At 45.6% G+C, this 135,279-nt stretch overlaps 1 protein-coding gene and 1 pseudogene across 6 annotated transcripts; one reads left to right on the top strand and one right to left on the bottom strand.

Annotated features, from left to right (window-relative positions):
- Positions 1-16,900: 16,900 nt before the first annotated feature.
- On the top strand, positions 16,901-104,821 carry ARMC9 (armadillo repeat containing 9). Of its 5 annotated transcripts, none has more exons than XM_081862340.1 (26): positions 16,901-17,034; positions 18,203-18,287; positions 19,253-19,378; positions 20,120-20,275; positions 22,410-22,565; positions 24,359-24,451; positions 27,670-27,694; positions 32,807-32,964; positions 35,400-35,498; positions 42,297-42,332; positions 51,592-51,626; positions 53,320-53,431; positions 55,870-55,962; positions 56,686-56,776; positions 59,985-60,108; positions 62,816-62,955; positions 64,447-64,523; positions 67,433-67,507; positions 72,872-72,962; positions 75,554-75,612; positions 83,189-83,293; positions 83,688-83,803; positions 91,337-91,461; positions 91,805-91,937; positions 100,832-101,004; positions 103,841-104,821. In XM_081862340.1, the coding sequence occupies exons 2-26, from the start codon at positions 18,234-18,236 to the stop codon at positions 103,861-103,863; spliced, it is 2,475 nt and encodes an 824-aa protein (XP_081718466.1). In that variant the 5' UTR covers positions 16,901-17,034; positions 18,203-18,233; the 3' UTR covers positions 103,864-104,821. The 5 variants fall into 5 exon arrangements, with proteins under 5 accessions (XP_081718466.1, XP_081718467.1, XP_081718464.1 ...); XM_081862341.1 differs by having other exon boundaries at positions 20,120-20,287; positions 91,367-91,461; XM_081862338.1 differs by having other exon boundaries at positions 20,120-20,287.
- A 19,822-nt stretch (positions 104,822-124,643) lies between these two features.
- On the bottom strand, positions 124,644-125,255 carry LOC309341884 (retinoid-binding protein 7 pseudogene; annotated as a pseudogene). The gene has a single exon. The product of its transcript is annotated as a retinoid-binding protein 7 pseudogene (transcript).
- Between the last annotated feature and the right edge of the window lie 10,024 nt (positions 125,256-135,279).

Here is a 135,279-nt window from a genome sequence, read left to right as displayed (position 1 = left end):
ACCCAAGAGCTGGTGGGAGCTGGTGTTTAGCGTGTTGAGACTAGAACTTGGGCGAGATCTGAGTTCAAATCCCCACTCTGCCAAGAAGCTCTCACTGGGTGACCTTGGGAGCCAGCCAGTCACTCCCTCTCAGCCCGGCCTATCTCACAGGGTTGTTGTGGGGATTAAATGAGAGAAGGGAGAACCTTGTGCGCTGTTGTAAACAAAACCTGCCCCTTTTCCCTTATGGGGTATCCAAGAGCCCATAAAGAGTCCTTATGTGGGTTCCCTATCGGTAGGAGAAAAGAACAGAGGCCAACCAGAGAATATTGAGAAGCAAAGCAGCTAGTAAGCCTGATCTTTATTGAGCTGTTGCAACAGGGTGCTCCCCTCACACGCAGGAAAGGAGGAGGAACCCCAAACAAAGGTGTGCCTGTCCTTATATAGACATTTTAAATTGCTCACCCTGGAGTCCAAGAGTACCCCCAGAAACATCATACATACATCACAGAAAAGGCGGTCTACAGCAGAAATCTGAGTGCGTTGTTTATCTCCTGTCTGGCAGGTTACCTCTTAATGGTCACTTGATTGGATACCCTGGGGAGCCTGGCTAGTCTTTTGTAGTGATAAATAGTTCCTGAGCCAGGTCACAGGCTCACCCTATTCAAACACAGACAGACATACGCTTAAGACAGGATTTGTGAAGGAAAAGACAATGGGGAGGCTTTTCCATTTTCCTTCAACCTTGCAGAGAAAACATTTGGTCAGTTTGGGAATCAAAATTGGTTTCAGGTCAGTCTTCCTGTGCTGATCTATGTACGTGCTTGGTTGGTACATTTATGAACATTTATTATATATCTAAGACTTTAAAATTCTTATCACAGTGCCATCTCGGGCTCCTTGGAGGAAAAGTTGGGATAAAAATGCAAGAAATTAAATAAAGGAATCAATAAAGAAAACCTTTCTACACAAGAGTACATAGTTAAACTATGGGCTTCTCCCCCCAATAGTAGCCTTGATGCCCATCGACTTAGTTGGCATAGAAAGAGGGGTAGACAGATCACAGCTATCAGGGACTACTGGCAATCTGTGAACCATGCTCCACTATCAGATGCCACATGCCTCTGAATGCCAGTCCTGGGAAACACATGGACGGGGGGGGGGGGAGTCTGCTGCTGTGCCCCTGTCCCGCCTGTGGGCTTTTCGCAGGTATTAGGTGCTAGACTAGATGGGCCCCCTTTAGTTTGATCTAACAGCCAGCCTCTTCTAGTGTTTTTACTCCAAGAAAGCTCTGGGCTGATCCCAGAACGCCTCTCCATTAAGCGGAGGTGAGGGCTGTGTGCATTTTGCTTGCGTTGAAATGGGCTCAGTCTGCAGTGAAAACAGCATCAGACCAGGAAAGGACTCCTCTAGGATGCTCTCGAGCCTGGAACTAAATCAAAGGCAATTTTGTGTCTCGTTAATTGGTGGATAATGTATTGGGCAGGAGGGAATCCACAGGAGACATTTTATGCTTGGTGCTTCCTGATTGTGGATCCTACGAGGAAATGTTGGAACGAAAGGCAACCTAACTTACTATGATGTAAAAATGCCCTTCCTCTCTTGCAACCCCCATCACAATTGTATTATTATTATTATTATTATTATTATTATTATTATTATTATTATTGCTTTTTCCCAGACCAGGACTCAAGACTTACACAAATTGAAACAAAATAAAAAAAAATTCCTTCCAGTAGCACCTTAGAGACCAACTAAGCTTGTTACTGGTATGAGCTTTCGTGTGCATGCACACTTCTTCAGATACCAATAACTCATACCAATAACAAACTTAGTTGGTCTCCAAGGAGCTACTGGAAGGAATTTTTTTATTTTGTTTCAACTACGGCAGACCAACACAGCTACCTACCTGTAACTAGAACAAATTGAAACAATGCAGATAAAATGCAGAAAAGCTAAAAACAGATTAACAAAGAATACTTAAAAAGTAATTAAACAATAGGATTAGAGCAGTATAAAAACAATTCTATTAAAATACAGATAATAAAAATAGCACAGCACTGTTAAAAGCCCTGTTCTCTATCTATCTATCTATCTATCTATCTATCTATCTATCTATCTATCTATCTATCTATCTATCTCTATCTCAAAAGGCCTGTTGGAATAGGGACTTCACCTGCTGGCAGAAGGACAAGGAGGGAGCCAGTCTGGTTTCTCAAGGGAGGGGGTCCCAAAGTCTTGGAGGACCAGCCACTGAGAAGGCCCTCTCCTACGTCCCCACCAAGGATGCTTGTGAGGGTGGCAGAACTGAGAGAAGGGTCTCTCCTGCAGATCTCAGACCCAGGCAGGTTCATATAGGAGGATGCAGTTTTCAGATAACCAGGGCCTGAGCTACCGGTATATATTCCTAGGATTTTACCTGTCAAATGCCGGTCTGGAAACACGTGTTTACCAAGGGAGCATGTCAATCCACCTTAAGAAAGGGAGGCAAGTGATTTTTCAAGAGCAGCCAGCTGAACTCCACATCCTGGCTCCCTATCCACCCGCTTGCAGCTGCTGTGTGTGTGTATGTGTGTACACACACGAGGCTAACGCCTGTTTACATATTTCCTCTTTGTGTTGGCACCGAGCGGGCGAAAATGAACAGCTCTGGGGTCTATAATGTGCTGCTTGAAGGAAACCGAAGAGGCCAGGAGGGCTTGGGCAGACAATAGGAGCACAGTGAGATCGGCGTTTACTTTAGTCGTTTGTTGATGTGAATCCTGCTGGGCGGCGATGAGGCATGCAGGGAAGAATTCCGTCCTGTAACATTTCTGTGGTTTTACCAGGGCAGGTATTTGCTGGGCTGTGCAGAGAGAGTGAGGGAGAGAGAGCAGCTGCCTCTTGAGGATGATAGTTTGTGCTCGTCCTCTGAATTTTGGTACCCGAGAGGGGTGCCACACACCTTCTCTCCCACTCGCAACAACTGTGGAGAGCTGCGTAGGCGCACTGTGCCATTGTGCATGGAGAAGCTCAACTAGGCACCTGAGTGTGCATGCGTTGGCTACCCGGATGAAGCATGCGCACAAGGTGAAAACTACTGCAACTTGTAATGCAAGGTTGCAGCATAGCTCCTGCCTGGATTTCTAGTCACAACACACACAACATAACAGGCTGTGTAACTTCTATATCAAACACAATTCACCATATATTATCTCACAATGTGTAATTCCATAGACCAACACATCATGCAAACAGAAATTAAAGTCCAATGCATGGTCAGGAGATAAAGTTCATTCAGTTCCTAAATTGGCATATTGGCAATAACCACAATACGGTATGCTTATCTTATGGTGTTCCACGTGTCGCTGTTTTGAGGATTCTAACGTTCCTTGTATGTAGATATTGGATCAGATGGAAAACTTGAAGGTAGGGCATATGTAGTAGTGTTTGCACGGATTTCTAGTCAGCCAGTCATGCCACTCTGATTTTGATTTAATATTTGTATTCCGCTTTTCCAGCGATACGTGCGGAGCTCAAAGCACCTCGCAACAATCACAATAGCATTAAAAAAGAACGTTGCTATCACTCTCCTATCAAATACAATACCATATTCCACTCCATGGCTCCCAGTCAGCGTCCTGAGTACATTTGGGCTTCGTTTTTGGGAAATTTCTTTCCTGCTTCGTTCTCCACACCCCTCAGTGTTTTTTTAAACATTAGCAAACCCCGGAGTTTATTTAATTTCTTCCGTCAATGAACCCCAGGGCCCATGAGGCTCCCCTGAGCCTGCTGATACCATCCCCTTGAATTGGATGGGTTTTTTTTTCTATGCCAGAATCCACACTTAGATAATTCACCTGCTCTTAATATAGAGGATGTCGCTGCTGCCCTTGACTCAGAATAAAACCTGGCAAGAAGATCAAACCTCTCCATTCTGAAGGAAATCAGCCCTGAGTGCTCACTGGAAGGACAGATCCTGAAGCTGAGGCTCCAAGACTTTGGCCACCTCATGAGAAGAGAAGACTCCCTGGAAAAGACCCTGATGTTGGGAAAGATGGAGGGCACAAGGAGAAGGGGACAAGATGGTGGGACAATGTTCTCGAAGCTACCAGCATGAGTTTGACCAAACTGCGGGACGCAGCAGAAGACAGGAGTGCCTGGCGTGCTCTGGTCCATGATTTCACGAACAGTCGGACACGACTAAACAACTAAACAACAACAACAATTTTTCTAGAAAAAGAGGTGCCGGGACTCACCATGAACACCCCCCTTGTCCTCTTAGAATGGCAAGGGTGCCCACCTGAGAGGTGCTGGAACTGAGTTCCGGCAAGTCCCAGAAGGCAAAAAAGCCCTGGCAACACAACCTCTATCATACTGGTCCAGAGACTTCAAAAGAAGAATTAGTTGGGCCAGCGTCTTTTTGGTCCGTTGGTGATCTTCTTAGGTAGACTTTGCCAAATCCTTGCAGGTTTAATTGACATGCCTATTGCAAGTCAAGCTCCCACAGCTTATTTAACAAGCCTTACAGTCTCCCGCAATTGTGCCATTTAACTGAGAGCGATGGGGAATGGACAGAAGGAAGCGACGTCCTCCCCTTTGCATGTGGAACGCAGATTTTTTGCGCCTGCCAGGAGACCTTGCAGTGAAGCATCATCTTCTGCTACACCACCCTATTCCTTCCTCTTCAGCCAAGCTGGTGAAAATGAAATGCTGTAGAAACACGCATGATTCCTTTGGACGAGACACGCTGCCCTTTTTATCCCCGGGATGTCGATGACTGACGGCCTGGCTCTGCAGCCTTAGTTACTGGAAAAGGTATTAATATGTGGACGCAGAGCCAGTTTGTGCCTGTGCAAAGTGAGGCTTGGGGAGGTCACAGCTTGGTAGGGATTCTGGGCTGAGAATAATGCCCTTGTGGGTGGGGTGGGTGTCTGCGTGTGGCAGAGAGGAGAGCGCAGGAAGGGCCTGGCTGCTGGATCAGACCAGAAGCCCATCTGCATTGGCTCCCAGTCCGTTTCCGAGCACAATTCAAAGTGTTGGTGTTGACCTTTAAAGCCCTAAACGGCCTCGGTCCGGTATACCTGGAGGAGCATCTCCACCCCCATCATTCAGCCCGGACACTGAGGTCCAGCTCCAAGGGCCTTCTGGCAGTTCCTCATTGTGAGAAGTGAGGTTACAGGGAACCAGACAGAGGTCCTTCTCAGTGGTGGCACCCGCCCTGTGGAACGCCCTCCCTTCAGATGTGAAGGAAATAAGCAGCTATCTTATCTTTAAAAGACATCTGAAGGCAGCCCTGTTCAGGGAAGTTTTTAATATTTAACGCTGTACTGTTTTTAACACTTGATTGGGAGCTGCCCAGAGTGGCTGGGGAAACTCAGCCAGATGGGCGGGGTATAAATAATAAATTATTATTATTATTATTATTATTATTATTATTATTATTTAGTCTAGCATCTTATTGCCATAGTATGCGACCTGGTGCCTATGGAAAGCTCAAAAGCAGGATTTGAGCACAACAGTACTTTCACCTCCTATGATTTCCAGCATCTGGTATTCAGAGGTTTATTGCATAATAATAATAGTAGTAGTAATAATGATGATAATAATAATAATAATAATAAATTATTTATACCCCACCCATCTGGCTGGGTTTCCCCAGCCACTCTGGACGGCTTCCAACTGAATATTAAAAACAATAAAGCATCAGACATTATAAACTTCCCTAAACAGGGCTGCCTTCAGTTGTCTTTTAAAAGTAAAATAGTTGTTTATTTCCTTGACATCTGCTGGGAGGGCATTCCACAGGACAGGTGCCACTACCAAGAAGGCCCTCTGCCTGGTTCCCTGTAACCTCACTTCTCGCAGGGAGCGAACCGCCAGAAGGCCCTCAGAGGCAGACCTCAGTGTCTGGGCTGAACGATGGGGGTGGAGACGCTCCTTCAGGTATACTGGACCGAGGCCATTTATCAACAGAAGTCTAGTGTCCAGATCAAGGGAAGGAATAGTGCCACTCTATTCTGCTCTATTCAGACCCCACCTGGAGTCCTGTGTCCAGTTCTGGGCACCACAATTTAAGGAGGATGTTGACAAGCTGGAAGGTGGGCAGAGGAGGGCGACCAAGATGATCAAGGGTCTGGGAAGCAAGCCTGATGAGGAACGGTTGAAGGAGCTGGGTATGTTTAGCCTGAGACTGAGAGGTGATATGATAGCCATCTTCAGATATCAAAAGCCCTGTTGCATGGAAGAAGGAACAAGCTTGTTTTCTCCTGCTCTGGAGGGTGGGACTCGAACTAATGGCTTCAAGTTACAAGAAAGGTGTTGAATAGTGGGTAGACATAGCAGACGACACAGCGATTTCTCCAAAGCAGCTCTTTATTTGTAAGCTGTCACAGAACTGAACAGCAAACAGCTCAGCCAGCCTGCTTTTATAGGCAGCTGGCTGTCAACGTTGTAGCAACAACAACCCAGGGTTTCCTGCCTAAAATAACTGACGTGGACCTGAGTGAAAACTACATACACAATACTCCTGGTGGCCAGGGTGAGAACTTCAATACATAACAAAAGGAAATTCCGACTAAGAATCAGAAAGACCTTTCTGACAGTAAGAGCTGTTTGGCAGACGAACAGTCTCCCTCCGGAGGTTGTGGATTCTCCTTCCTTGGGGGTTTTTAAGCAGAGGCTGGATGGTCATCTGCCAGGGATAATTTAGCAGAGATTCCTGCATTGCAGGGGGTTGGACTAGATGACTCGGTCTAAGACTAAGAGAAAAAGACAAAAGAGACTTTGAAAAAGATTGGGAACCATTCATATTATATTTGCAGAAACAAAGAAAGGCAATACACTTGATGGCAGGATTTAAATAAACATCCACATGATTAGCATCATAAAATGTTTGGAAGACAGTGAAATAAGATGACGTATTTAATTTTATTTTTAAGGTTTGATGTTGTGTTATTAATAACTTTTTCTGCTGAGAGATAGCAAAGCGGGTGAAAATAGAAAGAAACCAGAAACGCAAGTTGGGGGAAGCCTTGGAGGGGAGGGAGGAATATATAGTAAACGTTAAGAATTTGAGATGTATGTAATGAACGAAAATGAAAAATGAATAATTTTTTTTTTAAAAAAAGGACTAAATGACTCGGGGCCCCTTCCTACTCTACAATTCTATGATTGCCTGTGACAGTGGTGAAGGCAGGACTGTCACACTGGGCCAGTGTGGCGTCAGCCGTCAATACCCTTAATCCTCCATGAAGAAGGAAAAAAGGAAAATAACCCCGAGAGTATTCAACGGCCAGCGCAGGTCAAAGGACAGCTTAGTGAGCTTGGAGCAGGGGTAGGCAACCTAAGGCTCGGGGGCCGGAACTGGTCCAATTGCCTTCTCAATCCAGCCTGCGGACGGTCCGGGAATCAGCGTGTTTTTAGATGAGTAGAATGTGTGTTTTTATTTAAAATGCATCTCTGGGTTATTTGTGGGGCATAGGAATTCATTCATATTTTTTCCCCAAAATATAGCCCGGCCTCCCCAGCCACTCTGGGCGGCTTCCATAGAAACCAAAAATACAGTAAAATATCACACGTTAAAAACTTCCCTGAACTGGGCTGCCTTCATATGTCTTCTGAATGTCAGGTAGTTGTTTATCGCTTTGACATCTGCTGGAAGGGCGTTCCACAGGGCGGGCACCACCACCGAGAAGGCCCTCTGCCTGATTCCCTGTAACTTGGCTTCTCGCAATGAGGGAACTGCCAGAAGGCCCTCGGAGCTGGACCTCAGTGTCCGGGCAGAATGATGGGGGTGGAGACGCTCCTTCAGGTATACTGGACCGAGGCCGTTTAGGGCTTTTAAGGTCAGCACCAACACTTTGAATTGTGCTCGGAAACGTATAGTGCTCGCCTGAAGTCTGTCTCTTACTCGACATTGATTTAATCCTGGCGTTTTTTGAATTGAACGCAGATAACAGCAACTCCTGCCGCTGACTAACCCTGTCTCTCTTTTGCTGCCCGCTGCCTCTTTGGATGAGTTTGCACTGACCTCCTAGAGCCACAAAGCCAGAGATAAGCTTTGCCAGCAGCAAAAATGAGTAGACAGAGCCCATCCTGTCTAGGGGTAGCTCCTCATCATCCTGCAAGTTAAATAAACTCCACAAAGAGAAAACACAGGTCGTTATGGCAAAATCTCGTGACGATACCAGCAGCCGTGCGGCTCATCGTCTCTAAAAACCTTTTGAGCCTCTAGCTAAAAAGAGGCATTTGTTTAGTACTGGCTTTCAGAGTGGTTTTTATTTTTTGAGCTATAATAAATTGGGGAGGAAAGATAAATACAAATAGAGAGCTTGTAGATTTGTAGTTTTTTTTTTTTCCTTTTAAAAAAGGTACCCAAAACCAGTCGTTTGACATATAGGGCAACTTCTTGTCTCACGAGAGTCTGGTGGAGCCACTGGGATTATTAAAAACTGCAGTGCTGAGATGTTTATGAGATGGCGGGGCCTGAGTTAAATGCTTTTTTTATTCTCCTCGCTGGCAGGAGAGCTGGAACCTGTGGCCTGAAAGCCACCTTTGGTCTCACAGCCCACAAATTGGGGTGCCGATCTGAGGTTCACCTTTGCCTTAGCCTAGTTTCTTTTTTTGTGGAAGCTTAAACTCTGGTATTAATAGTTCCTGATCCTAAACTGGCATGGAAAAAGTCGTGCTTTCTTGGAACCACAACTTCCTCATTCTAGAGGTTTAGGAGCTGATCTATTTACTCGTTTTATTGCATTTATATCCCAACATTTCCTCCAAGGAGCTCAAAGTGGTGGACATAGCTCTCAGTCTCCTTATTAAATCCCTGTGAGGTACGTTAGGCTGAAAGAAAGTGACCGGCACTCAAAGTCACCCCTTGAGCTTCTTGTCCAAGTGGGGATTCGAACCCTTGTCTCCCAGCTCCTAGTCCGACCATAGTTGTGGAGCGGTGAAGGAAAGGGCACTCTGTTAATGTTCAGGGGCACTTCATTCTTCTCCTCATGCTACACTTCTGAAATAAAAAAATTAAGGTCACACACACACACATATATATATAATGTTCATAAATGTACCAAGCAAACACGTACATAAATATATAAACCAAATGTCTGAAGCAGCACAGGAAGACAGTCCTGAAGCCATTTTGACTCCCAAACTGGCCAAATGATTTCTCTGCAAGGTGAAGGAAAATGGAAAAGCCTCCCCATTGTCTTTTCATTCACAAATCCTGTCTTAAGGGTATGTCTGTGTATGAATAGGGTGAGCCTGTGACCTGGCTCAGGAACTAAGTATTTGTCATCACAAAAGACTGGCCAGGCTCCCCAGAGTATCCAATCAAGTGAGCATTAACAGGTAACCTGCCATACAGGAGATAAACAACGCACTCAGATTTCTGCTGTAGACCGCCTATTCTGTGATGTAGGTATGATGTTTCCAGGGGGTGGTCTTGGGCTGCACCCCTTCTGTGATGTATGTATGATGTATGGAGGGGTGGTCTGGAGCTCCATGGCAGGGAATTTAAAATGTCTATATAAGGGCGGACACACCTTGGTTCTGGGTCCTCCTCCATTCCTGCGTGTGAGGGGAGCACCTTGTTGCAACAGTTCAATAAAGATCAGGCTTGCTAGCTGCTTTGTTTCTCAATATTCTCTGGTTGGCCTCTGATATTTTCTCTGACCGATGGAGAACCTACAAAGGACTCTATAAGGGCTCTTGTGTCCCCCATAAGGGAATAAGGGCAGATTTTCTTTTATTACACTTCCTAGACAAGAAAACAGGTCCTAGGAATGCAGGGAGGTCTTTATCAGAAGCTTTATCCCAGCCCTAACTGGGGATGCCACGGGGACTGGAACCCGAGACCTCCTTGTGTAAAATAGATGCTCCACCAGTGAGCTGAATCCCTTTCCTGAGAGAGACAAAGCACAGAGTCTGGGGTGGTGGTGGAGTTGGACAGGATACCCGCCATGCAAACATCTTTCCCTCATGTGGTCGATTCTAAAAACATCTCCCTCAGCCTCCTCACTTCAGCTAGCTTTGCATTTCACAGCTTGACAATTTGCTTCACAGTCGGCCGCGGTTTCTCTGGCATGTGGCTGCCCTTAGGCCGGGCTGCCAAATGCCGCTGATAATTTATATCGCAACTCCAAAGCCATTTCGGGAGCCTCCTGCAATAAGGAACCTGCATGGATATATGCATTTTCCTTCAAATAATAATAATATTTTTATTAATAATTTCAATATAACAAATTACCATAACATATCATCTTCATCACTCCCCCCACCCAATTTTCCCCCTCAGTTCCTTTCTCTGATTTTTCAGCACATGTTGTTCCCTGCATATTATAAAATTGTAAAGATCCTTAAATTGTCTGTCTATTATATTAACAGTCAATAAATTTGTGTATGTTTATTCAACACCTGCCAAGGAGTCCAGTTCAATTTGTCGTTTTTTTAAGTAGTTGGTAAAAAGTTCCCATTCTTCTTTAAAGTCACAGTTGTCCTTGTCTCGCAGTTTGTATGTCAATTCCGCCAGTTCTGCATAATCCATCAATTTCTCTTGCCACTGTTCTTTTGTCGGGGTTTCCTCATTCTTCCATCCTTGTGCTATTAAGACTCTTGCCGCTGTTGTCGCATACATAAATAAATTCTTTCTTTTCCTTGGCAGGTCTTTTCCTACAATCCCTAACAAAAATGTCTCTGGTTTTTTTACAAATGTTAATTTAAACATTTTATTCGACTCATTATATATCATTTCCCAGAATTTCTCCACATTCCCACCACATATGGCAAAATGTCCCTTCTTTTTCTTTACACTTCCAACATAGATTTGACCCACTTTTATACATTATTGCAATCTGTACTGGAGTTATATACCATCTGTACATCACTTTCATATAGTTTTCTTTCAAAAGGGAACAGTCTGTAATTTTAAATCCGTTCTCCACAGTTTTTCCCAATCTTCAAATTGTATAATTACCATATTTTTCGCTCTATAAGACGCACCAGACCACAAGACGCACCTCATTTTTGGAGGAGGAAAACAAGAAAAAAAATATTCTGAATCTCAGAAGCCTGAACAGCAAGAGGGATCGCTGCGCAGCGAAAGCAGCAATCCCTCTTGCTGTTCTGGCTTCTGGGATAGCTGCGCAGCCTGCATTCGCTCCATAAGACGCACACACATTTCCCCTTACTTTTTAGGAGGGAAAAAGTGAGTCTTATAGAGCAAAAAATACAGTATGTCCTATATCTTGTGCCCATTTGATCATGACCAATTTCACCTCCTCGTCTTTTGTTTCCCATTCCAGTAAAATACTGCATGCACCGTTCAGCAGCTTCACTTTCCCTTTTAGGATATATGCATTTTCCAGTTCATCCCCAAGGCTCGGGCCAGGTGACTTGCTGACTGGGCCACTTTTCCACTGTAGTGGAAAGTCTCTAGGCAAGGCCATCCCAAGACATTTTGACACCTGAGACGAACCACAAAATGGAGCTGCCCCTCCCTGCCCGGGAAGAAGGGGGCAGTGAAGATTTCCATCAGGGAACAAGGGGGGAAATAAAGATCCACAAGGGGGGGGAGACCAGGAACACTGGGGTGGGGAGTGGGGAGGTTGCCAAAGAGGTGGCAGAGGAGCGCACCACTGCCATTGCTGCCATGTGCCACCAATTACATGCAGCTGTGTTTGTGGACTTTAATTTGTGGGCCCTACCCATGTTTCCTAAGGAGGTTTGGGATAAGTATTCTTTGGTGACGAAACCCCAGCAGATTGAGAATTTTGGGGAAATATGCAGCAAAGTAAAGAATGGAAATACAGTGGACGCTCAGGTTGCAAACGTGATCCGTGCAGGATGTGTGATAGGAATTTTGAGGTCTTAGATATATGGTAATGTTCATAAGTGTACCAACCAAGCACCTACATAGATCAGCACAGGAAGACCGACCTGGAACCATTTTGATTCCTAAACTGAGCAAATGTTTTCTCTGCAAGGTCAAAGTGGGAAACCTCCCCATTGTCTCTTTCTTCACAAATCCTGTCTTAAGGGCACATTTAAGATATGAATAAGGTATGAGCCTGTGACCTGGCCCAGGAACTAAGTATTTATCATTACAAAAGACTAGCCAGGCTCCCCAGGAAATCCAATCAAGTAACCTGCCAGACAGGAGATAAACAACGACAGGAGAAAAACAACATTCAAAATTTCTGTTTCAGACCACCTTTTTTGTGATGTAGGTATGATGTTTCTGGGGGTGGTCTTGATCAACAGGGTGGCAATTTCAAAAGTCTTTATAAGGCCTTGCGTACCATTTTTCTGGGTTCCTCCTCTCTCCTGCAGGTGAGGGGAGCACCCTGTTGCAACAGCTCAATAAAGATCAAGCTTACTAGCTGCTTTGCTTCTCACTATTCTCTTGTTGGCCTCTGTTATCTTCTCCTACCAATAGGGAACCTATGTAAGGACTCTCTGTGGGCTCTTGGATACCCCATAAGGGAAAAAGGGCAATTTTTGTTTACAACAGATGCACTTTTGCAACCTGCTTCTGCGCATGCACGACTGCCAAAACCCAGAAGTAACCCATTCCGGTACATCCAGGTTTCGACGGTCTGCAACCCGAAAAAATGCAACCTGTAATCCGAGGTATGACTGTATGCTAGCATAGAAATGACGCTAAATTTAGGAAAGTTAAAAATGGTTTACTTATAAACACTTCAAAGGTCAGGTTCATGTGCTTTACCACATAGCATTCAGAAAACACAGGCAGCAAAACTTAGGTTAGTTCCAAAGTGGTGAAAGGTCCTAAATTATTTGATATAGGAACACAAGAATGGCTTTGTAGAAAAGCCATGCAGTTTAAGCTTGGAGCAACCAGCTCAGACCTCTTTGCACATGGACAGACGGAGGGAAACAATAGACTTTCTTTCCTTCCTCCCAAGGTGAGGAAGAGTGACCTAGCCAAGCCTGGCAGGACAGCTTACTCTATGGCATTAACCCCTTCATGCATTAGTTGGACTTCAGCATTTTGGTTATATGAGGCTGGTTATCCTACCACCAGAATATTTATTGTTGGGGACTAACAATGGGGAAGATAATTTCCCCTTCATTTTCCTGCTTTTAAGTCATTTGGCTGCCATATGAAAGAAAAGCCAGATGCGAACCTTTATCCAAGTCTGCTTCTTCATCTTACTTTAAAGATAACCTTGTGCTGTAATTCTTCTCTGCGCTGCAGCTTGAGGACACAAATGGATCACTGCCATCCAAGGCAGCGGCTTCTTTTTCTAAAAATAATTTTCCCAGAAGTCTTTACAATTTATCACACGCTTCTGTGAGAAAACGTCTTCGTACCACTGCTTCTCTTTAAAGTCTCCGCCAATGTTGGCTACATAAAACAAAGCCTTTGGCTTTGTGACTCTCCAAGAAACCAAAAGGTTAGGCACATTTCTGTGTCTTCAAGAAAAAAGAACCCTGTTTTTGAATAAACAGAAGAGGACAAAGGCTAATGCCCTGTTTGAACAGTCACGCTGTGGCAGAGGTCACAAAGCCCCAAAGCACCATTCAGTCTTTTGTGGCATAGCCAAGGGGAGCCATGACGCTATGTGAAATCAGTATTTTAAAAAATCCTGTATATACGTATGCAGGATGTTGCTGATTCCCCTAAAATGAGGACGTATGAGAAGAGAGCACAGTGCAAAGATAAGAACATAAGAAGAGCCTGCCGAATCAGGTCAGAGGCCCATCTACTCCAGCATCCTGTTTTCACAGTGGCCAAACGCCTGTGGAAATCCCCAAAACACTCTCCCCTCTTGTGATTCCCAGGAACTGGAGGCCCAGAGATTTCCCTGGCCACTGTAATAAACGTAAATCTGCCCTTATTCCCCTATGGGGGACACAAGAGCCCTTATAGAGTCCTTTGTAGGTTCTCCATCGGTCGGAGAAAAGAACAGAGGCCAACCAGAGAATATTGAGAAGCAAAGCAGCTAGTAAGCCTGATCTTTATTGATCTGTTGCAACAGGGTGTTCCCCTCACATGCAGGAAAGGAAGAGGACCCCAAACAAAGGTGTGCACGCCCTTATATAGACATTTTATATTGCCCGTCTTGGAGTCCAAAACCACCCCCAGAAACATCATACATACATCACAGAAGGGGTGTGGCTCAAGACCACCCACCCGATACATCATACCTACATCACAGAAAAGGTGGTCTACAACAAAAATCTGAGTGCGTTGTTTATCTCCTGTCGTTGTTTACCTCCTATCTGGCAGGTTACCTGTTAATGCTTACTTGATTGGATACCCTGGGGAGCCTGGCCAGTCTTTTGTAATGACAAGTACTTAGTGCCTGAGCCAGGTCACAGGCTCACCCTATTCAAACACAGATATACCCTTAAGACAGGATTTGTGAACAAAAAGACAATGGGGAGGCTCCCCCACCTCCAGTTTGGGAGTGAAAATGGTTTCAGAGCGGTCCTCCTGTACTGCTCCAGACATGTGGTCCACACATCTATGTATGCGATTGGTTGGTACATTTATGAACATTTAATATATTTTTTATTTCACTACTTTCCTTTAATCACCCAGTAAAATAGTTTAAATTGGTCCCAGCCAAGCACGGCTTTAAACAGCTTAATCATTGGAACTGGTGAGATACTCATATTTTAAGGCTGTCAAGCCAGGTTTGTTGAAATGCTCTTTTCCTGCGGGTACTGCATTCAAACGCAGTTCATAATGGGCATAAATTAACAATGGCATCACACCTAACAATACTGCATGACAATCAAGTTTATTACCAAAAAAAGATGCAACTAACTAAAATCTATAAAATAATGGAACAAAGGGAAGAATCATAGAATCATGGAACTGTAGGGTTGGAAATTGTTATAAGAATTTTAAGGTCATATATATATATATATAATGTTCATAACTGTATATATAAACCACATGTCTGAAACCCCACGGGAATTAAGTAGTTATAATAACAAAAGAGTGGCCAAAACCCAGATAATGCAATCAGGTACCGGTAACTTGCCAGACAGGAGATAAACAACACACTCAGATTTCTGTTGTAGACCACCTTTTCTGTGATGTATTTATGATGTTTCTGGGGGTGGTCTTGGACTCCAGGGTGGGCAATTTAAAATATCTATACAGTCATACCTCATGTTACGTTTGCTTCAGGTTGTGCGTTTTCAGGTTGCGTCCCGCGGCAACCCGGAAGTACCAGAAAGGGTTACTTCCGGGTTTTGCCGCTCATGCATGCGCAGATGCGCAAAATGACGTCACGTGCATGCGCAGAAGTGGTGAATCGTGACCCACGTGAGCGCAGACGTAGGTTGCGTTCTTTCCAGGTTGCGAATGGGCCTCCGGAACGGATCTCATTTGCAGCCAGAGGTATCACTGTATAAGGGCTTCCACGCATGGCTCTGGGTTCCTCCTCCTGTCCTGCGTGTGAGGGGAGCACCCTGTTGCAACAGATCAATAAAGATCAGGCTTACTAGCTGCTTTGCTTCTCAATATTCTCTGGTTGGCCTCTGTTATTTTCCTCTCCCGATAGAGAACCTACAAAAGGACTCTATATGGGCTCTTGGGTTCCCCATAAGGGAAAAGGAGCAGTTTTTTTTACTTATATCAGAAAGGATCCCTAGTCCAGCCCCCAACAATGTCACACTATGATAGTTCCATCAGAGCAAGCATTTCTCTTCCCTTGCATGCTCTTCTGGGGTTTTTATAGACCCCCTCAGGGCTTCTTGGTGGGGAGGAACATTATGACACATGGGGCAGGAGAGCGGGGAATCCCCATTGTGTTAGTGAAACCTGGGCTGGCTCCATCTAGTGCAACTGTTTATATATTATTATTATTATTTATTATTTATATCCCACCTTTTCCTCCAAGGAGCTCAAGGTGACGTACATGCTTCCGCTCCCCTCATTTAATCCCCAGGAGAACCTAGGGTGGAGGCTGTGTGCCTTTCCAATGGTGTGGGGAGCAAATCCCAGTTCTAGTTCAGTGCTTTGCATACACTGATCCAGCGGGTGCCCTGTGAGTGCCCATTAAGAAGCAAGCGCCACCGAGTTCAGCAAAGCATTTGCTCTCAAGTATTTATTCATTTTATTAATTATTTCATAAAATGTATATTTTTAAAAATGTATACAATTTTTTAAACTGTTAGAATACACAGAGTTAGCAGGGATGACCACTAGAAGAAGAAATCAAAATGATGAAAAATATAAGGACTGGATTTTTTTTTAATGAATATATGAAAATGCATTATAAACAAACAATTAACCTAGCAGGATGGTAAGATTTTCAGTAGGGTAAGAAAAAACTAATGTGTATTATAAGCAGTTGCAATAGATGGTGTGAACCAAGAAACGTGAGGAAAAGAGGAGGCAAAAGGAACCCTGGAAGGAGAGGATGGGAAATCAGAGGAGGAAAGCTTTCTGGTTTTCAGTTTATTTTTCAATATCTTAAAATTGTTCCCCCCCCCCCAATTTCAGAGTTTTCTTCTTTGTGGTCTTTGTATTTTTTCGTTCGTTTCCTAGATATGGAATTGTATTAGAAACGCAAATAAAATAATAATAATAATAATAATAATAATAATAATATTTATATAGCGGTTTACAAAAAGATAAAACATTAAAATCAAGGAAAGCCAACAGCCACACTCTTAAAACACTCTAAAGTTAAAAGTATCTGTGCCCAAGTGAGAAAATGGGCGCCCCTTCACTGCCCCATCTTTCCCAGAACCTTTTGAGAGGGAATTTCCCATCATGCCCTTCTTCCCCAGCATCCTTGGGAAGAGGCAATTTCCCAGCATCCCTCTGGGGCTTCTGCCTTCTCTTCCCTCCTCCCCCTGAGCCAGCCCGTTGCTAGGACGCTTCTTCCCCCCGCCTTCTTCCCGACCTCTGTTTGGCTGACAGGCCCACGTGACGGGAGCGCTCCCTTGCCATTGGTTCCGAGAAGCCGCGTGGCTTTCAACCCGCTGGAAGCCCGAAGGGCGGGGCCGGAGCGGGACTGCCGTTGCTAGGCGACGGGGAGAGGGAGCGCGGCCTACTCCTCTCCGAAGCCTCGGGAAGCGGAGCGGGTAAGCCGGGTCGGGGGGTTCCCCTTACCCCGAAGCCCGAGGGAATTGGGAGCAAGAGCAGGAGAGGGTTTCCCGAAAGAAAGCTGCGTCTTGCGGGCTGCAGACCCCGGTGGCTGTGACGTGGGGGGGGGGAGGGAAAGGCACTCTGCACATGCTCAGAGGGGTGTTGGTTTTCCTCCAGGCACCTTTCCCAACCCCCTTCCTCTCGCCTCCAGACTGACTGCTCCGCGACGGGCAAGAAATTCAACAGGTGAGGTATAGCCTCTTTTTCTGTGGAGCAGAGCTTCACCTGTTGGGTTTCTGCCTGTGCAGAAATGGTGCTGCAGCAGCCAAGCTTGGAAAGAACCTCCTCGGGAAGCTGCAGCCTGGGAGCAGCTTCCACCCCCTGCAATAGGCAACGGTGGTGGGTTTTCAGGCTCCACCCTTGGGCTGCAGATCCCTGCATTGCAGGGGGTTGGACTAGATGACCCTCGGGGTCCCTTCCAACTCTGCAGCTGGTTCTACGAAACCCGGCCACGGAGGAGGGTGCTGACAGGTGGAGGGGAGAGCTTGTGAACCCGAAGCACATTCTGATACTCCAAAAAGTAGCTGGGAGGGTCAGAATGGGTCAGAATGTAATGGCCAGCTCAAGCCGCAATATCAATCCCCTGGCTAGACTTTAGTCAGGGAGAACATGCTCACCCATTGGCACGCATGGTTGGAGGAGGGTCAGCCTGACAATATGAATTGTCAGGAGTATTTTAATAAGGAATGGGGAAATTTATAATCTATCTTAAAAACCATTGTAAAAAGCTAAAATCGTTAGTGGGATTGGAATAACACTTGTAGTTTAATGGTGAGTTATGGACATAATGGAGATGCAAAAGATTTGGATTATTATAAAAGATGCAGGAGGAAAGGACTAACAATAGGACTCACAAAGGGGAGCAGATTCTGTGGAATCTTAATCTATATTGTATGTCAATACGTTATTGTAAAATTTTAATTTGAAAAACTCAAATAAATAGATTTACAAAAATAAAAATAAAGAATTGTCAGGAGCTGCCAGCAGGATGCTGGATTCTGAAACGAGATCATTTTTTATGATTTGGAAAAGCTAATTTTGATTGAAAGCAACGCTTTATTTCTTATGTGCTGTTTTTTATAGCCCTTCACATTGTAATTGCAGGTTGCGCTACTACAAGAGTCGTCCGACATTTATGATGGGAGACGTCCTCGCTTACGAAGCGGAGCTACTTGGAATGGTGAAGGAGGTGTGTTTTTCTCTTCGAAGGGACTGCTTGTTTAACATTTGCTGAACTCGTGCAGGGTGGTCCAGAATTGCTGAGATGATGATGATGATGATGATGATAATTTTATCATTTGTACCCTGCTCACCTGGCTGGGTTGCCAGTCAAAAGCATATTAAAACATCAAACCTTAAAAAGTAAACAGCACAATTTTTGTTTTGTTTTTTTTTAAGAAAAAAAAGGGATTTTAATTTAAATCATCTACAATATTGTCTTATTTATTTTGTAGTACAGTACATTGGTTATTGCTTTCATTTTATGAATCAATGGTCTCATTAGATAGTAAAATTCACATTAAATCAGCACAATTTTTGTTGATGTGAAATCGTCCAACAACGTCTCTTGAAAAGATAATCAAGATACAAATAACAGAAAATACAGAACTGAACCTCAAAAAGTAGATTTAAGGCAGAAAATTGGGTATGTGGGGGGGGGGTGCAGACCACTACTGCAATATATATAAATATGGAATTTTAATCATTCCCAAAATAGGGACATATATGAGGCCTATAACATATAAATGAAGTCTGAAATGCAGTCATCAAATTCAAAGAACCACAGTAATCCTGAAAACCAAAGCTCTTATGACCAGCAATAATACTGAGAACCAGACGCATTTCAACCCGCTAGGGGTCTTCCTTAGTGGTCAATATACAAACCTCAATGCAGTCACTGGAAGTGAATCATTAGACTGGTTTGTATAGACATCATGCTCTGAACTTAACTTATCCATATAATTTTTGTGCACATACAGAAGTCTATGTTTTTCCAGTGCCCAGGCATGTGTATTGCTAGGGCTTTCTCCAGTTTTCTAGTTATCAAAGGTCAGGCATCCAAACAGGTTTCTGTTCTGTTGCCTTAATCTGTTGTTGCTTATGTGTTTTAATGGGAATTGTTGCAGATTTTCTTATAACTTCTTGTGTTTGCAGTATTTGGAGTTTGCAGAATTTGAAGATACAGTGAAAACATTTACAAAGGAATGCAAAATAAAAGGGAAACCATTACCTAAAACTGGAGGTAGTTCAGTGAAGGACTCCAAGGCTCTGATAATTCAGGTAACATTTCTCTTTTTTGTGAAATTAATGTTTCATCTATATGGGAGCCCTATTGCAGTTGAAATCCAAGTTTTTTCCTGCTCAGGTTTGTCTGTGGTAGTCCACACTTCACCACATTGGTGATCCCTTGGTTCAAAATTGCTTTCCCCTGTCCAGGCTGGAAGGGATTCCCATTTGGGATGTCCTCGCTCATCACTTAAAGCCCACTCCTTAGTTCTGCCAAGTAGTGAACTGCCCTTCAGGTGGTTTACAAATTTAATTAATTAATTAATAATAGTAGTAATAGTAATCGTGAGCATGTACTGTAGGGGTGAGGAACATTTTTGTTAGGTGGTTGACAGGTGGGAGGATCCCGCCCACCTGTCAAGGTTGGCCTTTCTGGGTTGGGTGAGGGAGATACCCAGCAAGATGAGCTCAGGGAAGGGGTTGGCACACCTGAACCAAGCAGAATTGAACTCTGTGCCCATCAGGTGGAGAGCAGTGAGGTCAGCTCTGCTTTGCCCAGGGGTTTCTTAAGTGCCTGCACCGCATTGTGCTGCCTGTACTATTTGGATTTGGCACAGAAATGGTGCCCTTGACTTAGGTGCTCTTGATCAGCCTTTACGCTGTTGAGCAGATTGGTCCATGAAGAATCTCGGAAGGGGATTTTCTGGAATTGAACAGTTTCAGTATAAGTGATTTCATCTTTAACATTGCGTAGGAAGTGAGATATTAAATACTTTCTTTTCTTCTCTTTGGAAGGATCTACTAACGTCCTTCACTGATGGAGACCAGGATCCTTTCTTTGAACTGTGGGAAGAAAATATTCCCTCCTCAATCCGAGACAATGAAGCTGTCGCTCAGAAGCTAGAGTTCTATCTTCACATCCATTTTGCCATCTATCTGTTAAAGCACAGTGTAGGAAAACCTGTATGTTTCTTTTTTAAATAAATTTGTCCTTATAGATTTTCACTCTTATCTTTTCTTAAGTGAGTGGAGAAGGCTGTGATTCAGTCAACAGCTGAGATAAATAACCCAACAGCTGAGATAAATAACCCATTGGTTTCACCCCTTTTCCAGTTTCAGCTAGGCTTGTGGCTTTCGCCTAGTTCTCACTAAGATGGTTAGAGTGTCCAAGCTAGGTCTTCTGACTATGTGCTCCTCTATACAAACAATAAAATTAAAAACCCCTCTGTAGAGAAAATTAGATGTCAAGGAGAAGGGTTCTACCTAACCCTGACAGCTTGGCTTTCTTTGTAGAGGGATTTTATATTTTTATATTTTTTTTAGGATCATTCTGTTGGGAGCTCTCACCTGCACTTCATAATGGTTCAGTCCAGATTTAGACTGCATTCAGGAATGAAGAACTCCTAGCCACAGGCTTACGGGCTTACTCCTCCCCTTCTTGTGTGTAGGAGAGAAGGATATTAGAAACTTCTGCTTCTGCCTACCAACAAATCATAGATAGCCATTAATGTCTAGATTTCCCAGACTATGGTTTGATCCTGGTGGGGCATCCTGGTTTGTGGAGAAGTGAGTGCATAGACCTTCGTCTGCATGGTGCCCATTCCTGATCCTCGAAACTATGGGTTTACCATGTGAGTAACAAACAAATCCTGCCAACCTAGCAGTTCGAAAGCACGTTAAAGTGCAAGTAGATAAATAGGTACCACTCCGGCGGGAACGTAAACGGCATTTCCGTGCGCTGCTCTGGTTTGCCAGAAGCGGCTTAGTCATGCTGGCCACATGACCTGGAAGCTGTACGCCGGCTCCCTCGGCCAGTAAAGCGAGATGAGCGCTGCAACCCCAGAGTCAGCCACGACTGGACCTAATGGTCAGGGGTCCCTTTACCTTTACCTAACAAACCTTACGATGCACTCTTAAACACACTAGGGAATAAGCCGCACTGAACACAGTTAGCATGCAAAGGATTTCACCGAGTCCTGTCGCCCGTTATGCAAGTGTAAAGTACTTTTGGGTGAGTTGCATTCCCAGATTCTTGCTCCTTCATGCCCTCCCAGATGGCGAGATGGTTAGGTAACTGTGTCTCCACAGGAGTCACTGTTTGCTCAGCAGTGACCAATGGACAGATAAAGTTTTTACCTACTGTTTAGGATTAGTTTGAAAGGAAGCAATAATACAGTAAAAAAAAATTAGGGCAGTCTGTTTTGGCAATAAAGCACCAAAATATCCCAGTGGCTCTGAAGAGTGAGTTTGGATGGCTCAGTAAGATCACCTGCAGGCTGCCTGCAGTATTTAATAGGTGAGAATTGATGTCTTCTAGAAATAGAGAGTCTTGCTGTGTGATCTTTTGCTTTCTCTTTGTTTGGGTCCCTGCTCAATTTAAACTGCTGGACAGGTGTTATAGCGCTACTGGCTACTCAAAATTGCAGGTATTTAAAGATACTTTGTCAAAAAGCTGGAGAACAAAATACTCACTGCATCTCTACTGCTCCCAGTAGATCTGAAATAATACTAAAAAAATCCCATTGTTGGTTTCTCTGGAAGACTGCTGTGTCGTTTCTGAAACCAGAAAAACGTCAGAGAGTAGAAACTTGATAATAGGCGAAATGCAAGTTGCAGAAGAAAACAGTAGTTGCGTTTAATAATACTTAGGATTTACATAGTCCTTTAGATTTGTTGAAAAGTACTTAAGCATTAAACAACCCAGAATTTTTGATTAACACTGCATTTGTGGTTGAGGGGACTGAGGCTAAGAGAGGGAGACTTACTTAAGTCCACCTAGTGAATTTGTGGTAGATGAGAGAGATTGGCATGGGGGGACTTCCTGATTGGTGGCTATGCAGCCATTGTGCTTTAGTAGTGCAATCTGCTTCCTCCATTTCTGTCATCCTGGTTCCATGCACCCTCCTCAAGACATCGCTTATGGGAAAGGGTGACTCGCATAGAACCCAAGCATCTGGTGTGGTGTTTGAGGATAAAATAAGTTTGGGGGCCTCTACACCAATTGATATATGAAACCAAGATTCCCACCGCAAGTTCCGTCCTGCTGTTTTCCAGGTTGCTGACTTGTGTTTCTTCGTTTTTTTAGAACAAAGCAGCTTTGGATGAAAGGGTTGCACGTTTTAAAACCTATTTGGAGACCAAAGGGGCAGCACTGAGCCAAACTACAGAATTCCTTCCATTCTATGCCCTACCATTTGTTCCCAACCCTATGATCCACCCATCTTTCAAAGAACTTTTCCAGGTATGTATTGAGTGGCTGCTAGTCATGGTGGCTGAATCCTACCCTCAGGATCAGCAGCAATAGGATTTGGATATTTATCTTACTCATTTAACAGAAATGCTATACAGCTTAACTGCAAAAAAGCCCAAAATGCTTTAAGGGTTTTTAAAGAATACAAAATATACAAATTATCAATAAAATCTGCTGCTATGGGTGGATGGGACTGTTGAAGGTTGGTTGCTGCACTTCAGTATAGATAGGTGAAAAAGAAATGTTTAAAAAATGGTCATGACAAATCTTTCAAATTCTTAAAAATGAGATTATAAAAAAGCAAAATTAGTAAAACCAATATTCCAATATATATATATTCTAAGTGAACATTATAGATTAAAATACATGTCACCTTTACATGTTTACATGCTTGCCTAAACAGAAAGGTATTTAGCAGGCAACGAAAGGATTCCAGCGAAGGTGTCTACCAAATGTCAGCAGGCAGGGAGTTCCACAGTGTAGAAGCTGCCACCAGTCCCTGCGAGGAAACATTATGCTGGACTAGGAAGGCCTTTGGTCTAATCTTACATTCCAAATCACAAGGAATGATGAATGATGGCTTCTCTGTCAGGAGTGAGGGATGCAGTATTAATTTTTAGCTCAGCAATGCTTAAAAATTGTAGAATGCCCAAAATTGTTGAAGAACCCCAGATGCCTGACGGATCAAACTATGTTAAAAGAGTTGCCAAACAAGAGAGAAAAACAGCCGGGGTGCAAGCTGTCCATTGCCTTTAAAATCCGCTTGCTGAGTCTACTGCAGAAATGGCCACCTCTTCTTGTCAGTATGTCAGAAGGCTAGCTGTTACAGGATGGGAAGGACTTCTCTCTGGAGGGCATTCAGCATCTGGTGTTGTAGCCAGACAGGCCTCTTCCCACATGCTCAACGGTTGTGTCTCAGGACTCACACTTCCTCTTGTCCCACTGCTTTCCTCCAGGGAAAACAGCTCTTCAGCGCTCAGTCGGAGCAAATAGCAATTTGGGTTTTCTTCAGATGGACATTTGCTCCAGTTTAGCACTAAAGAGTGGATTTTCCCTGGGAAAGGAGTGGGGCAAGGTGAAAACTTCTCTGACCCGTGTTTTCTAGGCTTAGGAACATGGACAAGAACTTAAAAATACTGATCTGAATAGCTGGCTAGATACATATGAGTCCATCTCCTGATTCGAGACTGTTTAGGGTCTGACAGGTTTAAATTAGCACTTTTTGGACTTGCGAACAAATTGGTAACCAGATAAGATTTTTTAATATTGGAGGAATATGTTCAATATGCTTTTTCCCAATTCAAACTCTGATGGGTCTGTTTTGAACCAGTTTCCAAGTATTTTTCAAGGGCAGCCTCACAGAGACCACAGTACCCTATCCAAGTTAGCTGTTACTAAGACCTTTAAAGACTGTGACTCATTAGGACACAATCTGCTTAGATACACAATTGTCAACAAGGTTTTCCTGTGCAAGAGCTCCTGTGCAGCTCTTAACATTTCAACAAAGTTTGCAAAAGAGAATTTCATGGTGGTTTCTGCTCCTACAAAATTGCCCTACTGTAGCTTAAGTGGCCCACCCACATTTGCAATCCTCTTAATAAAACTACCATGGCTTCTTCTACATAAAACTACCCCAAATTGTCTGCTATTCTTTGCATTTCACCAGGAGCCATGCTTTAAGTGACATATTCCTCGCTTTTTGGCTGGCAAAATGCTGGTATGTGTTGTAGAAAATTGCTGTACATATTTGATAAACAGTTCTGATTTGTGTGTTGCTTTTCTAGGATTCTTGGGTGTCTGATCTAAAAATGAGGTTGGAAGAATTCCTGTCTGCGTCTCTAAAAGCCAGCAATACCCCAAGACTTCTGACTCTCTATGTATCCTTTGCAAAATCCTCTAAAGATAATTCACTGCAATTTAATCCCTTTCAGGGGAGCAGTGAAATTAGTGGAGCTGTCAGCCAGTTAATGATACTCTGCAGCCTGTGTATATTTACTTGGGGAAAAGTTCTGCTGGGATCAGCATTATACTACTTTCAAGTAGGCTGCAATCTGGTGTATTTTTAGATGATTAATTAGATATATTTGTATTGATTAATCATTGCATAAGCTTTTCAGAATCTGGGCCTCATCCATACCTTGAATGCTTTATGAAACACCTGAGGGCAACTTACAGAAGGGGTGGGGAAACCTTTTGGCGCAGTGGGTCAGATATTTTATCTTCTTCTGAGGACCAGTGTTGGCAGGTGTGCAGGACCACTTACTGGTCAATCATCTGATGCCATAATGATGTAAGACAGCTGAGATTTGTAAAAGCTTTGCACAGTGCTTCCCAAACACCTAAGCACCAGCTGGTTGTCAGGCTCTTGGGAAGCACTGAGCACAGCATTTGCAAAGCGCCCTGCACATAGCACCTGACATACCTGACAATCAGCTGGCTGCCAAGTGCTTGGGAGGCATTGTGCAAGGTGCTTTGCAGGTACTCGCAGTCGGCAGTGCCTGCAAAACCCCTTTTGGCCAAGCTGAAATATGATGTCTGGTGTAGGGCAGGTGAGCGTGGCTTGACTGAAATGGCCACGCAGTCCAAATCTGGCTCACAGACTGGAGGTTCTCCATCCCTGGTTTAGAGTCAAGCATAGTTCATTTGGAAGGGATTCCATAACCATGGGGCCACCACTGAGAAGGCCTCCTTTTTGTAAAGAAAAAGTTGACCATTCTCTGTCCACCGAAAACCTCTCTGCTATAAATCGTGCCTACTTATCCCTGATCTGCACAAGAGGACTGGCAGGTGGCCTTTCAAAGATACGGTGCTGAGGTGGCTTACGTAGTTCCATCCTCAACGACTGCTTAAACTGGCAGAGCTGAATTAAAAGCCTCTGGGACTGCACTAGTGTATGTCTTCCCTCTCTTTCACCCTCCAAAGAGAAACATGCAGTTAAGGTATATACTTCTGAATGTTTGGCACGTACTTATATGCTTGTTTATAGTGGGTTGCCATGATTTAGAATCAAGTGGCTTTTGCCTGAGACAAGTGTCCCTGCATGAACCTTCTGTTGGCTGCTCAGATCCCAGCCATTGTCTGGTGGAATTTTATGAGACATTTCCCAAGCCTTCAGGCTTGTTTACATACCTAGGAAGAACCAAGGATCCCAATGCATTCCTCATTTTATTATGCAAAGTTTGCTGCATCCTTAAGGAGAGGTTGTCACTCAGCAATGAACCGTATGGAAGGTCCCAATTTGTTTTTTGTTTTAATTTTTTTATTAGGTACTTCAACAAAACATATTAAAACATATCATCCTTAATGTCCCCCCTAATTTTTCCCCTCCCCCTCCCTCCCATAAACAACCTGCCCCCCCCCCGACTTCCCTCAGTTCCAATCTCTGGTTTCTCTATAAATACTATTCTCTGCATGTTACAGAATTGTATAAGTCCTTAATTTATCTAACTAATTATTATCAATAAAAAAAATTGTGAGTGTTTATTCAAAGCCTGCCAAGGAGTCCAATTCAGTTTGTTGCATCTTTAGGTGCTTTGTAAAAGGTTCCCATTCCTCTTCAAAGTCACAGTTATCCTTGCCCCATAGTTTATGTGTCAATTTTGCCAGTTCTGCATAGTCCATCAGTTTCTCTTGCCATAATTCTTTAGTCTGGATTTCCTCAGTCTTCCATCCTTGTGCTATTAAGACTCTCGCTGCTATTGTTGCATACATGAAGATGTTTTTCAGCTTCTTTGGCAGGTCTTTCCCTACAATTCCTAACAAAAATGCTTCAGGTTTTTTAACAAATGTTAGATGGAACATTTTCTTCAATTCATTGTATATAATTTCCCAAAAATTCTTAATTTCATTACAATCCCACCACATATGGTAAAATGTCCCCTCCTTTTTCTTACACTTCCAACATAAATTTGAACTGGTTTTCATTTTTCCTAACTGCACTGGTGTCATATACCATCTATACATCATTTTCATATAATTTTCTTTCAACAAAGAACAATCTGTAAATTTTAAATCAATTTTCCATAACCTTTCCCAATCATAATGTTATGACCTATATCTTGTGCCCATTTGATCATGACTGATTTTACCTCTTCATCTTTTGTCTCCCTTTCTAGCAGTATGCTGTATGCGGCCTTCAATAGTTTCACTTTCCCTTCGATCACTTCTGTTTGAAACCTAGATCTTGTATAGCTGAACCCGGAAGGTCCCAATTTGAATCCCCATCGGAAGAAGGTCTCTAGTGGCAGGGCTGACTGAGATCAGGGAGAACAGCTGCCAGTCAGAGCAGAGTCTGCCAGGCTAGGTGAACCAGTCAGTGGCCTGGCACAGAGTAAGGCTCCTTGCATTTGTCTGAGTTGTTATTTCTCACACTTAAAAGCAAATTTCTAGCATGTCTTCCATCTGTGTCATACCTCAGTTGCAAGAGCTTGTACCCTTCATGCTTCGTTCTCTGATTTGTCTTAATTTCATTTCATTCATGGGGGCCCATTAGCCAATACTGTCAGGTGGAGATATCATAGATGACGCTTTGCAGTCCCTGGCATCTGTCATTACAAGGACCCAGGGGTAGGTGGTGAGAAGGCCTTCCTCTTCCTGGAACTCTGGTGACTTGCCTTCACCAACCTGGTGCCCTCCAGATGTTTTGGACTACATATCTTGTCAACCCTGGCCAGCATGACCATTGCTGACCAGACTAAAACATCTGGAGAGCAGCAGGTTGGCAAAGTTTGACTTCATGCAAAGGTCCATTAAACTTGCTTGGGTCGACAACATCCACCTCTTATTCCCTGCAAGTTTTCCAGAAGCAGACATCAGACGCTTACAAAAGAATAAGAACGACAAGAGAGTCTGGGGAGACAGATAATTTGAAACTGAGTTGAGCTATAGTCATGTGTGAAGGAGCTGGCGTGGACCAGCATTCTCGCAGGGCTTTGAACTAACCATAGTCTTGCTGAGTCTTGGTTCTCCATCTGTAGGATTTACAGGAGTTTTTTGTCCTTAAAAAGTGCTACGAGATCAACGAGGCACCAGTCCATTTTCTCTCACTGTTCACTGAGCGCTTCTTTTCCTTAGCTCTCATTCTCTCCCACGGCAGAAGGAGAACGCACAGTGCAGCCAAGGTAAATAAGCAGGCTTTCTGGAGATGACATGTATATTCTCTTTTGGAATCAGAATGCCTGTCATATGGCATTAAAATGGTGATTATATTTAGGCTCTGAGCATTTTTACACATGAGGCTAAAATGTTTGGGCGGCATCCAGTTAAAGTGTTCCATCAGCACAAGAATGTACACTTGTGCAATGGACCCCCTCCCCCATTTGCACACCCTGCACCTTGCCCAGATCTGCTCCAGACAGCAGAGCCCTGCCTGCCTGCCAGCCTGCCGGACCCTACCGCCCAGCAAATAATGCATTCCCTCCTATTGAGCTTCCAAATAGAGCACTTAAAAAACATTGCAACTGGGAATTGGTGCGTGAGTTTGCTTTTCCTCCTCCCTCCCAATCCATTTTTCTTTTGTGTTGTACCTTTTACATTAATAAGCCTCAGAACAAAATTCGGCTGATGAGCAAAATAAAAATACTACAGTGGTGCCCCGCAAGACGAATGCCTCGCAAGACGGAAAACCCGCTAGACGAAAGGGTTTTCCGTTTTCGAGGCGCTTCGCAAAACAAATTTCCCTATGGGCTTGCTTCGCAAGATGAAAATGTCTTGCGAGTTCCTGCACTTTCCCCCCCTTTTCTAAGCCGCTAAGCCGCTTATCAGCTGATTTGATAAGCCGCTAAAAGCCGCTAAGCTGCTAATAGCGCTAATCCGCTAAGCTGTCAATGGGCTTGCTTCGCAAGACGAAAAAACCACTAGATGAAGAGACTCGCAGAATGGATTAATTTCGTCTTGCGAGGCACCACTGTATAAATAAGCAGTCAAACACAACACTGGACTAAATGGTGGACTCCTAATCTAATGCAGCAGGGAAATCCTTCCATTAATATGTACAGTGATACCTCGGGTTAAGTACTTAATTCGTTCCGGAGGTCCGTTCTCAACCTGAAACTGTTTTTAACCTGAAGCACCACTTTAGTTAATAGGGCCTCCCACTGTTGCTGCGCCGCAGAGCACGATTTCTGTTCTCATCCTGAAGCAAAGTTCTTAACCCGAGGTACTATTTCTGGGTTAGCGGAGTCTGTAACCTGAAGCGTATGTAACCCAAGGTACCACTGTATTAATGTCTGGAGCTGCCCCAACTATGCCTTTAAACATGTTCAGAAGCACATTTAATTACTGATGTGTATATGTAATTTTTAATTCTCTGATAACTACTATATAGTGTGACTCTTTCCACGGAAAATGTCCCTTCCCATCCAATCCACTGTTAAAATCACATTTTAGTTTTTGTCAATAGTTATAAAAGCCCGAGACACAAAAGAAATCTGGTTTAGAAAGCAGTAGGTTCTTCTGAGCTTTGCCAAGACTACGGGAGCCTGGAAAAATCAAGTTTCTCGGTTGTGTAGGACAAAATACCTGGTAGGCAATTGATGGCTGCGGTTGCATGGTTCATTTTGTTGTCGGAACAAAATCAAAATGAAATGCTTTTCAACTGGGGGGAAAATTTGACTGAAATGTCCTTGGAAATCCTCTTAATTTTTCTGGTCTGCTGAAGTTGATGACACTAAAACAGCAGAGCTGGGAGTGGAAAGCTGTTTTTGACCTTACTTTAGAGTTTCTTCAATAGATTTGGAGCTTTAGGAGCTCTCCAGTGCTGTCTCTTATCATTGTCAACAGAAGCAAGATTGAAAACCAGCCTAGTACTGTAATGATTTCATTCTTGCTTGCCTCTTTTTGCAGCAACTTGAACAGCTGAGAAAGTTTCAGGTTCAGTAATGGTGGGGAAGGCGGAGGTTGAGATTCAGACTGGTCACAGTGGTTTTGTGAGTGGCCAGTGAGCTATCTCTAAGGAAGGGGCTCTGTACATTTTCTGGGAAGAAATGCAGGTGTGATGTAGTGGTCCGACTTTGGGGGGAAATGTTTAAGGCACTTCTTGTATATTCTTGAAATTAAAAGCTCAATTGGTGCCATATATAAGTCATGCTTTTGAATTCTGGTGCTGGAGGAGACTCTTGAGAGTCCCATGGACTGCAAGAAGATCCAACCTCTCCATTCTGAAGGAAATCAGCCCTGAGTGCTCACTGGAAGGACAGATCCTGAAGCTGAGGCTCCAAGACTTTGACCACCTCATGAGAAGAGAAGACTCCCTGGAAAAGACTCTGATGTTGGGAAAGATGGAGGGCACAAGGAGAAGGGGACGACAGGGGACGAGATGGCTGGACAGTGTTCTCGAAGCTACAAACATGAGTCTGACCAAACTGCGGGAGGCAGTGGAAGACAGGAGTGCCTGGCGTGCTCTGGTCCGGGGGTCACAAAGTGTCGGACACGACTAAACAACTAAACAACAACAAATAAGTGAAATGCAGCTCAAGACCTTCCTCAGGGACCACCTCTCCCCATATAAACCAATGCAGACCCTGCAGTCATCCTCTGGGACCCTTGTTTGTGTGCGACCTCCGCAAGTGGTCTGGAGGGTGGCGACATGAGAACGGGCCTTTTCAGTGTTGGCTCCCTGTTTGTGGAATGCTCTCCCCTGAGAGGCTTGCCAGGTGCCATCATTAAATCTCTTAAGGCACCAGTCAAAAACTTTTCTTTGCAACCAGGCCCTTCGATGCTTAACTATCTGGGGCCTTTTAGAAGTGGGTGGGATGTTGTTAATGTGTTTCCATTCCCCTACTTGGTTTTCATGTATCTTTGTTTTTTGAGTTGGTTGTAAGTCACTTTGAGTTTCTTTCGGCAAGATAAAATAACTTAACAAATTTAGTAAAAGTAGAAGAAAAGAACAAGCATCCCAGAGGGTAGGGATGCTCATCAATGGTTCCTCTTCATCCTGGAGAAGAGTGACTAGTGGGGTGCCACAGGGTTCTGTCTTGGGCCCGGTCTTATTCAACATCTTTATCAACGACTTGGATGATGGACTCAAGGGCATCCTGATCAAATTTGCAGATGACACCAAACTGGGAGGGGTGGCTAACACCCCAGAGGACAGGATCACACTTCAAAACGACCTTGACAGATTAGAGAACTGGGCCAAAACAAACAAGATGAATTTTAACAGGGAGAAATGTAAAGTATTGCACTTGGGCAAAAAAAATGAGAGGCACAAATACAAGATGGGTGACACCTGGCTTGAGAGCAGTACATGTGAAAAGGATCTAGGAGTCTTGGTTGACCACAAACTTGACATGAGCCAACAGTGTGACGCGGCAGCTAAAAAAGCCAATGCAATTCTGGGCTGCATCAATAGGAGTATAGCATCTAGATCAAGGGAAGTAATAGTGCCACTGTATTCTGCTCTGGTCAGACCTCACCTGGAGTACTGTGTCCAGTTCTGGGCACCACAGTTCAAGAAGGACACTGACAAGCTGGAACGTGTCCAGAGGAGGGCAACCCAAATGGTCAGAGGCCTGGAAACGATGCCTTATGAGGAATGGCTAAGGGAGCTGGGCATGTTTAGCCTGGAGAAGAGCAGGTTAAGGGGTGATATGATAGCCATGTTCAAATATATAAAAGGATGTCACATAGAGGAGGGAGAAAGGTTGTTTTCTGCTGCTCCAGAGAAGCGGACACGGAGCAATGGCTCCAAACTACAAGAAAGAAGATTCCACCTAAACATTAGGAAGAACTTCCTGACAGTAAGAGCTGTTTGACAGTGGAATTTGCTGCCAAGGAGTGTGGTGGAGTCTCCTTCTTTGGAGGTCTTTAAGCAGAGGCTTGACAACTATATGTCAGGAGTGCTCTGATGGTGTTTCCTGCTTGGCAGGGGGTTGGACTCGATGGCCCTTGTGGTCTCTTCCAACTCTATGATTCTATGATTCTATGTGAGTGGATTTGTGATGGTGCAGCTGCCAGACATCTGTGCTGTGCTGTACAATGCTGACTTCTGCTCTCAAATAGCAGAACCCGTGGAGAAGATTGTCCATTTGGTAAGGAACAGCGAGTGCTTCCATCAGTCAAGTTGCGTATGTCAGTATGGACGCTAAAGCAGGTTGCAATTCTTCTCTCCCTTTTGCCCCCCCATAGAGGTTAGAACTGCTGGGTGTTTGTTGGAAGAGGCAAACACACGTCACTTTTTGGTACTGGGATGGTGATTTCTGATAATATATACGGCTTCAAATGCACCTTCTAAAAGCTATATCCTAGCAAAGGAATTTTCAAGTATTTCCTCATGAAGTGATTCCATCTGGGAAATGAAAACACCGGTTCTGTTTTAATGCTTTGTTGTAAAGTTGATTTCTGTGATTTTCTTTTTCATTTGAATGTTCCCCAGTAAATACTCAGCTCTGTTTACAAGTGCCACCTTAACTATCCTGAGCAATAGTTGCTGAGACAGAATGTTCTAGCAAGACTGTTAAATTGTCTAGTTTTAGAGGCAAATCTTCTCTGTCCGCTCTCCCATGTTTTGTTTCAGTGTTAGGGTAGTGATGTAATCTAGAGGTGACAGGACATTCTCCCTCTCCTGGTCTATGTCTTATGACGGTGAGGATATTGTCTGACAATTATACTTGGTGCTGCAAAACTGAGTAAGGGCTCCCTCCTGCTCTTTTGTCACCACGTTGGATTGTTAGCCAAAGTAGGCGACAACAACATATTCCGTGTGTCCATGTAAATGTTATATATAGTTTGTTCCCTATGCATTTGGAATCTTCTTCAGATACTGTGACCAAATTTTGCATGATGGTTGATGAGATCATGGAGCAAGTCTCTGGCTGTGCTTGGCTACAAATAGGCACCATTTTGGATCAAGATGATGATGAGAATAATAATAATAAATTTTATTTATACCCTGCCCTTCCCGGCCAGAGTCGGGCTCAGGGCGGCTAACACCAGTAAAATTACAGTAAAAACATAATAGGGGAAAAAACCAATTTAAAATACAGGTTAAAATGCAATTTAAAATGCAGAGATGGCACACTGAACCATTCAAAACAGCACTTATTTTAATCACAGATTTCAAAACTGCACTTTTTTGTTACTTAGAATTCCTGAGCAACACCACGTGGAAGGCATTGTGCGTGTGTGTTTTGCATTAGCTGGAGTGCTATGAAGGAAACAGGACTGTGTCATTCCTCAGTATGTCAGTGCAGATGATAAGGGGGAGAGGCTCATAATTTCCCTTTATTCCACAGAAATGCTGCAGCAGCTACATCAGCAGCTGGTGGAGTCTGAACGCAAAACCATGACCTACCTCAAGCGGTTCAACAAAATCCAAGCTGACTACCACAACCTCATTGGGGTGACAGCTGAGCTGGTGGATTCTCTTGAGGCCACAGTCAGTGGCAAAATGGTAAGGGGGAGCTTGAGAGCATCCACATTTGGCGGTTGGGATAAACCGCATTTGCATATTGCCAAATACTTCTTATTCAGATCGGTCCGATGAAGGAGGCTCTTGCGTGTGAAGTGCCATGCCTACATAAATTGGAATTAATGCAATTGAGGCCTTAACTGGCAGTGAATGACCAAGAAAGAGACCATGGAGGTTGCAGTGAATAGCTAGATGAGGATGTCATTCCAGTGAGTGGCAGCTGTGAAAAAGACAAATTCCACTTTAGGGATTTAGGAATGAGATTGAAAATCAAACTCCCAGTATTGTGATGACAAATCTGTGCTCTTACTGCACTTCGAATGCTGCGTATGGGTTTGCTCAAAAATGTTCAGAAAAAGGCAGCCAGAATGTTCACGGGGCAGGAAAAACTTCCCTACGAAGAAAGGTTTTGTAGTTTTAACGATACACTGTAAGATGCAGTGGTTCCTTTTTGCCTGTCCTGAATCTCCCTCCACTCAGTTTCAGTGGCTAATAATAATAATAACAACAATTTATTATTTATACCCCTCCCATCTGGCTGAGTTTCCCCAGCCACTCTGGGCGGCTCCCAATCGAGTGTTAAAAACAATACAGCATTAAATATTAAAAACTTCCCTAAACAGGATAACCGCAAGCTCTAGAGAAAGGGAGAAAATCTTCTCCCTATACACTTTCTCCACACCCTAACTAATTTTAGTTCCTCTCAATTTCTCTTTTTCTAGGCTAAAAAGCCTCGTCTCGAGGGGCTCCAAGAAAAGTGAAAACCCATTCTTTGCGAATCTGTTTACGGTTTTGTTCTAGTTCTGCCAGGTGGTGGCGCTGTTTAGCTGAGCGTTGCATTCAAAGGAGTTTTGGAAATGAGCTGTGAGCTCGTCCCACTTTGCATTTTATGATCTTGGATTTCATACACATATTTCATACAATGATGCAATCACAATGGCAGAAAAGGCTAAATGAAGACCAGCCCTTCTCCCCACTTCCCCCACATCCCAAGGTGAGGAAGGCACAGAATTTTATCTCTTGATGCAGGGTGGTATATATAAATCTAATAATAAATAGAATCTGCATCACACAGAATCCCACTGACAAGAGAACAGGAGCCAACAGGAATATGCTCCACCAGCACAGCTGGCTCCCAATGACTCAAGCAAGCATATAACCCCCCACTTGCGAGGACAAGAGCTGCCTCGTCACTTCCAAAATCCCAAGGGCTTACTAAGACAGTCAAGTGAGGGAGAAAAATATTTTCTGGTCCCAGGTATTATCACTGTTCAATGAGCATAAAGAAAAAACTCATCCATTGACGTGAACCTTCCTAAACAAACAAAAATGTACAGTACAGTGGTGCCCCGCAAGAGGAATGCCTCGCAAGACGAAAAAATCGCTAGACGAAAGAGTGTTCCGTTTTCTGAGTCGTTCCGCAAGACGAATTTCCCTATGGGCTTGCTTTGCAAGACGAAACGTCTTGCGAGTTCTTGCGAGTTTTTTTCCTTTTTTTTTAAGCCGCTAAGCCGCTAATAGCCGCTAAGCCGCTAATAGCCGCTAAGCCGCTAATAGCCGTGCTTCACAAGACGAAAAAACCGCAAGACGAAGAGACTCGTGGAACGGATTAATTTCGTCTTGCGAGGCACCACTGTATTAGAGTCCAGAGTGATTATGGGTTAGATCCAGACTTAGTTAGGTCACACTGCAAACCTTGCCCCATTGATTCCAGTGGGACCCGAGTACAACTTAGGATTTGAGTCTTACGTTAAAACTCATTCAAGCTTTACATGGTCTTTACAGTAATACCTCTGTGAACGTCCGCCTTGTCTAGCGTCCATTCTGGCGAACGTCCGCGGCAAACCCGGAAGTACCGGAACAGGTTACTTCCAGGTTTTCCACATGCGCAGAAGCGCAAACCGCTCCATGTGCAGATGTGTCGCTTTGTCCTGTGTCCTTTTTGGCTAGCGGCCGGGGCTCCAGAACGGATCCTGGTTGCAAAACAAGGTATGACTGTATAGCTATTGACTTTTTCCAGCCCACCTATGTGAGCAATCAGCCAAATGAAATTGGAGGCAGTTGTGACCAGACAGCTTAATGCAGGGGTGAGAAACCTTGGCCCACACAGGCCTGATTTGGCCTGCCAGACTATTTTGTCTGAGCTACACCCCCCTGCCCCACGCATGACATAGATGGTGTCTGGTGTGGGGGCAGTCAAGGTGGGGCTTGCACAAAAGGGGCTTTGCAGGTTTTGCCATACTTTTACTGACATGACTCAAGCATTCCTAGCCTCTCCTCCCCCGTTTTTTGACCCTCACACCTATAAGAGCAGGGTGGCATTTGGTCCGTTTTGGCACCTCCTTGTGCAAATAAGTAGCCGAGGTCAAAAGAAAATGTAATTTCCCACTGACTTGATGTGTTACCTTTTTTGGTAGATCACCCCAGAAGATCTGCAGAGCGTTTGTGTTCGTTTATTTAGCAACCAGATGAGGCAGAGCGTAGCGCATAGCATAGACTTCACAAGGCCTGGAACTGTGAGTATAACCTTTGGCGCTTGTCTTTGTTAAAAGATAAAACCACGACTCCGTGGCCATATAATGATGTACCACCTAACCAGTACACTTCCCCAGCAGTGCATAAGTCTGTGACGGTTTTGTCATGCGCTGATGGCCTTGAGGAAGGCCATTTCTGCCAGTTCTCCAAAAGCAGAATGTGGTGTGCTGGCAGCACTTTTACATGTGCGGAGCACTCTCTAAAGCAACAGTTCCCAAAGACTGTCAGTGGCCCATGAGCGTCACTCAAGTCGTCTGCAGTGGCAGCTCTTCAAAGTGATGTAGCTACATGGAGGTGTGTAGAGAATGTGGTGTGTAGAGGCTCAGGTGTGTAGAGAATGGTGGGCACAGTGGCCCCTCTGTTGATCTTAGAACCTTGGTGGGTAGGGCAGGCCAGTTGTAATGGGAGGGTGCTCTGCCTTCCCCAGAGGAACAAAGCCATGGCTGGTGTCATAGGAGAATGCCGCAATCACATAGACCAGTAAACACATAGTTCAAAGAGGGAGTTAACTCTTTATGAGCAAAAACATGACCTTCACAGACTTGGTTGAGTGCCAGGCCGAATGAGCAGAGCAGCTCATTCCTGGTGGTCTTTCTCCATGAAAATTGGTTGCTGGGACTAAAAGTCCCTGCCTCCTCACCAGAGCTTTTTCCAAGCAGTCAGAGATTGCACCTGCGTGCAGTCAACCGCTGCTCTGCCCTTTTTATGCGTCTTCTGGTTCTGGGAGACCAGGCAGGAGGGGAGTTTGTCGCAGCAGCAGGCGGAGACACTGACGACTCTTCACCATACTGACTCATCTCTGCCTCTTGGCCTCTGCTGCTTCAGCTTCCGCCTCTGATTCTGGACTCCTCTCTGCCACAGACTCTCCCAGCTCACTGAGCCCTGTTACCTCTTCAGCTTCCGACACCTCTTCTTCTCAGACTTCTCCCTCTGACCACTCATTGTTGTCCTACCACCACACCTTGGACTCTGAGCCTTTTCTTTGGTGGTTTCCCAGCTGGTTCCTCCACCATACTTGTGTATTCAACCAGTTTATGACATCTGGGGAAGTTCCTGAGTGGGGGGGAAATAGGAGAGGAGTGGAAAAGTCAGAGGGAAGGAGCCAAGCTAATGCATGAGCAAGAGAGTGACTCCAAGTGGGAGTTCTCCATTAATAAACAAAAAGGATAGCAGCCTGTTCCTAAAAATATTCATATTGATTTTTAATGGTATATTATTGTATTAAAAAAGAATTCCTAATTTTTTTGAAGAAAGATATTTAATATTTAGCACAGCGCTTTGCAGTGGCTAAACAACAGGCAGAGAAATCATTAAGTGGTCTGCCAAGACCCTTGGCAATTTTCAAGTTGTCCAGGCACAAGAAGTTTGAGAGCCACTGTAAAGCTTTTAATTTGCTTGCTTATAAAACATGAATGGGAGGTAGGGCACTATTTGTTCTCATTTTTACAGACAGGAAACTGAAGTTGCAAGGGAGTGCTTTAGCAAGGCCATCTGTTGAGTGAGTTTGTGACTCTTTGAACCAGGTCTCCCAAATCCAGCCGGCCCTATCTGGTGGAAATACGGACTGGGTTCTGTGTGCAGTTTGTGATTCTCAGCAAGTGCAGAAAACCTGGAGACTGTAATAATGGGATCAGATTTAAACTTGTCAAGAATCTTGGTTCTAATCCCTTGACCCTGCCTTCCTCCCCCAACTGCCACCCAGTTTTCTTTCTGTCCTTTTCCTCAAAGCTCATGGAGCATGCTGCTTACTCCTGCTGTTCCATTTTTATCTCCTCCAACTCTGTTTTGACCCTTTACAATCTGGCTTCCGCCCCTTGCACTCCACAGAAACTGCTCTCACAGAAGCCACTAGCGACCTTCTCACTGCTAAACCTATGGGCCTGTCCTTAGTCCTCCTTGTCAGGGACCTTTCTGCTGCCTCCGATACAGTTGATCTCTCTCTCCCCTACTTGATTCCCTTTATGCCTCGTGATTCCATCATCAGCCGATTCTCTTCCAACCTGCCTGAATAATTGCTCTTTCAAGGTCTCTGTAGGGGGACAACTCCTGCCTGGAAACCAATGTCCCCACTGTGGAAGGACGTGCGGACCCAGAATTGGCCTCCACAGTCACTTACGGACTCATTGTTAAATCCATGTTTTTGGAAGACAATCTTACTTGGCTATGAGGGATCGCCAAAGAGGAAAGAAGAGGAAGAGGGGGACACTCTCTTCCTTTGCTTTCCCTCTCTCCATTGGGCTCTGTGGGTGGCCCTCTCCTATCCTCTGAATATCAGGGGAGGGAAACCTTTGGCCTTTCAGAGATTCACAGCTCCCATCAGCTCCAGCCAGGACTACCAGTGATCAGGAATGAAGGGAGTTGGAGCCCACATAATTTGGAGAGCCACAACACTCACTCACTCCCTCTCTCTCTCTCCCTCTCTCCCTCCCTCCCTCCCCCCCCCCACTCTATATAGACTTTGTCCCTGGATAGCCTCGTATTTTCCAGGGGTTTCCAGTACCACTTAAACACTGATTGCACCCAGCTGCATCTCACATCTTCTGTCTTCTGTCCAATGCTTTCTCCAGCTGCCGCTCAGATGCTTCTGCTGGGATGCTTCACCATCCTTTTGGGTGCCACATGTCAGCGGGAGCTGGGGCCAGAGGGCAAAGCAGTCTGAAGTGAGCTGCTTCAGAGCAGCATCCTAAGAGGATGAGGAGATCAGCCGCTGCCCAAAGTGGCAAGACAAGCAACGGGTTGGTTGGGGGTTGCACTTTCTGCAGCCTCACAGCTGCTGCTGCAGCTGCCACCGCCACTGCCATAATCATGATGATGATGATGATGATGATGATAATATGCTGCCCTCCTGACTGGGTTGTCCCAAACTCTCTGGGCAGCTTCCAGCATAATAAAAGAATAATAATAAATAATAATAAATTTTATTTATACCCCGCCCTCCCCAGCCAAGACCGGGCTCAGGGCAGCTAACACCAGATATAAAACAATTGATTAAGATACAACTTAAAAGCAAGATTAAAATACAACATTAAAATGCAGCCTCATTTCAATAGAAGCTCAAATCAGAAACTTTTTGCGGATCAAAACGTCAACTCTTCACCAAGGCCAACTATTCAGACTGGTCCTACGTGGGCCAGAAAAAAGCCAGGGAAGTCCCCAAATAGGAGTTCCATCACAGAAGGGAAAAGGAAAGAGGGGAAGGGGATCAAGTTGATTCCAAGCTAAAGGTGGAACAACTCTGTCTTACAGGCCCTGTGGAAAGAAATCAGATCCTGAAGGGCCCTGGTCTCATGAGACAGAGCGTTCCACCAGGCCGGGGCCAGTATTGAAAAGGCCTGGCTCTGGTTGAGGCTAATCTGACTTCCTTAGGGCCTGGGACCTCTAGGGTGTTGCTGTTTATGGACCTTAAGGTCCTCCATGGGGCATACCGGGAGAGGCGGTCCCGTAGGTACAGCAAAAACACCAAACATTAGAAACTTCCTTATACAGGGCTCTTTTCAGATGTCTTCAGAAAGTTGTGTAGTTCTTTATCTCTTTGGCATCTGACAGGAGGGCGTTCCACAGGACGGGCCCCCTGACGCATAAATATAGGTTTTATTATTATTAAGAATATTATTTTACACCCCCTCGGCTTGGTGCCATGGGGGGGGGGACTGCTTGCACCGCCCTAAATCCGGCGCTGTGGAGGGGGAGTCCTGATCCTGAGGGGCAAAGAGAGAAGCCACATTCAGCCCTGCATCTTAGTCCCGTGTCCCCCCCCCGGCTGCTGCTGCTATAGAGGGTGCGGCACCCAATGAAAGCAAAGACAGCCAGTGATGTAAAGACGCTTGTACTGGATGAGTCTTTGGCATTCCTAAGTTCAGAGGCAGTGAAGTGAATGAGATTGTTGGGGCTTGGGAGGTGTGACACTCATACTGTCATATGTTGCTTTTGCATTTAAAGGTGCCAGCAGGTGAAACTTGTGTTGATCTCATATTATTGTATAAACCTCTTAATCTTTTGTTCAAAGGAGCTGGGCGCATTCTTGCGTTGTTTATTTTTTTGTACCTTCTGTTTACTGCAAATGGTTAGAATTCCAATTGTGTGGTAGCCATCCACTTGGCAAACAGTAAGTTTGTCTTTGCTTTGCAATTTAATGAGGAAACTCCCGTATTTTTACTTTTCACAGAGACATTTTTATAAGACATTTTAATAAGCAGATGGAAATCACCACCTAATATTTTAGAAACTTTCAGTCTCTCCCCCTCCTTACCCCAAATGCAAAGTTCTGAGTTTTTATGATACAGGAGAGTGTAAATTTTCAAGTTACACAGAACTCTTCATTAGACAAAACACAGCAGCTTGCCTTGCTCACAGTACATATTGCATCTTTTCAGAAAGCAATATAGCCTTGTCTACATATGCAACAGAATGAGAGGAAAATGCGATAATAGAATGAATAGGGAAACTTGAGGCTTCAGATGTGAGGTTCCATTTTTCAAAACTGCCTCCAGGTAGAAAACTTAACACAGCAGGGAGTGAGTTGAGCTAGAAATTTCTCCCTGTTCTGCTAGTTTTTTATGTGCATGGAGGTTTTTCACAAGGGGGAAGACTAGGGACTGGCAAATCTACTCAGTGATCTCAGGATTCTACTGCTTCATTCTGCTGGAGCTTGTCACGTATGTCACACAAGCAAAAAGCAGCCCACCAGGTTCTCATAAGAACATAAGAAGAGTCTGCTGGATCAGGCCAGTGGCCCACCTAATCCAGCCTCCTGTTCTCACAGTGGCTGAACAGATGCCTCTTGTGGGAAACTTGCAAGCAGGATTTAAGCACAAGAGCAGCACTCTGCCCTCCTCTGGTTTCCAGCAGCTGGCATTCAGATGCATTACTGCCTTGGACCGTGGAGGCAGAGCATAGCCATTCTGGCTAGTAGATCTCCCATTCTTGTCATCTCCTTGAGAAGCACTCCTCTGTCAAGTTCCCAACATACCATAATATACAGCTGCACTTGCCTTGGTGGTGCAGGGCTGCTCAGAAGCTGGAGGTGGTTGTCCGAGATGTTCAGTGGGCAGGGTGCTCTGCGCAGTTCCTTGTCCCTCGCTGTCATGATCACAGCCAGAATGGGCTGTGCAGGAAGATTCATTTTTTAGAAATAAGGGAATTCATGTTCACTTTGCATGATTGTTACTGGTTGTAGAATTTAGTGGTTTTGGTGAAGAATTTGCATTGCCTGGCGCAGAGCTCTAATATTTATTTTAGCACAGATTGTGCACAGACTTGCTGTGGTGCCGTCTCTGGAACTAAGCAGGCCTGGATGTGGCCATTTCCAGGAACCTTCTTGGACTTCCCCATGATCTTCTCCTTGGACGAAGGATGAGAAGGAAGTGCCATAAAATCAGTGACAATTGCTTTAACAGAAATACCCTCTTCCTGCAGCCTCTCAGATACTGTTTTGGTTTCTGCTTTTTTGCTTTCATGACTGACTAAGCCCACAGGGGCGTCCCACATTTTGGGCGTTTAATCCTTTATTGTGGTGCACTTGCAAAGACCTTTTAATTCTAATCAAACCATGTCATCTTAAGACATTTACTCACATGTTTGTTTGTTTTTTAAATAGCAATAATCAAATCTTTTATAAATGCATCCATAGCCCGAGCCTAGCTAAAACATAAACAGTAGGATTATTATTTGTGGATTTCTAGAGTAGGTTGATATTCTCCCTTGGCATTTATGAAACAACATGAAGATATGAAGATATTATTTCAAGGAGGGGGGGGGACGAAACTGAGAAGACAGTTGCATTGAGTTCAATGGGACTTGCATCTCAGTGAGAGGGTATAGGAGTACAGCCCAACTTGTTTTAAACTAAGAGTGGCATTGAACTGCCTGCCTGCCAAAGGAAGCCTCCAGGAACCAGGAACTTTCCTTGTTAACTGGAGGTGCCATAGGATATTTGCTCACTGGCTGGCAAGAGGCAGATCCTTTCCCAGTTTTTCGCTCTGCAGTTTGAGTGAGGTCAGGCTGTTTGCAAGCGTAAGGTCTGTTTCAATAGCTCCCTCGGTTGCAGCATCTTGCTTCAAATCAAGATAAGTAGTGGCAGAGTTGGCCCAAGACATTTTGCTGCTTGAGGCAGAACAGAAAATGGCGCCCTCCCCACCTCCCCATCCTCCTCTGCTGCCTGAGGTGACTGGAGGTTGTCTGGGGAAGCCTGGCATGATGAAGGCAAGTGCAGGAGACAGCAAGCAGCACACTCCCCAGGGGCCTGGAACTGTTTTCCCTTCCAGCTGTCCACAGCCTGCTGCCGCCTGAGGCTACTGCCTTACCAAGGCTAATGGATGGGCCGGCCTTGAATAGTTGGTAACTCACGGATATCTCTTTCTCTCTATCTTTCCCACTACCAATTTCAATTTGGCATTGAAGCATAGCTGTCAACTTTCCCCTTTTCTTGTGAGGAATCCTATTTGGAATAAGGGAATTTCCCTTTAAAAAAGGGAAACGTTACAGCTATGAATTTAAGTCGTCTGTTACACCCTCTTTTCCAGACCTTCCCTGGTCTTTTGTGGATACACACAAGAATATTGGTGGAAATAGCACAGGTTTTAAGATGGTCGAAGCTCAGATGCCTGTCCCTTTCCAAAATCTGTTTTCTCTTACTCCTTAACAAACTTTAATTTTATTGTTATTTTTGTGTGTTGTATTTTTCTTTAAACTGCTGATCATCTCTGTGTGATTTCTGTTAACTTTTCCTCTTCTTTTTCTTCGTCTCTTTTATTTTAATGTGTGCCTGTTTACCCCTAAAGGGATATTGCTGTATGAGCCCCTGTGATGATGAATATGTAAGTTCCTGCATTTTCTTTTATTATCTTTTCCACATTGCCTTATGCATCCTTTTCCTGTCCTCTCTCCCCTTCACGGGCTCTTTAGCCCATGCTCTTTGCTCTGCTTGTGCACCAGTGACATTTTTGAATGGCAAAAGGTATTGGAATGCTTGCATGAAAATCTGTCGGAATGCTTGCATGGGATAGTGCAGTACAACTACAAGTCAAATTAAGCCTGCCTTATAATAAGCAGACTCAGGAGTAAACCCTGCACAAATCCAGAGTGGAGTCCCTAAGGCGGTTGAATGGCGCCCTGTACGCTTCCTTCTGGCAACTTCTGTAGCCAAGCTGGTGCCAAAGGCCGCGAGGAGGGTCTTGTCATCTGGGCAGCCCAGGACCTCCATACACGCTGCCCAGCCTTGCGCCCCAGGGAGGTCACTTTGCTGCTGCTGACACAGCAAAAACAACGTGGGAGGCAGCAGTTACAAGTTACCGGTCACTGCAGCCACAGCAGGCGCTGTGATTCCCCAGAGGTTAGACTTCACCCTTGGAGGTGTACTCTATTGTCTCTTGAGACAGATGGATGCCAGCAACTAAGACCTCTTAGGGAACAATCGGAAGAATGGAAAGTGTATGTTATGCTGAGTTAAGCAGAACTGGTGCATAGTGTGCCAGATCCACACTCTGTTCAGCAGTGGGGCTACCTCTGGCTGAATTGGCCTAAGTCTGATTGAGGGAAAACAAACCTTTAGAATAGAGTTACATCACCCTTCTGCTGACCACAGTCCATTTCAGCACTGCATGGTGTTAACTTGAGTTGGGAGATACGGCTTAAGAACTTAATTAGTTCTGGAGGTCTGTTCTTAACCGGAAACTGTTCTTAACCTGAAGCTCCACTTTAGCTAATGGGGCCCCCCACTGCCGCCACACCGCTGCTGCGCGATTTCTGTTCTCATCCTGAAGCAAAGTTCTTAACCCGAGGTACTATTTCTGGGTTAGCGGAGTCTGTAACCTGAAGCGTATGTAACCTGAGGTACCACTGTACATATTTGTGGCAGGTGTAAATGGAGGGATTGAATGGAAAGGAAATGCAGATAAGTACAGACAGTGATTACATTATTAACTCTTGTAGATGGCACGGACATCTGCAACCACCAAAGCATTTCTATATTTACCTGCAACTCTGGACAGTGCTTCATGCATCTGAGTCGGTGAACTGTGGCCCATGAAAGCTCATGCCATAATAAACGTGTTAGTCTTTCAGGTGCCACAAGGCTGTTTGTTTTTGCTGCCGCTGACTAACAAGGCTACCTCTCTGGAAATGATTACAGTAATGGCTATGAGCTCAGGAGTCCATCTTTGCCTGTGCATGATGAGTCAGATGGCATTTTTTGGAAGGAGCAGATTGTCTTAAAGCACATCTTGTTGAGAGGCAGGTTCTGGCTGCACCTTCTGCAGCCCAGATGGCCATTTGCAGGCAGGCCTCCTAGCCAAGAGACCTTTATGACCATTCCAGATTGCCCACAGCCAGTGCATTCTTTGCCGGGAGAGGATATTGGCTTTCTAGGCTTCAGACATAAGCGGAGTTAGGGAATAGGAAAAAACAACAACTGCATCCCTTTTTAGAATGATTCCAGTCTCCTCCTGAAATGGTCTCTTAAGGCTGTTTCTAGCGGAGACGCTTCATACATTAGGCACAAGCTTTTCCCTTGCTGTGAGGCCTAGAGGAGTTTGTGCAAAGAAAAGGGGGGAGGGAAATCACAGAATGTGGTATTCATGGTGCAGAATTCAGTTTCCTGAGGGTCTCCATTTGCATTGCTGCCCCAAGGAAACCCAAGACCAGCTGATCTCCTCCCTTGTGTATAGTGGAAGTGGATCCCCATGCAATATCCCTTCATCTTTCCCTTCCCAGGGTGGGCCAGCGTGGTGTAGTGGTTAAGAGCGGTGGACTCGTAATTTGGTGAACCGGGTTCGCTTCCCCGCTCCTCCACATGCAGCTGCTGGGTGACCTTGGGCCAGTCACACTTCTCTGAAGTCTCACAGAGTGTTGGTTGTGGGGAAGGAAGGGAAAGGAGAATGTTAGCCGCTTTGAGACTCCTTCGGGTAGTGATAAAGTGGGATATCAAATCCAAACTCTTTTCTTCTTCTTCTTCCCATTCACTGACAGTGTGCACAGACATAATCTGTTCCTCTTGCACGTGCATCCAGAAAAATGGGAAGAACCATTTCCTCTGTGTTCTCTATGCCGAGTGGCAGTGAGGCTTCAGGATTTCCGGTTAATCCAGGCATCCCCAAACTCAGCCCTCCAGCTGTTTTGGGACTACAGTTCCCATCATCCCTGACCACTTGTCCTGTTAGCTAGGGATGATGGGAGTTGTAGTCCCAAAACAGCTGGAGGGCCGAGTTTGGGGGTGCCTGGGTTAATCCTTTTAACTAGTGAAACCAGAGATTGAAGCTGGGACTGTGTTCGTGTGAAACATGCCTTTTGCCATTCCCAAGGATGAGAGCTACTCTGTGTACGTAGTGTACTGTTGCTTTTGAGCACAAATAACATGATTCCATTATTCCCTCCAATAGCGGTGCTGAGTGCTGATGGCTATCCAAAGTGGGCCGCATCCGCATGTTTATGGGGACCCACAAGGTTGCTGTATTTTAAAAATATGTATTTAGTGGGGGAAATAAGGAGAAGCCCCCTCCAAACCATCCAATGAGGACTGAGTATGTCCCATGACCACCGGATGCTGACAGACTGTGTCTTTTATACATACACGTATATACAGATGCGCAAATCTGGGGAAGGGAATGAAAGAAAGTGGCTAGAATCCTGAACAAGAAGCACTCCACACTGCCACATTTTGTTGCAGATTCTACCCGTTATAACTAATCGTATCTTCTAGATGCTTAATCCAGTCTTAAAAAATAAAAATCCACTGACTGGACCAGAATGGTTCTCAGCAATGTCCACAGGCTGCCACGTTTGCACTTTATCCTTCACATCTCTCTTTTTGGGTTTTTTAAAGGCTTCAAGCATATATTTTTCAGGATAGGTAACTGCCTAGGGTGGAACGAATCAGCATGATTTCATTGAGTTAGATAGCTTTTGATTGGGGGGGGGCAGCGATGTCTCATCGAAACAAAAAGACTGCCACCACGAATCAAAAGTACCTAGGAAAATGAATCAAAATGAGTGCAAGGCAAGTGGATTTAGGTAGAACACAATGCGTCTGGATGCCACTCTTGCTCTGAAAGGAAGCCCCTGTACTGTAAGAGAAATGTTTAGTTTTAAGGCTTTTAATTGGCTATTATGTATCATCACTCATTGATTTAAGCATAATATGAAATGACATCCTATGCAGGTATACACTTATTCGTTTGTGGCAGAGATGCTCCTTGTGTTACATAGGGCAGCTTTGCAAAATTCCCAAGCCCTCGGAAGGTATGTCAAATGGAGTAATACAATCTTCCCCGACATTTCGTGCCCTTTGTCTTCTAAAACCCCCCAGCTCAAACGCCTAACAATAGGCTCTGATTATAGAGTCTGCCATGAAAGAAGCCGCAGTTATGAAAGAAGGCCAGTCCTTAAAGGTATTAGTGGGCCTGAAAATGATTTTGCAAAGTGAGGAGTCTTAATTCTAACCAAAAAAAGATGGTGATGAATATTCTGGGAATAAATGGTGCCCATTGACATAGTTGAAATGGGTAATGGGAAGATCTGCGCAGAATATTTTTCCTTCACTTTTGACCGCCTCTCTCAGTGCAGTCCCTACACTGAAACAGATGCATCTTATTAAAATGTGACAAGACATTACTGCTTTTGATGGCCTAAACGGTGTTCGATTTAATGAAGCCTCTTGTCAGTAGAAAAAAGTACTGTATCAGTTTGGTTTGGAGGTCAAATGTACCCTAGGAAAGCTGTAAGAATAAACTACAGTCATACCTTGGTTGACGAACGCCTTGCCAGTTAAACATTTTGGCTGCCGAACGCCGCAAACCCGGGAGTGAGTGTTCTGGTTTGCAAACGTTCTTTGGAACCCGAACATCCGGTGCGGCTTCCGGAGCTTCCTGCAGCCAATCGGAAGCCGTGCCTTGGTTTCCAAACGTTTTGGAAGTTGAATGGACTTCTGGAACAGATTCCGTTCGGCTTCCACGGTACAATAGTACCTGGGAAATGTGTTATGCGTGGCACCATTTGCAAGTGAGAAAAATGCCTTTATTGGGAACTTTCTTTTTCCAATAAAACAGTATAGTCTCAAAGAAGAAACTATATTGAGGTCAGCAACACCCATGATGTAAAAGTCCATAATTGTACACGGGCAGCTTGTTGGGTGTAACTGCAGTAATTGTGCCCTATAACAGCAACTTGAAACTTTATAGACCTTGCAACCATCACGCTGTTTGATCAACCTATGCACAATCATCACATTTCACAATTGTATGAATAGAAGAGATAAAATCATTGCACAAAGCATATAGTTCGCTGTGACTTTCTGACTTTGTATTGACTTCAGAAGTTTTAATCAACTCCAGAGCCAGGTCTACTAGGAAGAGGCATCTTTTGGGATATTCACTCTGTTATGGATTGTTCGATTTCAGCAAATTGTTCAACTTTTTTTTTTTTTTTTAATAATAATATTTATTGAGTTTTACAGAAAAAAGGTTCACCCAAAAAAAAAAAAAATGAAAATACACATACACACATAGAAAAGCAAAAGCAAAACCAAAACTTAAAAAGAAAATTTAAAAAAGAAAAATCCCTTTTTCAAATATCATACCATTCATTAACTTATTTTCATGACTTCCTCACATCTCCCTTTTTTGTATCCCATTTCAAAGTTTAAACAGCAAATTCATAACTTCTTAATTTTACCCTTAGTTAATTATCCTCACGAATTTTAGCTTCTAATCATATTGCTAAAACCCCTTCATTTCATTCCAACATCATTCACATTCAAAAATTTTACAATGTTTCTGTAAATACATCTTAAATTTCTTCCAGTCTTCTTCCACCGACTCTTCTCCCTGATCTCGGATTCTGCCAGTCATTTCCGCCATTTCCATATACTCCATATACTCCATCAATTGCATCTGCCAATCTTCCAGCGTGGGTAGATCTTGTGTCTTCCAATGTTTTGCGATAAGAATTCTTGCTGCTGCTGTTGCGTACATAAAAAAGGTTCTATCCTTCTTTAACGCCAATTGGCCGACTATGCCCAGGAGAAAAGCCTCTGGTTTCTTAGGGAAAGTGTACTTAAGTACCTTTTTTAGTTCATTATATATCATCTCAATGTTCAACGTTTTTTTAAAAACCTACCATTGGCCACTATTTGATCATGCATTGGGATGTGTATGTGGTGATTATCTGGTCACCAGTGCCCATACCACTTTTAATTTTATTCTAATAAAAATGATCTGCAATGGCTTTTAGTCAAACACAATAAGTGATTGATTGATTGATTGATTGATTGAATAAAGAATGATATTGGGCTTGGTGACCCGGAAACTACAACTAATCCAGAATGCGGCAGCTAGACTGGTGACTGGGAGCAGCCACCGAGACCATATAACACCGGTCCTGAAAGACCTACGTTGGCTCCCAGTACATTTCCAAGCACAATTTAAAGTGTTGGTGCTGACCTTTAAAGCCCTAAACAGCCCTGGCCCAGTAGACCTGAAGGAGCATCTCCACCCCCATCGTTCTGCCCAGACACTGAGGTCCAGATCCGAGGGCCTTCTGGCGGTTCCCTCCCTGCGAGAAGTGAGGTTACAGGGAACTAGGCAAAGGGCCTTCTCGGTAGTGGTGCCCACCCTGTGGAACGCCCTCCCACCAGATGTCAAAGAGATAAACAACTACCTGACATTTAGAAGACATCTGAAGGCAGCCCTGTTTGTAGTTTGGGATCGCTGCATGTTATACATTGAAGAAAGGTCCTCCCTTTCTCAGGCACCTAACTTTATAGTCCCAAGTCATCTTAAAACCAGTAATGCTTCTGTTGTCAGTTACGGATTTGTGGGCAAGGTACTCTGGGAGAATTTCTGGTTTGTTTGTGCCAATTGAAATCGTAAGCTTTTGCTTTGGTCACTTCTTTTTCCTCCTTCTTTCTCTTTACTTGCTCTCCTGCCGTCATTGTCCTGGTGCTTTTCTTTGGCCTAAGCCTTGGGCTCCTTCCATCTTGAATCTCCATCCGTTCTATTTGGATGCTCAGTTTATCCCAAACTCTTCTCCTTCCTGCTTCCAACACTTACACCCCTCTCTCCTCCTTGCAAGTATTTAAACCCCATCTGGAAAAGCTTATCTTTTCTCCTGGACCTTTCTTAACTCTGTTTCCAACCTCTCGTTCCTCAAAATTGTCTTGTTTGATAGATGTTTGTTAAGCCTGTGAGTAGAGTTTGTTCCCTTAATAACCACGCAGGACCTTCAGGATGATCTAGAAGCTTATTCTGTTCAAGCTGGGAACCAGAACAAGCTGCTGGGATTGTATTACACTTGAGTTCCCAGGGCTTAACAGTTCTCAGTAGAAGTGGTGTCCTTGGCCTTCAGAGTCCTCCATATGATAGAGCAATGAACATGCATGTGTGGCCTGAGTCTTGTGTGGTCTGCTTATTATTATTTTTCACTTTTTCATAATCTTTTTATTTGAGAATAAACATACCGTACTTTTCCGTGTATAAGATGCCCCCATGTATAAGATGCCCCCTATTTTGGGGGGACCCAAATTTGCTGCAGCATCAACCAATCAACACCACCCATTGACGCAGCAACCAATAACACGTACCGTACCCGCTAACAGCCGCAGCAGCGACCAATCAAATGCCCACCCCATGCACTACCCATGTATAAGACGACCCCCATTTTTTAGCATGATTTTTATTTTATTTTTTTTATAATATTTTATTTGGATTTTTCAAACTTAAATGCAAAAATAAAAAACAGTATAACATATATCATAACATCTTTTCATAACATCTTTGGACTTCCTCGCGCCTCCCGCTCCCATTTGCATCATTGCCAATTCTTGCCAGCAATTTATCATCTTGTTTACACTCTTATGTCAAATTCATTTAAATATAATCTATAAATTCTCCAAAAGGTTTATAATTTTTCCTCAAATTTACTTATCATCTTAATTCTCACTAATTTAGTGGTGCACAATTATTTATGATCTAGCATCCTTTCTTAGCATTCAACCAAATTACAGTATTTTTTTAAGTAAATCTTGAATTTCTTCCAGTCTTCTTCAACTCTCTCCTCTCCCAGGTCTCGGATTCTGCCAGTCATCTCGGCTAGTTCCATATAGTCCATCAGTTGCATCTGCCACTCTTCCAGTGTGGGTAGTTCTTGAGTCTTCCAATTTTTAGCGATGAGTATCCTTGCTGCCGTTGTTGCATACATGAAAAATGTTCGGTCCTTCTTTAACACCTTCTGGCCGACAATGCCCAGAAGGAAGGCCTCTGGTTTCTTGGTGAAGGTATACTTAAATACCTTTTTCAGCTCATTATATATCATTTCCCAGAAGGCCTTCACCCTAGGGCAAGTCCACCAGAGGTGAAAGAATGTTCCCTCATTTTCTTTACATTTCCAACATTTATTATCAGACAAATGGTATATCTTAGCAAGTTTAACTGGGGTCATGTACCATCTATATATCATTTTCATTACATTTTCCTTCAAAGCATTACATGCAGTGAAGTTCAGCCCAGTGGTCCACAACCTTTCCCAGTCCTCAAACATAATGTTATGCCCAATGTCCTGTGCCCACTTTATCATAGCTGATTTAACCATTTCGTCTTGTGTATTCCATTTTAACAGCAAGTTATACATTCTTGAAAGTACCTTAATCTTTGGTTCTAACAGTTCTGTTTCCAATTTCGATTTCTCCACCTGGAACCCTAACTTTTTATCATTTTTAAAGACTTCTTTAATCTGAGCGTAGTGTAACCAGTCTCACACTTTATCCTTCATTTTCTCCAAACTCTGCAGTTTCCAGTTGTCTCCATCTTTTTTTAAAGAAAAAAACCTAGTCTTATACACGGAAAAGTACGGTACATCAAAAAACATTACAAAATCCAAATATCGAGATTACTCTGAATGTCCTGACTTCCCCCCATCCCTTCCATGTGTCCTTTTGATTCTGTTTTCAACTGCATATCAATACTTCTCCAGTTTTTCATCTTCCTAAATTATCTATACATTCTGTTACATTACAAGTGTATTTAAAATCCTGCTAATGTTTTGACCTGTTTACAGTGATTTTGTATATACATTATAAACATTTCCCATTCTTTAAAAAAAATTCTTGTCTTCTTGATTCCTGAGCTTCCCAGTTAATTTTGCCATTTTGGATAGTCCATCAACTTGGTTTGCCATTCTTCTCTGGTCGGGGCTGTCTCTTCCTTCCATCTCTGGGCTAGTAATACCCTGGTCTGCTTTTTTGTATATATATAGCATCCCTTTGTCCTTAAATTCATAAAACAAGATTGCATACTCAGGATCTCTTAGCAGACCGTATAATTAATCTGCAGGAAGTAATCTTGAGTGAAATCTTTCTGAGCCAGATTTGTGGGCAGTGGTGGTGCTAGCCTGATGAAATTCCCCCTCCAGACTTTTAGAAACCTCAGCTAGGCTTCTTGTCTTTAGGTCTTTAAAATACCCCCCCCCCCCAAAAAAAAAAAACTTTTGGATTATGCTGAGGGTGCCCTCCTCCCTCTCTATTTCATGATAATGATCAATGGTGATTTTTATTTTTTGCTTATTTCACTGATTAGCAGTGCTTTTTTGCAGTGCCTTTATCATCCTAGATCTTTTATGGTGTTTTTAAATTCATCACAACTGCCTTGGATGCAAGCCACATTTTTAATAAAGGTTTCCAAACTGTATTTTGGAAGAGTATTGGTAGCCACGAGAAAAACCCAAGGTTTGGTTTTGCTTTAGTGTCTGTCTCTCTCTCTCTCTCTCTCTCTCTCTCTCTCCCTCTCCCTCTCCCTCTCCCTCCCTCCCTCCCTCCCTCTCCCTCTCTCTCTCTCCCCTACCAAAGTGATGCAGACACAAAACCCCAAACATAAACTAAATAAAAGAATGTAAGTTTTACCACCCCATCCCCCTCTTTTCTTCCTCAACCTTATATTGCATACAGCACTAATGTCTCACAGCAAATGTAATTGATCTGTAGAAAACATGACCTGAAAAAGAGACAATGCACATACTTTTGTAAACCAAGAAAATCTTGATTTATTTTTTTTAATCTCCCTTTCTCTCTGTCTCTCTGTTTTTTAACTACAGGCCTCAACAATGTTAAGAGCATCATTAGTTCCCGTGTAAGTAATTTTCTTTTAAATTTGTTACTCCTTTTTAAAAAGCATAGTTTGGGCAGTAACCTGAAATGCACTGAGAAGTCAAAGCTGAAATGGAGACTCCTTTCATTCATCTGCCCCTCTTGGAAGTGAACAGGGCTGTCTTAAGCATATGCAGTGCCAGGGTGCAAAGATCCGCCGAGTGCCCCCCCCCAGGTTGCCCAGTCCCAGGCGTGCAAGAGGGTGGAGCCGGCCGGTCGCCTCAGCGTCTTGCTGGCTCGGTTGCCCCCGAACTCGTGGTGCAGAGCAGAAGAGCCTGCCACAGCGCTCCGGCCGACGGGTGGGCTCTTCCCCGGACTCAACTCTCGGTCCCCAGACTCTTGGCCTGGCGCCCCTGAGGACCTGGGTGCCCCGCACCCCTGGCGCCTATGGGTAAGACGGCCGTGGAAGTGAGTGTACTCCACAACTGCCTGCCCTTCTAATCCCACTTGAGTGGAAACCAGTTTAGGGTAACCTGAAAAACTAGTGTCAGTGGTGGTCATAGGGGATATGACACACGGCCTTGCAGCATTATTGCCAAGGTGCTTGAAACAATCAAAACCTTTCAAACACAGGGGGTCGCAGGGCAGAGGATCACGGGACTGTGCTTATCTGTTAAGGAGCAGAGTCTGCATCTTGGGATGGAGCTAACCCTAATGAAAAGATAGGTCTGGGGACATACCGTGCACTAATACAGACAAAAGTGGTAAGCCTCTGTGGACTGTACCACTTCAAAAGGCAGGTGGGCATTCACATGATGGAATGTTCCTCCTTGGGGAGAAAAGTAAATCCCTGCACACGGAAAGCTAGCAGGTCATGGAGATGGGTTTTTAGCCCTGCCTTAGAAGAAGAAGAAGAGATTGGATTTGATATCCCGCTTTATCACTACCCGAAGGAGTCTCAAGGCGGCTAACATTCTCCTTTCCCTTCCTCCCCCACAACAAACACTCTGTGAGGTGAGTGGGGCTGAGAGACTTCAGAGAAGTGTGACTAGCCCAAGGTCACCCAGCAGCTGCATGTGGAGGAGCGGGGAAGCGAACCTGGTTCACCAGATTATGAGTCCACTGCTCTTAACCACTACACCACACTGGCTACCTTTCCCCTTACTTTTTCTATGTGCAAGAATTCATTTTTTTAATATGGAGGTATATTCAGTCACGGGACGCGGGTGGCGCTGTGGGTTAAAGCCTTAGCGCCTAGGACTTGCTGATCGAAAGGTCGGCGGTTCGAATCCCCGCGGCGGGGTGCGCTCCCGTCGCTCGGTCCCAGCGCCTGCCAACCTAGCAGTTCGAAAGCACCCCTGGGTGCAAGTAGATAAATAGGGACCGCTTACTGGCGGGAAGGTAAACGGCGTTCCGTGTGCTGCGCTGGCTCACCAGATGCAGCTTTGTCACGCTGGCCACGTGACCTGGAAGTGTCTGCGGACAGCGCTGTCTCCTGGCCTTTAGAGTGAGATGAGCGCACAACCCTAGAGTCTGGCAAGACTGGCCCGTACGGGCAGGGGTACCTTTACCTTTTTATATTCAGTCACACGAACCCCCACCTTTGGTCTGAAGTGGTGCATTCCTTGCACAGGTTTTCCATTTCCAAACATCTCACTTGGCTGGGATCAATGTGCAACTTTGAAAGAAGTCACTATGCTTTTCATGAGTACATCTTTTCTCATTTTGCCATGCAGGAAAATGCAGGAGGTGCCGCTCTTGCCGTCTTTGGATTACGAGAAGCTAAAGAAAGACCTGGTTGAAGGGAGCGACCGCCTGAAAACCTTCTTGCTGCAGGCATTGCGCTGGGTGGGTGAGCTAGAGAAGAGAGAGAATCATAGAATCCTAGAGTTGGAAGAGACCACAAGGGCCATCGAGTCCAACCCCCTGCCAAGCAGGAAACACCATCAGAGCACTCCTGACATATGGTTGTCAAGCCTCTGCTTAAAGACCTCCAAAGCAGGAGACTCCACCACACTCCTTGGCAGCAAATTCCACTGTCAAACAGCTCTTACTGTCAGGAAGTTCTTCCTAATGTTTAGGTGGAATCTTCTTTCTTGTAGTTTGGAACCATTGCTCCGTGTCCGCTTCTCTGGAGCAGCAGAAAACAACCTTTCTCCCTCCTCTATGTGACATCCTTTTATATATTTGAACATGGCTATCATATCACCCCTTAACCTCCTCTTCTCCAGGCTAATCATGCCCAGCTCCCTTAGCTGTTCCTCATAAGGCATCGTTTCCAGGCCTTTGACCATTTTGGTTGCCCTCCTCTGGACACGTTCCAGTTTGTCAGTGTCCTTCTTGAACTGTGCATCTCTTGCAAGGAATATGACCTCACCCCATCCTCACCAAAGGATGTTGCAGCATTCCAAGTCCTGGATATTAATTGGTCTCTCTTGCCAAATTTGACTGTCCCAAATTTTGCTTGCTGTTGTATTTGCCCTCTCTGGGCTGCACTGCCTCACCCTGTTTGACTTTCAGGGTTGAGAATTCACTCTGGCCCCTTTCCAGTCTTTGAACATGCAGAGGGGAAATTTGAATTCCATGTCGAGGAGCCGAAAAGGGAGGTTGGTTAAGGGGGGAAACGGAGAGGCTTCAAGTGACGTAGCGCCCACTGAAATTAAGTTTGAGCAGCAGAGAGTGCTGGCTGGTACAGTGGAAGTGGGAGGGCAGAAGGCGGAGAGACCGGGAGGAGGGGGAGCCAGAGACACAGACAGGCGGAGCCAACTAATTTGAGTTTGGCCCCATCCTGCTCCCTGCTCAGTTTCACAAGAGCAGCACTGAGACTAAGGAAGGGGAGGAAGCCGACAGGCAGGCCCCCCCCCGAACTGGTTACAAATAAGAAGGCAGGCGGGTGTGAACAGGGGCGGAGGAAGGGAGGTGCGGTGGGTGTGGGTCGCCCCGGGTATCACCACTGTGGGGGGACAAAATGGCGGGTGGCACTCAGCACAGGACGTGCAGAGCACCTGAGCCACACGTCTCTCCTGGGAGAGACATGGTGGCTTGGGCATGTGCAGGCTCTGCGCTGGCCCAACGGTCCGCCCTCTGCCTCCCCCCCACCTGTACGGCGGCTGAGTGGGAAGAGGCAGACAGGCTCTGGAGGCCCCACGGTGCACCCCGCCCCTATGGGTGACTTGCGCCGCCCCAGGCACACTGCCCCAGGTGCCCGAGAGCCAGTGTGGTGTAGTGGTTAAGAGCGGTGGACTCGTAATCTGGTGAACCGGGTTCGCGTCTCCGCTCCTCCACATGCAGCTGCTGGGTGACCTTGGGCCAGTCACACTTCTCTGAAGTCTCTCAGCCCCACTCACCTCACAGAGTGTTTGTTGTGGGGGAGGAAGGGAAAGGAGATTGTGAGCCACTTTGAGACTCCTTAGGGTAGTGATGAAATGGGATATCAAATCCAAACTCCTCCTCCTCCTCCTTCTTCTTTCTCTGCCGCTGGGTGTGAACTGGGTAAGGGCAGACTGACATCAGTGGGGCAGTGAGCCCTAACGAACCAGCCTCCAGTTGATGCAGGGCTGGTGCTGCTTCCTAGAGCACCCATCCTTCCCTTGTGGTTGTTCGACCCAATTGGGAAGGAACAGAGCAATCCAGTTGATGACCTTGGAGGGAAGGTGGACCTTCTCTCAAAATGTTCCTAAGTTGTTGCTGCCTAGACCGTCTCACAAATCTCTCATTTTAGTGTAATTCTGAGTGAGGATGGCTTGATCTTTTTTTAACCAAAATAAGAAGAAAAATCTGTGTTTCTCTTGATGCTGAATTCTCAGCCCAGTACCAGTTTATGTATTTTTGGTGTAAATGCAGAAGGTCCACACCTTTGGCAAGCTGCATAACTCCTGCTGTTTAGAAGAGTGAGGCAGCTGCCTCAGGTGGCAGTAGTTGTGGGTAGGGGCCAAGAGTGGTGGTGAGATGTTGGAGGATAGAGCTGTACGTACCATGCATGGCCTGGCCTGCAGCCCACAAGCTAGCTTTCTTCCATAAGATGCAAGGAATGAGGATGCTGCCCTGTTGCCAGCATCGATGTAGGACCGAACTGCAAGCCTGGTTGGCTTCTGTAGGAATTGGGAGTGGGTGCCATCTTGACTTTGGCCTCAGGTAACAAAATGTCTTGAGCCGGTCCTGGAGGATGATTGTTTAGCAGAGAAAGATGAGGAGGAGGTGCTGCCTTCTTGTGCCTAAATAATTTCTCTAATTATAGATGATCTAGCTGTGCGCTTGATGCTTGTTCCTCTATGCTTATTTTATAGCGCCTGACAACATCCCACCCTGGTGAGCAGAGAGACACCGTTCTCCAGGCTTATATCAACAACGACCTTCTGGACTGCTACAGCAATGTCCAGGTGAGCATTGGCAATCAGTGGGAGATCAGTGGGAGAGCCCACAGCTAGCTTTCTGGGAATGCCAGTGTCAGAAGGGGCTGACACAGGAAGCCACCCATCGAAGGCACAAGGCACATCAGAACCGGCTTTCTTGGGAAGAAGAGGGTCTGCTTAGAAGCAGAGAAACTTGGTGGCTGGGCTTAATATTGTTACTCTGTCTGGAAGATCAGGCTACACAAGTCCCCACTTGAAAACTGCTTGTTGTTGGAATAACAACACAGGCCTTAGCTCAGTGCGGCCTAGTTTCTTGTTCCTGCTTCCTGCGCTTTCCTCCTGGTCCCTGCTCACGCCCTGCCCTTGGAAAAACCCACACACCTTTGGACTGCTCTCCTGTGTCCTTGGATTTGCCTCACAGATACGGGAACCACCCTCTTTTAGATTGCCTCACTGGGCCTCACCCCAGCTTCTTCGTTTCTAGGGTGCCCTGATATCTGACTGCTACCTTAACCCTCCTGAGTTTAGTCAGCCCCCTGTCCTAGGAATCTAGCTCCCCGCAAGCCAGCATCAGACGAGGGCGTGGCACCCATTTGCCTAATACTCAGCAGAGATGCCTCTCTTTGTGTATTGTACAACTCAGCTACTTGTGACACAGTCTTTGCCGAGATATATATCTCATTGAGATATATCTATAGATAGATATAATTTCAAGACTCAAGCACTGAATTGTCTTTTTGTCTCCTGCAGAGAAGCGTGTTAATGCTGATACAGTCAAAGAGCGAGGTGGTCCGTCAATATACAGCCAGGCTTATCAATGCATTTGCTTCACTGGCTGAAGGTAAGAAGAGAACGGCTACCAAGGTAGCTGTTTTTCAACTCTGTTGGCTCGTAGTATTTACAGTGGTACCTTGGGTTAAGTACTTAATTCGTTCCAGAGGTCTGTTCTTAATCTGAAACTGTTCTTAACCTGAAGCACCACTTTAGCTAATGGGGCCTCCTGCTGTCGCCGCACCGCCGGAGGACAATTTCTGTTCTCATCCTGAAGCAAAGTTCTTAACCTGAAGCACTATTTCTGGGTTAGCAGAGTCTGTAACCTGAAGCATCTGTAACCTGAAGCATATGTAACCTGAGGTACCACTGTATATGTAAGTGTCCTAATGGGTTGTGTCAGTGCTTAAGGTAAGGTAAATGACCCCCAGACGGTTAAGTCCAGTCAAAGGCGACTGTGGGACGCGACACTCCTTTTGCTTCAGGCCGAGGGAGCCAGTGCTTAAGACCCAGTGCTGGCAAGGAAGTGGAACACACCAGTCAGTCTGAAGCTATCATAGAAACCCACCATATATTGAATCTGAGCATCAGCCCACCAAGCTCAGTATTGTCTACACCAGAGGTGGCTATCCTGCAGGCCTCTAGCTGTTGCTTGACTCTTACCCCAGCCAGCCGATAGGCAATGGTCAGGGGCGATGGGAGTTGCAGTCCATCAACATGTGGAGGGGCCACCGGTTAGCCATCCCAGTCTACACTGACAAGCAGCAGTGCTCCAGGATCAGAGATGAGGACTTTCGCAGACATGGAATGGCATAGCACCCTCTGCATGCAGAGTATGTATACTTCCACCGAGGTGCAATGAAGAGGTGGTCCCTGTTTGGGATTAATTGCCCATATAGCAGGTCTTGGGAGCCAAACAGCAGGCAGGGGAGGGGATTGGCTTTCTTAAGCTCACGTGGTTTCCAGCCCAGGAGGAGACTTGGCTGTAATGCAGGCTCTCTCCTCCAATAAGTACCTGACTTGCAGGCCTGTTGGATGAGGCCTTTTATTACGTGGCAAACTCAGAACGATTTTAGTATCGATAGAATTGTCACATTCACAATTATTTTCAGCATCCCTAATATACTATTACTACTACTAATGATAAGGGACACGGGTGGCGCTGTGGGTAAAACCTCAGTGCCTAGGACTTGCTTATCGTAAGGTCGGCGGTTCGAATCCCCGCGGCGGGGTGAGCTCCCGTCGTTCGGTCCCAGCTCCTGCCCACCTAGCAGTTTGAAAGCACAACAAAGTGCAAGTAGATAAATAGGTACCGCTTTATAGCGGGAAGGTAAACGGCATTTCCGTGTGCGGCGCTGGTGCTGGCTCGCCAGATGCAGCTTCGTCATGCTGGCCACGTGACCCGGAAGTGTCTCCGGACAGCGCTGGCCCCCGGCCTCTTGAGCGAGATGAGCGTGCAACCCTAGAGTCGGACACGACTGGCCCGTACGGGCAGGGGTACCTTTACCTTTTTTACTAATGATAATAGGTGGCTTCCAGCACAAACATAATAAAACGCCAGACATTAAGAACTTGCCTTCAGATGTCTTCTAAAAAGTTGTGTAGTTCTTTATCTCCTTGACATCTGATGGCTTCACTTTGTGCCCTTTATGCCTTTTTGTGGGAAACTGGCATAAAGCAATGAAGGCACTCTGAAATGGCAGGACATAAGGACGGGCAGCCTGGTGTGGCGCAGTGTGATGCAGAGATATGTGGCATCAAGGTCTGTGGCTGGACTGCGCTGTAGATCTTGCAGTTTGACGGAATGCCATTGCACGGGGCATCTGTCAGCCAATATATGAAACCATATACAGTTGTACCTCGTGTTACGTACCATCCTCCTTACGAATGCTTCGGGTTACATGCTCTGCTAACCCGTAAATAGATGCCCCTTGTTGCGAACTTTGCCCCGGGATGCGAGCGGAAGTCACATTCTGGCGGTGCGGCAGCAACGGGAGGCACCATTGGTGAACGCGCACCTCGTGTTATGAGCAGTTTCCGGTTACGAACGGACCTCCGGAACTGATTAAGTACGTAACACGAGGTACCACTGTATGTGTAGCATGGCTACTCAGTGGCACAGCCGAGAGCAATCCAGGATTCTGCGGTGCATGTGCACATACGCATGCAGATCTTGGCTTGAGATTGGAGGAGAAGCTTAAGATTATGGGGCAGGGTGCTTGTGGGGAAAGAGTCAAAACAACATTCACTGTTCTTGTGCGTGGAAGTTCATTGTGTGGAAGTTCATCATCTTTTGTCCCTATTGAGGGCTTGTTTAAAGTCCAGCTCCTTGGTGGGTAACCTGGAGGTGTATTGACTGCAGAAGAAGAACTGCAAAGCACGTGAGGCAATGCTTTTATTGGGTCAAAAGACACCCAGAAGTGTTGGAAGCAGGCTTTTAAATTGCACAAAACTTGTTTTCATCAGATGTAGGGTTTCCCATAAAACAGAGGGCAGGGAGGTGACGCTGGGTGCTGAGGCAGCTGTAAGGCCAATAGAAAGAGAACAAATGTTTAAAGAGAGACTCTTACGTTTGCCCAGGTACAGCTGATTTGCCGTTCTAAATTCTTTATTGCCTTTATATATGGGCTTTCTGTCAATTCAGCCAAGGCAGCTCACAGTTTTAAAATGATGGTTTACCATTTAATATAGATCTTACGAAAGGGAAAGGGGGCAGTGAGGTTAGAGGAAAGTAATTAAATCTAAGCTCTGTGACCAATGAATGAAACAGTCTTGGGAGGGGAGGATCACATGGCAGCTGGCCTAGCCAGGTGGGTGAAGTGGGGGCTCACTCTCCCAGCAATCCCTCGGATGCCGCCTGGTGGGAATGGCTCCTAGTGGGGATGGTTATTAGACAGAAGGAGACAGATGACACAGTTCTAGCCAAGCCAGTGGAAAAGGCCTTGTAGCCTCACCTCTCCAATGCAACCAAGTGGAATGGCCAAGTGGAGGTGGGGGCAGTTCATAGAGAAGACTTGGTCCTAGCCAGGCCAATTGCTGTTCCACTTTTCCCTCTGATGCAGCCAAGGTTATCCTCAAGTTCTGGTTGTAGAAATGGTCTGTCCGTTCGCAGCAATGCACAAGAAAGAGAAACAAGATCTAAGGGGGAAACCCCAGCAAGGATAATATAAACAATTTGGGATGAATTTTGCAAGAATCGTTTAGAAACTGTATCTCAGGGGCCTGTTCCTTCCCCGAGATGCTCTCCTCTGTCTCATTCTTCGCCCTGTTTTATCCAGGCCGAATCTACCTTTCCCAGAATCCCCGGTTGCTCCGAATGCTGGAAGAAAGGCTGAAAGCCGAAGACAAGTATTCCCTTACCCGAGAGAACGTCCTGGGGGCTTTGCAGAAACTCAGCCTCAGGTGATGAAAGCAGAGGGGCCCTGCTGGCGACAGGAAAGGAAATGCAGGCTTGTTAGGTTGCATTCAGGGACGAAAGAAGGCCTGATTTTCATATAACTATCATCAGAGCACTCCAGAGCTGATGACAGGAGCATCGCTTAGAGCTGGAGGAGGAAGAGAGCTCAGAGGGAGCTTGGTTGGCAAAGTGATTTGCCTTTTCCCGCATAATCATACTCAACTTACGCATCCCTTTATCTCATTTTAGTGATCATTGCGCATACTTTTTGATATTTATACAGACAGAACATTAAAACAAACCATATTGGGGAGAAATATGTAAGTGAACCATTCATCCTTATTACACACTTTGGGAAAAATGTATCTATAAATTCCAAACAATAGAGGATTGATTAAAGCAGTAGACTTGTGAAATCAACCTTTTTTAAGCCTTAGAGCAGGCTTCCTCAAACTCAGCCCTCCAGATGTTTTTAGCCTACAACTTCCATGATCCCTAGCTAGCAGGACTAGTGGTCAGGGATGATGGGAATTGTAGTCTCAAAAACATCTGGAGGGCCAAGTTTGAGGAAGCCTGCCTTAGAGAGAATCAGTGACATGATATCTAACAAAGAAATAAACATACTTGACTGAACTATTATCTGTTATTCTTAAATATAAAGTGATTATATGATGCAAATCTTATAATCCAGGGAGGGGCTGGATTTGTTGTCTTTTGCACTGAAATGTAGTCTGTTCCACTGTTGAACGTATGTTACTGTCAGAAAGTTATTTCTGATGTTTGGTCGGAATCTCCTTTCTTGTAACTTGAATCCAACAGTTTGGGTCCCAGCCTCTGGAGTGGCAGAAAAAAAGCTTGCTCCATCTTTCATGTGATGGCCCTTTAGATCAGTTCCTCCTTGTTGGTGAGGCCCAGGTTCAAAATAGAGGATCTCCTTGTTACTTCTTCCACCTTCTGGGAAATGAGCTAGACATGCAGGCCTTTTTGCAAGGGGCCTTCTGCAGCCTAGGAGTGGCCACGGAGAAGGCCCTGCTGTTTGTAGTTGAGACAGTGGGGGGCGGCGGAGGAGACCCAGCAGGGCCTTCATTCATTTATTGACTCCAAGAGCAGCTTCACACAGAAAGAGGTGGTCCTTAAGGTAGCCTGGCAGTAGCAGAGGAAGGAGTGGGGCACACCAGGCCGCACTTACCTTGGGGGCGACACATCAGACCCAAAGGTGCAGCACCTTCCAGTCCCACACCTATTGCCTCCCCCTCAGCTGTCCCAAAAAGGCAGCACGGGGCTGGCATCTGCCCTCTAGGTGGAGGACGCCTGGCAGGGACGCAGCTTCGGTGGCATACCCCGCCCCCAGAATGTCCCATCCTATGGAGTGGCGCTTGCGGGCACCCATCCCTGGTGCCACTGGGACTCCATGCGCCACTGGTCCCGGACTGTTTGAGGCACTGTGAATCGGATTTGAAAGCCAATTCTGAGCCAGCGTACCTGAAACAGCACTAGGGTGGCAATTGTCAAGGGAGGGGGCCGCTTTCCCGAGTCCTCCCTCCAAGCTACTAATCAGTCACACGCAGGCACCAAACGGGTTACCAGGCTTTGTTGGCATCTTCTCTGGCGCCAGCTACAGAACATCAAACAGCAAGTCTAAAACACATTGGTTTTTCTCCCTTCCCCGGCAGGTTAACGCAAAGATTTGTAGGGGCTGGGGAATGCTGGCAACCAGCCAGCCCCTTCACATGTTCCCACTTTGGGGACTAATTGTTACCACCTGCCTGACCCCCCCCCCCAGCATTACTTGCTCACAGGATCACTACTTCATGGCAATAACGATCCAACTACCTTCCTCCTTGTCTGCTATGTCTGTGGCAGCTGAAGCTTCCAATCTTTTTGAAATATAGACGGGGCACAAATGTTTGTATCCAACTTTGGAATCATTGTGTTTGAATGTTTCTCAGCTGCCTCCTCCATTTGTTGGGGGGAATATGCTAGGTCACGTGTGTTCAGATTACATTGAGTTTTGAGTAATTGGCAAGAGTGTCCAGTGGTGGCACCTTACGCCAAGCAGAGTAAGCTGGGTGAGGAAAGAGTTAAATAAGCCAAGGGTCTGTCTGGAGAAAGGAGAAAATAGGCCCCAGCCATATCAGCTCCTGCAATAACCATAAATACATCCCTTCATTAGCTCTTTTTATGGGTCATGGTTTATTTTAGCATTTGAAGAAAGGGGTGAGAGCGACAGAGGCATAAAGAAGGGAGTGAAACATTAACTGCCTTGCTATCGGGACTATTTATGGCTTCTCAGCTAGCTTAAAAACAGGAAAAAAAGCCCCATCTTTCCTTCTGGGTTCCTTCTTCTCACCCTGATAACTGATTTAGGGCTATTTCATGGGACCACTTTGTACACAGTTTAAGACATCACGAGCTGGCTTTTCCTGCAGTTAGCATGCTGAGCAGTCTTGTGAAATTCTTCACTGTGCGATGGGATCACAATGTGCCACAAATTAGTTATTCCAGGAGATTGTATCTTGCAAATTTTCTCATTGGATGTAAGCTAAGTGGAGGTGATGGATTTGAAGTGGCAGATTTTTGAATGTTAAGAGGAGCCCCTCAGGATCGGGTCAGAGGCCCGCCTACCTCAACATCCTGTTCTCACAGAGATTATTAATTGATTATTAATAATAATCAACAAACAAACGTTTGTCGCTGTCTTTGAATTCCCAGGCGGGCTCTGCAGTCGACTATGATCAAAGATGGGCTTATCCTGTGGTTGGTGGATGCACTAAAAGATACAGACAGCATGTCAGATTATACTTTGGCCTACTCCGTAGCCTTGCTCATGAACCTCTGCCTTCGGAGCTCAGGTATCTTTCAGTTCGTGTAAGGAAACATTATGTGCAGTGGGGATCGGAGACCTTTTTTTAGCCTGGGGACTGCATTTCCCCATGGTGAGCTTTCTGGGGTGGGGTGGGGCACATCCCAGTGGTGAGGAGGCCCAGAGGCAGGAATCTGTGGGGCAAAGGTCTTTCAATCACACCCATGTCAAAGGTAGCCTAATAGGACTTGGGTTAGTTTGCTCAGATGTCTGTTGTGAATTGGTTTGGAAACACAGTGCGGATAAAATGGCTTGTACAGTGGTGCCTCGCAAGACGAAAAGAATCCGTTCCGCGATTCTCTTCGTCTAGCAGTTTTTTCGTCTTGCGAAGCAAGCCCATTGACGGCTTAGCAGATTAGCGCTATTAGCGGCTTAGCGGCTTTTAGCGGCTTAGCGGCTTAGCGGATCAGCTGATAAGCGGCTTAGCAGCTTAGAAAAAGGGGGGGAGGGGGAAAAAACTGCAGGAACTCGCAAGACATTTTCGTCTTGCGAAGCAAGCCCATAGGGAAATTCGTTTTGCGAAGCGCCTCCAAAACGGAAAACCCTTTCGTCTAGCGGGTTTTCCGTCTTGCGATGCGTTCGTCTTGCGGGGCACCACTGTATATTATCCAAATTGGATCAGGTAAGCAGAGAGTGGGAAAGACTCAACCCTAGACAATGCTGACCTAGTGCCAGCACAATAGGTTTTGCTGCCTGAAGCAAATTGCAGTCCTGCTCCCAGTTCCTAATAGCAGCCAACCTCTTTGGCACCTGAGCCAGAAAACCCCACAAGCTCCTCCCACCCTCCCTGGTGCCTTCTACTGAGTCAGACCATCAGCACATCCAACTCAGTAGCATTTACTTTTGTGGTAGCCAAAATGATGTCTTCCAGCTCTTCCTGCAGGTATCTGGTAGATCACTGTGAGAGCAGGATGCTAGGCTAGATGGGTAATAATAATAATAATAATAATAATAATAATGTATTATTTATACCCCACTCATTCGGCTGGGCTTCCCCAGCCACTCTGGGCGGCTTCCAACAAAATATTAAAATACAGTAATGTATTTAGCTTCCCTAAACAGGGCTGCCTTCAGATGTCTTCTAAAAGTCTGGTAGTTGTTGTTCTCTTTGACATCTGGTGGGAGGGCGTTCCACAGGGCCGGTGCCACCACCGAGAAGGCCCTCTGCCTGGTTCCCTGTAACTTGGCCTGATCCAGCAGGCTCTTCCTGGTCTAAATCTCAAAAATCCCAAAGGTTGTGCCGTTAATTCTTCTTCTTTGTCTTCTTCTTCTTCTTCTTCTTCTTCTTCTTCTTCTTCTTCTTTTATTTATACCTCCCATTTTTCCCTGACAGAGACTCAAGGCAGTTCAGATCTAGAAGGGTAGCCCAGGTCATATTAATGGGTCTGGGGAAAATCAAAATGCCAAAATCAAAATTCTCCTTCTAAGGAATGCATTTGACTCGATGGAATTTTGTCTCTTGTGTTTTAAACCTCCACAGGGAAGAAAATGTGTGTGAACATTGCAAACGAGGTCCTCAAAGTTCTCTCGGATCTCCTTGGCCACGAGAACCACGAGGTAATTTTATAGCTAATACTTGCAGGTATTAAGAAGGAAGGAGGCAAAGATAAAGCACTTTTAAAAATCAAAACAGAACATCTTCTATTTATTGCAAATAAAAACCTGGGTGTGTGAATGTTTCTGAAAATACCTTGGTGGCGAATTGAAGTTCTTCATCTTGGGAAATTATCTGGACTCTGCAAAGGCACTCTTCTTCCCTCCACCCTCTTTTTAGAATTCTCAAAGGGTAACAGAAAAAGTAAGAAATGTCAGACAGCTGTATCGCCAAGCCCATTTGGATTCCAGACTGCCAGTTCCTGGAATTATCTTCAAAGTATCTCTCTGACCTTGAGTCACAACGCTCTGTGTCATGCGGTCCTTCTGCAGAAACCCACCTGTTGCTCTCCCGATTCCAGATCTCAGCATCTGGAAATGTCAGGACACAGAGCCACCGGCTTCTGTGCCTTCGGAGGGCAATTTGCAAACTCAAAGTATTGCATTAATAGCAACAGTGCCTTGGTAGCAGCGGCTGATGGGAACTGCCATCCAAAACAGCTGGCGGGCTCCGGTTTGGAGAAAGTTGCCTTTGTACTTGGAACTGTACGACTGGAGAACTCTTGTGGAGCAAAGAATTTCACAGCCTGGGTTCAGTGGTGGAAAACCGTTTCCTGCCTTCCTGTCAACCACACTTTAGACCAGTGGTGGCCAAACTTGGCCCTCCAGCTGTTTTGGGACTACAGTTCCCATCTCCCTGACCGCTGGTCCTGTTAGCTAGGGTTGATGGGAGTTGTAGTCCAACAACTGCTGGAAGGCCAAGTTTGGCCACCACTTCTTTAGATGGTGGCAAGACATGCAGAAGGGCCTCCCCACCTAACTTTAGTGCAGTGGTTCTCAAAGGGTGTGCCGCAGCACACTGGTTTGGCAGGAGAAGATGGCGGGAAGATTCAAGGGCAATCAAAGAAAAAATTGATCATTTCAATGATGTATAGTATAGTATCCACCCCTGTAGGAATGAAAATCACGACAGACGAGCAGTGGGTGCCATGTGGAGCGTCTGCCGGGGAAGCCCCGGGAACTCTCTTTTATTGAATATTACAAACATTGCCACAGGTGTACTTGTGGCTGATTGGTTGATACAAACACAAAGAAACTCATTGCCTATTGGTTAATGCAAATGCAAGGCGGGAATTACATGTGAGGGATGGGAATTACATGTGAACATTAATCACCGGTAGATTAAAGGCTGGGAAACGAGGTTGGGACTAGACAGGCATGAAACCTCCTAACTAAAGATTAATATGGCATGAAACAATTACTAATGATTGATCATAACATGAAAGAATACAATAATCAAGTTCTATAGATATGGTCGGCTATGCATGGAGAACAGGTCAACATGAACCTAAGGTGAACGGAGCGATGAGGGAATATCTTGGTGTTTGGAACAGGTTAGTACAGTGTGTGCAGAAACAGAGAAAAGATCATGAGCGAGAGTTCCCAGAATGCAAGAGAAAAGAAGCAATGCTTCCCCATAATGCAACAGTTATGTGCAGAAGGAAAACATATGTGCAGAAGGAAAACTTCCCTTTACACCCCATTGGCTATTCTTTTGCAGTTTTCCAGGACATACTGTTGTGAACAGGTACTTTCAACTTTGACAAATGTGAAAGATCAAAAAAGAGAAAGGCCTCTCTGTGTTGATGAGGAGATGAGAGTTTGTTTGTCTCAAATTAGACCTGATACATAAATGAGATTTCCCAGCAAAAGCAAGCTCACACCTTTCATTGCATTTGTGTACATACTTAAGGTGCATACACGTGCTTTGAGAATGATTCCTGTTCTTATGTAGCTAAATTGTTTTATCCTTTCTGGATGTCCTGTGATCATATTATAAAATAGTTGTTTTCTGTGTTATAAATGAAGCACTGCTACCGGGTGTTTCTTTTTGTTTCCCAACATATTTCTTTATCAATAAAAAAAACTGGGTATAGCACAAGCAAATTGTTTTCTGAAAGTGTGGCCCAGAGAAAAAAGTTTGAGAACCACCACCTTAGTGAATGACAAGGGTCAGGTGGTAGTGACAGTCTTTTAAGCATCCTGGTCACAAACCATTTAGGACTTTGTCGATAAATCAGTTCAATTGCGACAGGAAACATGAATATTTTTTTATTGCTGTGTTTTTATGGTGTGTTCAATTTTTATTTAAGTGGCTTTGAGAACACTTGTGTGGAACATCTCATGACTAAAATGGATAGTGTTTTGTATTCAAAGGGTTTCATATTCTTATCTTATTCTTTGTATTCTGATCTTATACACCTTTGCAAGATAGGTCAGGCTTAATCCCTCCAAATTGCACCCTGAGGATAGAGACTCAGAGAGGTTGACTTGCCTAAGGTCTCCAATTGAGTTAATGGTGGAAGTGAAATACCGTATTTTTCACTCTATAAGACGTACCCGACCATAAGACGTACCTAGTTTTTAGAGGAGGAAAACAAGAAAAAACAACAACATTCTGAATCAAATGTTGTTGAAGAGGCTTTGCGCGGCTATCCCTGAAGCCAGAACAGCAAGAGGGATTGCTGCGCAGCAATCCCTCTTGCAGTTCTGGCTTCAGCGAAAGCAACGCAGCCTGCATTCGCTCCATAAGACGCGCACACATTTCCCCTTACTTTTTAGGAGGGAAAGTGCGTCTTATAGAGCGAAAAATACGGTATGACCTGGGGATTTCCTGGCTTGTACATTGCACTTTTAGCCATAATACTACATGGTGAGTTAAGGAGGAACAAGTGAAGGTCCAGGGCAGCTTGGAAAGGCATTGCTGAAGATGTGGTTCTTGAGGGGAGGTGGGACAGAAGAGGGAGAGGATGAGCATTAGACAGTGTCTCAGATGGTGGGAAATGGGCTTATACATTGCTTTTCATTTGCAGATTCATCCGTACGTGAATGGGGCACTTTACAGCATCCTCGCTATTCCATCCATACGAGAAGAAGCTCGAGCAATGGTGAGAGAGCCCGGGCTGCTGTTTATTTGCTCTAAACAAAACAAGGGGCTAAGTCAGCAGCAGTGAATGAGAGAAAGCTAGGATTTCCTAATAATTGCTTCACTTTTGATTGCAATACTTCGCTTTTAAGTTGTATTTTTTCCTTTCTTGAAAAGGCCTCATGCCTCAATGGGATACTTGGTTTCTGAAGGAGATCTCAGCCCCCTCCTTCGTGGGTGTGCTGACAGAATGATACTATGCTCCCAGTAGGAGGGGTGCTGTGTCCCCATGATGTAATCCCATGCTACTTTTTAAGGGAAATTCAAATTACCTCCATGGTAATTTCCAGAGCAACTACTTGGTTAATCCACACATTCTGTATTAAGGTCTCCCTTAATGGGTACCCATTCCCAGTGAGTTAGCTATGCTTACTCCGAATCTGTCCTTTCAAAAGGACAGGAGCACTTACTCCAAATCTCAGATACAGATAGGTAGCCGTGTTGGTCTGCCATAGTCAAAACAAAACAAATTCCTTCCAGTAGCACCTTAAAGACCAACTAACTGACTTAGTTGGTCTTTAAGGTGCTACTGGAAGGAATTTGTTTTTTTTTCCCGAATCTCAGAGCTCTCCACCTTCTCCCTTTAACATTCAGAATATCTCTGATGATAAGATTGAAGGCCCATCCAGTCCAGCAATCTTTTCTCATGCTGGACATCAAGTTGCCTGTGGGAATTTGTTTCCTTCATTTGTTCCTTCAAACTGCAAGTGGACCATCTATTGATAATTAACAGCTCTGTTTTAAGTATATTTACCTAGTCGGGAGTCCCTGTGACTTCATGGTTACTGGGTATTTCTTCTAAGTATGTGCACATCAGATTGCAACCAAAATAACGCACATCTTCAGGGGGGGAATGGTCCCACCCTCCAAGTATATGGGCCTTCCCAGGGATGGTAGTTCGTTCAGTAAATGCATAGCAAAATGACAACGCAAGCACACCTGAGTTGGCATTCTGTTTCTCTCTCGCCTTTTTCTGAACACAAGCCATGACCTCAAAGCCTGAGGCCCATCAGCAGTGTTGATCTTCCATGTTCTGGTGCTCTGTCCACTTAGGATCTGAGCGTGTTGCCAGCAGCTGCAGTGCCACTGAGGACAATGGAGAAAGACCAGTGGGCTTGGGCCAAGGCTGAGTTTTGCCAGCTGCTTCCTAAGTAACATTTGCAAGGTCACAGAATGGTGTAGGCTGAATCAGCTCCATCCCTTGCAAGAAGTTATCTGTGTTAAATTAGGGCTTTAATGGAACCGCAGGGCATTGTGAAAGAGGCAGTACGCTATCCTTGTAAGTTGGTCTTGCTGAATGGGAAGAGGTGATGAATTGCCTTCTGCAGAAATGTTTTGGTGGGAGATAACAATACACCACAACTAAACAGCCCAACAAAAGCTGGTATCTGCTCTGATTTGCGCTAGCTCTCACTCTGGGTCTGTGCCATTATGCGAAATCCGTTTTAAGTGTAAGCCTGATGGATGTTTGTGTTCTTGCCTGTGATTCTTATCTTATCTCCCCTAGCCTATTCTAAAAAGCTATCTGTGAACACACTGCAGCAGGGTTTTTAAATTGGTGGATCAAACGGCTTTGTTTTTAAATTGCTACTCACCATCAACTCATCCTGTATCACTTGAGAAGGAAAGATGGAAGAATCTCCCCAGGAGAAGCTTTGACGTTCTTAACTTAGAATCTTATTATTGGCTTGGCAACTTCTAACAGGCAAAAAATGCAAGCAGATATGTTTGGATTTTTCCACCCTAATGGACAAATGGGATGTTGTTGTTGTTGTTTAGTTGTTTAGTCTTGTCCGACTCTTCGTGACCCCATGGACCAGAGCACGCCAGGCACTCCTGTCTTCCACTGCCTCCCGCAGTTTGGTCAAACTCATGCTGGTAGCTTCGAGAACACTGTCCAACCATCTCGTCCTCTGTCGCCCCCTTCTCCTTGTGCCCTCCATCTTTCCCAACATCAGGGTCTTTTCCAGGGAGTCTTCTCTTCTCATGAGGTGGCCAAAGTATTGGAGCCTCAGCTTCAGGATCTGTCCTTCCAGTGAGCACTCAGGGCTGATTTCCTTCAGAATGGATAGGATTGGTCTTCTTGCAGTCCATTGGTCTCTCAAGAGTCTCCTCCAGCACCAGAATTCAAAAGCATCAATTTTTTGGCGATCAGCCTTCTTTATGGTCCAGCTCTCACTTCCATACATCACTACTCGGAAAACAATAGCAGCTTTAGCTATATGGACCTTTGTTGGCAAGGCGATGTCTCTGCTTTTTAAGATGCTGTCTAGGTTTGTCATTGCTTTTCTCCCAAGAAGCAGGCGTCTTTTAATTTCATGACTGCTGTCACCATCTGCAGTGATCATGGAGCTCAGCCTTTCGCATGATGAATTCTGCATATAAGCTTAATAAACAGGGAGACAATATACAGCCTTGTCGTACTCCTTTCCCAATTTTGAACCAACCAGTTGTTCCATATCCAGTTCTAACTGTAGCTTCTTGTCCCACATAGAGATTTCTCAGGAGACAGATGAGGTGATCAGGCACTCCCATTTTTTTAAGAACTTGCCATAGTTTGCTGTGGTCAACACAGTCAATGAAGCAGAAGTAGATGTTTTTCTGGAACTCTCAAGCTTTCTCCATAATCCAGCACATGTTTGCAATTTGGTCTCTGGTTCCTCTGCCCCTTCGAAATCCAGCTTGCACTTCTGGGAGTTCTTGGTCCACATACTGCTTGAGCCTGCCTTGTAGAATTTTAAGTATAACCTTGCTAGCGTGTGAAATGAGTGCAATTGTGCGGTAGTTGGAACATTCTTTGGCACTGCCCTTCTTTGGGATTGGGATGTAGACCGATCTCCAGTCCTCTGGCCACTGCTGAGTTTTCCAAACTTGCTGGCATATTGAGTGTAGCACCTTAACAGCATCATATTTTAAAATTTTAAATAGTTCAGCTAAAATATCATCACTTCCACTGGCCTTGTTATTAGCAGTGCTTTCTAAGGCCCATTTGACTTCACTCTCCAGGATGTCTGGCTCAAGGTCAGCAACCACACTACCTGGGGTGTACGAGACATCCATATCTTTCTGGTATAATTCCTCTGTGTATTCTTGCCACCTCTTCTTGATGTCTTCTGCTTCTGTTAGGTCCTTTCCACTTTTGTCTTTTATTATGGTAATCTTTGTAAGAAATGTTCCTTTCATATCTCCAATTTTCTTGAACAGATCTCTGGTTTTTCCCATTCTATTGTTTTCCTCTATTTCTTTGTATTGCTCGTTTAAGAAGGCCCTCTTTCTTCTTGCTATTTTTTGGAAATCTGCATTCAATTTCCTGTATCTTTCACTATCTCCCTCGCATTTTGCTTGCCTTCTCTCCCCCACTATTTGTAAGGCCTCGTTGGACAGCCACTTTGCTTTCTTGCATTTCCTTTTCATTGGGATGGTTTTCGTTGCTGCCTCCTGTATAATGTTACGAGCCTCCATCCATAGTTCTTCAGGCACTCTGTCCACCAAATCTAAATCCTTAAATTTGTTCCTCACTTCCACTGTGTATTCATAAGGGATTTGATTTCGATTGTATCTTACCGGCCCAGTGGTTTTTCCTACTTTCTTCAGTTTAAGCTTGAATTTTGCTATAAGAAGCTGATGATCTGAGCCACAGTCAGCTCCAGGTCTTGTTTTTGCTGACTGTATAGAGCTTCTCCATCTTTGGCTGCAGAGAATATAATCAATCTGATTTTGATGCTGCCCATCTGGTGATGTCCATGTGTCGAGTTGTCTCTTGTGTTGTTGGAAAAGAGTTTTTTTGATGACCAGCTTGTTCTCTTGGCAGAACTCTATTAGCCTTTGCCCTGCTTCGTTTTGAACTCCAAGGCCAAACTTGCCAGTTGTTCCTTTTATCTCTTGACTCCCTACTTTAGCATTCCAGTCCCCTATAATGAGAAGAACATCCTTCTTTGGTGTCAGTTCTATAAAGTGTTGTAAGTCTTCATAGAATTGGTCAATTTCACTTTCTTCAGCACCAGTAGTTGGTGCATAAACTTAGATTACTGTGATGTTAAAAGGTCTGCCTTGGATTCGTATCGAGATCATTCTATCATTTTTGAGATTGCATCCCAGTACAGCTTTCGCCACTCTTTTGTTGACTATGAGGGCCACTCCATTTCTTTTACGGGATTCTTGCCCACAGTAGTAGATATGATGGTCATCCAAACTGAATTCGCCCATTACCATCCATTTTAGTTCACTGATGCCCAGGATGTCAATATTTATTCTTGCCATCTCATTTTTGACCACATCCCAGCTTACCAAGGTTCATGGTTCTTACATTTCAGGTTCCTATGCAATATTTTTCTTTACAGCATTGGACTTTCCTTTCGCTTCCAGGCATATCCGCAACTGAGCGTCCTTTCGGCTTTGGCCCAGCCGCTTCATCAGCTCTGAATCTACTTGTACTTGTCCTCCGCTCTTCCTCAGTAGCATGTTGGACGCCTTCCGACCTGAGGGGCTCATCTTCCAGCGTCATAACTTTTATATGCCTGTTGTCTTTGTCCATGGAGTTTTCTTGGCAGGGATACTGGAGTGGCTTGCCGGTTCCTGCTCCAGGTGGATCACGTTTGGTCAAAATTCTTCACTATGACCTGTCCATCTTGGGTGGCCCTGCACGGCATAGCTCATAGCTTCTCTGAGTTATTCAAGCCCCTTCACCACGACAAGGCAGTGAGGACAAATGGGATACAATACCTAATACTATACTTGTATTAGGAGCAGCTAAAGGCTAACTTGCTACTTGGTGACTTTTAATAAGTTCCTGTATGCAGTGTTATTTTTCTAGAAAAAGAGGTGCCAGAACTTACATGAACACCTCCCTTGTTCTCTTAGAATGGCAGTGGCACCCACCTGAGAGGTGCCAGAACTGAGTTCTGGTGAGTTCCGGCTGAAAAAAAGCCCTACCCAAAGTGCTATTTGGGTACTGTTCTGGTTTGGCCTCTGCGAGATATAGAAGACTTTGAGAAGCTGTGAACCACATTTGTTTGAGAGTTTTCACTATTACACATTATGCAGTCGAGTTTCCAGCATTTGGAGAAATTGCAGGGGTCAGCACACCCAGTCTTAAATCATTCTGTGTTTGACTTAGGTGTCAGAAATATGTCTGCTTTTCCACTCCCATGGCCAGGCACTGCTCTGGTGGATGGAGAGAACAGAATGTCTGCAGTTGGGCACAGCTCTCCCACCGCAACGTTCTTTTCTGAAGCTAAACAAACCATGTGCGCTGCCAGTGAAATGACCCTTTGCTGAGGTCACCCATATGATCCACTGACACTGCTCTGTTTTCCAACCCGTCCAGGAAATGGAAGACATTCTGCGCTGCTACATCGAGGAAGGAAACGCTGATATGATCCAGCAGATTGAGTTTATTATCAAGCAGCTTAAATCAGGTCAGAGGGACACACAGTCGCTTCTGGGCTGAAAATCTTTATTAAAAAGCTTTTGTTGCTCTCAGGCAAAGGACCTGAAGACGTGAAGGCAGGCTAGGGGGTTTCAGACCGAGAGCATCAATGTTTATATACCACTATTCATTTTTTAAAAATCATAAGTCTTTATAATTTTATGCAAAATCATGCAATAAAAAACATTTAAAATGTTTTTTAAAAACCACATTTAAAATGTTAAGATCAGAAATCAGCTAGCTATTATGGAAATATTATGGAACTTCCCCGGGGAAGTTTGCCAGGCACCTTCACTATACACCTTTAGGTGCCAGACAAAAAGGTTCCTTTTTAACCAGGCCTTTGCCTGACCTGATCTACATCCTATAACCTTTTTGAAATGCTGGCTCTTTTTAGGGTTTGTTTGTGTTTTGATTTTATGTATGTGGTCCTTTATGTGAACCGTCCTGAGACCTTTGGGTATAGAAATAAAATAAAATACGTGCTTTTAATTCCTTGCATAGGCCTAATGGAAATAGACTTAAAACAAATGGGTTGTTGGCAACATGTTTCTTAAACTTACCTGATCTTCCCTGGAATAGAAACTTTTTCAGCAGATATTTTAAAGCTGAAACAGAAGGTGCGTCTTCTAGGATCAATTCACACAACACTTGCAATGATAACCATGTATACATAGAAGTAAACCCCACTGATTTCATTTGGAAAGACTTCCAGACGGTTGCAGCCTGGCAGCATTTTCCTAAACCTGTTCACTTGCAGGTAAACATCACTGAGTTCATTGGCACTTACTTCCAAGTAATTGTGCTTATGATTGCAGCCTTACAGCATCACAGTAATTGTGTTTACTCATGAATAAGGTCCACTTATTTCAGCCAGACTTACTTCTTGGTAAGTGAACTAGGATTGCAGCTTTTAGCATGGCAATTTCATCTCTGTCGCCTTTCAGCCCATCATGAGGCAGTCACGTGATTGTTCTGTGTGGTCAGCTGCAGAGCACAATTCATTTAACATATCAGTGGAAATTTTGCAGCAATGTGCTTGAATACTATAGTTTGGCCACGAGCTAAATAGCCACTAGCTGTGAGCTGAACTGTATTGTGACTCAGCTAGTCATTTCTCAGCTTGCAAATACAGTTAGATTACAAATTATGGAGGAGTTAGGTGTCTTAGAGTACTTCCAGGCAGGATCTTACTGCAATAAACAGGTTCTTGTGTTAATATAAATGTGTGTTTTTTAAAAAACTTAACTGATCTTCCCTGGAAAGTTTACATGCATGTGGAGCACCTTTCCCACAATAAACACTCATCTAGAAGCACACATATATTAGGAACATTAAATAGTAGGAAGAACTTTCTGATGGCATGGGCTGTTTGACAGTGGAATGGACTTTCTTGGAAGGGAGTTGTCAGGGAACTGCCATCAGCTCAGAGACGAGAGGTGGAAGGGCAGTTGTGTTACAGGCAGCCTCTGAAGGTCTTGCAAAGTAGTTCTTCCTCTGGTGAAGAGGGAAGGCCCACCTCCAGTGGGGAGGGGGTGCAAGGATCAGAAGATGCTAGGGAGAGCCTCAACACCGCGCCTGAGCAAAGCGGAGGGGAGGCGAGTCCCCCTTTGCCAGTGCCTGTTCTGTGCAGTAGTCTTTGGTGCAGAGAGGGGAGGAGAAGGTTAAGGGCCACACGGCTGTTATGCTGGGGAAAGTATAAGGACCGCCCACTCCCAGATTCTGCTAGCGACTGAGCAGACATGGACTTGCGACACTCTGCACTGTAAATAGTTTGTACAGATGAAGCCTGGAAAAGACAGATTGGAGTCTTGCCTGTTTGCTCCCGAGCAACCACAACCACACCTGATAGCAGTGGACTCTCCTTCATTGGAGGTTTTTAAGCAGAGGTTGGATGGTCATCTGGTTGGCCACTCTGAGATCAGGATGCTGGACTGGACAGGCCATTGGCCTGATCCAGCAGGCTCTTCTTATGTTCTTATAAGAAGGGAGCAGAGGGTCAGTCTTTCTCTTACCTGAAAAACTTTGGACAAGAAGCAGCAGCTTGGCAGCATTCCTTCATGCAAATGCCAGTGTCCCAAAGGGAGCGATGCTTATCATGATTTCAAGTTTTATGTGGCCGTTCTTGGATGTTGTTGTTGTTTTAAACCCTCTCCCCTGGAGGTTTGCCAGGAGGAATGTCACCAAGCTGCTACTCACCGCAGTTCTGCTGTTGCCCCAAGCACTGTTCTGCAAGAGAAAGGCTTCATCGGTCTGCTACCTCACCTCTCCCAACACAAAATGTTACAGCTTTGCCCGGCCCCCCAGCCCAATTGCAAAGAACTTCCGAGCCCATTTTAAGGCCGCCCCTCTATAAAGTGATGGAAAATGGTTAGGCCAAATGCCTTAACACAGCACTACTTTCATTATGGCTTGTGCAGGGAAATGTCCCCTTTGGAACATGCCCAAAGAGAGTACAAATATCAGTCAGTGTTGAAAATGAGGGTAGTGGTGGGGGGACAGGGACCCGCTAAATTCAACTTCTGCTGAAGCAAACTGCTGTGCTCATTTTCTCTTATGTTTCATCTTGTTTCCTTCTAGAAGATCCATTGGATGAAAGCGCTGAGTCTGATGATGAAGAGAAGGAAGATAATGACGAGGTACGTTTTATAAGCTGGATTGCCTGAAAGTCTTAAGAGCTCACTATGCCTTACGCCAGGCTGGAATACTTGACCGTCATAATATCTCTGTGCCCCATAACATTTCTGGGTCGCTCAATTTTGGCTAGCCGTGCTGCCAGGTCCTGCCTCCCAGAAGGGCAGGTTCTTGCCTTTCCCTCTTCCTCTACCTGTGGGACACAGCATGACATTAGGCAGGGGGATTTACTGCCCCTCTGTCCACCTGCTGGCTTGAAGCTGCCAAGACTTGGAGGGGTTTTGCAAGCTGGAGGTGGGAAGTGGAGGCAGGTCCACTTGCTCTACCAAGCAAGTTCCGGGGCACCTACATCCTCCAGTTGGGAGCTAGAGATGATGGGAGCTAGAGTTGCATCTATTTTCTCCCTCTCTACACCTGATGGCTGCTCAGAGGAGTGAATCTCTGTCTCCTGCTTTCAACTCTGAGCTGCCGTCAGGGAGCAGAGATCCACCGTGGCTCTGCACTTTCACCTGACAATTGCAGAGGCAGAAGAAAACCGAGGCTTCAGCTGAACTTGGTGGCTGGGTTTATTTATTTATAAAAATATTTCTATACCACTGTGTCACACATCACAGTGGTTTTACAGCAATAAAACCAAAACCATACAATATAAGCAGTATAAAAAAAAAGACTTAACACTTAACCATCGCAGCTGGATGTATTCTTAATTGCCTGCAAAGGCCTGGCGGGACTAGAAAACTTCTCAGCAGATGTTTAAAAGTTGGTACAGAAGGCAGCATATTCCACAGGACTGGGCCAGTGACACCGGAGGCTCCATTTATGGGCCCAATAAATACGAACTACAAAAGTTGGGATCCTCTGCAAACCTGTGCCAAAGTTTTGCAGGGTTTTTGTTTGTGTTTTTTTGCAGTGAAAACCCTGTCTTTTGCCACTCACCACAAATGGAGCAATTGCTTCTTAAACCTAGGGTTGATAGCTATGACCCCAGGTTTGAGTAGCAATTGATGAATTGGTGGGGCTCTGCAAAATGGGGGGGGGGGTTTGCTGCAAAACACTGCAAAAGTTTGGCACAGATTTGGAGGGGATCCCAATTTGGGGGTTCATAGTAGAGCTTCATCAACTCAGGGAATGACCAGTGATGCTCCGGTGGATTGTTTGAGTGTTTGAGCTGCGGTACAAGGGTTTGGGCGATCCCTGAGGTACCCTGGACCTCCAGAAATGGGCTCATCTCACTCTCCAGAACAAGATGGACAAAACTCTGTACTTTTGCATCTGAGATGCCGAGGGGTGGGGGTGGGATGAAGAGAAACTTCCCTGAAGCCACAGAGTCAGGATTAGGTATTTCCCTGTCACACTGTTCCTCTTCCCCAAGTCTTCTTCCTGCATATAATCACATGGCTCATTCCATCCAGTTAGGAATCCTGTATTGAGTGGGATGGCATAGTTTATCAGTTCTGGTGAGGTCACAGCATGAAGTGAAATCACAAAGCATTTTATTAGCCTTGGACGGGTCACTGAAGGCAATTTGGTGAGGGCACGTGAGGGACAATTCAAATGAATAAATGAGCATGTTGGCAAGGAGTGTTGAAAAATCATCAGAAAGGGGGAGGTGTTTTTGGACACTGCCGAAGCATGCACAAAAAAGTGAAACAGTTTTAGCTTGGTCCTAATCCTTGGGCTTGTTATGTGGACGTGCTGACCTGTCTCAATTACCAGGCCAACCTGCGGAGCACGTTTTAAAGAAGATGCTCTGATAATAAGCCTCCATCCGCCCTGCTTGCATTCCTCCACCGTAGCAATATCTGGTGCATCTGTGCCAGCACGATTACAACTGGTGAGAAATTCCTGGAAAAATACTGGGATATAAATAGTGTGAAATTTGTGGGCTTGAAAGGATCATTTGCCAAAGCAAATGTCTCTGTCTCAGAGGCCTCTGTCTCATGTTCAGCAAGGCAAAAAGGACAAGCTCTGCGGGCTATTTAAAGGGAAGATGAGGCTGTAGTTTGGGAATACCTGGAAATACCCGAAAGACTTGGGGCAGAGCCCACCGAGGTCTCCTGCTTAGGGCCCACTGCGACTGATGGGAGGATTGTAAAATATCCCTAAGAGCGCATTCCCATTTCACCTTCCAAGTTACAGAGCACCTTTCATTCGCCAGAGTGGAAAGGAAAGCAATTCTAAGCTTTACAGTTTACTTATTTGTGTAACAGAAGTCACCCCCCCCACCCCACACCCCAATTGCTGTGGTTCTATCTCTTTCGCTGTGTAGCAATGGTTGTTTTTCACAGAACTATAAATAGTATGAATGAAGCATCATTGACTGATGCATGTCAGTTTTTTCTTGACCTTTTTGATCTCCAGTCAAGCAGGTTTTGCAGCTTTTTGAAGCACTCTGAAGATCTGCAGAACATGTCTGATTAGCAAACATAGTGAGACAGTTGGGGGGGGGCACGGGAACCCCAAGCCTGAATGTGTGAAGTATGACTTGCAGACTGCTACAATGAACCAGAATCCTGATTTTCTTTGCTTGCGTTCAGCTAGGCTGCGAGTTTCAGTTCTTTGGTACAGCTTTTAAACAGTACTGGACAGGTTGCCTTTTTTGTAGAATGAGGACTAAGACCTTTTCCTGGTTGGGGAGGTGGGAAATGTTTGCCCACAGCTGACCAGCTCTTCTGCACATGGGCTGTTTGGCCTTGACTTATGGGTATGACCTGATTCAGGTCCAAAGCTCATGTCTAGCATACATAGACCCCTGAATCTCTTGCACCTTAATCTCTTGCCTACATGCCTACACAATAGGCCCATGGTGCAACTTGGCTCCTGACAGAGAGATAGTAACTTCATAGCTGAGAAGTGGTTTGAATCCAGATAGAGCACACTGCCCACACTGACTCTTTCCCCTTTGCATGTGAGAAGAGGTGCATGTGTTTGACCTTTGCCCTGTGGGTAATCTGCTTTTGTTGATCAAGACTAGAGAGTTATTCCTTTTTTTGGAGGGGCAGGGGAGACGTGGGAATTCTTGAGCGGATAGACTTCTGATTGAACCAGCAAGGCTGCCGCTGTCGTCTTCTGTAGTTGAATTATCCATCGGACTATAGCATGCTTGTACACTTCTGCCACTTCTGTGGAGGGCACAAGGAGAAGGGGACGACAGAGGGCGAGATGGTGGGACAGTGTTCTTGAAGCGACAAACATGAGTCTGACCAAGCTGCGGGAGGCAGTGGAAGACAGGAGGGCCTGGCGTGCTCTGGTCCATGGGGTCACGAAGAGTCGGACACGACTAAACGACTAAACAACAACAACAACACACTTCTGCCACCACACCCTGATAGCCAGGACCCTCCCAAAGACCCTCCCATCGTGGAGCCACCTCCAGCACTTCCTCCTATCAGTGATGTCCCTGGTGACAGTCCAGATGCCAATTGGGCACGGGAACTATCTCCGCCTCCTAGGTGACAGAGCACCCAATTGCTTGCCCAGTCTCAGGACCCCTGTCATTGGCTGCACCAAAGGTTGTGCCCACCCCACGCTTCAAAAGGAAGAGGCAGGGTGGCATGTGGCTTGTTGGATCAACTTCTTAGCTTGCCTCCGGCCATGCAATTCACCTAATGTGCCTTTTAAGCCTTGCCTCTGCACTGTAATGATTTAAGCATTAACGATTTTTGGCAGAGACTGAAATCCGAGTTCTCTCTGTCCATTTGAGAGCCAGGCCTTTTCTGTTCTTACGCTTGTAATTCTATTCCTCCGCTTGGGCAGGTTTAATCCTTGGATTGCAAAATGGGTTTGCAGGCCGTGACCTCCTGAATGTCACCAGGGATACTTACCAGCTTCTTGCAGGATACTGTTCCTGGTTTTTGAGCAAATAGTCGTTTGTTGACACACGGCAAGCGGTTGGACCCCTTCTCCTACCAGCTTCTTGCAGGATACTGTTCCTGGCTTTTGAGCAAATAGTCGTTTGTTGACACACGGCAAGCGGTTGGACCCCTTCTCCTTTCAGAATGCAGGAAGGAATAATCTGCTGTTGTGAGGTGGTGAAATTGTGTAAGGGAGCGACCTGTGTCTACCAAGGTCTTAGCCTGCAAGAGGAAGAGTTGAAGGATGTAGAAGCATCCTGAAACCACAAACCTACTCCCTTTGTCAGTGTCAAGAAAGGTGTGAGTTTATGTCAACACATTCTTTCCGTAACCCAGGAAACAAAATGCCATCCTCCCAAACTGTGCCAAGGAGGAGGCTTTCTGTTCCCGTGATTATTTTTTATTGACGTAACATTTTCTACCCCTTTCTTCTAGTACCTGTGCACTACTTACAGGCGCCTTGGAACAGTTTAAAATCACAATATCCTATAAAAAGATTTATTATTAAAATGCAGTAAAACACAACAGAGTGGCATGGATCAGCTGGGGGAGTCTGCATCAGAGGAAGACCAGGGGAACCTGCACCAAGCCCTAGGTCAGGCTTCACCTTTGGGGTGAGGAGCCAGGATCCTGCAACAAGCCCATCTGCACCCCTAGTGAGTTTAGCCTCTGATACTGAGGCTGGACGAGTCCCAGGCCTGTGGGAAAGGCGGCGCCTTAAATGCCAGGTGGTTTGTTTCTGATTCTGCTTTGGAGAGCAAGCACTACCTGTGGTGTGCCATTTTGGAATTCATGAAAAACTGTAGTTGGTGCTGAGCAGGAAATGGAGAAAGAAGACAGGAGAGAGATAGGAAGGAAGGAAGGGAGGAAGGAAGCATGAGCTCACAACATTTTCGTGATCTTCCAAATCACATTTGAGCCGATAGCCTGAATTAAGTTACAATTTTCTTCTTTTTCTTCACATGATCACCCTTGGTTTTGGTTGCCTCCTCCATCTGTCTGTGTCATCTTGCCCTCCCCGCAGTAATTGAACTTAAAATTGTAAGCATCCTGGGGCAGAGACCTGGCAGGTTTTTGCCTATGTAACTCTCTAAAGTGCCACCACATAAATAATAATTGTTATTAATTTTAAAAATTGGTGGAATTCAGCATTACGCCATGACGAACATTCGGTCTACACAAGTGTTTCAGCTTTTCAGACAGAATTACCTCCTTTCCACTGCTGAGCCAATTTTGGTGCGCAACGGTGGGAAGAGCCCCTTTGCTCAAGTGGGAGTCCTTCTGCAGGGCTTCCACTCCTGGGGCACATTCATCCTGCTCATTGTTTTAATCACTGCAGCAGCTGGTGAGTTTAATTCCTCCCCCCCCCCCCTGCACAGAGGGAGACTCACAAGGATGCTGTGTAGTACAGTGGTTCCCTGCAAGACGAATGCCTCGCAAGACGGAAAACCCGCTAGACGAAAGGGTTTTCCGTTTTGGAAGTGCTTTGCAAAATGAATTTCCCTATGGGCTTGCTTCGCAAGACGAAAATGTCTTGCGAGTTCCTGTGGGTTTTTTTCCCTCCCCCCCCTTTTTCAAAGCCCTAAGCTGCTTATCAGCTGATCCGCTAAAAGCCGCTAAAAGCCGCTAATAGCGCTAATCCGGTAAGCTGTCAATGGGCTTGCTTCGCAAGACGAAAAAACTGCTGTACGAAGAGCCTCACGGAACGGATTAATTTCGTCTTGCGAGGCACCACTGTATTTGGAGTAAATCAGGGAATGGAAATCATGGGCTTTGCATGTCTGCTCAATTCCTTCATTGTACAAATAGCCTGCAAACTCTGGGGGCAATTTATTTGGCTAATTTCATTTAACTGTTTAGAAAGAACATGTTGTCAGAGCTGCAGCGGAATTGAGTTAGCTTCAGTGGGGATTTGTTTGGCCGGTTTCCCTTGTATGGATCTCCTGTTCTTGTTCCTGCAAAGCTCACCTTCGCAAACAAGCCCCTATTTTTGAAGCCTATACAGAGTTTGGCCTCTGTAACCCGAAGGGCAGATTTCAGCCCCTCTCCTTGCATCAGCGACGGTTTACTCCCAGTGAACAGTGATACCAGTGTTCTGGGTTTATTTCTTCTGGCCTTTGTCACTCTGGAGATGACACCACAGTTTTATTGCTTTCTGCTTCCTTTCAGCATGGATTTGGGCAATTCGTGTAAAAGGCACAGTAAAATCCAAGCATGCCATACTCAAATGTCCGCGGCTGCCTTGATCATTTACAGCGGTGGTTCCCAAAGGGGTCGCATTGCCCCCTGGGGGGGGGGTCGGTGGGATCACCTAGAGGGGTGCTAAGAGACAAGCGAGCAGCAGGGAACCTCTGAAGGGGTCGATGACTATCAGACATTGAAAAACTTGTATCACTAGATCAGGTTCACCTATTTTGTTGAATAGATTAAACTAAATAGTTCTAATTGGATTTTGAACGAATGTGCAATTGTTGCTGAATTTTATTAAGTCATAAGCTTCCTTTGTGGGTCATGCTAACCGCTATTCTGAATAATGCTTTTTGTAGGGTAGGAGGTACTGGAGATGTGTTTATGGAACCAAAGGGGTGGTGGACCAAAAGCGTTTGGGAACCACTGATTTTCAGGGTGTTCCCCTTGCCAGCCAGCTTGCATTGAGCTGACATAACCCCTGTGTGTTGCTTGTCTGGGTGGCATGGTTGCCCCTACAGTGGTGCCCCGCAAGACGAACGCCTCGCAAGACGGAAAACCCGCTAGACGAAAGGGTTTTCCGTTTTGGAGGTGCTCCGCAAAACGAATTTCCTATGGGCTTGCTTCGCAAGACGAAAATGTCTTGCGAGTTCCTGCGGTTTTTCCCCCCTTCCCCCCCTTTTCTAAATCGCTAAGCTGCTTATCTGCTTATCCGCTAAGCCGATAAGCCGCTAAAAGCCGCTAATAGCGCTAATAGCGCTAATCCGCTAAGCCGTCAATGGGCTTGCTTCGCAAGACGAAAAAACCGCTAGACGAAGAGACTCGCGGAACGGATTAATTTCGTCTGGCGAGGCACCACTGTACTTCCATGGCTGCTTCCATGCTGCTTCTGGTAACTTCAGAGAACCAGCATGGCATAGGGGCTAGGAGCACCCCAGACCATGCCCTTGCTCCTTCAGACTGAGCTCAGCCCTGGCCCAAATAGGCAACTTCTCCAGTGCCCCGGACAAGGAATCCACCTCTCCACAGAGCCTCCATCTTCTTCGGATCCAGTTTCACTTTATTGATCCTGATCAGACACCAGTCCAAAACCTGCACAGCATCTCCCACCTCAGACAATACAGAGAAATAGAGCTGGGTCCCATCAGTGAGCTGATGGCTCTTTGCCTCAAATCTCCTAATGGCTGTCTTCAGTAACTTAGGGTGGTGGATAGCACTGGGGACAGAATGAAACCCTACGGAGCACCATAACTTAACTGTTGTGGACTCAAGAGTGGCTTCCTGCTTCTGTGCTCTGCAGATGACCCTCTAGGTAGGAGCAGAACCACGGTGACACCTTGCCCGACTCTCAGCTGACAGAGCTGTAATTTTGTGTCTGCCTTAATTGCTGAGCAGCTTTTGCCTAAGGAAGACACTGCATGGCATTGGGAGCCATGTACTGCATCTCATTGGCTTTGCCTGTCACATGGTTTATTCCCGTGACCTGAGAACTGTCCCGGCTCTTGGGGGTCCCTGACTCTCTGCTTTCATGTCATGGCAGGAAGACCACAACAGCATGGAGGCCGACCTGGACAAAGACGAAGTGTTGCAGCCTCAACAGGGGGAGTTGTCGGGCGAGAAGCTCCTGACCACGGAATACTTGGGAGTAAGTAGTGGCTTTGGAGACAAGTGTTGGGTATTATACTCACCCAAAAATTGTATCTTGAGTTATGTATCAAAAAGAGAAAAATGACAAACTGAACATCCCTCCCTCCCTTTTACCCAACCTGAAGACATAGTTCAGATTTTAGTAGCAATAGCCTAATAAGCCTTAGAACGTTGCCTTCTTTTTTTTCTTTAAAAAAAGGCACTGATTTGCCTAATAAGCCTTAGAACGTTGCCTCCATGTGTTGGGGGCGGCTGGGGTGGTGGGACATGACTTGACCCTCTTCATCCTCCCCACTGCACCTGGCCTTTGGACAACCACTAGCATGGACTCAGGGTGCGTCCCCCTCCTGAGGTCTCTGTTTAGTGCAGCTGATTTCTCCTCCTCATTTCAGATCATGACCAACACCCCGAAAGTGAAGAAGAAGCCGATCCCCAGCATCCCGCAAAGCATTGACGAGCCCCTCCAGAGACCTGTGACACCCGGCCATCACAGGGCTGCTTACCCAACGTAAGTCTGGGCAAACAAGCCAAAAGCTGGGAGGCCTTTTGCTTTTGACCTTGGTTCAAAGAAAATGCAATTCAGATTGATGGAAAGATTCTGACGAAATAAAACAGCATTAGACAGGACGTTGCCCTTGCTTTGTTTTTTAAAAGGAGTTTTCACTTAGAGCAACATATGCCCTTTGTCAGGATGGGTGGGATAGCTCTTTGCATCTCCCCATAACTAGCAAGAACATAGTAAATCCAGGCGAAGTTATGCAGACACAAGTTGCAGGTTTTTTGCCATGATATTTGGATTGTCTCTAGATGCAGATTTTTTGAAACAGAGTGGAATAGGCAAAGCCCTGCCTTTGGTGTCAACCTCCATCTTTGCTGTGCGTGTTCCTGTAAAGACCTTGGGCTAGCCAGGCCCTCCTACGCCCTCCCTGGAGCCGCTTCCTCAAGCTACAGCTCTTAAGAGCCAGTGACTCAGGGAAAGGAGCAGGGGAAATCACAAGGCCTCTCCCCTCCTGTCCTGTGTTCCTTGCCAGATGTTAGCGTCTCTCTCCTGCCGTCGTCACCTAGCAGCATCTGAAAGGCCGCAGGTTCACTTCCATGCAGGTGTCAATGTTTGTACAAATCTGTATGGAGAAAGAGGCAGAACAACCATCCAAAAGAAACACTTGGAGACAATGCGTAAAGGTCAGGAGGAAGCAGGAAGAGTGCAGAGGGCAAAAGTGCAGAGAGGCTGCTGTTCTGTGAATGCTCCAGTCTTCAGAAAGGTGTTGTAAGGCTGGCAAGATGATGCAGATAAGCTTTGGGCGCTCAAAAATGTGATATGGTATCATCATTGTCATCTCAGAAGCATAGAATTGTAGAGCTGGAACAGACCCAAAGGGTCAGCTGGTTCAATCCCTTGCAATGCAGGAATTGCAGCTAAATCTGACCAGTATGAACATAGTTGTTCAAAGAAGCCGGTTTTGTTTCTCAGGCTCAACAGCCCTTTTTGCATTATTACCCAAATTAGGGAGCCAGCATGGGAGCCAGCCAGAACTGTTGGGAAGAGCGGCCTGGTTTGCAGGAATGGCTGTCATCTGCTTAGTTTTTTAAGCGCCCTTGCTGGTTTTCTTGTGACATTTCCAGCCACGGTTGGTGTTTCATCTCAGCGTGCATGGCAGGAAGCTTTTAAACTGCATAAATGTGAAGAAGAGGCATTTGCAAAATAGCAGGCTTCTCATTGCCCTTCCTAGCAGGTGGGGCTTTCTTCGTTTTCTAGGTGTTTTCGGGTATGATAAAATGAGAAGTCCTCCTTATTACAATATGGTGGATTATGCTTCTAAAAATATAGTGAGATCTAAAGCTTTCCACCTGCTGTCACTCCCTCCCTCCCTTTACTTTTTGAACAGTACACAACCACTGCAGAGAGGTAATAGCTTTCACAAACTCTCTGCCGCTTCTCTTTCTTTTCTGCCTACTCCCCCCCCCCCCCGCTGTCACCATTTGCAAGACCTAACAGAACTTAGCAACAGAAAGAGCCAGCGTGGAAATAGTGAAGTGGTTAGGTTTAAACAATGCACTGGATAAGTGCCATGAAATTACCCCTCTTTGCTCCTTTTTCTCTCCCCTCTCAATTTTCACTCACAAGGCTGTGAAAACTCAGGGTGGGGGAGAGATGAGATGCAAAGCGCTCTCAGACCCAGGCGTTGGGAAACGAATAGATGATGAAAGCATTTCCCCCAGCACAGTACTGAAATGTAGCCTTTCCCAACCTGGTGCCCTCCAGATATTGCAGGAGTACCACTCTGGTCATCCCTAACCATTGAGCTGGCTGCTGGGAGTCTAAAGCAACTCGAAGGCTCCAGCTTACTAAAGGTTGCTATAGTAGTAGTAGTAGTAATGATGATGATGATGATGATAATAATAATAATGATGATGATGTAATATTCTATGCCAGAGACAGGCTCCCTTGGAGCACACCATGTCACACGCAAACTGGGAAATGGTCAATAATAGCCTAAGGTAGGAACCTGTGCCCATGCTTAAGTCATTGGGCTCCAGCTCCCATCAGCCTCAGCATGGCAGGGATGATGGGAGATGTAGTCCAGCAACATCCGAAGGGTATCAGCCCCCCCCCAACCCCTGCTTTAAGGAACAGGAGTGTTGGTGTGCTTCTGTTCCTGCAAGCCATCTGCAGTGTGAAACAAGACTTCCTAGAAGTACCTTATTAGAAGGCTGTTGCCTAAATAATGTCAGCCTTTGCTCTGATCAGGCAGGTCTCTTCCTTGAAGCATTCATAGAATCATAGAATCCTAGAGTTGGAAGAGACCACAGGGGCCATGGAGTCCAACCCCCTGCCAAGCAGGAAACACCATCAGAGCACTCCTGACATATGGTTGTCAAGCCTCTGCTTAAAGACCTCCAAAGAAGGAGACTCCACCACACTCCTTGGCAGCAAATTCCAGTGCACTGGTATCAGCCAAGATAGCCAAATGGAACCTCCATGTTTGAGCATGGTTGCTGAGGGAGCAGTGCCAGCCCTCTGGTTGGGCAAAATGAGACACTGACCTCAGGTAGCTGATGAGCAAAGACGCTCTGCTTCCTGTGTCCTGTTGCTCCTGCCTTCTCTGGATTCCTTTGAGCCAGTTATACCCGATGGCAGGTGGCTCAGAGTCCCCTGTTGCCAGTTGTGACACTTGGCACTCGCCTGATGCTGCTTCTTCAGATTGGACAGGTGGGCTGCCTCTCCTCATATCAACTGTCCCGGACCCTGCGGTCATCCTCTGAGGCCCTTTTGGATGAGCCGCCTCCACATGAGAACTGAGTGGCAACACAAGAGCGAACCTTGTCTACAGTAGCTCCTCATTTGTGGAATTCTATTCCAAGGGAGGCTCACCGGGCACCTTCATTATACACCTTTAGGCGCCAGGTGAAAATGTTCCTCTTCAACCGGGCCTTTGGTTAATTAAACGATCTGTGGCCTTTAAGACAGTGTGCGGGGCGCTATAGTTTTGTTTGTTATTACGTCATGTGTTTTTATACCCTAAACCATCCTTGGATGAAGGGCGGCATAAAAATTTAAATAAATAAATTTGTGCAGCTTGCTGTGCTCTTGCCACCTGGCAAGCGGAGCCATCCCACTTTTCAGCCTAGCAAGCCCTGCACCTCCTTTCCCATGGCTCCTGGGCCAAACACCCACAAAAGGTGAGGGGAGGGGGGCAGTTTGATTGGTTTGATTGATTGGTTTTGTGCCAGCCCGAGAGTCGGCTGAAGGAATCCCCAGCACAGAGGCCCATCACAAGCTGCCCCTCACAGCAGTTGCTACAGCAGATACAACACACAGCTACCGGTTCTTCCCACTGTACTGACTGTTGCTCAGCTGGGGAAGAGCAGAGGTGGCAGAGCGGGAGGAGCAGGTCGTGAAGCGGGCACGAGCTACTTTCCATCCACGCTGTGAGCCAGGCAGCCAGCTGAAGGTCCACAAATAACAACACTTTGGTGGTCCCGAGCCTCAAGGAGGTTAGATTGGTTTCAACTAGAGCCCAGGGCCTTTTCAGTACTGGCCCCGACGTGGTGGAACACTCTGTCACAAGAGACTAGGGCCCTGCGGGACTTGACATCTTTCCATAGGGCCTGCAAGACAGAGCTGTTCTGCTTGGCCTTTGGTTTGGACTCGGTCTGACCCTTACATTTCTCTCCCCTTATGGTTTTGATTTATCAGCTATTTTAAAATGAGACTGCATTTTAAATTGCATTTTAACCTGTATTTTAAATTGTTGTTTTTTTCTCCCTCTCTTTTTCCCCTATTCTGTTTTTACTGTGATTTTATTTTATTGTTGTTAGCCGCCCTGAGCCCGGCTCTGGCTGGGGAGGGCGGGGTATAAATACAATTTATTATTTATTATTATTATTATTACTAAAGGGGCAGCAAAGTACTGGTGTTAACGTGGATTGGAGGGAAAGAGATTTACACCGTGGCAACTCTGTACTTGTTTACTCTTGATTCATGGCTCATTTTGCAGTGGGCAGTGGAAAACACCCTAAGCTTACTAAGTCCCCTTGTATTCAGTGAAGCGTTATTTGTGCACAAGATGCTGCTTCAAAGAGAAGCGTAGAATCATGAATCGTAGAAAGAACAGTTGGAAGGAACCACCAATGTCATCTAGTCTAACCTCCTGCCACACAGGAATCTTTTACCCAACGTGGGGATCGAACCCTTGGCCCTGAGATAAAGAGTCTCATGCTCTGCCGACTGAGCATGAGTGGAATGGAAGGGGAGAGAAAAGAAAGAGATGATGATGATGATGATGATGATGATGATGATGATATAATTATTTATTATTTATACCTCACCCATCTGGCTGAGTTTCCCCAGCCACCCTGGGCGGCTTCTTCAGATGTCTTTTAAAGATAGGATAGCTGCTTATTTCCTTCACATCTGAAGGGAGGGCGTTCCACAGGGTGGGCGCCACTACTGAGAAGGCCCTCTGTCGGGTTCCCTGTAACCTCACTTCTCGCAGGGAGGAAACCGCCAGAAGGCCCTCGGAGCTGGACCTCAGTGTCTGGGCAGAACGATGGGGGTGGAAACGCTCCTTCAGGTATACTGGACCGAGGCCGTTTAGGGCTTTAAAGGTCAGCACCAACACTTTGAATTGTGCTCGGAAACGTACTGGGAGCCAATGCAGATCTCTCAAGACCGGTGTTATGTGGTCCCAGCGGCCAGTCCCAGTCTAGCTGCTGCATTCTGGATTAATTGCAGTTTCCGGGTCACCTTCAAAGGTAGCCCCACGTAGAGCGCATTGCAGTAGTCCAAGAGAAGAACGATGACAGGGAGGTGCGGGCGGCGGCGGTTTGAATGGAGCAAAGAAAACGAAAGTAGGTAAATGAGGGTTGCTACTGTCAGGGGTATTATTCACCTTGATTTTAAAAAAGAAATTATTAAATTATTTTGCTGCTCTGCCACAGGCTGTGAAATGCCTTGGACCAACCTTGCAAAGTCCTGGAGCAGGAATAGCCCAACAGCAGCTGCTCCAAGCCAGACGGATGGAGTGGCCGTAGTGGACCACCTCTGCCGCAGCTGCTGCAACCGTAGATAACATCACAAGGATTGCGATAATCCCTTGCACAGGCCTGTTGATGCGTCATGTGGGCACCAGCCCCAGGTGCCACTCCTAGGAGCCTCAGATTTCACCTGCCGCTTCCTGCAAGGCACATTTCAGACCTAGCAATTTAATTTGGCGTTCTCCAGACCAGGGGGAATCGTGATTTCTTTCTCAGCTGGATTTGAGGAAAGCCTTTGCCATTCACAAAGGCCCTGTCATCAGAATGCGGCATCTCTGCCATTTACATTGATTTCTCAGTCGCATTTTAATAGCGTGGTGAAAGCAAAGTTCGAGGCGCAAGTGCATTTAAATAGCAGCATCCAAATGTGGAAAAGGTGGAAATCTCAAAAAAAAAAAAAAAAACCACCAAGTTTCGCACTTCTTTCATTGTCACCCTCAGGGATTGGAACTGGCAGCCCAGAGACTGTAGCTCAGGAGTAGATCATATGCGTTGGGTGCAGAAGGACCCATGGTCAGTTTCCCACACCTCTGAAATATTGGTGCTGGAAGATTCCTATCCAAATAACAGAGCTGGTACCCATCAGAATGGAGTTCAGCCTTCCCCAGTCTGGTGCCAACCAGAAACGTAGATAGATAGATAGATAGATAGATAGATAGATAGATAGATAGTTAGTTAAACTTTATTTACATTAGCCAATGGCCTTAGCAACATAAAACAAGCAATGTATACAATTAAAAAGACAACATTGGGTAAAAAGGACCATCAAATGACCAAGATTGTCCTTCAGATTGTGGCCCTTAATCTCATTGCACCCTCGATAAACCTAGCAACCTTTGCTGTTGTCTGATCATTTTGATCTGATAAAAGAAAGAACAATGTGGCCGCGGCCTGGGATGGTAAGTAAGAGTGGCGTGATGATCTCATTCCTCAGATCTTATAAAGGGAACAGGAGAGGAGAACATGAGCCGCTGTTTCCAGACTGCCATCTCCACATGGGCAGAGTCGTTTCTCAGTTGGAATCTTTTGGTATCTGCCCTCAAGTACATCCAATCTGGCCAGTGTGAAGAAGGCACGTCTGTATTTTGGGATAGTTAATTTATACAAATAAGGTGCCAGGGAATCAAACTGAGAAGGGGGGGGAAAGGCATACCAAGGACAGAAACGTATTTATTTCCTGAAATTTATACACTGGTTGATTTTTGTAGAAAAAACATAAACATCAAAAAAACAACAACATCAAAGTGGTTTACGAGTGGGTTGCTTTTTTATTTTGGTTATGTATTTTGTGGTTTTATATTTTGATTTTATTCTGTGAACCGCCCAGAGACGTCTGGGCATAGGGTGGTATATAAATAAATAAATAAATAAATAAATAAATAAATAAATAAATAAATAAATAAATAAATAAATATTTATTATTTATACCCCACCCATCTGGCTGGGTTTCTCCAGCCACTCTATCAATTTATTTTACTTATAAAATAAATACATAAAAACAACTTTTATTATTATTATTTTTTTTAAGTTTTTATTGTTAAAATAATTCAGCATTAATACACACATATTGCGAATATACAAACATACATTTCATACAATCCTTAAAAATGTTCAAACATACCTAACACTCAATCCCACAGATAATTCCTTTTCCCATCACCATAAAAACAACTTTTAAATAATCAAAAGATAAAGTCAACAATTGACTAAAAACAGATCGAAACATACGTTCACATTCTTCATTTCTGGGCAGGCTTTTGTCTATAAACAACAATGTTTTTAGCAGGCACCCAAAAGAGTACAGGGAATGTGTCTGCTTGGGGCCAGTAGGCAGGGAGTGCTGCCACACTAAAGATTTCTTACAAAGGCGGAATGGGTATTGTGTGCTACCTGAAACTGTGCTAGTTCCTTACATGGAAGTAGTCAGGTGGACGTATGTGGGGTAAGACAATCTTGCAGGTAAAGTGGTCCCAAGTTGACGAAGGTTTTGTATACTAATAGCAACACCTTGAACCTGGCCCAGTAGCAAATCGGCAACCGGTGCAGATCTCTGGGCATATTGTTGGACAACAGCTGCAGTCCGAAAACCTATGGGAGGGAGCCACCAGATTAGGGAAGCCTAGAGCAGACCGTAATGAGCTAATGGGCCAATGGAAGACTTCCTATACGGCAGGTGCAGGCATTCAGCTTACTATAAAAGGGACAGAATCAAACGGAAATGTAAGTCTTGATCTGACACCGTGGAATGAGTTGAGAGAAGGCTTTTGCCCAGCTTTGCTAAGGAGCTGCATACATAATCCCAGAGTTCTCCTCTGCAAAAATGTCCTGACTTCGGTAGACAAGGGGAAAACTGCACCGCAAGGCTGCTTTGGTGCTGGCAAGCCAGCTTGCGATGCAAAATGCCTCTCTATTACAGGAAATGCAGGAGGCAATAATTCTTGCACGGTAATAGTTTTCAGTTACAAGCATTCACTGTTCTTTGACTTTTCGTTTTCCTTGCCAGGCCAGAAAACGATGCCCTTTCTTCCTGTAGCAGGGATAGCCATCTCCAGTCTGAGCAGAACTCCCGTCCCCCCACCCGCAGCGGCAAGAGACCCAGCCATTCCGAGCTCTGCTTCTCTTCATCGTGTAAGGATTGGATGGAAGTCCGCGAATTTTAGGTTGAAGTCGGCCATTCCAAGGCATATCAATGAACATGCTGCTCTGGTCTAGATATTACGCTGCTAGCACTCTCCCAATCTGGTGTCATCTCGATTTTTGGACTACAACTCCCATCAGCACCAGACAGCATGATGGGATTTGTAGTCCAAACCCACTGCAGGGCATCAAGTTGGGGGGCCGTTATTGCCACAGGAGGGTTTGAAAGATGGGTGGACCAGCAGGCGGGGCACGGGACACGAGATGTGGGCCCAAACATTTGGCAGAAAAAGCACCACCTCCCAGATCTTGAAGCCTTTCTTTTCTAAAACAGCTGTTGAAACAGAAACCTCTGAGGAGTCCCTGGGGCGTCTTGGAATGGTTGGTTCTCCCCCATCAGCTGCTGAGATCCTGACTCTCCAGTCCTTCAATGTTGCCCAGGACAGCGTAGACCGACTGTCAGACAGGTATGTACCGTATTTTTCGCTCTATAACACGCACCTGACCATAACACGCACATAGTTTTTAGAGGAGGAAAACAAGAAAAAAATATTCTAAACGAAACAGTGGATATATGATTTTTGTGGTTCATGCTGTGGCCACAGACATGTGATCTGACGGTGAGTTTGGGGTAGCCCAATGCAAAAATCCTGAGGATCCATGTGGATCCATGCTTTGTAACCACGTTTTTGCGCCATTGCGACCCCATGAAACAGTGGGTGCGTGTGTTTTTTGGTGCAGGCTGTAGCCATGGATATGCTATGTGATCTGATGGTGAATTTGGGGTGACCTAGTGCAAAAATCCTGAGGATCCATGTGGATCCGTGCTTTGTAACCACGTTTTAAGTGGGGAGGGAAGGAAAAGAACTCAAGGGACAAGGAGCTCGCGTGGGGGGTGTGGAGAAGGATGCTGCTGATAATGCAGGAGAGGCTCCTCTCCGGCTTTGCTCCTTTAGAACAAGCAGGCTCTGCGTCTCTCCCTCCTCCCCGGCAAGGAAACCATGATAGTAACCACTCTGAGACAAATCAAGAAAAATTGCGACAAACACTCTCCCCCAACAAGCGCAGTAAGGTCAAAACACACACACACACAGAGGGAACTGGCCCTAAAGTCGCAGGGCACTGGGGGAGTGAACGGGAAGCAAGAGAAGGAGAAGGAGCCCTCACACAGAGAGAGACACACAGAGTGTCAATTCTAAAGTCGGAGGGACAGCGCAGGGAGAGTGAACGGGAAGCAGGAGGAGGAGGAGGAGCCCTCTCTCTCTCACACACAGACACAGAGTGTCAATTCTAAAGTCGGAGGGACAGCGCAGGGAGAGTGAACGGGAAGCAGGAGGAGGAGAAGGAGCCCTCTCTCTCTCACACACAGACACAGAGTGTCAATTCTAAAGTCGGAGGGACAGCGCAGGGGCGCAGGGAGAGCGAAGGGGAAGCAGGAGGAGGAGAACGATAGCTCAAGCACACACACACACACAGCCCCTACAGTGGCTAATCCAAAATCGGACAGCAAAAAACTGCAGGCAGGGACAGAGAGTACGGGGTTGTTTTAAAGCAGCCAACCCCGCTCTGCTTCTCTCTCTCCTCCCGGCTAGGCTGGCTGAAAAGCTTCGCTGCTACTTAGCAGATCAGTGGGGAGGAGAGAGGAACATAGAGGACGGGTTTTTTTTAAAGCAGCCAAGCCCGCTCTGCTTCTCTCCCTCCTCCCGGCTAGGCTGGCTGAAAAGCTTCGCTGCTACTTAGCAGATCAGTGGGGAGGAGAGAGGAACATAGAGGACGGGTTTTTTTTAAAGCAGCCAAGCCCGCTCTGCTTCTCTCCCTCCTCCCCAGCTCGGCTCGCTGACAGGAGCCGCTTACACCTGCTTTGCTGTTTCAAAGCAAGCCACAGACTGCTCACAACTGCAGCAGATTCCCCCGCCATCTGTAGGCATTCGCTCCATAACACGCACAGACATTTCCCCTTACTTTCTAGGAGGAAAAATCTGCGTGTTATGGAGCGAAATTTACGGTAAGTGTATGGTCTATTGAAAGAGTGGCCTGTAAATTCTTAAGTAGCGTGTTTATCATAGAATTGCAGCATCATAAAGTCAGAAGGGACCCCAAGGGTCACCTGGCTCAGCCCCCTATTTCTTCTTTATTTTTCTTTGGCGATCACTCATAGCCAAGTAATATTGTCTTCCATGAACACGGTTTTAACATTGAGTCCGTATGTGACTGTGGAGGCCAATTCTGGATCCACACGTCCTTCCACAGTGGGGACATTGGTTTCCGGGCGGGAGTTGATCACGGTGAGGGTTTGCCAAGCATGCCTTCCTCTTAGCACGTTTCTCCCTTGCATCTTCAAAACCCACAACACCTTTGGTAAAGGCTGTTCTCCAACTGGAGCGCTCGCAGGCCAGTGTTTCCCAGTTGTCAGTGTTTATACTACATTTTTTTTAGATTTGCCTTGAGAGAGTCTTTAAACCTCTTTTGTTGACCACCAGCATTACGCTTTCCATTTTTAAGTTTGGAATAGAGTAACCCCTTAAATGCGGGAATCACAGGTAAAGAATCCCTAACAGGTGGCCATGTAACATCTGTTTAGAAAACTCCAAAGAAGGGGAGTCCACCACTTTCTGAGGTTGTCTGTTCCTCTAAATGTTCACATTCCACTGTAGCTTTTGTCCATCAATTGCAATTAGCCTTCGGGGCCAAATAATAATTCATAGCGTTTTTCTTTGAATGTGTTTCTTGCGAATGGGGAAGTTCTGAGGCAAATGGGCAGAAGTGACATTTCACGGGTGTGAATCAGTGCCATGGACGTCAGCAGGGCTCTCGGCTGGTCCAGCATCCTGTTCTCGCAGGGGCTAGTCAGATCCCTAAGGGGAGCCCACAAGCCAGGACCAGAGTGCAACAGGACTCTTCCTGCCTGTGATTCCCAGTGATCGGTATTCAGAGTCATACCTCCTCTGGCAAGGAAGGTAGAACATAGCGGTGGTGGCTAGTAGCTGTTGGCAGCTTTTTGCTCCATAAATTTGTCTAAAATCTTTTAAAGCCGTCCAAGTTGGCCAAGGTGTTATTTCACCCATATCTTTTTCTGTGTGTTTACAGAGTCTTTAGTTGCAAAACGTGATTTAAAACTTGTAGGAGCTGCAGTGTACCAAAAGCAAGCCAAGTCTCATAAAGAATCATGACATTAATGGCCCAAATGATTTGGTGTAAGATAGATTTACTTGCTCATAAGTCTTCCAGACGTCTTCCAGTTCCGGGGCAGCAACTGCAGATGTCCTTGACTCGTCCTGGCTGCGGGAACCAGCATCTCCAAGCAGCCAGGCTGGACTTCTGCGCTAAAGAAATAGAAGCCTGTGTTTTGCAGCCCAAAGGCAAAAATCTGTAGCCGCAGTTAATCATTCCATTGGACAATGTGTGGTTTCCCCTTTCAAAGTGGAAGACTAAGAACGTAAGAAAAGCCGGCTGGATCAGGCCAACGGCCCATCTAGGCCAACACCCTGTTCTCACAGTGGCCAACCAGGTGAAATCTGCGGCAAATCTGCAAGCAGGATCCGAGCACAAGAGCACATTCTCTCCCGCTGCCTCCAGCTGTGGAAGCAGAGCAGAGGCAATACTCTTGTGTTCATTTTTTCTTTTATTGTTATTTTTGGGCCACTAATTATGCTTGGTGTTAACGGAGCGTCCCCAAAGAGCAAGTAGCCCTCAGCAGTGGTGAAGAGAAGAGAAGGTTCCTCACCCCCTTTTTGCAAGGGGGCGGATGTGTTTTTGAAGGTGCCATGTAAATCCAACCTGTGTGTATATAGTTCTGGTTGCCTCTCTGCATAGCATGACGTTCACTTTAGGAGGGCTATAAAAGTGTCAGGGTGTCCAAGCGTTGCCCAGAGAGGAGGTTGAGGTGGGAATTGACTTCCCTGAAGTTAGGCCTCTTCTGTTAAACAGCTGTTGTCTTGAAATGGTGCAGATAAACTGCATCAGGAACAAAGAGAGGTTTGTGTGTGTCTTCATTCCCGGTTTGCAAGCTTCTTGGAAGCCGCCTGGCTTGCTGCTGTTGCAAACAGGGTGCTGAACTAGAGAGATCCATGGTTTCATCCAGCAGAGTGTTAGCCATGGTAGAGAAATGGAACCTCCATGTTTAGTCGCAGTCTAACTCCCAAGTCCCACCTGCTGGAGTCAGAACCCCACGGGACGGCCATCACCCTTGTGATGCCTACTTATAAGATTCTTAGAAGCAACTGGCTGGCTGAAAAAAGAAGCAAGGCATTGGGCTAGATCAGGGTTGAGGAGCCAAGGGCCACATTCCCTTGTGGGCAACTTTCCAGGGGCCTCATGCAAATGGTGCGTAGGGACAGAGACAACAAGCAGGTGGGGGCAACGGGGGCAATTCACGCTTTTGCTCTGTAGGCTGCATTCCAGCCCAAACTCAGGTTTTTGCACAAACACCCCTCTGTTCTCCAGGCATTTTAAAACACAATGCAGTTCAAGGATACATTCCAGCTGACCAAAAGCACTTGAAAGAGGGCACGGATCAGGGCCACTGAGGTGGGTGCCCAGACAGAGAAGCCTGGAGAGCTGCATTTGGCCCCTGGGTTCTGGTGAAGAGGGGATTTATTTGTTTTACTTGCCTTTCACTCTTCATTTTTGGCAGTTTCCAAGCAGTTTCAGCAGGGCTCCCGCTGGGTTCCCGTTCAGGCACAGCTTAGCATCAGCCCCAACTCTTTGTGTTGCCATCCACTGATGCCCTTGTCTTTTGTGCAGCCACAACCCACGCAGATGCTCACAGTGGCTAAGGGAGGAAATGGCAATAAAATGTATGGATGCTCTGAAAATGTGGTAGCTCCATAAATGAACCTCCGCGCTGGGCAAATAGTTTTCAGTCTTGCACGACAGCAGAGTTAACAGCTGCACGGGTTCTTGAGCAGGGAAGAAAGTGATCTGGAGAAACCGTAAGAACAATGAACTATTTGTGCAGGGTTACTTGGATAGGGAAATCCTTGAAGAACACTCTTTCCCAAGACAGTAAGATACATGAGTGGCTTGCCTTTGTCCCACAGTCACCTGTAGGAGATGAGTTCAGATAAAAGATTGATTGATTGATCGATCGATCGATCGATAGATAGGGACTGCTTGATCCCACTGTGCCTCATGACCAGAGATGGTAGATGTTCTCTTAAGCTTTTACGTGCTGGTGCATCTTTAGATGTTCTTTTTTCTGTGGAGCCATGAGGATTACCTGCCTACACTTTCGTAGAAATGAAGAAACAAACTTTTACTCACTGTAGACCCACAGAGATTAATGGAACTAAGTTACTCCTGGCCATTTATTCCAGAGGGTCTACTCTGAGCAAAAGTTAGTTGAATACAGCCCTGAGGATCTTGGGTCCCTGGCATGCTATGTGATTCTCTGATACGCTGCATTTGGATCCCAGCTAAGTAGTGGTGTGTCCGCCCCCCCTGTATGTGCCATGCTATACCTGAACGATTCCCTGGTTGTAATATTAGAAAGATAACTAAATGTTTCCTGGCGTGGGTGGGAAGGTGAGAGAACATTGTTCTACATGTGTTTTATTCTCTCCCCCAACTATTTGTGGCTTATGAGTCACTGGAGCAGAATTTCTTTTCTTTCGCTTGCTTGCCTTCAAGGTGGTTTCTCCCAAGAAAGCGAGAGAACACAGAGAGCCAGCAGATAAAGATTTATGTCTCTGTGGCGGATGTCTCACATGCCCCCCTTTCTTCTTCCTGCCAGAGTAGCACCTAGCCGCCGTCATATCGCGGAAGCCCTGCTCATTCCCACCGCCAGCTTGACTGATTTGCCCTCCGGTTGTGGTTGGGTCATGATGTTGCGGTTGGTTAATGCTGACTTGCTTCACATACAGAGATCGAGGGAGATTCTGCGATGGCCTTGTCAGGTGCTTCATATCTGGATGTGATTTGAGGCACTGGTTTGTGTATCCCCAATAAAAACTGTTTTCCCTGAAGGCAAATTCCACGGAGCGTGTGTCACATGCATTCCTTGTGTGAGGCTCAAAGATTCAACGCCTGGCATCTGCCGTTGGAGGGCACCAGGCAGGCCGGGGAAGACCAGAGCAGGCAGCACTCGTCAAGGCAGACCAAGACGTAGCGTTCAGAGTGTCAGACTAGCCCCTGGGAGAGACCAAGGTTCAAATCCCTGCTCGGCTGCGAAGCTCGTTGGGTGACCTTGGGCAAATGGCTTCCTCTTTCTCTGCCTAATCGACCTTGCAGGGTTGTTGTGAGGGTAAAATGGCGGAAAGGGAGAACAATGTACAGTGTCATGAGCTCCTTGGAGGAAAGGTGTAATAAATAAATAAGACAGCCCCCTGTATTCTCCCTCTACTTTGTGAGTTTGAAGAAAGGAGGGGAGAGCCAAAAGGGCTCGCTGATGGAGCACGTTTTGGCCAGACCAGGATGTCTGAACAGATTGTTCTCTGAGCTTAAGAGGAACCACGAAAGCCCCTGAATGGAATTGGGGCTGGGGGCAGAACGAGCCGGCTGGCTGGCTGGCTTGAAACCTATTCCCCCTTGTGCCATTTCCACCAGTAACTCCCCCCACCCCCACCCAAAATATAGACCAAGGTAATTTAGATGTACTAAGGCTGCTCCATGGCTGATGCTCCCATGGGTTGGGCAAAAGGCCTATCTCATCTCAAACTGAAATTTAAATAGGAGCTGTAAGTTCTTTAGCAAGTGTCCATGTCTGTATACATTCCAGATGTCATCGATAATACCTGTCAGATGCCAATAGATCATTGCACAAGAAGTGAGCATCGTGAAAGTTGCGAGGAGGGGGGACCATGTGTTTAGAAATGGCCCACAAGCCATTACAGCCTGTTTTGCTAAACGAAACGTTTAGAATCCGCTCCATTTGGTTTTGGACCCCTCTGAGTTCTGTTTCTAACTATGAGGATTGAGATTCTACCAGATAATGATCTCTGTATTTTTATTATTTATTATTTTTGACCAGAGGCTTCCTGCTGGACTGGAAAGGGGGTTGGCAAGATCTTCTGAAAAGATAGCAGAGAGGGCTGTAAAAAGAAGCAAGCAAACAGGGCGGCCGAAAGGCAGTTCAAACATTGGAGTTTTTACTGCCTTGTTAGCAGGCCTGAGCCATCAATGGCAACAGTTTGCAAAAGCAAAGTCTCAAACAATGGGAGCAATTTGAGGAAATGGAGAAGCTGGGAGGTTGTTAACTCTTACGGCCACCTCTCTGGCAGGTGGCTGTGCAAACTCATCCACATTCCTTTCAAGAGGGAAGAGTCCTGCTTTTTTCAAACCCGCCCCTCACAGTGACTTTCTTTGATGGTGCATCTGTGTTGGCCTGTTTGTGAGAGACCCTTTGAGGTCCCATTTTAATTACTTCTCTATAACTGAGACATTTCAGGAATCTATCACTTTTTACTCCTTTCCTGCACCTGCTCCTTGCCTGTCTGGCCACAACCTGGCTATGAAGAGGAAAATTAACCTGGGCCAAAGTTTTGCAGTTGGTTTTTTTGCAGCAAAACCCCTGCGTTTTTCAGCACCCCACAAATTGAGACATCGATATGAAACACAGGGTCTGTACTTAACATTAACTATGAATCCCAAAATTTGGAATCCCCTGCAAACTGTTGAAGTTGTTTTGCAGCGTTGGTTCGTAGTTAATGGGGCCGCTGTTAAGGCAACCAGAGAACCCTCTTAACAACGGAGTGTTCTGTGCTTAGTTTTAAAAAACCAAATAAACCAAGAAGAGGGGAGGAAAGGCACGAGCACTTCCTTTGCCCGGAAATCGGTTTTTCCTAAGCCCCAAGTCGCAGACAGGCAGTATTTTGTGTGTGTGTGTGTGTGTGTGTGTGTGTGTGTTCACTTTGTCCATTCCCAGAGGCAAGTTTTCACATGGCCTGAGGCTGCATGTAAACTCAGCCTGACACTGAGCGTTTCCCAGCAGTTAAACTAGTTAAACTGTGGAACTCGCTTCTGCAGGAGGCATTGATGGCGACCAACCGGGATGACTTTAAAATAGAATTAGACAAATTCATGTAAGAGAGGGCTATCAATGGCTACTGGCCCTAATGGCCACATCTGGAGGCAGCCATGTTTCTGAATCCCAGTTGCTGGAAACCACAGGAGATGAGCAGAAGGCTCTCGTGCTCGGATCCTGCTTGCCGGATCCTGCTTTCCGGTTTCCCACAGGAATCTGATTGGCCGCTGTGAGAACAGGAGGAAGGACTAGATGGGACATGGGCCTGATGCAGCCAGTTCTTTCTACTTCCTTGTGAAAGGAAGTTCTGGGACTCAGCCCTGAGACAAATGGAAGACCCAGGCATCCTTTCTGCAGCTTCTCCATAGCTATTAACACCTGCTGTTATATGATGCATCTACTTGAACCATACGTGGAAGGAGTCTGCCCCTGCATATTCTGCAGCTTGATGGAAGTAGAAACTGTCTCTCATGTCTTGTTATGCTGCCGTTTCTACGGGGATATACACTCAGTATTTATCACTCCTGTTATACAAAAAAATCTCCAAATGGGTCTGAACTTCAATGTCTAAAACTCCTGGTAGAGGACAAGGATCTAGAGATCACGCTAAGGGCGGCCAAATTCTGTGCGACTGCCATAAAACTTAGGGAACAAGCTGTACTACCAAAATGATTAAGGTTTTAAATGACAATTTTAGGTTACATTTTAGTGATCAAGATTTAATATATATATTTTAACTGCCGCTATATCTGAATTGTCTCTGTTATACCCAATTGCAATTCAATGTATTCCTATTGTGTTTTATTATTTTCCTGATACTGTAAGTGAGCCGGCACTGGTCTGTGACCATAATAATAAAATTCACTTCAATTCATCTACTGCTTTACATAGTGCAAGAGGACAGGTCCCTGCCCTGAGGAGGTTACAAACTAGCATTGGACAGCCCCAGAGGAAGGTGGAGAATGTGCATTCAACTTCAGGGGCTGTTTACTTAGGCAGCTGCTGTAGGGTCAGACTAAGGAAGGTTAAGCTAAAGTATTTAATGGGAAATGTGAATTTTGAGGAGGAACTAATGTGAGACGTTTGCCTGAATAAATGGTATGAATGCTGTTCCTTGCCAGTGTGTCAGTTGTTTAACAGGTACTTAACAATTTCGTTACAAGGCTGATGCCAGCCCAAACTAAAGTCTGCCACACCAATTGATGCTAATCTGATACGTTTTCAAAATGTTGTAGGATTCAGAGTCTTTTGCTGCAGAATTCCAGACTCCTTGCAAACTTCTGCCTTGTCTTGTGGTGCTCAGTTGACTTCATTAATTCAGAAGATTAATATCCCATCTTTCTCCAAGTCGCAAAGATTGCTCTGTCCCCCCTTTTTTAATTCCTTTTCTCCCTCTTGCAGCGACTTCCTTCCTGGCCTCCCCAGCAAACCCAGGCTCCCTTGCTCCCCGGACTTCCCGAGTGCCAGGCCTGGAAGGGGCAAAATCCCAACCATCGCTCCCCAGTTCTCCCAGTCTGGGCCCCAGCAAACCAGCCGCCCCGGCTCTTCTGGATCCTCGTCAAGGAGCAGGCAGAGTAAGAGCAAAATCGCCTTACTTGCCAAGGTCTGGGCTGGTTCCAGGAAACATCTTTGACCCTGTATTTTGCCACCTGAGGGAGGTGTATGTTTTTGGGGCTCACCTTCTTTTTATGGTTGTTATGGTAAATTGTTTTTAATGCTGTGCTTTGCTGCTGTAACCTGCTCTGGGGTATCAGGGTGGATAACAGATAAATAATACCTCGTTGCTTGATGGCACACAGCCAGATGGGTTAAGAAAAGGATTGTGTTGGAGAAGTGTGCATGCTTCTCTAGGATAGTTCCTTCCTGGGGCTTCGGCGATAGCTGCACTGGTGCCAACTCTAGGGGCCCTGGGCACCCACACAAAAAAATTGTGGGGGCTCGGACACAACTTCCAGTTTGGTACCGGAAGCTGCGTTGGAGGCCCGAGGCCCTGCGAAATTGGAAGTTGTAACGGAGGTCTTGTGAGGCCCCGGACGTGACCTCTGGGGACCCGCACAGCCTTGGAAGCGCTGCTGCAGCACACCTACGCAATGTGACGTCATGACATCATGTTACGTCGTGGGGACCATTGAGCACCCATAGCCTGGGGCCCAAGTCAGCAACTTGAATAGCAGCTGGCATCTTCCTTCGCCATGCAGCAGACAGAAGGACGGGAAAGGGGAAGGATTTTTTTAGTGTTCTCATCCTCATCATTTAAAGCCCTAACCGGCCTTGGTCCAGTATATCTGAAGGAGCGTCTCCACCCCCATCGTTCTGCCTGGACACTGAGGTCCAGTGCCGAGGGCCTTCTGGCGGTTCCCTCACTGCGAGAAGCCAAGTTACAGGGAACCAGGCAGAGGACCTTTTCGGTAGTGGCGCCCGCCCTGTGGAACGCCCTCCCACCAGATGTCAAACTACCAGACTTTTAGAAGACATCTGAAGGCAGTCCTGTTTAGGGAAGCTTTTAATGTTTGATGTATTACAGTATTTTATTATTTTTTTGGAAGCCACCCAGAGTGGCTGGGGAAGCCCAGCCAGATGGGCAGGGTATAAATAATAAATTATTAAAATTAAAATTATTATCATCATGTCCACGAAATGAGAAGGTTAGCACAGCTGGTACTAGGAATGAGGAGCTGCTTTCCAGGCAGGTTCGATGCTTTTTTCTTCTGGCCTCACGCTCTGTGAAGCATTCCTTGCTGCCTCCCTGCAGCCCCCCGCCCTCGCCCCCCATCCTCTGTTTACTCCTGTTGCCTCTGCATTCTGTTTCCTGCGATAGGAGCTCTGTCCAGCCTGGATCAAGAGGGCTCTGCTAGCACGCACAGGAGTCCTCCTGCTCTTCCTGCTTCGCTCCTGCCGCTGGCTCATTGTCACGCTGAAAAGGAAGTGTGACTGAAATGCGGAAAGTGCAGACTCGCCAAGAAAGCGGGCCCTGAAGCCCACATGCTCCCCGCTTTCCAGGGAAAGTGGAACTGAACTTCAGGGCAATGAGTGGAATAGGAAGCCCAAGTCCTCCATACAGTGTCAACTTGAGAGTTTGTGGCGCTCTCATACGCAAACCCACATCATTATAGCTTTTTTAAAAAGCTCCGAGGCTTACAAGAAAATAGGAGCTGGAGTTTCTTCCTTCCCCCTTCCTTTGCCTGTTTGTGGCATGACTTGGTTTTTGTGGTTGCCCTTCCCAATTTGGGCCACCATTGTCTTAAAGATAACACATTTCTAACCCTTCCATACATTTTAAGCAGTAAGATTTCTTTCCTAAGCAAGTCTTGTGCTGGTCAAAGGAGAAAGGCCTGAGCACAGCTTCCTCAAACCTTTTTGGCTTGCTAAGCCCTAAAGAGGGAAATTTCGCTCCAGGATAGAAATTGAATCAGGTGGAAGTGGCCCAGGGATCTCATGGGGCTTTGTGTGGTGTAGTGGTTCAGAGCGGTGGACTCGTAATCTGGTGAACCGGGTTTGCTTCCCCGCTCTTCCACATGCAGCTGCTGGGTGACCTTGGGCTAGTCACACTTCTCTGAAGTCTCTCAGCCCCACTCACCCCACAGAGTGCTTGTTGTGGGGAGGAAGGGAAAGGAGATTGTGAGCCGCTTTGAGACTCCTTTGGGTAGTGATAAAGCGGGATATCAAATCCAAACAACAACTCTTCTTCTTCTTCTTCTTCTTCTTCTTCTTCTTCTTCTTCTTCTTCTTCTTCGTAGGCAGCCTTACTCCAAATTTTTGCCTGGTTTTAAAAAATAAGCAGCTCCTGTAGTCATCCTTCATCTGCTGAAGGCTTCACGGACATTGATTAATTCTCAAATTGAGGAGGGCACAGCCCCATTTTGAAGGCAGGAAACTGAGCAAACAATGCAAAGGGGCTAATTTGTTTTCGGGGAGGGGGGGGTCCCAGTCTTGAGACAGCAAGGAGCCAGGCAGGGTGGGGGTGGGGGCTATGAACTGCAGGAAGGGCAAAGAAGCAGCGGGACCCTTCCCCAACCACGGGACTCTGCAGCTGCTGTTGAGGATCACATGCACAGAAGCAAACTTGGGAAGCAGTTTGCAACCCTGCTGCTCCCAGAAAGTTTACCATAGTGATGGGCAAAGATGTGTTCTTATGTTGGCAGCCCTTCCCTTTGAGCATCCAGGATGTCCTTAGCTGGTGAAGAAACTAAGCCATGAATGAGGAAGCAGTAACGTGTAATAAGTAAATAACAAAGTGACTGTGACTCTGTCTTACAGTAAACGGTCCACATTCTCTGGCACCACAGACTCCCTGTTAATCCCCTAGAGGACGTGGCCATTGTGGGCATAGCCTCACCCCCAATGCTGAGGCGCTCAGTCCTGAATTCTGCTTTAGCTGATAGCTTCCCTCCCTCTTCTCTCTTTCTGCAGGCAGCCAGTCTTCCAGGAAGTGAGGACAGATTCTTTCCTCAGGAATCACCTGTCTGAGCGAGCGCTCAAGGACAGACTCGGCCAGCTTCCTGTAACAGGGATCCTCGCTTCTGCAGCAGCCGGCAGAGCCGGGGGGGGGGGGGGTTATTAGCAGAAGGGCTGTGGATGCACTGAGATTCAGCCGCTATCTGATTTGATGCACCTTACCTTGGACCTTGGCCGAAGGATTCTGCCTGGAGGAACGTTTTATTCCTTGGACATCACTGCTTCCAGGCACAAATGCACAGTCAAGGAGTCCCTTGCTTTTTGCCAGAAAACACAGACTGGAAGCCCACCCCGGTGTCCTGAGGGACTTGAGCTTACAGCAAGTAGCCGGTTTGCTACTGTTTGCATCCTTGGTAGAGACCCTGCAGTCTTACGTCAGTCGTGCATTTACCCAGTCTCCTGCCCTCGTAGCTTTCTTTCCGTCCGTCTGCCTGTAACACAGATCCACCTTCAGCCTTTCTCATGACTTTATTTGGGTTTATTGCTTTCCATTCAAACGAATCCCAGCTTACAAACAATAAATGACAAAAACATAAAGAACATCACAGCATACATCATATAATCAGTGAAGCCATTACTATCCATAAAACACCATTAGCAAAACAGCAACTACAGTGAGGGGGTAAGTATTTGATCCCCTGCTAAGTCAGCCTCGAAATCTTACTGACTTAGAGAGGATCTGCAAAGAGGAGTGGGACAAAATACCTCCTGAGATGTGTGCAAACCTGGTGGCCGCCTACAAGAAACGTCTGACCTCTGTAATTGCCAACAAGGGTTTTGCCACCAAGTACTAAGTCATCTTTTGCAAAGGGGTCAGATACTTATTTCACTCACTATAATGCACATCCATCTCTGACTTTTGTCTTCTGGGTTTCTGGGAGTTTTCCTGTTATTATTCTGTCTCTCGCATCTACAATAAACCTACCATTAAAATTATGGACTGGTCATTTCTTCGTCAGAGGGCAAACGGGCAAATTTAGCAGGGGATCAAATACTCCCCCCCCCGCCCCCGCTGTAAAAAATAAGTTAAGCATCACAGTTACAGCATGTGCCATGTTGTACGATAAACAAATCAAAAAGGCATTTATAATCTGGAAAGCTATTAACAAAATAGCAACTAAAAAATAAGCCAAACACTATTAAGTTCACATACACACAAACTTCTCTCGCCCTCCCCAAGCCTTCATCATCTTTCGGTATGTTCAGTTCATTAAAAGACATGTGCAGCTGCATCACATGGGAGGACCCTGGTCTAATAGAAATATCTGCTGCAACAGAGCGATACTTTAACCTATTAATAATCTCTACCCCTAAATCAAAACCAGAGATTGTTTAGAATGATCTTGCATGAAACTATAGGGCAGCCTTCCCCAACTACAATTCCTACCCGCCCCAGCCAGGGCAGCCCAGAACCAAGGGCAGATTTTGGACTGTGATTGGTACCCACACACTGTGCTGAGCGAAGCAGGAGTTGTAAGCAAGGCGCTGGCCTTTGGGAAGGTGGCGTGAGGCTCTGACGGGGTCCTTGAGTCCTCGCACTTCCTCCCCGAAGCCAGGCACCCGTTTTTGGGAAGGCAGGGTGAGGACGGGTAGGGGACAAATTTTGGCCTTGCACAGGGCAGCATGGTACCCAAGTCGGCCACTGCCAGAACATTTGGAGGGATGAGGATAGGGAAGGCTGCTGGGCAGCCTCCATTAGTGGAGAGAGCTGGCCTGACTCACCTTTTAGCTGCCCAGTGACATGTGATTGGCCTGTTCCTGACACCTGGAATTTGGCTGATCCATCTGGCGAGGCGGGAGAGGGGTATAAAGGAGTGTAAAGACTGAGTGGGGGTGGGAGAGAGCAGGTGAGCAAGCTAATGCTTGCATTTTGGGCAAGGGAGGAAAGTTGAGTAGGGAAGGAGAAAGGTGATGGGGTGGCTGTTGTTGTTTTAATCCAGAGATATTAGAAATAGTCCCTGGAGCATCTTGAAAGCAAGGCACCGCTTTTGGGATGTTTAAAGTGCAGAGTTCAGAAGTCTCCTCCTCGCTTGCCCTTCCATCCCTTTGTAGTCCTCTTCCTGTTTTTAAAAACCCCTCTGGTGACTCTCGTGCTTTCCCATCCATGAGTGGGCTGTAGACCTGCGTTTCCTCCTCACAAGGAGAAGCCAGGAAGGCCACAGATGCTGCCAGGATCGCTTTGCCCCTGGCACACGACCTCTGAAGCCCGGTTCTTTGATCCACGCTGCCCCCGGCCCCCTCACTCCCTTTCCCTTCTCATCATACATTGAGCAGATCCATCTCCCTGGGGAATCTCAGCATGTTCTCAGAAGTTTTGAGGATGGGAGAACAGATGGGGCTCTTTTGCCAAGTCTACCCTTTCCATGAGGCCATGGGGGGAAAAAACACATGTTGAGGTACCTTTTTGGGGAGCAGCAAATGGACTGTTATTTCACTTTCCTTTATATTTTACACGCATCGTGGATAAACATATTAATGTCGTAGATTCAGGTAGGTAGCTGTGTTGGTCTGACGCAGTCGAAATAAATAAAGAGGTCTAGGTGGCTGTGAGAATTCAACGTGTCTGAGGGAAATACATCTAAAGGAGGTTTTTAATGTTTGATTATCTTTTTGTATATGCTGGAAGCTGCCCAGGACGGCTGGGGCAACCCAGACACATGGGCAGGGTACAAATAAATTATTATTATTATTATTATTATTATTATTATTATTATTATTAGTTTGTTTGTTTGTTTGTTTATTAACCCTACATGGACTAGGGCACGGTGGAGGCTAAAACCAGATTAGCCAGTTGAGAGCTGGACAAAAGAGCAGAACAAATAAGCATTGGGATTGCTGGAACGGGAGTCTTGGTTGCCACCAGCCCAGTTCTGCTGCTGCTGCTGCTTCCCTGATCATCTAGCTCAGCCTTCCCCCAACCTGCTGCCCTCCAGCCGCTTTGCCCCAGCCAGATCTAGCCCTAATGAGCAGCTTTGGAGGATTTGAAAGCTTTTTGGTTGACCTGATAAAGGAATTGCCCCCCAAAGAACTCTGGAGCCCCTTGTGCCATCCAAGGCAGGAGCTGTTGGGAACAGGGAGCAGCTAAGATAACGGCGGATGGCACGAGCACCCGGGTGTCGCTGCCCTGTGCCGACAGATGTGGCACGGCACAAGCTAGACTTTATCTGGGGCCTGGCAGGCGCTCTGACCTTGGCAGAGCCTGGGAGCTCCTGGGGAACAAACCTGTGCATTGTGGAGCTTCCCTTGGTGTGTTTCACTGGCTTTCAGCGTTGCTGTTCTCAATAGCAGGAAGCAGCACACTTCAGTGGTGATGAAAGGGGGACCCTCGCACTGTCAAATGCCTTTGCTGGCCTCTCTTCCTGCCTCTTCCTCCTCCCTTTGCAGCAACTTGTTGCCTGTCCCAGCTCATCTTTTTCCAGAGCGTTCATGATGAAAGGGTTTTCTTATTCCCAAGACATCCGTTCGTTCCCGGAGAATTTGCAGAGCTTAGGAGGTCAGCTGGCTTTAGGCTTTTAATAAGGTAAAGGGACCCCTGACCATTAGGTCTAGTCATGGCCAACTCTGGGGTTGTGGCGCTCATCTCGCTTTACTGGCCGAGGGAGCTGGCGTACAGCTTCCGGGTCATGTGGCCAGCATGACTAAGCCGCTTCTGGCGAACCAGAGCAGCGCACAGAAACGCCGTTTACCTTCCTACCTATTTATCTACTTGCACTTTGATGTGCTTTCAAACTGCTAGGTTGGCAGGAGCAGGGACTGAGCAACAGGAGCTCACCCCATCACGGGGATTCGAACCGCTGACCTTCTGATCGGCAAGTCCTAGGCTCTGTGGTTTAACCCACAGCGCCACCCGTGTCCCTCTATGCTTTTAATAGCTGCTTCTTATTTTTTTTAAAAAAGGCAGGTATAGCTAATAATAATAATAATAATAATAATAATAATAATAATTTACTTATATGCCTCCCATCTGACTTGACTGCCCCAGCCACTCTGGGAGGCTTCCAACCCAAAATAGTAAAAAAACACAATACAGCATCAAACACTAAAAACTTCCCCGTTTAATTAATGCCACAATAGCTCTTGGCCCAAAAACAGTTTGCATTGGTTGAGAGCACACACTGGAGACTTTGGGCATCTCTGTAATACTTGATTTTATTTACAAGCCGAGCATAGCTGTGCCAAGGTGCTTTTATCCATCTCCCTGCTTTCCCTTTGCCCCTTTGCTCCTTCCTCTTTTAAACTCCCAGCATTGGAATGAATATGGCTAAAGAACGTGCTACCAGGTCACTTTAGGGTCTGGGGCTTCAGGTGTGGACGCGCTGCAAACCATGGGTAGGCAAACTAAGGCCCGGGGGCCGGATCCAGCCCAGTCATCTTCTAGATCCGGCCCACGGACGGTCCAGGAATCGGCGTGTTTTTACATGATTAGAATGTGTCCTTTTATTTAAAATGCATCTCTGGGTTATTTGTGGGGTATAGGAATTCGTTCATTCCCCCCCCCCCCAAAAATATAGTCCAACCCCCCAGAAGGTCTGAGGGACGGTGGATCAGCCCCCTGCTGAAAAAGTTTGCTTGACCCCTGCTGCAAACCCTCTTTTCCCATCGCAAAGTGATTTTCTGGGGAAAGAGTTGCTCACCAGTTGCTCTGATTTCCTTCTCTCTGTAAAGAAAGGAGAACTGGGGGGACGCTTGACAAGACTGCAACTTGTACTCTTGTGGGGAGCAGGTAGAGTTGGCACCCAACCACCCTGGGCAAGCCCTTGGCAAACATTTTCCAAGATGCCCCAATGCTTACGCACTTGGGACCAACCCCACCCTCTCCCCCGAGACCTGCTGCTTTTGCCCTGAATGCCTTGTTGCAATCGTTCAGCTTTATAATCTCTAATATGTGTGTGTAAAGGGGGGGGGGAGAACTGGTTGGCTCCAGAGTAGGCTCTTTTTGCCAAGCAAGGAGGAAATGCATTAGTAGGCAATAAATTTCCACCGCTGGCGAGAAGGGAGTGTAGATTATTTGTCCTGTGACCATCTAGGAAGACAATAAATGGAACGCTCTCTGGCCGTGGAATGTGAATTTGCCTTTTGTCCTTCGAGAGATGCTGCTCATTTAGTGAGCGAAACTGACTCTAAGAGGCTGCCCTAAAGTTGAAATTAACCGGGGCAGGAAAGTCTATGGGGCTGCCCAGGTCCAAGCCAAAATTTTGCTGTCGAAGAACTCCCTCGCCCCACCCAGGGCCCATATAAAAGTGCATAGTAAAATTTCCAAAGATGGCTGGATTAAACCTCCCTGGGGTTAAACCAGCAGCAGTATCAAATTGAATGAGTAACAATATGCTGCTCTTCCCTGACACTTGAGGCACTTGCTGGGTAGAACACAGTGAACACACAAATAGGTATCTATTTAGGTATCTACACAGTGAACACACAAATAGGTATCTGAAGAAGTGTGCATGCACACGAAAGCTCATACCAAGAACTAACTTAGTTGGTCTTTAAGGTGCTACTGGAAGGAATTTTTTTATTTTGTTTTGACTATGGCAGACCAACACGGCTACCTATCTGTAACTCACACAAATAGGGTAAAGAATAACAAGAATAACAAGTTTATTAAAAAGTTCCAAGAAAGTGACAGAGCACTGCAGTTATCTTTTATGGCAGGGGTAGGCAAACTAAGGCCTGGGGGCCAGATGTGGCCCAATCGCCTTCTCAGTCCGGCCTGCGGACGGTCCGGTGTGTTTTTACATGAGTAGAATGTGTGCTTTTATTTAAAATGCATCTCTAGGTTATTGGTGGGGCATAGTAATTCGTTCATTCCCCCCCCCCCAAAATATAGTCCGGCCCACCACATGGTCTGAGGGACAGTGGACCGGCCCCCTGCTGAAAAAGGTTGCTGAACCCTGTTTTATGCCTTCTCCATCTCTCCATCTCTTTCTCTCATAAAAGGTAAAGGGACCCCTGACCATTAGGTCCAGTCGTGACCGACTCTGGGGTTGCAGCGCTCATCTGGCTTTATTGGCCGAGGGAGCCGGCGTAAAGCTTCCAGGTCTTGTGGCCAGCATGACTAAGCCACTTCTGGCGAACCAGAGCAGCGCACAGAAATGCTGTTTACCTTCCCGCCGGAGTGGTACCTATTTATCTACTTGCACTTTGACGTGCTTTCGAACTGCTAGGTTGGCAGGAGCAGGGACCGAGCAACGGGAGCTCACCCCGTCGCGGGGATTCAAACCACCGACCTTCTGATCAGCAAGTCCTTGGCTCCACAGCGCCACCCATGTCCCTCTTCTTTCTCGCAAAGAATCATATAATTCTAGCATTTCCAAAGATACACAGCTATCTGAAGGCAGCCCTGTTTAGGGAAGTTTTTAATGTGTGACATTTTGATGTATTTTTAATCTTTGTTGCAAGCTGCCCAAAGTGGCTGGGGAAACCCAGCCAGATGGGCGGGGTAAAAATAAATTATTACAGTGGTGCCCCGCAAGACGAACGCCTCGCAAGACGGAAAACCCGCTAGACGAAAGGGTTTTCCGTTTTGGAGGCGCTTCGCAAAACGAATTTCCCTATGGGCTTGCTTCGCAAGACGAAAATGTCTTGCGAGTGCCTGTGTTTTTTTTTCCCTCCCCCCCCTTTTTCTAAACCGCTAAGCCGCTTATCAGCTGATCCGCTAAGCTGCTAAGCTGCTAGAAGCCGCTAAAAGCCGCTAAGCTGCTAATAGCGCTAAGCCGTCAATGGGCTTGCTTCGCAAGACGAAAAAACCGCTAGACGAAGAGACTCGCGGAACGGATTAATTTCATCTTGCGAGGCACCACTGTATTATTATTATTATTATTATTATTATTATTATTATTATTATTATTAGCATTAGCATTATAAGGGACCCGAAGTGTCATCTAGTCCAACTCTTTGGACCTTCTTTGGACCTTCTTTGGACCTGTTCTTTGGACCTGTATACTCTGGAAATCACAGCTGGCCCATCCCTACCAGAGCAAAAAACACTGTTGAGGTTGCATAAGCCATAGCTGGTGTTTGGATGACCCGTCACTTCCCACCATAATAGGATACCCTCCAACACTCCTCAAACCCTCCTCAAGCCCCCATTTTTTGTATCCCTCCCCCCCCCCCGAGCATTTCCCATCAGAAGAAGAGCGAGGGCCACCACCTCTATGGCCAACAGGACACAGGACACACGCCTTCCATTGTCTTAAGAAAACCCCTTGATCCTGATTTTAATCCTGTCGCTTGGGACAAGCTCATCATTCTCCCTGAGCTCAGCGGCGGCAGCACTGGCGGTGGAAATAAGGACATTCCAGGATCAAATCAGAAGCTGAGATGGCTTTTGTTATTCCAGGACTGCCCTTAGAAAATCCAGACACTTAGAGAGTATGGAATAAAAGACTAATACTTAGCAGGAAATCAATACATAACTCCTAAGACAAATCTGTACTCCCTCTCTAGCAGGTGACAGCATGAGATACTTGGGGAAGCTTATCTGGAAAATGTCAGAAACTACCATTTTATGGAATGAACAGATTTAACCACTTTAAGGCCCACAGGCTTCAGGCACTATAATGGACGTTAAAGGCACCCCTCTAATCTCCTTAAAATAACAATAATCTTCTGCAATATGGCAATACAAAGGCTTTAAAGAAAGATTCTGGAGCAGGCTTCCTTTCCAGATTCAGTGTGGCGTTTTTGAACTTGCCACCTTTTCCTGCCGCTGTGCAGGCTGAGTCGTCCTTTGGTTTTTGGTGTCGCGGCTACACCAGTCCAATGCCCGACATCATATGACCTCAGTTGATGGACAGGTGGGTGTGGCCTCACCAGAACAGGTTGTTCAGGTATCACAGCACCCTTGGCAACAGATCAAACGCAAAACAAAATTTAACAGATCAGATTTTCCACAGAAAGGGCGACTTAGATTAAATTGGGAGGAAATGCAGATTGGCATTTTGATGCTAACACTGTGTGGACGCTGCAAAGAGCATGAGCAGCACTCATTGCGCAAAGATACCTGCTTGGAAGCACCCTTGTGTAATAAACAAAATCTGCCCTTATTCCCTTATGGGGGACACAAGAGCCTTATAGAGTCCTTTGTAGGTTCTCCATTGGTTGGAGAAAATAACAGAGGCCAACCAGAGAATATTGAGAAGCAAAGCAGCTAGTAAGCCTGATCTTTATTGATCTGTTGCAACAGGGTGCTCCCCTCACACGCAGGAAAGGAGGAGGACCCAGAACAAAGGTCTGCCTGCCCTTATATAGACATTTAAAATTGCCCTCCCTGGACTCCAAGACCACCCCCAGAAACATCATACCTACATCACAGAAAAGGCGGTCTAAAACAGAAATCTGAGTGCGTTGTTTATCTCCTGTCTGACACGTTACCTGTCAATGGTCACTTGATTGGATTACCTGGGGAGCCTGGCCAGTCTTTTGTAATGATAAATACTTCGTTCCTGAGCCAGGTCACAGGCTCACCCTATTCATACACAGACATACCCTTAAGACAGGATTTCTGAAGGAGGAGACAATGGGGAGGCTTTTCCATTTTCCTTCGACCTTGCAGAGAAATATTTTCAGGACTTTTTCTGTGGGGTTTCAGACATGTAGTTTATATATGCAGTTATGAACATTTTGTCAGCATCGCCCTTGAGCCAGTGTGCCAACTGGACTCATGCACTACAGCCCCGACTGGGCTAGGCGAGCTGGGTAGCACTGCCAGAGACACCTTTCTCACAGGAACAGGTCACAGTGCTGTGGACTCACAGCTTGGAGCTGAGAGCACCGGATTCACTGTCTCAATAATACAGTCATTGCGCAGCAGCGTTTTGCAGAGTCTTGCAGAGTATAAACCACTCGGAGAGCAGCTCTGTAAAGTATCCTCCTTTTATTCTATAACTACAGCTATAATACAAAACTATATACAGAGCTAAATAGTCTGAGCATACATCAATGCTATACTCTGAGTGCCTGCAGCTGCTCCTAGCAGCAATCTTATCTATAAACACGATCTCTTGCACTCTCTCTCCGACACACTGACTGACTCTCTCTCTCACACAGAGACTGACTCACTCACTTGACTAATTAAGTAGAGAGCAGTACATTGCTCCTCCTCTCTGTAGAGTCAGCAGAGACCTCAGGAGATTCTCAGGAGATTCTTGGGTATGGGAGGGGTGAAATCTCCTCATCCTCCCCCATTTCATCCGACCATTCAAGAATCTTTAACATAACTGCAATTTACACAACACACCCCAAAAGTTGTTCTCTGCTTACAACCTTGGTAAACATATTTGCAGGTATCTCTCTTCCCCCTTATCTAAGACACTTTTATCACATCATTAAACAGTTACTACAACCTCTCTGTGTCTATTAGGAAAGAGTTAAAACATAAACCTCAACCTGTAGTTTACACAAAATACACATTGTGAATACACAAATGAATAAGCAGCTTCTGGAAAAATCTTCACACACATTTCTTTCTCTCAAATACAAATTGACATTTCTAATTAAGCAGATTTGAACAAACCACTTTAAACACATGCTTGCTCCTTCAATCCTGATCCTTCAAATGTCAGGTAAGGAAATAAATGCAGCGTTTTCTGCTATTACTCTCAGCACACTTCATGCTAGGTTTAAAAACCCCACCAGAGTTGCATGTGACCGCAGCCTTTGCAAACTCTTCAGAAAACCTTTTCGGTGGTACACCCTTGGTTGTTCTCTCAGATCTGCGCAAAACTCTTTGATCCTCTTGTTCTGGTGCTTCCTCCTCTTTGGGAGAATGGGGAGCTAAAGTATATGAAGCTGCTAAGTCTGAATCAGCGTCAGACTCACCTGAGGCTTTTGGGCTCTGATAATCTGTGCCATCATCTGGAACTACATTGGCATCAGGATTATCAATCACATCAGAACTTGCCTCCCTTTTAACTTTCTTTGCCCCTTTTGCACCATCATCACAAATGGGATGGCACTGAAAAACGCCAACTCTGTCCCATTGTGGGTTGTCATCAATACTCCTGGTCAGCCTTATGGTTTTCGTGTCTGTGATCAGGACACGATAAGACCCTTTCTCATATCCTAGGAAAACACCATGTTCTCCACGCTTACTCAGTTTGTCACCCTGCGAGGTGTGCACCCAAACCTCCGAACCAAAAATTTTAAAGTGCTTCACACATGGCTTCCTTCCGTGAAGCATCTCATTTGGGGTGCAATTTACACTAGACTGGTACCTCCTGTTATACACGTAACAGAAAAACAAAAGAGCTTCGGCCCAAAAAGGATTGGGCAGCCCCGAATCATGTAACAGTGTTCTAATTCCTTGCTGCAGGGTCTGGTTTATTCTCTCACATAAACCATTCTGCCAGGGCGATCTGGGCGTGGCAGTCCTATGCTCAATACCCTGTTCAGAAAGAAAAGCCTCAAACTCTTCTGAACAAAACTCTCCACCCCTGTCAGTGAAAAAACAATGTACATTCTCATTATGTACGTTCCTGAGCCATTTACAAAACTGACGAAACTTAGTAAAGGCTTCAGACTTTTTCTGCAGCAAATAGACCCATGCATATTTAGAATAGGAGTCTATCAAAACCATGAAAAACCTTGAATTGCCTCTAGAAGGCGCTAGAGGCCCCACTAAGTCTGCATGAATGACTTCATATGGTTTCTTGGCCTCTCTCCCAGACTCTGTACCTTTGGGAGCTTGCTTTGCCTTACTCTCAGCACAAGAAACACATTTCATGTGGTAGGGACATTCTTTCAGCTTTATACCCTGAACCATATCAGGCATTTTTGCCACAGCCTGGAAATTCAAATGACCATAAACACGGTGGTAATAATGAATACATTGGTCATGCAACTTCTCATTCTCATCTACAGACAAATTGCAACACTCTTTCACAGTTGCTTCTGCAATGCCTGTACCTGAAACAAAAGGCAATTGATACAGACCATTTACACATTTTGCATATAGAATGAGCTTGCCATCTTGACGAATTTCACAGCGAGATTTAGCAAACACCACCTTAAAACCTTGATGATCAAGCTGGGAAACACTCAACAAATTGTCCTGAATATCAGGCGCATACAGGACATTCTTAATTGTTGCATTCAGGCTCTTTAAGAACACAGTTCCCTTAGCCTCACTCGTGAGAACTGTCCCATCTGCTTGATGAATTTCTTTCTCTTGCTTCTCAAGCTGAACAAAGAGATCCTTATCTTTGGCTACGTGGTTGGTACAGCCAGAGTCGATCACGAAGAAACTCCGCCCACGTTGACTAGAGCAGCGAGAGATCAAGGCTTTTGAAGTAGCAGGTGCTTGGGGATTTCGTCCTCCTCCCCCTCTGCCTCTGAAGTTTCCCTTCTTCTTTGAAGATTTCTTGCAGCACTGAAAACTCAAATGGCCTTGTGCTCCACATGAAAAGCACCGCCTCAACTTTAGTGCTTTAACAGCAGCAGTTTCACTTTCACCTTCCCCTGCTGAAGATTCAGGCACATTTTCAAGCACATTTTTAGCAGCACAGTCCCGGCTTTCTCTAACAGCCTGTCTGCGATCCCACTCATTCAAGAGCACGCTAGACACATAATCTTCTGTTAGCCGGTCAGCAGGCATTGTAGAAATCTGGGCAGCTACTCCATCATAAGATTCATCTAGGCTATTTATCATCAGCATTGCAAACACAGCCTCTGAAATAGCCAGGTCTCGCTGAACAAGATCCTGTCTGAGACACTTTAACTGAGATAGATGGCTAGGCAAATCACCACCTTTCTGCAACTGTAACCTGCACAGCTTCTTGAAGAAAATCACACTGGAACCAGCATTTTGTCTCAGATGCATATCTCTCAACTTATGCCAAACAGCTTGTGCAGTCTCTTGACCCTCTAAGTTCACCAGCAAGTGGTCTGAAACACTCAAAACAATTGTCCCTTGGGCTTTCATATCTGCAGCATGCCACTCAGCCCAATCATCATCATCCTTATCTGGAGGGTCATCTTCTATCGTGTGAAATAGCTTTTCCCTCTGTAAAAACGCTTTCATCTTAACTTGCCAAACTGCATAGTTTTCAAGCGTGAGGAGGGGAAAAGATAGAGCCATCTGGCCAGGATGTGCACAGGCCATGTCTGCTATTACTTAGAGCAAGACACTTCCCTCGTGCAAACAAAGATAAAGCCTTGGACTTCTTCAGCCACTCTCTCTCCCACTCAAAGCGCAATTAACAGGCAAACAGGGATGCTATCTTCTTTCTTTGGCAGTCAGCAACATACCTCAACATACCTCAAGCAGCAGCAACAGCAACAGCGGCAGCTTGAACACTCTGCTCCAACACAGCTCTGCTTCTAGGCACCACAAATCAGTCCAGCATGCAGCCTCCGTTCCGCCGTCCAGCGATCAGCAACAGACACCTCTGGCGACTGGGACGACTGGGATGACTGGAACAACGACTGGTCAGACGACTGGGCCCATAACCGATGTCAGCATCGCCCTTGAGCCAGTGTGCCAACTGGACTCATGCACTACAGCCCCGACTGGGCTAGGCGAGCTGGGTAGCACTGCCAGAGACACCTTTCTCACAGGAACAGGTCACAGTGCTGTGGACTCACAGCTTGGAGCTGAGAGCACCGGATTCACTGTCTCAATAATACAGCCATTGCGCAGCAGCGTTTTGCAGAGTCTTGCAGAGTATAAACCACTCGGAGAGCAGCTCTGTAAAGTATCCTCCTTTTATTCTATAACTACAGCTATAATACAAAACTATATACAGAGCTAAATAGTCTGAGCATACATCAATGCTATACTCTGAGTGCCTGCAGCTGCTCCTAGCAGCAATCTTATCTATAAACACGATCTCTTGCACTCTCTCTCCGACACACTGACTGACTCTCTCTCTCACACAGAGACTGACTCACTCACTTGACTTATTAAGTAGAGAGCAGTACATTGCTCCTCCTCTCTGTAGAGTCAGCAGAGACCTCAGGAGATTCTCAGGAGATTCTTGGGTATGGGAGGGGTGAAATCTCCTCACATTTATCATCTATATCTATATCTATATAGTAACACAAACTTTGAAGCCGGGTTCACGTTGTGGGTGAAGAAACTGTCTTAGTGCTTATCTTGACCCCAAGAGAGTTCTTACACTCCGTGGCACTATGGCGGTGGGCGAGGGGTCCCTGATACAGAGATCTGACTTAAACATTTCAGGGATATGAACCAGTCTTTAAGCCACCCTTTGAGACAAAGAGTGCTTGCATTCTGTGAGACTGTGATCTGGCAATAAGAGATTATTAGAAAGGAAGTACATGTCATAGTCACTAGTGAAATACTTCCAATCCATAAAGCAATGGATCTGAAACATAATTTACTCATTTCAAGCAAAAAAAGATGACCCCTTGTTGTTTCTTTGTTTGATAGGTAGGTTGACGACGATTAGCTGTTGGGTAACTGTTCTGGCCAGTGGAGTTTCTCCATCTACCAGATTTCCACAGTGACCCTTGAATTCATCCCAGAAAAGGCCAAAGCTTGGTTGGTACATTTATGAACATTTATTATACATATAAGACCTTAAATTTTTATTACACTTGGTAGCATTTGCAGCTGTTTTAAAGGCGTTCCAAGCCAAACTGCTTTCCTCTGTCCTAACAAGCTTAGTCTTTCACCTTTTAATAAAGCTTGGAGACTGAGCCGTTTCCTTCCTAAACCCTGAATCTCTCTGGAGTCACACAGGGGCATTTGTTGCATCGGGCATATTTATTTTCCCATTTGTAATTACCAAGGGGCGACTAGCTCACGGCAGTTGTGACAGGGTGGAGCGGAGGTTGTCTTTGCTTATGTGATAACACTTTCTGGGAACTCCTCGCAGTTGCCAGTTTGTTCACTTTTAGAAAACCAAGACCATTTTCTTGTTTCTGGGAATAGCGGAGCTTTTCCACCCCCACCCTGCTTAGGTGGCGAGCCGATTTGGGCTCGCCCGCAGAGGCTGATGGACCCTGATAGATTCCGTCAAGCCTTGCGGGACCTTTCTCCCCCTGGCGACTCATTGACTGAGCTTGTTGAGGGCTGGAATATCCAACTCCTGGCAGCCATCGATGAGATCACACCTAAGCGCCCTCTGTGACCCCGCAGAAACCGGGCTCCCTGGTTTACCGAGGAGCTTTGGAAAATGAAGCGGGACCTCAGACGGCTAGAGCAAGTATGGCGGGGTGCCCGTGACGGAGCCTCAAGAACATCTTATAGGGTTTTTATGAAAACCTACGAGATGGCAGTGAAGGCCGCTAAGAAGTCCTACTTCTCGGCCTCCATTGCCTCCGCTAGCTCTCGCCCAGTGCAATTATTTAGTATAATTAGGTCTTTAACGTCCCTTGAAGGACAGCCAAATTTAAATGACAATTTGACATACAGCTGTGAGGCATTTGCGAGCTTTTTTGCGGAGAAGGTCCTGTTGCTCCGCCATGACCTCCCTGCCAATTTGGATACAATAAAGGAACTGGAGGCCCCTCGACTGTCCTCGGGTCCAGTATTGGACCACTTTGACCAGATAGCCCCAGCCGATGTGGACAGACTCCTCCGAGCTGAAAAGCCCACCACTTGTCCTCTCGACCAGTGCCCGTCTTGGCTGATTAGAACGTGTCCAGATGAGGTGCGGCCCCCCCGGGGATATCATCAATTTGTCCCTTGGCACCGGGACATTCCCAGGGGAACTAAAGGAGGCAGTGGTGCGCCCGCTCTTAAAGAAAACATCATTAGATCCCTTAGATCTATCCAATTACCGCCCGGTTTCGAATCTTCCATTCCTGGGTAAGGTGATTGAGAGAGCGGTTGCTGAACAGCTTGGTAGGTTTCTGGATGAAACATCGGCTCTGGATCCATTCCAGTCCGGCTTCCGCGCTGGTCATGGGACCGAGACGACTCTGGTCGCCCTAACAGATGATCTCCGCAGGCAGCTGGATCGAGGCGGGTCGGGGCTGCTGATTCTTCTAGATCTGTCAGCAGCCTTCGACATGGTCGATCACGAACTCCTGGACCACCGCCTTGCTGACGTGGGAATTCAGGGCACAGTCCTTCAATGGCTGCGCTCGTTTCTCTCTGGTCGGGTACAGAGGGTGGCGCTTGGGGGGGAATTGCCATCCCGCCACTCCTTGGTGTGTGGAGTGCCTCAGGGTGTGATACTGTCCCCGATGCTTTTCAACATCTTTATGCGCCCCCTCGCCCAGCTTGTCTGGAGTTTTGGGCTGGGTTGCCATCAGTATGCCGATGACACCCAACTCTATCTGTTGATGGATGGCCATCCTGACTCGGCCCCAGACACACGGACCAGATGTCTGGAAGCTGTGGCTGGATGGTTACGTGGGAGCCATTTGAAGTTAAATCCTTCGAAGACAGAGATCCTCTGGCTGGGACGGGGCGATATGGGATTGAGGGGGCAACTCCCATCTCTTGCGGGGGTGCAATTAGTGCCAGCATCGTCCGTTAAGAGTTTGGGTGTAATCTTCGATACCTCCCTCTCTATGGAGGCGCAGATTACAGCTATAACAAAGGCAGCATTTTTTCATCTCCGCCAAGCTAAGCAGTTGGCTCCTTATCTCTCTCGCCCTGACCTAGCCACTGTGATCCACGCGACGGTCACCTCCAGACTGGATTATTGTTACTCGCTCTACATGGGGCTACCCTTGAGCCTGACCCAGAAACTCCAGCGGGTGCAGAATGCCGCAGTGAGGCTCCTTATGGGGTCTTCGCTGCGAGATCACATTCATCCGGTACTATACCAGCTGCACTGGCTCCCGGTGGAGTACAGGATCAGGTTTAAGGTGCTGGTTTTAACCTTTAAAGCCCTATACGGCCTAGGACCCTCGTACCTACGGGACCGCCTCTCCTGGTATGTCCCACAGAGGAACTTACGGTCTGCAAATAAAAACATCTTGAAGATCCCAGGCCACAGAGAAGTTAGGCTGGCCTCAACTAGAGCCAGGGCCTTTTCGACCGCGGCTCCAATCTGGTGGAACGCTCTGTCACAAGAGACTAGGGCCCTGCAGGACTTGACATCTTTCCGCAGGGCCTGCAAGACAGAGCTGTTCCACCAGGCCTTTGGTCAGGGCGCAGCCTGACCCCCCTCCTCTGGCAATCTGCACAGAATTTTGCTTATTGGTTGCCATCAATTTGATTTTAATTAATTTTTATAATGAAATGTTTTTAGAATCGTTGGATTATTTTGATTGTTGTTAGCCACCCTGAGCCCAGCTTCAGCTGGGGAGGGCGGGATATAAATAAAATTTATTATTATTATTATTATTTGTGCAGCACCCAGTCACCTGAAGCAGAGAAAATAGCCAAGCCCTGTTTGAGGAGCTGGGATGCTTGGCAGAGAAGGAAGAACTGGGAGAAGGCGGGATGGCAACAACAATGGGCTACTTTGGACTTGTACTGTCAAGGGTACGGTGGAACAGACAGGATGCTTGTCAGCATATTTCTGGATTTTGTTGGAAGGTGCTCAGATGCAGAGGCTCCAAATCGGTTGGCTGGTTGTCCCAGCGCTGATTTCTAACAGAAAAAGGGGGACTGAGGGCTTTGAAGGATAAAGAGCAGCTGTTTGTGGAAGCGTCTGCCCCTCCCCTGCAAAGGGAAGCTGCAACACACACACACACACACACACACACACACACACACACACACACTGCACTCCTTGTGATTTGCTTCAGGGGGGAAAAAGATCCTAGTGTTATCCGAGTGTGCCAGAGAGATCCCAGGGGCATCGAAGCTGTGAAAAGCGCAACAGTGTTCGGAGCCAAGCGCCGCTGAATGGAGGCAGTGTGTGTGTGGATGTTCAAGCTCCTTCTGCAAGATGACTCAAGCAGACGGGCAACGGCTGCTGCAGGGCAGAGAGAACTGCTGTGTTGGGATTTGCAGTTGCAGGCACACCCAGAAGCCAGAGAGGACGAGGAATTAAGGGCAGGGAAGCACAGGATTAAGAGCTCAAGCAAAGGAGGCACAGTTCTTAAATCACTACCTGCAAGACAAGCGCATTGCAGGCACTTGGCCCAGCAGATTAACCTTGGTGCTGAGCACCTACCTTCTAAAGGGCGGCTCGGCACAGTATGCAAAAGCTGGCCTGGGTTTCACTCAGCAGAGAGAGGCAGTCGATCACAGCTCCCCTGCATGAACCACATCTTGACACCAGAAGAACAGCCCTGCTGGATCAGACCCAGAGCATCCTCTCTCACAGCTGCCCATCCAGATGGCGCAACAGGAAGCCCTCAAGCAAAATTTGAGCATGAGAACCCTCTCCCCTCCTGGGGTTTCCATGCAGAAGCATAATTCCCTCCGACTGTGGAGGCAGAGCAATAGCCGTCCTGGCTAGTAGACTTCGATAGCCCTCTCCTCCTCCGTGAATTTCTCTTATCTTTCAAAGCCATCCTCTGGACATGAGTTCCGCAGTTTAATTGTCGGCTGCATTGGTCACATTTGTTGTTGCTTTTTTTAACAGCACACTCTGAATAGCTTAGGTGTGGCGCTGTGGTTTGCCGATCTGAAGGTCTACGGCTCGAATCCCTGCAATGGGGTGAGCTCCTGTTGCTTTGTCCCATCTCTTGCCAACCTAGCAGTTCCAAAGCACGTCAAAGTGCAAGTAGATAAATAGGTACCGCTCCGGTGGGAAGGTAAACGGCGTTTCTGTGCGCCGCTCTGGTTCACCAGAAGCGGCTTAGTCATGCTGGCCACATGACCCAGAAAAAACTGTCTGTGGAAGTGGACAAACGCCGGCTCTCTCAGTTTGTAAAGTGAGATGAGCGCCGCAACTGGACTTAACTGTCAGGGATACCTTTTGTTGTTGTTTAGTCGTTTAGTCGTGTCCGACTCTTCGTGACCCCCTGGACCAGAGCATGCCAGGCACTTCTGTCTTCCACTGCCTCCCGCAGTTTGGTCAAACTCATGCTGGTAGCTTCGAGAACACTGTCCAACCATCTCGTCCTCTGTCGCCCCCTTCTCCTTGTGCCCTTCCTCTTTCCCAACATCAGGGTCTTTTCCAGGGAGTCTTCTCTTCTCATGAGGTGGCCAAAGTCTTGGAGCCTCAGCTTGAGGATCTGTCCTTCCAGTGAGCACTCAGGGCTGATTTCCTTCAGAATGGAGAGGTTGGATCTTCTTGCAGTCCATGGGACTCTCAAGAGTCTCCTCCAGCACCAGAATTCAAAAGCATCCATTCTTTGGCGATCAGCCTTCTTGATGGTCCAGCTCTCACTTCCATACATCACTACTGGGAAAACCATAGCTTTTACTATACGGACCTTTGTTGGCAAGGTGATGTCTCTGCTTTTTAAGATGCTGGGTACATTTACCTTTACCTTTTTACAACTAAGACAAGCAGGGAAGCTGTGGCAGTCCAGATGTTGTTGGACTCCAGCTCCTATCATCCATTGGCCAGAATGCCCAGGGCTGGAGGGAGTTGGAGTCCAACAACATCTGGAGGATACACTCTCTCTCTCTCTCTCTCTCTCTCTCTCTCTCTCTCTCTCACACACACACACAGATAGATTAGATAGATAGATAGATAGATAGATAGATAGATAGATAGATGATAGAGATAGATAGATAGATAGATAGATAGATAGATAGATAGATAGATAGATAGATATAATCTGCTTTATACCCCTTTCTCCCCATCTCTTAAGAATCTGACTTTTTACTATTGCATGCCGTGTTTTAAATTTCTGCTCATAATAATTTTTGCAGGAAGCTTTTCAGTGGGTGGGAATTGGTGAGGATCTGGAAAGCATAACCAAACACGGTTGCCATCTTTCATTCACACAAAATTTGGCACCTTGAGCTTAGTTTCTCTGAGCGTGGGCAGAGTTCCTTTCCATGAGGTCCAGCAGCAAATACATTTTCCTGGCTGTGAGTACAGAAAGCTGCCCTTTGCTGCGAGGCCACCACTGCACATAAGCCAGTATTGTCTGTTCTGCGTGGAAGTGGCTCTCCAGGAAGAAACGCAAAGGACTCCCTCAGATTCTTTACTGATGACGCTAAGGATTAAAACTGAGACCTTACGAATGCAAAGCATGCTTGTGCTACGGGTCAGTGGAAATAAGAGAAATGCAATAAGTTAAGAGGATTAGCATGAGCACGGCTATATGAATGCTTTGAAGAGATCTTAGACTGAGCACCTGCTTCTTGGGCGTATGAACTGGCCATGTTGAGAATCGAACCCAGTACATTCCGCATACCTGTCCCAGGCACAGGCCCTTCCCTACAGACCTTCTTGTAGATCAGCAGAGGTGGCAGCGGACTTGGCAGTTCCACCACCGACAGGAGCTTGGCTAATCTGGGGGACTCTCTTCCCCAGGACGTGTGTCTGGCTCCTTCACTGTGCAGTTTTCTTCGTAAGAATTTGCCTTGGCCTTGACTCTTGAGATATATATATATATATATATATATATATATATATATATATATATTACAATAATATTTATTATTTTTCATACATAAAACATAACGAAAAAAGAAAAAGTTGACAATAATAAAGGAAAAAGAATGAAACAGAAAAAAAGAATATGAAACATACAATACAACAGATCATCACTTGACTATCACTTAATTACTGGTAATTAATCAAAATCCATCTTCATAAACATATTATTTGGCTTCCTCAAATCTCTTCCATCTGAATTTCTTAGTAATTATATATAGCAGTTTCCAATATCAGTGTTTCAAAAGACCATGTCACAGTGCTAATCATTTTACATAACTTTCCTTATTGTACATTTTCTTATTTATAAATTTAATTCCATTTTTATCCTAGGCCTGGCTGTTTCTTTCAAGTGATTACATATCTTTAATATTACAATATTTATTCAAGTAGTCTTTAAATTTCTCCCAGTCTTCTTGGTGTTCCTCTTCTTTCTGGCCGCGGATTCTCCCGGTGAGATCAGCCAGCTCCATAAACTCCATCATCTTAATCTGCCATTCTTCTACCGTTGGTAATTCTTGTGTTTTCAATTTTTTGGCTAATAAAATCCGATATTTTTTTTTTTTTGGTGATTTATGTATTTATTTAATTTGTCTACCACCCGACCCAGTTGTGAAAACTTGACTTCCGGGTTAGCGCCAACATCTAATGGCGGATTCCCTCTGATCTCCGGAGGGAATCGGCTCAGTAGGGATCGGGTTCTGCCGCGCCGGCGACGCGGGGACCCTTAAAAACCACAGGTGTGGATTCCTGTGGACGTGGTGACTCGGTGGGCACCATTAGCGCCCCCCCGACCCACAAAGGAGCCTTTTTAAAGGCTACGGAACGGGGGACAGGGAGCGGCGCGGTGCTGAGAGTCCTCCGATTTATATTTTTGAGGAACTATGTTTTTCTTGCGATAGTAAGAATGTAAGAATAAGAGCCTGCGATGCAAAATGCCTCTCTGTTACAGGAAATGCAGGAGGCAATAATTCTTGCATGATAATCGTTTTCAGTTACAAGCATTCACCGTTCTTTGACTTTTCGTTTTCCTTGCCAGGCCAGAAAACGATGCCCTTTCTTCCTGTAGCAGGGATAGCCATCTCCAGTCTGAGCAGAACTCCCGTCCCCCCACCCGCAGCGGCAAGAGACCCAGCCATTCCAAGCTCTGCTTCTCTTCATCGTGTAAGGATTGGATGGAAGTCCACGAATTTTAGGTTGAAGTCGGCCATTCCGAGGCATATCAATGAACATGCTGCTCTGGTCTAGATGTTATTATTGTTGTTGTTGTTGTTAATAATGAAGTTACGTGGTAAGTGCAGTTAAACAGTTACGTTTGTTCCAAGGATCAGGTTGGAATGCTTTTACAAAAAGAGCACCAGGGATGGAGGAAGAAGGTTTGACCTGTAAAGCTGTCTTTTCAGTTATCACTCCATGTCTGAAGTGCCGCTACGCATAAATGCTCCTGTACGTGGTTCTTTGCACTGTTGTCATTTGGGGGATATCGCAGGAACCAACTTCACACTCGTTTGAAAACCTGCTTGCTTACTTGGTCTTCTCATCGGAGTTCCAGGTACAGGTCATCTCCTTCAATCCAGTGGGTCCAGCCTCTGTTCTTCTTCTCTCCAGTCTGGACACAAACAATCTTGTCGCCGTCCCAGTTAACCACACTCTTGCATTTTCTATTGTCCAAGCCTTTGTTGTCTTCTTCAAACTCCTCTCCAATCCTGAACTCGACTAAATAGCTGCGGAAAGTGCTGGTTGTGCTGATGGAAAATGGGTCCCCATCTTGTTTGAAGACTTTTTGAGGCTTCAGCATTTTGGCTATCTTGTGAGTGGCAAAATCGATACCTAAAGCCACCATGTAGCCTTCAAAGTTGTCATTGCTGACAAGGTTCCAGGTGCCATTGAAATCAACAGGCATGGCTGAAGTAGACAAATAAACCTAATATACCACCAAAGCTAACCGGACCTCGCCAGTGGTCCATCAAGTCTGGGATCCTGTTCTCACAGTTGCCAACCAGGTCCCTGTGGGAAACCAGCAAGCAGGATTCAAACACAAGTGCAACTCTTCGCTCCTGTGGTTTTCAGCAACTGAGATTCAGAAGAATCGCTGCCTCCAACCGTGGACCAGAGCAAAGCCCTCCAGACTAGAAACCAGGGATAGTCCTTTCCTCCTCCACAAATCTGTCTAATCCTCTTTTTAAAGCCATCCAAGTTGGCCATCACTTCCTCCTGTGGCAGGGAGTTCCACAGTTTTAAAGTTTTTTTTAATGTCATAACATTTTTATTGTAATGAAAGATTAGTTTTCATCCACATTAACAGTCTGTAGTCTTTTGAAAGTGGTAACTGGCACATATGTGACCAGTGTATACAGTTTATTAGGCGAATCCTCATCTTCATTGCGGTTTCTGGCTAAACGCACAGGGATACGGTAAGGAACATTCCTTACTCCTTTTGCCCAGACAGCCTTGTTCAAGCAGGTGTCAATGCGTACATCAGGAGTCCCCATCTCCCTCATTGCAAATTTATGGATCTCCTTGAGAGCACGAGGAACCCATGCCACGGATCCGTTTGTGAATGTTTATAGTATATTCCCGAGTAACCACTGTTATGTACTGAAGTTCTCACCCTGGGCCAGCAGGGGGATACAGTAGATAGTTATGCAAATAAGGGGTCGAAAGTGACGTTCAGTGATTGGATAGTTTTAGAAAATTGTTACAGTTACATTGTACTGGAGCTCTATATAAGCAGGCTGGCTGAACCCTTCAGTTCAGTTCTGGCCTGGCCTGTGAATAAACAAGAGCTGTTTGAAGAATCGCTGTGTCGTCTGATATGTTCACCCACAACTTAACACTGGCAACGAGGATGGGATCGATGGACATCAGAGCACAGCCAGATGTGGCCACCCTCTGAGCTGAATCACAGAGCTGAAACACTGAGCGAAATCACGAAGCAGAACCAATTCAGAGCTGACTGTTCTGGCTAGAGCACTGTGTTCCATCAATCGCCCTTCACACCGGCATAGGAATCATGGCTTCACTTGTGCCTCTACCGCCGTTTGCGCCAGCCTCTGAATCATGGGACTCCTACCTTGCTCGGTTCAACTGCTACCTCCAAGCCAACGAGCTGACAGGAGTATCAAAGGAGCGGAAGCGGGGCCTATTCCTCAGCCTCTGTGGGCCTGAGGTGTTTGAGACGGCCCGAGCATTGGTTGCGCCTGAAGCAGTCCAGGCAACACTGTGGGACACGATCCAAGAGAAGCTCTGCAACCACTATGCAAAACCGTCCAAGACTGCTGCCCGCCATGCATTCTACCACCGGAACCAGGCAGAGGGGGAGTCAATCAACAAATACACCACCGCCCTGCGACAGGCTGCAATGCACTGCGAGTTCCGAGACTTAGACGATGCCCTGATGGATCGAATCGTCTGCGGGGTCCGGGACATCCATCTGCAACGGCGTCTCCTCGCCAAGCCAGACCTCACGCTGCAGAAAGCCACTGAGGAGGCCGTACCACCTCATTGATGGCTGATCTTCTTTTCACCACCTTTCTTTTCAGGAGCCATCCTGCTCAGGACCAGACCAGAAAGCAGGGAGTTCCATAGTTTAGCTACTTAACGGCGTAAAGAACCCCTTTCTTTAATCTGTCCTGGATTTTCCAACATTCATCTTTGTGGAATGTCCACCAAGTTCTAGTGCTATGAGAGAGGGAGAAAAACGTTTCTCTGTCCACTTTTGGGTAGATAGTAATTTGCTTTAATCTGTTTTTATGTTGCATTTCAAATTGTTGTCACCCTTCCTGGGGACCTTGGGATGAAGGGCAGATGAAGAAGAAGATGCCCTAAAAGGCTGCTGTTTAAGAATATTGCATACCCTCCAACATTTCTCCGGGGAAAATAGGGATGTCCTATTCCATAATAATCATCATAATTTTATTATTTATTCCCCATCCATCTGGCTGGGTTGCCCTAGACACTCTGGGCAGCCTCCAATGTAAATAAAAACATACTAAAATATTAAATATTTTTTTAAAAAACTTCCATATACAGGGCTGTGTTATAAGAATTTTAAGGTCTTAGGTATATAATAAATGTTCATAAATGTACCAAGCAAACACGTACATAAATATATAAACCACATGTCTGAAACCCATAGGAAAAGTCCTAAAGCCATTTTGACTCTCTCAGTCACCTCAAATATTTCTCTACAAGGTGGAAGGAAATGCTTTGCTTATATCAGCTGCCTTCAGGTGTCTTCTAAAGGTTGCAGAGTCACTTATCTCTTTGGCTCCAGGGTTGCATAACTGCGTAACCCCCAATATTTCTCAGAAGAAAATAAGGCTGTCCTGAGGAAAAGCAGGACATTCTGGGATCAGTTCAGAAATCAAGACGGCTTCTGTAAATCCGGGACTGTCCCTGGAAAATAGGGACACTTGGAGGTCTGATCCTGAGACCTGCAGGAATAGGGCAGTATATAATTTCACTAAATAATAATAATAGTAATAATTGTTGTCAGGCAGCTGTCCTGTTGTGCAGATCATCTGGTACACACAGTAACAGGGAATATCATGTACTTGACTCTATGAATCAGTTATGTGATTTCCTGCTGTAATAAACAAAATGCTTACAAGAAACGCACGTGGCAAAGAAACATAGGAAAATCCTGATTAATAAGAGGTTAGGGAACGAATTCATCTCCTCGGATAAGGAGAAAAAAAGGGGAGTTGTTCTATACATAAAAAACAAAATTGAGGCACACCAATTATTTAAGGACGAGGAAGGAAGAATAATAGCGGTAAGAATAAACTGGCAAGGCGAAGTTCTGATAATAGTGGGGATTTATGCCCCCAATGGGAATAAGACAGAATTTTTTAGCTTATTGGAAGAAAAGCTATTTGACTATATGGACCAAAAAATCATATTAATGGGAGACCTAAATGACGTGGTCTCAAACGAAATGGATCGACTAAGAAACTCAAATAATAGAGACGGCAAATTACCTAAGACATTTTTTACACTGACTAAGAACTGTAACCTTATCGATATATGGAGACTGAAACATCCCTTAGAGAAACAATTCACATACCACTCAGAACCGAACCAGTCTTTTTCACGATTAGACCAAATATGGATTTCGAACGAACTGTCTCCAAGAGTGAAAAAAGTCGAAATTCAAGCTAAAGTTTTATCGGATCATAACCCAATTGAAATGGAGATGAAAGGAGTGGAAGGACGAATCTTTAGATGGAGATTAAATGATAATTTATGGGATGACCAAAAATTTGTGGAAAAAATTCGGAAAAGACTAGGGGAATACTTTCTGGATAATCTCGATAAGGGGGTGAAAACAAGCACGGTATGGGATGCAAGTAAGGCTGTAATGAGGGGTCTCTTTATCCAGCAAAATGTCGTGAAAAAAAAGAACAGAGAAAAGAGGTTAGAAGAGATCTTGAGACAGATTACAGATAATGAGCAGAAACTGATTAAAAAGCCGAACAATGAAAAGATACTACAGGAAATAAAGTCCCTCCAAACACAAGTTGCAACTATAATAAATAAGGAGGTCGAGTGGAATATTAAATGGTTAAGACAAAAAAACTTTGAATTTGCCAATAAATCTGGTAAGTGGCTTGCGTGGCAAGTCAAAAAGAGGAAGGAGCAAAATACAATCAATAAAATAGTAATAAATGGAGAAGAAACAACTGACCCGAAAAAAATTAGAAAAGGGTTTGTGGACTTTTATGAACAGCTCTACAGAAACAAAGAAAGGAACAATAAGAAAAAGATAGAAAAATACTTAAAAAATAAGGTGACGAAGAAGATCTCACCAGAGGAAAAAGATCAGTTGAATGCCCCAATTAGCAGTATAGAGATAGAAGAGGTGATAAAAGAATTAAAAAGAGGGAAGGCACCGGGTCCAGACGGGTTTACATCGAGTTATTATAAGGAAATGAAAGGTACGCTGTTAACACCACTAACCGAAGTAATGAACAACATTCTTAAAGAAAGAGACATGCCCGCTTCGTGGAAAGAGGCCTTCATAACAATCATCCCAAAACAAGATTCGGACCTAACTCAAATTAAGAACTACAGACCCATTTCCTTATTAAACACGGATTATAAGATCTTTGCGAGTATCTTAGCCAAAAGACTAAAAAAGATATTATTAAAAAAGATACATGAAGATCAGACGGGCTTTCTCCCGGGTAGGTTAATAAGAAATAATACAAGATCTATAATAAATCTTATTGAATATTTATCAGATAGAATTGACAAACTAGCTAGCTTAATCTTCATAGACGCGGAGAAAGCTTTTGATAATGTGATTTGGGACTTCATGCTTAAGAATTTGGAAGTAATGGAGGTGGGACAGGAGTTCTTAAATGGTATAGAAGCAATTTACACGGAGCAGAAGGCAAGATTGATAATTAATGGAGTTACCACTGAGGACATAAAAATCGGTAAGGGAACGAGGCAGGGCTGTCCGCTCTCACCGCTGCTCTTTATAGTGGTCCTGGAAGTGCTGTTGAATGCGATAAGGCAAAATAAACAAATTAAAGGGATAATGTTAGGATCAAATGAGTATAAAGTCAAGGCTTATGCAGATGATGTGGTTTTTACGGTGGAAGAACCTATAGAAAGTATAAGGGCAATTCTGGACGAAACGGAGAAATTCGGGAAACTGGCAGGATTTAAACTGATTAAGACCAATACAAAATTGATTGTTAAAAACTTGGATCAGGACAAGATTGAATCAGTGCAACAACAAACTGGAATAGAAATCGTTAAAAAGGTAAAGTATTTAGGAATCTGGATTACTAACAAAAATATAGACTTATATCAAAATAATTACGTCCCGACTTGGAATAAAATCAAAAAAGATCTAGAGGTCTGGTCCAGACTGAAATTATCATTTTGGGGGAGAATATCGATGGTCAAAATGATGCTGCTACCCAAGTTGTTATTTCTGTTTCAAACCCTACCCATATTAAAAGGAACAAAAATTTTTAAAGAATGGCAAAAAGCCATCTCTAGATATGTCTGGGAAGGGAAGAAGCCCAGAATTAAATTTAAGTTGTTGACGGATGCTATAGAGAGAGGGGGCTTCGCTCTACCCGACATGAGATTTTACTATGAGGCGACATGTTTATGTTGGGTGAAAGACTGGGTTAGGCTGGAAAATAGAGAGTTATTGGATCTCGAGGGGTACAACAACAAATTTGGGTGGCATGCGTACCTATGGAAGGACAAGAAAAGGGTGCATAAAGGGTTTACCAGTCATATTTTTAAGGGCCCACTAATAGAGGTTTGGGATAGATATAAGGATATATTAGAACCAAGAATACCACACTGGCTTTCTCCCCAGGAGTTAATGGGTGTTAAGAAAGTCAATATGGAAGAAAAATGGGGGAAATATGGAGAAATGGTTATAAATGAAGGTGGGAAGTGGAAAATTAAACCATACGAACAGGTTAAATCGCTTACACAGGGGTGGCTCCATTATTTTCAGATAAATGAGATGTTTAAAGTAGAGGTGAAGGAGAGGGGTTATGAAGAAAAAGAGTCAATATTTCAAAAAGAGATTATAAACAGTGAACAGAAAAACCTCTCAAAAATGTACAAAATACTTTTGGAGTGGCACACTAAGGATGAGGAGGTGAAGTCAGTGATGGTACAGTGGGCGAGGGATTTGGGGTATAACATTCAAATGGAAGACTGGGAAAAACTCTGGAAAGTGAATATAAAATTCACAGCCTGTATGTTGCTCAGGGAAAATGTGATGAAGATGCAGTACAGGTGGTATCTGACACCCGTAAAATTGGCAAAGATGTATGGGGCAGACAACAAGTGCTGGAAATGCAAACAGAAGGAAGGTACATTTTACCATCTATGGTGGGAATGTAAGAAAGTTAAAAGTTTCTGGGAGGAAGTGTATAACGAACTGAAAAAGATGTTAGGTTATACTTTTGTTAAAAAACCAGAGGCCTTCTTACTCTGTATCCTGGGAAAAGATATTAGGAAAAAGGATTTTAAAATTTTTCTGTACGCGGTCACGGCGGCTAGAACCGTGCTTGCTCAGAGATGGAAACAGGAAGAAATGCCAACGGTGGCAGAGTGGAGAATAAAATTAACAGAATATGCTGAGTTGGATAAACTAACAGGGAAAGTTAGATATTTAAAAGATCAAAACTTTATTGAAGACTGGGGTAAATTCGTAAGTTATCTGGAGAATAAATGTTTAGTTAATACAACGTTAGTGGCATTTAAAGAGGCTTTGTAAAGAGTTAACAAGTATTGTTCAACTGAAATAATGTAAAAAAGGAGGTACGAATGACAATATGAAAAGATGGGATGTGATTCTAAGATTAAAATATGAATGAATGCCAACATCGCTGAAGGAAGTCCAAAATGAGAAGAAATGTAGAAACTCGAATATCATGTATATATGTATATATGATTGAAAGCTTTTGTCTTGTGTTTTGTTTGTTTTTTCTTTTGTATGTGTATGAAAAATGAATAAAAAAATAATAATATAAAAAAAAAAAAAAGTAATAAACAAAATCTGCCCTTATTCCCTTCTGGGGTACACAAGAGCCCTTGTAGAGTCCATTGTAGGTTCTCCATCAGTAGGAGAAAATAACAGAGGCCAACCAGAGAATATTGAGAAGCAAAGCAGCTCGTAAGCCTGATCTTTATTGAACTGTTGCAACAGGGTGCTCCCCTCACATGCAGGAAAGGAGGAGGAACCCAGAACCAAGGTGTGCCTGCCCTTATATAGACATTTTAAATTCCCTGCCCTGGAGCTCCAGACCACCCCACCATACATCATACATACATCACAGAAGGGATGTAACCCAAGACCACCCCCCACAAACATCATACCTACAGCACAGAAAAGGTGGTCTACAACAGAAATTTGAATGTAGTTTTTCCTGTCTGCCAGGTTATCTGATAATGCCTTATCTGATTGCCTTTCCTGGTAGTCTGGCCATTTCTTTGAGATGGTGATTTCCCAATTCCTGAAACAATGGGGAGGTTCCCTCACCCCCTCCCTCCTTGCAGAGAAAACATTTGGTCAGTCTGGGAGTCAAAATGGTTTCAGGGCGGTCCAGACATGCTGCTCCAGACATGTGGTCCACACATCTATGTACGCGCTTGGTTGGTACATTTATGAACATTTATTATATATATATAAGACCTTACATTTTTTATTTCACTGCCATTACAGTGATGGTTAAGCTTCCTGGGGTTTGCAGCTGGCTGCATGCCTTTTTCGGAACTTTTCTGCTTTATGCTAACTCTTGGTTGTAAAACAGAAGTTGTGGCGGAGCCTCTCCTCTCCCTCTCAGGTTCCTGCCTTTCAGGGGGTTAGACTAGATGACTCTGGGGGTACCTTCCAACTATAAAATTCTACGATTCTATGCGGATTCCAGATGGCAGACGTTGCTGAACATGTTTGACAAGTCCTCCTCGAATTTGTCTTCGCCCCTTTGCTCACCCACTGAGCTCTGGCCCTTCCTGAACCTGAGGAAGGCAGAGCAGCTGCCTTGAGTGTAGAAAGTCTCAGGTTCAGCTCCATGCAGGGTTGGGAATCTGGGACCTTCTACATACAGAGCAGAGACATCACCTTGCCAACAAAGGTCCGTATAATTAAAGCCATGGTTTTCCCAGTAGTGATGTATGGAAGTGAGAGCTGGACCATAAAGAAGGCTGATCGCCGAAGAATGGGTGCTTGTGAATTCTGGTGCTGGAGGAGACTCTTGAGAGTCCCGCGGAGTGCAAGAAGATCAAACCTCTCCATTCTGAAGGAAATCAGCCCTGAGTGCTCACTGGAAGGACAGATCCTGAAACTGAGGCTCCAATACTTTGGCCACCTCCTGAGAAGAGAAGACTCCCTGGAGAAGACCCTGATGCTGGGAAAGATGGAGGGCACAAGGAGAAGGGGGCGACAGAGGACAAGATGGTGGGGCAGTGTTCTCTGAGCTACAAACATGAGTCTGACCAAACTGCGGGAGGCAGTGGAAGACAGGAGTGCCTGGCGTGCTCTGGTCCAGGGGGTCAAGAAGAGTCGGATACGACTAAACAACAACAACACATGCAGAGCAGCTGCAGCACCCACTGAGCGGTGTCCCTTCACTATTAGCCTGCTAGAGAGCACCCTTTTAATCATCTTGTTTAAAAAAAAATGCCCCCCAAGGTGAAGGACTTCTGGGAAAAGATTTATAATAAATTGAAAAAAAATGTTGAAATATACATTTATAAAGAAACCAGAGGCCTTTCTTCTTGGAATAACAGGTTTGAAATTGCCCAAGAAAGATGTTAAATTATTTTTGTATGCCACAACTGCTGCTCGAATTTTACTAGCTAAGAACTGGAAGATCCAGGAAATACCAACAGTGGAAGAATGGCAGATGAAAATGATGGATTTTTCGGAGCTAGCTGACCTGACCGGAAGAGTCCGCGACCAGAAGGAGGAGGAGTTCCAGGAAGAATGGAAGAAATTTAATGACTATTTAGTTAAATATGTTAAGTTAAATTAGTTGGAAAAACCTTGCAAATACCGGACAGGCTTAGGACTACAATATGTATTATGTGATGGATTAATATGTTTCATATGGAATTGGGAAGAAAGATAAAGATAAAGTTAATTTTATAAGAACACTTATTTGGAAAACCGTTAAAATGATATATATTGAAATCCAACCAGGGGGATACGAGGAAGTCACTAAACTATGTTAATTAAATCGAGGTTTATAAAGACTATGATCTATGTTTGTTTGTTTATATGTGTGTATTTGTTTGCAGAGACATCACCTTACCAACAAAGGTCCGTATAGTTAAAGCCATGGTTTTCCCAGTAGTGATGTATGGAAGTGAGAGCTGGACCATAAAGAAGGCTGATTGCCGAAGAATGGATGCTTTTGAATTATGGTGCTGGAGGAGACTCTTGAGAGTCCCATGGACTGCAAGAAGATCCAACCTCTCCATTCTGAAGGAAATCAGCCCTGAGTGCTCACTGGAAGGACAGATCCTGAAGCTGAGGCTCCAAGACTTTGGCCACCTCAGGAGAAGAGAGGACTCCCTGGAAAAGACCCTGATGTTGGGAAAGATGGAGGGCACAAAGAGAAGGGGACGACAGAGGACGAGATGGTGGGACAGTGTTCTTGAAGCTACCAGCATGAGTTTGACCAAACTGCAGGAGGCAGTGGAAGACAGGAGTGCCTGGTGTGCTCTGGTCCAGGGGGTCACGAAGAGTCAGACACGACTAAACAACATTTGTTTGTTTAAATTTTTGTGAAAAACCAATATTTTTTTTAAAAAAAATATTGCCTTCTCGGCTTGATATGAGCAAAGAATGTTATGGACTGCATGCAATCACTCTTAAATTACTAAGTGCTTAAGCTGGTGGTAATTAATTCATGGTGTTTCCCGGCAGAGCCCTATGCATATATTTCCCAGGTGTCCTGCTTTCCTAAGGGGCAATCTCTGTTTCCTGGTTTCTCCCCCTGGCAAATCAATCTTACAGGACTCTCTTTTGTCTTTTAAATTTCCAAGCTCAAATGTATACATTGGGAGATTAGCTGGTGCCCATTCACTGCAGATTGAATTTCTGCCTCCCCAGGACATTGTGAAAGGCACCATTCTCCAATAAAAGGTCTTCAAAAGGAGGTCCGTGGCGAAATTACTGAATGAGAATTAATTAGCAAATATGTTTAGGATTCAGTTGGGATCAAGTGCCTTTTCTCTCTCTCTCCCCCACTGCAGGCTGCAAATGGGACCACAGCAACAGCTAAGATTTTTATCGCCAATATTTTGTTACCAGTTCCGTGTTTATCTTTTGTATATTTGAACTTTGCAGAAGTTGTCTCAGAGGGCCTAACTCTTGTACTTCATGACTTTGAGCCCATGCATTATTTTAATAGACTGATTGATAAAATTTATATAGCATTATATGGTTTACAGAAAGAATCATCCAATCAA

This window comes from Podarcis erhardii, assembly GCF_964252035.2.
Source record: "Podarcis erhardii genome assembly, chromosome: 5".
NCBI lineage: Eukaryota > Metazoa > Chordata > Lepidosauria > Squamata > Lacertidae > Podarcis > Podarcis erhardii.
Note: the sequence above shows the minus strand (reverse complement) of the source record. Positions and strands in the feature narration are given on the sequence as shown.

Bases quoted from the DNA above. Each gene is read 5' to 3' on its own strand.
- ARMC9 (XM_081862338.1), top strand. From the start codon at position 18,234: ATGATGGGAGACGTCCTCGCTTACGAAGCGGAGCTACTTGGAATGGTG. The intron at 20,288-22,409 runs GTATGTTTCTTT...TCGTTTTTTTAG, and splicing joins AGCACAGTGTAGGAAAACCT to AACAAAGCAGCTTTGGATGA. The intron at 64,524-67,432 runs GTAATTTTATAG...TTTCATTTGCAG, and splicing joins TTGGCCACGAGAACCACGAG to ATTCATCCGTACGTGAATGG.